At 41.3% G+C, this 144,179-nt stretch overlaps 2 protein-coding genes across 3 annotated transcripts in view; one reads left to right on the top strand and one right to left on the bottom strand.

Moving 5' to 3' along the window:
* The window catches only part of LOC110565460 (protein-lysine methyltransferase METTL21E), a 7,737-nt gene extending 5,251 nt beyond the window's left edge, over positions 1-2,486 (top strand). Inside the window, exon 4 of the mRNA XM_021663147.1 lies at positions 2,083-2,486. Within this exon, the coding sequence (XP_021518822.1) occupies positions 2,083-2,486 (404 nt within the window). The remainder of the gene's footprint in view (positions 1-2,082) is intronic.
* A 30,491-nt stretch (positions 2,487-32,977) lies between these two features.
* Positions 32,978-125,527, bottom strand: LOC110550763 (cytochrome P450 4A11-like). Of its 2 annotated transcripts, XM_060379812.1 has the most exons (13): positions 125,320-125,527; positions 46,218-46,500; positions 42,381-42,522; positions 41,782-41,823; positions 40,729-40,856; positions 39,610-39,734; positions 39,055-39,209; positions 38,532-38,638; positions 38,263-38,453; positions 38,028-38,161; positions 36,940-37,004; positions 36,724-36,800; positions 32,978-35,106 (listed from the first exon to the last, which is right to left on the bottom strand). In XM_060379812.1, exons 2-13 carry the CDS (start codon positions 46,410-46,412, stop codon positions 34,938-34,940), a joined length of 1,530 nt encoding a protein of 509 aa, XP_060235795.1. In that variant the 5' UTR covers positions 46,413-46,500; positions 125,320-125,527; the 3' UTR covers positions 32,978-34,937. The 2 variants fall into 2 exon arrangements, with proteins under 2 accessions (XP_060235795.1, XP_060235796.1); XM_060379813.1 differs by lacking the exon at positions 41,782-41,823.
* Between the last annotated feature and the right edge of the window lie 18,652 nt (positions 125,528-144,179).

Raw genomic sequence — 144,179 nt, 5'->3', positions numbered from 1 at the left:
TAACTACAGTTCTTTACAAGTCTCCCAGCATCACATTTCAGTGGTGTTTATTAGTGGGTGATCCGCCTATAAGTCTTGGGTCATTTCTCACCTAGGATGAGACTGATGAAATCTAGGTACTTCTTTGTGGTGCTTATACCAGTTAGGTTTCTGTTGCCATGAGAAACACCAGGACCAAAAACAACTTAGGGAGAAAAGGGCTCATTTCATCTACAACCCTCAGGTCAGTCAAGGACCAGGAACCCAAGGCAAAAAACTGGAGGCAAGAACTGAGGCAGAGGCCATGGAGGAATGCTATTTATTGGCTTTGGTTGGCACAGCTTGCTCAGCCTGTTTTCTTTTATTTCTTTCTCTCTTTTTTTTTTCTTTCACCTGAGATGAATAGATTTAATTTTTTTAATTTTTATTTTTTAATATTAATCGCAGGTTATTTACTTTGTATCCCAGCCATAGCCCCCTCCCTCATTCCCTCCCAATACCACCCTCCCTCCCTCATCTCCTCCCTGTCCCTTTCCAAGTCCACTGCTAGGGGAGGTCCTCCTCCCCTTCCATCTGGCCCTAGCTTATCAGGTATCTTCAGGACTAGCTGCCATGTCCTCCTCTGTGGCCTAGCAAGGCTGATCCTCCCTGAGAGCGGGGGACGGAAAGGAACCAGTCATTGAGTTCATGTCAGAAATAGTTCCTGTTCCCCTTACTAGGAAACACACTTGATAAATGTTTTAATTTTTATTTATGTATTTTGCCTCCTGGTCTGTAGCCCTCTCCCTCCTCTCCTCCTGGTCCCACCCTCACTCTTTGTTTTCTCCTTCCCCCTTACCTACTCCTCAGAGAAGGGGAGCCTCCCTCACCTCAGCATATCAAGTTGCATCAGGACTGAGTGCACCCTCTTCCCCTATGGCCTGGCAACGTAGCCCTGCCAGGGTAAAGTGATTGAAAAGCATCCAACAGAGTCCGTGTCAGAGTCAGCCCCCAATCCACTTACTAGGGAACTATATGAGGACCAAGCTGCCCATTGGCTACATCTGTGTAGGTGGCCTATGTCTAGTCCATGCATGGTCCTTGGCTGGTTTTTCAGTCTCCACAGTATCTCCCTGGGTCCTGGTTAGTTGGCTCTGTTGGTGTTCTTGTGGAGCTTCATCCCCTCTGAGTCCTTCTATCCTTCTCTCTACTCTTCCACAAGGCTCCCTGCGCTCCATCCAATGTTTGGTTGTGGGTCTCTGCATCTGTTTCCGTCAGGTGCTGGGTGGAGCCACTCAGAGGACAGCTGTGCTAGGCTCCCATCTATAAGCACAGCAGAGTATCGTTAATGGTGTCAGGGTTTAGCTGTCTCCCATGAAGTGAGTTTCAGGTTGGGCCAGGCATTGGTTAGACATTCCCTCAATCTCTGCTCTGTTTTTGACTCTGCACATCTTGTAGGCAGAGTAAATATTGGGTGGAAGTTTTTGTGGGTGGGTTGGTGTTCCCTTCCCTACACTAGGAGCTGTGTCTAGTTAGAGGGTGACCTCTTCAGTCTCCATGACACTTCAGCTTGCTTAGGGGTGACTCCATCTGCAGTGGGCTGGGCCTTCCCTCATTAATCATGAGTCAAGAAAATGTCCCCAGAGACCTGCCCACAGGACAGAAAACTAGCCAGTGTATTGTTGGTAGTTTGTTACTTCTCTATATCATTCACCAAGTTTCAAAGCATTCAGAGGCTTGCAACTCTTTGGAAAGTACTGCCTTCATCAGTGACCTTGGATTATTGCCATGAGGTGCTCTTTTTTTTCCTAGCCTGTAATAGCTAAATAGAGAACAACAGTGTTGAGCTAGACAAAGCCCAGGGGGTCAGCAGGACACAGAAGTATCATATCATGAGATCCTGTTTTGTTTTTTTTGTTTTGTTTTTTTTTTTTGTTTTGTTTTTTTGTTTCTTTAAGAGGGGCAGAGAAGTGATTTAGTGTCCATTCTGAAAAGCACTGTCCTGTATGTGCCTTTTCTTTGGGCCTAGTTGTGAAGAATCTCAGAGTGCATATTGGCTTGAAACCTGACTGACATTGCAAGAGGGTCACTTTTCCTATGAACCTTTTTTTTTTTTTTAAACAGGTGCTCGTGTGACTGCTACAGACTTACCCGAATTACTTGGAAACCTGCAATATAATATTTCCAGAAACACCAAGATGAAATGCAAGCATTTGCCTCAGGTTAAAGAGTTATCCTGGGGAGTAGCCTTAGATAGGAACTTCCCAAGGTCTTCTAATAACTTCGACTACATCCTGGCGGCTGATGTTGTCTATGCCCATCCCTTCCTGGAGGAGCTTCTCATGACCTTTGACCATCTCTGCAGAGACACTACCACTATCCTCTGGGTTATGAGATTCAGGCTGGAGAAAGAAAATAAATTTGTAGATAGATTTAAGGAACTGTTTGACCTGGAGGAAATTTCTAGTTTCCCTAGCCTGAATATTAAGTTGTACAAAGCTATGAAGAAAAATCGGAGGAGTGCATAGTGAATTAGGACCTAAGCATGTCAAGGTATTTTTTAGTAGATATTGCTTTAAAGAAAACACACACACACACACACACACACACACACCACTGTGAGAATAAAAAGTAACTCTAAACTTGCCTTATTGTAGGCAAAGATTTTTACACACACACACACACACACACACACACACACAGCAGGTGCATCTGTAGGATAATTTGTTCCTAAGTGTGTCTGCTCAGCACTCTAATTCCGTAATTACACAAACTTTCAGCAACATTCAACTAGATTCTGTTGTAGGTGGTTATTGATATTTACTATTGTTTTACCTTCTGGTAACGCTGCTGTTAATCCTCAGCAGCTGTATAACCAAACCACCACACAGAGACTGGGTTTTTAGTTAACCTAGAACACAATGCTGGGCAATATTTACTCCCTCCTAAACCTCCAAGCCCTCAGTTTCCTAACATTTAGATTTCCTACATTATACTTGCTTTTTGTGAAATCTTAGTTCTGGTTCATGCTCCACATCCTCCAAGATCTCTCCTCCAGCTCTGCTCTCCTCATGCTCTCCCCTCCTCGAGCTCCTCCTCCTTCTTGCCCCTTCCTGTTCTCTAGCTCCTCCCCTCTTTCCTGTCCTCTGGCTCCTCCCATTGCACAACATTGTATCTAGTTGCTTTATTTGTGTCCTGTTTACACAAGAGTTGAGACAGGATGCTTATAGTGAGTATCACAATGCAATATCCAGATTGAAACCAGAGAGTTGGGGGTGGGGAAATCAGCATTTGAATTAACAAGGGTAAGGCATATACATTTTAAAAGAACATTATACCAACATTTCCCCCTTTAAGTCCAATAAAAGGCTCCTTTTCTTTCAATACAACAATAATTATGAAATTATGAAAACTGTTAGGTAAGATCTACACGTGCAATGTCTAGTCCATGTGTATTTAGCACATGGAGAGGGTATCTTAGGAGAAAGTGTCTGATTATCTTATCTATCTTGATAAGTTTAAAGTTCTATACCTAAATTAACTTTTATCCTTATTGGTATTACCTATATAAAAAGATTTCTTAATTTCTAAACAACTTAATCTTAAATGTGATACTGTAACTACTTGGTCTTCAACCCCATCAGAGACTTGAGAAGGAATAACATCAGTTATGAGAGAAAATAGGAAGTGCATGTTAGCAGCTTCCAAAAAATAAAAAAAACTGACAGAGACAGTTTGCTGCTGAACAGTCACCCATAACTCTCTATAACGTTGGAGCATCATCTTCAGCCTTCTGGCTCAGAATATCTTGACAGACATATACGTGAAGCAGGAACTATTTAGGAACTGCTTACCCTGTCTTGGCAGAGTTCTGCAGTCGACTTGTCCTGCATTTAAGCTCTCCCATTTTAGGCAGAATTTGTCTGTTGTGAAGCGAGGATATTTTCTTTACCCAAGTGGCTTGTTGGCCACATTTGAAGCCATCTCCATATGGAGGTTCTTTGATGCTCATTATCTTCTTTCAGGTAGGCGGGGTGCTGCCAGGAAATGACTTGTCTCATTGTCAAAGAATCTTTAAAATAATAACATTTTAAATGCCACATTCTGTAGGTCTCTGAAGTTTTTGAAGACTACCTAACTTTATGTAATCGCTTTGTATACAAAATCATATCTATCTGTCAAACCTATGAGATATACTCCTGTGATAAATTAGACTAGTGTCTGACATGACTATGAGTTGAATAACAAGCAAATAACTTGCATACCTTGCATATAACTTGCAAATAACTTGCATATCCTAACCACCTTTTAATAATAGTTTAAAAGTATTGGAAGTAACCTTGACTTTCTATCAATATACTAAAGCTTATACCAATGTATTAAAAATACTTATTTTTGCATCAATATGCAAAATCCTATACCAGAGTTAAAGTTAACCTTATTTGGGAATAACAAAAAAACCTTAAGTTGAGTAGATTCAATAATCTACCCTTTTTCTATTTCTATAAAATATCCCTGTATATTCCTTGTTTTACTTTGAATAAGACCGTTAATAATAAACATCTCCCAATGACAATAAAATTTCGTAGCCATAGCAAACAACCAAAAACATACCCAACCCCCTTTAAAGGAAATTGAACACCATTCTCATGAGTTTCTTCTAGCTGACATTGTGGACATGTAGAAATCATGTAGGGGGCCCAAATAAAAATGGTTAACTAAGCAAGCAATAACATTTGTGGTCCAATAACATTTGAATGTTGAGAAATTTCAGGCTTAATGAAAGTCCTTTTTGGAACAGTTCAAAATGCTGAACCAGTTAATATTAGTAGCTTTCTTCAAAGTTCTTTTGGGAGCAGGCTTTGATGTGAAACGGCAGTTGAAGAAGTTGAGGCAGGTACAAGCAGAATGCTGGAACATGCAAGATGCTGGAACTGATGTGTCAATGTCTCAGCATGCTGAAGAAATGATTCTGTTAGGTTTGATCCAGCATCTCTGGTGTCCAGTTCTTTTGTTCTGCAAACATATAACTTCTCACAAGCATTATAGAGTTCTAAAATTATAAATGTATGAGATGTGCAGGATGAAACTAAACTGTAAGCATTAAAAGGTTAGCATAATACATTTTGAGGATATTATAGCTAAGGATTTACTGGCCAAGTATTGTTGAAGTTTTTGGCTGAAAACATATTTTTATGTTTCAGTCAGTTTTAGAGTTGTTCCCATGTAAAGGGATTAGCAATATAAGTTACCATTTTTATTGAACATACAATCATTATCATCAAAAAAAGGTTAGATAGATTAAAATATCTTTTCGGGCTCTTGCGTGCCTGTTGTATTAGGCCACGTTGCTACCTATTTCCCTAGAGAAGCCTCCCAATAGAGAGACAAGGTGGTTGCCTTAAGCAATAGAAAAACACATGTTTTAAGGAAACTTTATATAAACTCCTTTTTAATTTAGAATATAAGCATACCATAGGTATCTTGTACCTGTTTTGAGGTTTAGCCGTAGATTTTTATATAAGTTGTAGCTATTTGTCCTATCCCCTTGTTTATATAGAATGGGCAGTTATGCCTTTATAGCCAAACTTTATTTAAACTCCCTCTTACCTTTAGCATTTAAGCATACCCTAGGCATCTTGTACCTGGGCTTTACAGTGATAAGCATACCCTAGGCATCTTGTACCTGGGTTTTACATTGTTTGTGGCTATTTTTTGGCTTGTCCCTTATTTATACAGGATGGGCAGTTATGCCTTTATAGCCAAACTTTTTATTTAAACTCCTTCTTACCTCTAGCATTTAAGCATACCCTAGGCATCTTGTACCTGGACTTTACATTGATAGTGGCTATTTTTTGGCTTGCCCTTTTTTTATGCAGACTGGACAGTTATGCCTTTATAGCCGAACTTTATATATAAACTCTCTTAGTATTAGCATATAAACTCTCTTACCCTTAACGTTAAGTATATCCTAGGCATCTTGTACCTGGACTTTACAATGATAGTGGCTATTCTTTGGCTTGCCCTCTTTTTAATATGGGATGGACAGTTTTGTTTTTTAAACATATGAATATAATTTTTGAGTTTTTAGGACTAAACTAGGTTGGCATGTACTTTGCCATCTTTAAGCCTCTTGTGTCTTTTTTACATAGGCACGACCAACATTTTTCTCCCATGAAAATATCTCACATTTAAAAGGATAAAGTAGTTTTCAGAGCAGTGTTACTTTAAACCTAAAAATGATGTGGATCCAACCTTTAGACCAGTAAGGATATAACATCTATTATTAAGAAAAAAGAATTTACATGGTAACCTTAAGGAAAATTTTGTCATTTAGAATCTTAGACTATCTGTGTAAGTGGCTAAACAGCAGGAGTTGCCATCATGGCTTTTATTATGTAAATAATCTTGATCCAGAACTCAGAGATCTGCCTGTTTGTTTTTGTGTTGGGAAGAAAGGCATGTGCCTTCACCAACTTATTTAGATATATATATAGTTTCAAATCAGTATATTTGTAACTCAAAGCCTTTAAATGAAAATCCAGCAAAGAGAAAAGAAAATTTTAAGTTTGGGGTCAGTTGTGCCAATTTATGTTGAAACAAACAAAGCCCAGTTGGTTATTTTAGTTGATGTTTCAATAAATTGGCGGACCCTTACCAGAAAGAGCTGACAAATACCTTGTAGCCAGAGAGCTTTGAATTTTAGCCGTTATTAACCTAATTATTTGGATGAGTACTACTGTCTGTAACTTAGTACCCCAATCCTTGGATTTTTCCCCATTTTCTCCTTAAACTTTCTTGGAGAAGGCATGGAGAAGAACCAACACCATTAAACATATTGCAACCAAATCCATGAATATGACAGCCAAAATGAAGCCAAAAGGGATTAAAACACTCTCTGCCATGGCAGTTCTTTATTTTACATGCAGTTTAGGCCAAACTCTGTCTACAGGTTTGAATGCCTCCAGTTCCTTTCTTTCCTGCCATGGCTGTGGAGCTGAACCAGTTGAGCCAGCCACAGTATAAAAGAGTCATGCTTGTTTACCCCTCAGACTGCAGCAGCAGCCAGTCTCAGGTCTGCCCACAGGAGGCTGTCTTTTGCTCCTGGGCCGGTTAAAGAGCCTCTCTTAAAGAGACTGTAACTGACCTGGGAGTTTTTAGATTTTAAGTTTAGGTTTTATCACTGGGAGCTTATTCCCCCCTCCAAATTATATTTAAGTATCATTTAAAAGGTGTGGATTCTTAGATTAGTTGGGCACCATTTGTTGTAGGCAACTATTAATATCTGCTATTGTTTTATTGTCTTGTAACGCTGCTGTTAATCCTCAGCAGCTGTATAACCAAATCACCACACAGAGACTGGGTTTTTAGTTAACCTAGAACACAATGCTGGGCAATATTTACTCCCTCCTAAACCTCCAAGCCCTCAGTTTCCTAACATTTAGATTTCCCACATTATACTTGCTTTTTGTGAAATCTTAGGTCTGGTTCATGCTCCAAGTCCTCCAAGCTCTCTCCTCTCCCTCTGCTCTCCTCGAGCTCCTCCTCCTTCTCGCCCCTTCCTGTTCTCTAGCTCCTCCCATTGCACAACATTGTATCTAGTTGCTTTATTTGTGTCCTGTTTACACAAGAGTTGAGACAGGATGCTTATAGTGAGTATCACAATGCAATATCCAGATTGAAACCAGAGAGTTGGGGGTGGGGAAATCAGCATTTGAATTAACAAGGGTAAGGCATATACATTTTAAAAGAACATTATACCAACAAGATTCTCATTACAAAATGGTAATTTTCAATGATGATACCTCTGAGTATTATTAATTTCATTTCTTTTGAAAATGTAGCTTAAACTTGAGGCCTTAAACTTGAGATCTTTTTACCTCAGCCTCATAAGTGCTAGGACTACAGGTGTGAAGCTCACATCCATCCATGTTGTTAATCCTCTTAAATGTAGGCTTGAAAGTATATTTTTAGAAATCAGGAAACTGACTGTGATGGAATTTGCAAATAAATTTGAAAAGGCAGATATAGGGTGTATGTCAGGGCCGGATGTCTGTGGTCCCCACAAGTGCCGGGGTAGAGGCGGGCTGTTGTCACTGCTTGCAAGTTTGGACTTCTAGTGTAACTACTGAATCAACCAAGGGTGTGGGTCTGAGGTTCCGGGCAAGAACACTTTCCTCTCATAGATAAAATATATGGATGGAAAGTGCAAGAATAAAAGATACCTGAGGTTAAACTGGGCTGTGGTCATGCACACCTTTAATTCCAGCACTCAGTAGGCAGAGCCAGGTGGATCTTTATGAGATGAGGCCAGCTTGGTCTACAAAACAACTCCCAGGACAGCCAGGACTACTCGAAAAAAAAAATCCTAATATTGCTGTTTGTTTTTGTTTCATAGATATGAATATAGTTATAAGAACTTTGGGTTGGAAGTACATAAAAAGATTTGGGTTCTTAGCCTCAAATAAACAGGCATGGCTTGTTTTAAAGTTTAAGGCCCTGCTAATAAGCATGGATATGCCTAGATATTTTTAAAATAATTCATGTGACTCTTTGAGAATAGAATAATGTTCAAATAATTAAAATCCGTGTGGAAAGAGTTAAAGAATTAGGCCTTTATGTCAAGGACTGTCTGGACTGTGTTTATTTACTTTGTATCCTACCTGTAGCTCCTTCCCTCTTCCCCTCCCAATCTTACCCTCCTTCCCCTTCTCCACTCATGCCCCTCCCCCACTCCACTGATAGGGGAGGTCTTCCTCTCCTTTCCTCTGATCCTAGTCTATCAGATTTCATCAGGAGTGGCTGCATTGTCTTCCTCTGTGGCCTGGTAAGGCTGCTCCCCGCTCAGGGGGAGGTGATCAAAGAGTAGGCCAATTAGTTCATGTCAGAGACAGTCCCTGTTCCCATTACCATGGAATTCACTTGGACACTGAACTGCCATGGGCTACATCTGTGCAGGGGTTCTAGGTTATCTCCATGAATGGTCCTTCATTGGAGTAGCTCCACAAGGAGAGCAACAGAACCAAAAAATCTGGGCACAGGAGTCTTTTCAGAGACTGATACTCCAACTAAGGAAAATCTGAATTTGAATTGCTTTCCTATTAATGGGCTACCAGTTTAATGAAGAGTATTATGTCTGCTTGTCTCCTGAGAACAAATTATTTTAAATGGGGTACTTGAGATATACCTGGAAAGGTGACCCCCCACACATATGAGCATGCATTTGACAAAGATGTATAGATCTAGCATAGGGTCTAAATAGAAAACAATTTCTGTTTGCAAGGAATATTGGACACTTATTGGAATAATCAATTTGAAGGCATATGATGATTTCAATTGCAGCCTCAGGTCTTATTCAATGAAATAAAAGAAAACTTTCATCTGCAGAGGCTCTGAGAATGGGGTGAAGCTGGGAGATGGTTATGTACAGTGACCTCAGGCCAGTTGGGTAGGGCTGAACTTTAAAACGTCATCTGATATGTTAGTGACTAGGTTTGCTGAGTGAGCCTGGTGTTTGTTGCCTAGTTACTAGGCTGGGACGCTCCCTGTATCAGCCAAGCAGGACAGAGCTGTGGGGTGAGCTGAGGACAGCAGCTCCTGGAAACCACCTTCCAGCAAGCATTTCTTGCCATCCAGGCAGCCAAGGGTAAGGACAGAGGCACTCTGTAGAACAGATAGGAGCCAGTTGCAGTGACATGGAACATGGAAATGGGCCACAGTGTCTGTAAACCTGAGATCCATCTTATATCAGGCACTTTGCTTCTGGACAGTGAATTGCTCAGCCAGCATCTCTTGCTGTCTGAAACCCTCTGACAGGTGACAGCCACCAGCCAATGCAGGGCTAAGTAGCTGTGTGCTTCAGTGATGTCAGAGAAGCTATCCTACGAGAATCAGGTTCAGGGGATGGTACCAATGTCTATGCAGAGCAGTGGCCAGGCCACATAGTTACAGAATGTTCTAGAACTAACAGGAGAAAAGGTGATGGTGATCCTGCCAGCCCCAGAGCTTGCTCTGAACCCCACTGTTCTTATGCATCTCACATCAGCCCAAAGCCGGAATCACCAAAGTCTAGGCATTTTGGGTAAATGTGGATGTGCCTCTATGTTGCCACTCTGCTTAGTCCTCTGCTCATCAAGGCTGCACCATCTGAAGCTAAACCTCTTCCTGTGCGTCCTTTTCCCCAGGATGCACTGAATGAATCAATTCAGAGAAGGAATACCCTTACCTGAAGCCTTCCTGAACCCCTGAGTAACGAATTCCTGAGACTGCACCTTTTTCAGGTTGCTGGGGCAACCGCTTTAGGATACATTTTAATATTACACAGGCTAACTCTTTTTTAATTGTACTTGATAGTCTTGTTCTATTTATGTCCATTTGAGCCTACCACTTTTAGGAAGGTTGTAATCAGCTCATGAAGAAGTAAGAAAAATCTTGCAGAGATGACTTTATAGTCAAAGGCTAAGGACTGTGTTTATTGAAATTCTAGCTTAGGGACTCTGAGTTTTTAAAAAATACTTGTCTGTTATTAAAGAACAGACACTGACAACATTTGATTTGATCTCTACAGTGGGTAATAGTTTAATATAGTTAGACTCTTAATTAAAATGTGTTAATGATCCTTGTACTAGGGATGTGACTGCCAATCCGTACATTGTCTATAGAAGAGAAGGTCTGATATATATAGTGACAGTCCTTTGGCTAGAGCATTCAGGGGTGCTCAGGGACATGTCAGTGATAGAGTGGGTACTAAGAGAAACTCACCATGAAGTCATCTTCATATCTTCATTAAAGAAATGTACTTAGGAATCATCCCGTGTGTCACCTATCTGCACAACTGGCTGGATGAGCCAGATGACCTGTATGTTAAACTTTTCTTCTTCATTGTTATATAATATTTTGGTAAGAGGCTACCATGTTTTCTTTTCCTCTTCAAATTTGTGACGAATTAGGGGCACCTTTTTCTATAAACTGTCCTTGTAATATGTCCAAATAATCCCCATGAAGCAATCTGAAAAGCTCAAATTCATCATCATTGTAAAAAGTCATTTTGCCATGGGGGGGGGGGGCGGTGGTTCAGGAAACTCTGAGGATGGGATGGGGCAAGGTGTTAATGTTTTTCTTTCAACATATAAATATGTGGTCAGCACATTAGATTATACTGGTTTTTATTGTATGACTTACCCTGGAGAGACATTAAAAACTTATCTAGGAGACCAGCACAGATCATGGAGCAGCAGGTAGGAGCTCCCACTCTACCTCCTCCATTTACTGGCCTCCCCTGGCCTGCCAGCAACAGTGGCTAGGTCTGCCCAGGGCCCCGTGCTTCACTTCCGCTGCGAGACCCGCACCCCAGTTCCCCGTCCTGTGCCATTTACCAGGACCCACACCAATCTTTGATCTGTGACCTCTGAGGCCAGCACAGATCAGGGAACATACCTTCCCTGGCCTGAGACATTTCTTGGGAACCCCTGCCAATCTGTGGCCCCCAAGACCAGCAGAGAACAGGGAGCAGCAGGAAAACCAGAGAACTGAGGCAATCTGGGACCACAAGCTCTACCTACAACTCCAGAGACCTATTACCATCAGAGTTCACCAGGCCTGCTAATGACAGAGTCAACCAAATGGTAGGGGTCAGTGCAAGAACACCAGCAACAAAACGCAGGGTCATATGACACCACCCAAACCCAGCTACCCTTCTATAACAAGCACTGAGGATCCTATCACACTGGGAGCACAAGAAAATGATCTTAAATCTGAGGTTATGAAAATGATAAAGACCTTAAAAGCAGAAAATAAATTCCTCAAAGAACTGCAGGAAAATACAATCAAACAGGAGAAGGAACTGAGTAAATCCCTTAAAGAAAAACAAGAACATATAACCTAATGGGAGGAGAAATAAATAAAACTGTCCAGGACCCAAAACTGGAAATAGAAGCAATTAAGAAACATAATCCAAGGCAATCCTGAAGATGGAAAATATAGGGAAGAGAACAGGAACTACAGACATGAGCATCAATAACAGAATACAAGAGCTGGAAGAGAGACTCTCAGGTGTAGAGGATACAACTGAAGAAATTGATACAATAGTAAAAAAAAAATGTTAAATGAAGAAGTTCCTGACACAAAACATCCAAGAAATCTGGAACAATATGAAAAGACCAAATCGAAGAAGAAGAAGAAGAAGAAGAAGAAGAAGAAGAAGAAGAAGAAGAAGACTCCCAAATTCCAAGGCTCAGAAAATATTTTCAACAGAATCATAGAAGAAAACTTCCCCAACCTAAAGAAAGAAATGCCTAGAAACATACAAGAAGCCTACAGAACACCAAATAGATTGGACCAGAAAAGAAAATCCTCCTGTCACATATTAATCAAAACACTAAATGTATAGAACAAAAAAAGAGTATTAAAAGCTGCACAGGAAAAAGGCCAAGTCACATATAAAGGCAGACCTATCAGAATTACACCTGACTTCTCAACAGACACTGTGAAAGCCAGAAGAGCCTGGTCAGAGGTCATGCAGACACTAAGAGAGCACAGATGTCAATCCAGACTACTATACCCAGCAAAAATTTTAATCAGTGTAGATGGAGAAAGCAAGGTATTCCATGACAAAAGCAAGTTTAATCAGTACCTAGGCACAAACCCAGCCATGCAGAAGACACTAGAAGGAAAATTCCAACCCAAGGAGGGTAACTACACCCAGGAAAGCACAGGAAACAAATAACCCCACAGCTGCAAAGCCAAAAGAAAGGAATCATTCGTACAAAGTCTACCACCACCAACATCAAAACACCAGGATCTCATTAAACTGTGAAGTTTCTTCAAGTCAAAGAACACCATCAATAGAATAATATGGTAGTCTACAGATTGTGAAAAAAATTTCACCAACCCTATATCAGATAAAGGGCTAATATCTAAAATATAAAAAGAACTTAAGAAATTAAACATCAACATATCAAATAATCCAATAAAAAATGGGCAGAGCTCCTGTCCTCTCCAGCTCTGGAGGTCCACAAGGAGAGCAACAGAACCAAAAAATTTGAGCACAGGGGCCTTTCCTGAGACTCATATTCCAACCAAGTACCATGCATGGAGATAACCTAGAACCCCTGCACAGATGTAGCCCATGGCAGTTCAGTGTCCAAGTGGGTTCCATAGTAATGGGAACAGGGACTGTCTCTGACATGAACTGATTGGCCTGCTCTTTGATCACCTCCCCCTGAGGGGGAGCAGCCTTACCAGGCCACAGAGGAAGACAATGCAGCCACTCCTGATGAGACCTAACAGACTAGCATCAGAAGGAAGAAAAAGAAACCCTCCCCTACCAGTGGACTTGGGAAGGGGAGTGTGTGGAGAAGGGAGAGGAAGGGAGAGGCTGGGAGGGGAGGAGGGAGGGAACTAGAGGGGTGATACAAAGTAAATTAAATTATTTTAAATTAAATTAAATTAAATTTATTTTTAAATAATTAAAAATAAAAAAAGAAAAAAATGGGGTAGAGATCTAAACTGAGAATTCACAACAGAGAAATCTTGTATTGTGGAGAGCCGAGACTCAGACGCCACTAGGTGGCGCTGACATCTCGCCCTCAAAACTGTAAACCTCCAGGGCGCATGCGTAGATTGCGTAAACACGCTAAAGATTGCGTAAGCACGCTAAGAATTGCGTAGGCATGCCGGTAAGAGTGAGCAGCCAATCAGGGTATTGACATGTCACAAGCCCGCTAAGCATAATGGGCCCAAGTCATCAGGCGGGGTAAAAGTAAGCAGCCAGTCAGGGTATTTACACGTCACGCAGGTGTGACCCCGGCTTATATAAACAGCGCCGCATTGGGGGCTCTCTCTCTCTCTCCTCTCTTTTTATCGCGTGACTAATAAAGGTTTTGTTGCGGAAGAATTCCTGTGGTCGCGTGCGTTTTTGCCGGCGTAACGCTCACGCGGCTCCCAACATCTGGTGCCGAAACCCGGGAACAGTGCTGGGTAAGGAGGGCCCCCTTTTAGCGGGGAGGAATTCAGAACCGCAACATTAAGGTTTGTCCTGAAAGACATGTTCGATCTCGACTTATCCCGTTTCTCATTTCGGCTAGCAGAAGCCCTTATGGCCTTCTCTGCTGTGATAGCCGCCCTAGCTTTCCTTTTTTTGGTCTCGTGCAAACTCAAGGGCTGCCTCGGGAGAAAAAGGAGTAGCAAAAGGTTAAGGATGGGGGGATGCAAGACAACATGCCAAAATCAGGACGTGAGACGAGGTTAGGGGCCCCAATGGATAGAGATAGGGATGTCTCTAAAAAAAAGACCCTTCTGTGGACGTTAAAGCCACGAAAGAGAGAGGTCAGGGAAAGAACACCCTGGGATTTGAGCAGCTATATCCCTCTGACAGAGAGGATTTGGAGAAAGAAGCAGCCTACTATGAGAAAAAACGATACCATCCGGATGAGCGGCCTTCACTATTATATCAAAAGCAAGGTAGTATGAGGAACAAAAAGGGCGTACTTTCTCAATCGGCCGCTCCGGTTGTCTCCAGTGCTCCCCCATCCTACACCGGGAGGCACTGTCCTGATTCCTTCTTTTCAACAGAAGATAGACACAAGATTTTTCAGACTTTTCCAGTATTTAAAGATGTGGAGGGAGGCTGTGTCCACGTGCCTGTAGATTACCCTCTAGTCAAGGAACTGGCAGAGTCAGTTAATAAGTACGGGGTGGATGCTAATTTCACAATTATGTAGCTTGAGAGGTTAGGCTCTACAGCAATGACCCCAAATGATTGGCAGACTGTAGTGAAAGCTGCCCTCCCTAATATGGGAGTATATTTGGAATGGAAAGCCCTATGGTATGATGCCTGCCAATCCCAAGCTAGGGCTAATGCCAATACAAAAGACAACGACGCTGGACATTCGAGCTACTAACAGGACAAGGTCCACATGTCCAGCAACAGACAGATTATGATTGGGGAGTGTATGGCCAAATATCCGCTGCTGCCATTAAAGCATGGAAGGCCCTTTCAAAGAAGGGTGGGACCGAGGGCCATTTAACAAAAATTATCCAGGGTCCTCAGGAGTCAATCCCAAAATTTGTGGCCAAAATAACGGATGCAACAGGCAGGATATTTAGAGACCCGGAAAGGGTCCGGCCAATGATAGAACAGCTGGTGTATAAAAATGCTTCACCAAAATACAAGGCAGTCATTATCCCCAGAAGGAACAAAGGACTGACAGATTGGATAAAGGTTTGCCGAGGACTAGGAGGCCCGCTTACCAACACCGGGCTGGCAGCAGCTATATTACAGAGCAATAACCGCCCAAGTTCTAAAAACAATAAAGTTTGTTTTAATTGTGGCAAAATGGGTCATTTTAAGAGAGATTGTCATGTGTCTGTACAAAAGAAAGTTCCTGGGCTTTGCCCTAAGTGTAAAAAAGGCAATCACTGGGCTAATGAATGCCGTTCAATTAGAGATATTCAGAAAAAGCTTATCCAGCATGAGAACCCCCCTGATGAGAGGAATAAAAATATTCCAAAAAACAGATTTCAGGGCCCCAAGTCCCAGGGCCCCCCAAAAAATGGGGCACAAACAGACAACAGGAGGGCTTATCCAGCTATAGAGCAACCAGAGGATCAACAGGCCTGGACCTCCGTTCCACCTCCCAATTCTTATTAATGCCACATATGGGGGTGCAACCTGTCCCAGTGGAGTTTGAAGGTCCCCTGCCTGAAAGAAGTGTCGGTCTTATTCTGGGTCGCTCCTCTCTCACTTTAAAAGGACTTATGGTCCATCCTGGAATTTTAGATCAGGATTTTACGGGACAGCTCCAGGTGCTTTGTTCCTGCCCCCAAGGTATATTTTCTATTTCCCCTGGAAATAGGATTGCTCAATTAGTCTTCCTCCCAAGTCTTCATGACTGTTTCCCATCTACCGAAACACCAAGGGGCACAAGAGGACTCGGTTCCACAGGAACAGATTTTGCTCATTTGGTAGTTGATCTTAAGACCAGACCTACCTTACATTTACAGATAGAAGAAAAAGGTTTTACTGGTATTTTGAACACCGGGGCTGATAAAAGCATTATTTCTTCCACCTGGTGGCCTAAGGCGTGGCCTGTTACACAATCATCCCACTCCTTACAAGGGTTGGGATATGAGGCCAGCCCTACAGTTAGTTCACGTTCCTTGAGGTGGCAAGCACCAAAAGGTCAAACAGAAAGTTTCATGCCATATGTTCTTCCTCTCCCTGTCAATCTCTGGGAAAGAGATATTTTGCAGGATTTAGGATTAGCATTGACCAACGAATACTCTCAACAGGCAATTGATATAATAAAAAGGATGGGTTATAAGGAAGGAAGAGGCCTTGGAAAACAGGAACAAGGGAGATTGCACCCAATTTCACAGGAAAATAATACAGGGAAACAAGGCCTGGGTTTTCATTAACTGCCATTGAGGGTTCCATGCCTATATCTTGGCTCACAGAGGAAGCCATATGGGTTCCTCAATGGCCCCTTTCCTCTGAAAAGCTGGAAGCCGCTACAAGGCTGGTTAAAGAACAGGTACAGCTTGGTCATTTGGAACCATCTACTTCCCCCTGGAATACACCCATTTTTGTTATAAAAAAGAAATCAGGAAAGTGGAGGCTTCTCCATGACCTGAGGGCTATTAATGCACAGATGCGATTATTTGGAACAGTGCAACGAGGCTTGCCTCTGCTTTCAGCCCTGCCTAAGCAATGGAGAATTATAATAATAGACATCAGGGATTGTTTTTTCTCCATTCCATTGTGCCCACGAGACAGACAGAGATTTGCCTTTACCCTACCTGCTGTTAATCGCCAGGAGCCAGACCAGAGAGATCAGTGGACAGTCTTACCTCAAGGCATGGCTAATAGCCCCACCATGTGTCAATTGTATGTGCAGATGGCTCTTGAACCAGTTAGACAGCAATTTCCTTCCTTGTTGCTGATTCATTATATGGATGATATTCTCTTGTGCCATGAGAAGTTAGCCATCTTACGAGATGCGTATCCTTTGTTGCAAAAAGCCCTGCAACAATGGGGATTGCATATTGCCACTAAAAAAGTCCAAATTTCAGAAGTGGGCTCCTTTCTAGGGACTGTTATTTATCCGGAACAAATAGTTCCTCAAAAAATAAAAATTCGCAGGGATCATTTACATACCTTAAATGATTTTCAAAAATTATTAGGTGATATAAATTGGCTTAGGCCGTTTTTAAAAATTCCTTCTGCTAAATTAAAGCCCCTATTTGATATTTTGAAAGGGGATGTTCATATTTCTTCACCCAGAGCCTTAACACGGGCTGCAAGCCACGCCCTGCGAGTGGTAGAAAACGCTTTACAGGATGCCCAATTAAAACGTGTAGATGAAACTAAGGCCTTTGACCTGTGTGTCATTAAAACTAAACATTTACCAACTGCTGTATTATGGCAAGATGGGCCCTTAGTGTGGGTTCATCCCAATGCCTCTCCTACAAAAATTATTGAATGGTATCCGGATGCAGTTGCTCAACTCGCACTTCGTGGGTTAAAAACAGCCATTACATATTTTGGGAAGGAGCCAAAGTCTTTAATAGGGCCTTATACGGCTCACCAAGTTCAGGTATTAACTGCTACCTCTGATATTTGGGCGGTGCTGGTTACCTCTTTTAGTGGTTCAATTGATAATCATTATCCAAAACATCCTATTTTGCAATTTGCTTTAACTCAGGAGGTAGTCTTCCCGCATGTAACGTCCCAAAAGCCACTTCGGGATGGACTGGTAGTCTATACAGATGGGTCAAAAACAAAAATAGGAGCTTATGTGGTTAATAATAAAGTTATTTATAAGCAATATCATGAGACCTCACCTCAAATTGTGGAATGTTTAGTAGTGTTAAAAGTTTTGAAAAAATTTCCAGGTCCCTTAAATATTGTTTCTGATTCTAGTTATGTGGTACATGCAACCAAAATCTTAGAGGCTGCTGGATTAATTAAAGCGTCTAGCAAGCTTGCAAAAATTTTTCAAAAGATTCAGTTTGCCTTAATTACCAGAAGATCCCCTGTTTTTATTACACACATCAGGGCTCATTCCGGTCTACCGGGGCCCATGTCCCGTGGAAACGACCTGGCAGATCGAGCCACAAAGATGATTGCATTTGCCCTCCTTTCAAATTTAGAATTGGCTAAGGAATGTCATAAAAGGTTTCATGTTACAGCTGAGACATTGTGTAATCGATTTAACATAACTAAAAAAAAAAACTAGAGATATTGTTACCCAATGTCAAAATTGCTGTCAGTTCTTACCTATGCCTCATGTTGGGATTAATCCCAGAGGAATCTGTCCACTACAAGTGTGGCAGATGGATGTTACCCACATTTCATTTTTTGGTAAACTTCAATATTTGCATGTTTCTGTTGATACTTGCTCTGGAGTCATGTTTGCTTTTCCCCTGACTGGAGAAAAGGCAGCCCATGTTATTCAACATTGCCTAGAGGCATGGAGTGCCTGGGGAAAGCCCAAAATTCTAAAAACTGACAATGGGCCAGCCTATACTTCTCAAAAATTTAAACAGTTTTGTCATCAGATAAAAATAACCCATCTGACAGGTCTCCCCTATAACCCCCAGAGTCAGGGCATCATTGAACGTGCTCACCGTACCCTAAAATCCTATTTAATAAAACAAAGGGGAGGAGTCCAGGAGGCTCTGCCCTCAGTGCCACGAGTGACGGTTTCACTGGCACTCTTCACTCTCAATTTTTTAAATTTGGACAGTCAAGGCCATTCGGCTGCTGATCGCCACTGTTCAGGGCCTAACAGGCCCAAGGAGATGATTATATGGAAGGATGTCTTAACTGGACAGTGGAAAGGCCCGGATCCTATTTTAATAAGATCCACGGGAGCTGTCTGTGTTTTTCCACAGGAAGAAAACAATCCATTCTGGGTACCGGAGCGCCTCACGCGAAAGCTTGTGACAGCTGAAGATGATCTTTCAACAGACATACCTGCTACTGCTTAAAGAATCAAGGACAGCGAGGAGGACCACTAATTCTACTCGAGTGGATTCATTGCCCACAGACTGGCTTTACCCTGGGTCTCTTCTGCCTTTTCTTACTTCAGATTGGGTGGGGGTCGGAATGTTTGGTGTAGCATTGTGTTGTGGCTTAGTGTTTTTTACTCTGGTTGTTCTGCAAACTCTATACCCAAAACAAACGTGACTAGGTCGCAATCGCGCAAGCACTAGCACCCTTGGAACAAGGATCGTCTCCCAAAAATTTGGTTATCCATGTTAAAAAATTAAAACAGACTGTGACACTCAGTCGATGCACCTCAGGGGTTTCACCCATTGCATTGAGTCGATGAGTGATCCAGGTTAATGTTGCCTTTGCCTAAACGGTTATGGTACCTAGATAGGAGGGTGACAGCTCTTGCACTCCCTGGAATTTTATTCCATTGCATGGGAATGAGTGTCACCTCCTTTTAAAAATCTTCTCCCCTAGCCCCTGCACCCAGAGGATTTGTTTCCATTGCACCTGGTGGGGTAAGGGAGTAATCTAAAGCTTTTGATCGCTTACTCCCCAAAGAAGGAGTTCGCTTGATCGAGCTTAGGGCCCTCTTGTGCCGTGCTTATAGGCTTTTAGGCAGTTTTCATTTATTTATAACGAAAAGGGAGATGTGGAGAGCCGAGACTCAGACGCCACTAGGTGGCGCTGACATCTCGCCCTCAAAACTGTAAACCTCCAGGGCGCATGCGTAGATTGCGTAAACACGCTAAAGATTGCGTAAGCACGCTAAGAATTGCGTAGGCACGCCGGTAAGAGTGAGTAGCCAATCAGGGTATTGACACGTCACAAGCCCGCTAAGCATAATGGGCCCAAGTCATCAGGCGGGGTAAAAGTAAGCAGCCAGTCAGGGTATTCACATGTCACTCAGGTGCGACCCCGGCTTATATAAACAGCGCCGCATCGGGGGCTCTCTCTCTCCTCTCTTTTCATCACGTGACTAATAAAGGTTTTGTTGCGGAAGAATTCCTGTGGTCGCGTGCGTTTCTGACGGCGTAACGCTCACGCGGCTCCCAACATCGTATGGCTGGGAAGCACTTAAAGAAATGCTCAATGTCCTTAGCCATTAGAGAAATGCAAATCAAAACAACTCTAAAATTCTGTCTCACATCAGTCAGAATGGCTAAGATCAAAAAACTCAATCCACAACACATGCTGACAAGGACTTGGAGAAAGGGGAACACTCCTCATTGCTGGTGGGAATGCAAACTTGTACAACCTCTCTGGAAATCAATTTGGCACTTTCTCAGAAAATTGGGAATAGTTCTACCCCAAAACCCAGCTATACCACTTCTGGGCATATGCCTAAAAGATGCTCCACCATACAGCAAGGTCATTTGCTCAGCTATGTTCATAGTGGTTTTATTCATAAGAGCCTGGAACTGGAAACAACTTAGATGTCCCTCAGCTGAAGAATGAATACAGATACTGTGGTATATTTACACAGTGGAATGCTACTCAGCTATTAAACACAAAGAAATCATGAAATTTACAGACAAATGGATAGAACTAGAAAAGATCATCCTAAGTGAGGAAACCCAGGCCCAGAAAGAAGCACATTCTGTGTACTCACATATGAGCGGATACTAGACCTATAAGTACAGGATAACCGTACTACAATCCACAAACCCAAAGAAGCTAGGTAAGAAGGAGAGCCCACAGGAGGGTGCTGAATGTCGGAAGGGAAAATAAAATAGACAGCATAAGTGGATGAAGGAAGGGAACTGGGCAGGTGATGGAATGGGGAGGGAGAGGAGGGAAGGGATCAGATGTGGGAAGAATGGGCATGAGAGGTGAGAGGGCTGGGAACAAGAAGGGAAACTGAAGCGGGAGGCATCTCTTTGTCAAGCTGGAGGCCTGCCACAGGGTAGGCTCTTGGGAGGACATGGGAGTGACTCTAGCTGAGACTCCTAACAGGGGGGACATGAAGACTGAAGTAACCACCTCCTAGCCAGGCAGGATTAGTAGGGGGGGGGGAACAACAACCCACTGACAAAATCTGTGATCTAAAAATCACTTGCCTACAAGAAGTGCTGGGATAATGAGGGAACAAAGATGGAGGGAAAGTCCAACCAATAATTGGCTTAACCTGAGACCTACCCATGGTAGAGAGCCCCTGACACTAATAATCATCCTCTGTTATGCTTGAGATAGGAGCCTAATTTGACCGTCTTTTGGGAGGCTCCAGCCAGCAGTGGAACTAGACAGATGCTAGGACTTGCAGCCAAGCATGGGGTAGAACTCTGGGGGTCCTGTGAAAGTATTGGGGAAAAGATGGAAGGATCTGGAGGGGACAGGAACCTCACAAGAAGACCAACAGAGACAAGTAACCCATCTCATGGGGTTTTTCAGAGACTGAGGCATCAACTGAGGAGCATGCATGATCTTGACTTAGGTCCCCTACACGCATGTAGCCTCTGGGCAGCTTGGTCTTCATATGGGCTCTTTGCAAGTGACTGGAGGGCTGTATCTAACATGGACTCTATTGACTGCTTTTGTATGACTTCCCTGTGGCAGGGCCTCAGGGGTTGAAGATAGGCTCAGTCCTGGTGTGACTTGATGTGTTGGAGAAGGTTGATATGGGGGTAGAAGGTTCCTCTTTTCGGGGGGGGGGAGAGGAGGGAAGGGGGAAGGGAGGGACTAGAAGGAGAGGAAGGCAGTGACACTCTTGGAATGTAAAGTAAATAAAAATAAATAAGTAAATAAAATTTTTTTTAAAAAGTCTATGTACCTCAGATTGAGAGGGCATCAGCAGACCCAAGGAAGAATTCTGTACACCTTCTGCTTAGTGAACCGGTGAGTTTACTGGGGCTGATTATAGAAACCTGCAGGAATCATAAGCAGCTATACTAGCAGGAAGTCTTTTAAGCAACCCACCAGCAGTGATACCGTGGAAGATTCTCACCCAGAGTAAAGTGTACAACTAAAGCATCTCATTCCAGGCAGTTGTCCACCTCTTATAGAAACTTGGGGATGGGAGGGCTTTCGTGAGGATATCATAAAGGTCTAGCCGTGTCTCCTGGTCCAGTTCCACCTCCTCCCAGGCAATGTTAGCAGTCTCAGTCTTGTTCAGTTCTCATGAGGTCCCCATAGCTGCTTTTTCTTTAAGATGGCAAGGTTCAGGTCCAGCACAGAAGAAACAATCCTCTATCTAGGCTGTTCTGTGGTACTGGAAACAAAGGGTTAAAATAGCTCTATTTCAGTGTAGAAATCTGTAGGTTTTTTTTTTCTTTAAAGCTTCCGCATAAGAGTCTCTTGATTATTAGGTGCGGTGACACATGCTTATGTTCCTAGAACTCGGGGGAGGCAGAGGCCAGCTTGCTCTACAAAGTGAGTCCAGGAAAACCAGGGTTACACAGAGAATCCCTGTCTCAAAAAACCAAACAAAAACCATGTTAAAGATTCAGAGCAAACTGTTTTGTTCTACTTTTCCAGCTTAGCAGGGCTCTACTCTCCTCAAGAACTCTGGCTCTTGGTCTTTCCAAGTATTCTGAGGAATTCTTTATACAAAGGCAGTTGATAGTGTCACGAAAGGAGGGACTGTCATTTCATTTTGTGCAGGGCCCTGATTCTCCTAATGGACTAAATCTTGTCTGTGGAGTTATGTAGCCCTTGTTAAGGTTCGCAGGGGCTGTGCCCTAGGCTACGTGCATCTAGCATGTTAATAATTTCTTTCTCATTGTGACAAAATACCTGACAGAAATGACTGGAGGGAGGATTTGATTTTCTCATAGTTTCAGAGGGCACACATCAGCATAGCAACAGAGAAGATGGAGCTCATGGTAGTAGGTGTGGGCTGAGGAGGCTTGTTCACATGCTGTGCAACAGGAAGAAGAGAGAACTAGACAGGAACCAGAGCATGTGTGATCTTGAAAGACCTGTTTCTAGTGGTATACTTCCAACAGCCAGCTCTCACCTCCTAAAGACCAGCCAGCCTTCAAAATAGCACCAGGAGAGCCAGAGATCAAGATTCAAAACACAGCTGACGGAGGCGACATTCTGTATAGCAACCCTAACGGCTATTATGGGACAGTATTCCTACAGCAAATATGACTTCAAGCAGAGCCTGGCCTCCCAGCATTTCTGCAGGAAGTCTTGTTTTCTTAAAAATTTTAAATACCAGTTTTATTATTTTTATTTTAATTCCATTGATAGAAATAAATTCTTTTGGTAGATCACGTCATTATAATGTCTTGTTTTAAATGATTTCAAGTCCTTCAAGGAAGGCCCAGGCTGGCCTTCCTCTGAGGGCGATTCTCCAGCCTTAGCTGAAGATCATAGGCATCAATCACCACTCTCAGATCCTCTAATAAATGGAAAAGAATTTAAAAAATAACAACAACAAAACAACTAGCTTTGTGGATACAGAGTTCATTTTGAAATCTGCTCAATGTCCTGAGAGGTGTTAATAAGAAATACCAGAAGACCAGAGATGGCAATGCATACCCTTAAGCCCAGCAATCAGTAGGCAGAGGCAGGCAGATCTCTGTGAGTTTGAGGCCATCCTGGTTGTGGTGGTTTCAATGAAACAAGTAACGGGACAGGAGCCTACCACAGAGGGCCTCTGAAAGACTCTACCTAGCAGTGTATCAAAGCAGATATTAAGACTCATAACCAAACCTTTGGCAGAGTGCAGGGAATCAAAAGAAAAAAAAGGGGGGGGGGAGTTAATATGACCTGGAGAGGACAGGAGTTCCACAAGGACCAAATGTATCTGGGCACAGGGGTCTTTTATGAGACTTTCTCCAAACAAGGACCATGTATGGATGCAACCTAGAGGCCCTGCTCAGATGTAGCCCTTTGTAGCTCAGTATCCAAGTGGGTACCCTAATAAGGGGAACAGGGACTGTTTCTGACATGAACTTGATGGCAGGCTCTTTGACTCCCTTCCTTCCCCAGGGAGGAGCAGCCCTGCTAGGCCACAGAGGAGGACTTTGCAGCCAGTCCTGAAGACACCTGATAAACCAGTATCAGATGGAAGGGGAGGAGGTCCTCCCCTATCAGTGGACTTGGAAAGAGGCAGGGAGGAGATGAGGGATGGAGGGTGGGGTTGGGAGGGAAAGAGGGAGCGGGATACAGCAGGGATACAAAGTTAACAAACTGTAACTAATATTAAAATAATAAAAATTAAAAAAATAAAAAAGAAAATGTCCCCACCCGCATAGGCCCATTGGGAGCGGCACTATTAGGAAGTATGGCCTATTAAAGTAGGTGTAGTTTTGTTGGAGCAAGTGTGTCAGTGGGTGTGGAGTTTGAGGTTTCCAATGCCCCACCTCTCTCTGTTCCTGCTGCCTGCTGTTGCCGGCGGAGCACTCTTGGCTCCTTTTCCAAACCGTGTCTGCCTGTGTACTGTCATGCTTCCTGCTGTGTTGATAGTGCTCTCTGAACTGTAAGCCAGTCCTAGTGAAACGTTTTCCTTTGTAAGAATTGTTGTGATCATGGTGTCTCTTCACAGTAGCAGCAACCCTAACTAAGACACTGTTCTGTGCAGTGAGACATAGGACAGTACAGCCACGGCTATGCAGAGACCTTGTCTCAGAAAACCAAAGTAAACAAACGAACAAACAAACAATGTTACTAAGAAAAAAGAAAAAAAGGCAAAAGGCAAATTAAACTATTATCTGTGGGAAACAATGAATAATTTATTTCATTTGGATTATGGATTCATGTCAGCAAAGGTTAAAAATAAAGATTCTCTTTGTAAACAAGAGTTTTCAGCGACATAGACATTTCTTATCAAATTGTATATGTGGGAAACAGCACACGTGTAGGGCCTTTGCAGGAGAACAGGCGTGTGAGGACCTGATTAAAATGTTTATCAGCTTCCTTGTGTTTATATCTGTAGCATAACATTGTCAATACACACATTTCCTGGACTGGTGAGATGAAAGAGAGTAAGGATATAGGATAAAACCTTTGCATGAAAGAGATGCACGTAAATCCATGGAGGAATGCACACACAAACAAGAGTAACATGTATTTAAAAAATTGAGTGTAGAAATGGCAAAAAGTGTGTGTTTGTAGGGGAAGGGATGCTAAGTGAAGAGAGGTGAAGCAGGAGACTGTCATTTTACAATTTTCTATTCTTTTGGGTTTTAAATTAATTTTTGATCCTAACGTTGTTGCTTTGGCTCAACCTTTTAAATTTGTTAAAATGTGCAGTGTACATGAAGGAATTTCTTGCGCGAGGTGCTTATGCTATATCAGGTTTTACAAAGTGATTCTGAAGTGCTTTTAACCCTTTACGTTGTAGTATGCTGTAGAGGCCTCTTTCAGCATAACTTTACTGCATTGAACAACGATCAGCAGAGACTCGGCAACACCTATGCGTAAGAGTCACCTTTGCGGAGACTGTGAAAGAGGGGAACCGTAAAAGGCTGCCCCTTTCCCAGCGTGTTATGAGGCCTCCGCGGCTTAACACGCAGCACGCCTCTTTGGTTCAGCTGATACTTGAGAACCCCTCCTCAACATCTGGAGTGTGTTCACAGGTAAGCACGATCAGGGTCGTCTGTGTTTCCCTGTGGGATGTGAACAGCAGGAACCACAGCTTTCACGGGTCCTTGCTTTACCAGCAGCACCCAGATCATAGTGACGGCACTGTCAATTCTCAAGGCCTGCTACAATGAGGTGGTTGGAAGACTGAAAATATAACAAAAATACAATCAAATCGTTTACTCAGGAATCTCTTCTTCCATTCACTCAGGATTATTCAGATTTTTGAAAATTGAATTTTTTTTCAGATATTGTAAAACCTTCAATATTTGTGTTTTTTTAAAAAAAACAATTTATTTAATTTTATTTTCTGTGCATTGGTACAAAGGTATTAGAATCCCTGGAACTGAAGTTATAGACAGTTGTGAGCTGCCATGTGGGTGCTAGGAATTGAACCTGGGTCCTTTGGAAGAGCAGGCAGTGCTCTTAACCACTGAGCCATTTCCCTAGCCCAATATTTGTGTTTTTAAAGCATCTTTTTACATCACCAATTCTGCAAGTTCCCAGCTTGTGACATTCCTTCCTACACCAAAATAGTTTCTCATATTTATTATTTTCTTCTATGACCCACTCTTGAGTAGGTACACTGATATCCATGATTTTATCTCTAACGCAATTTGATCATATAAGCTAAAAACTGAGCTTCCTCAAGGAAATTACTTACTAAAAATGCAATAATGTCAAACTCAAAGTACCAACAAAACACTGAAACTAATAAATTTAGAGCAAATAAATGTAGCAAAATTAATAGAATGAACCACACATTCATCAACTAAAAGAGTGATTTATTTTCCTGGAAGATATCAGGAAGTATGAATGAGATTCAACTCATTCAGACAGGCCAGAGTGTATCAGTCATGATATTTTCTATTCAGTTATACGGATTTCCAGCAATTGAACTCAGACAAATTGTAAATTTATTGCCCCTGGTAACCAAACTGTTGAGGCAATGACAGATTCCAAACTCGCTCCATGAAGGTTTTGTGCAGTCGGTCATACAAACAAGAAAGCTAAATTCCTGGGCTGACATTCACTTGTAACCACAGGGCCCGAACGCAAACAATCAGGCCAAGAGTGGAGTTGGGGAAAAGATCTGGAAAGATGCAGCAGACCAGTATTGTTGTACCAGGAACACTGGGGAAATGGAAACCACTTTCAGATGCATTAGTTGTAGCCACGGCGATGCTGGGATCCAATTAGGAACTGGTAAATTTTGATACAGATTAAAAGCTGAATGAAACAGTTCATTGTGAAAAAATATATTGAGCTGCTGATAACTCTTGAAAAATACTTTTTATTTTTGGGATTGAATAAATTTTTTGCTTAGTTGAGTACTTGTTACCTTCAGTGCAAATTTGGGGGGCAAAAAATTTGTACCTGGTTTGGAGTGTTTAGAGCATCCTGTTGAACCCTGAGCAGTTGCACCACTTTAATGGGAAATTCAGTAGAGTCATTGTATCTTATATAAACATCAGAATGAAGTGACTGGTTTTAAATGTCCTTAGGCTTTGAAGAAATTGTTGTAAGAAATAGTGATTGTTGCTTGTGGTTTATAGAGTTGTTTTTCTGAAGGAGTGTTATGGCCTTTGCATGGTCTTAGTCACAAAGCACTCTTGGCAGATCAGGAAGTCCTACGCTATTGGGTACTGTGAAGAGTGCACGGTAAAGACTGGAGATTGCAGAGGTGACATGTCCTTCCAAGAAACATAGGTCAGATCAGCAGCTACGTATGAGGAACTTGGTTCACTCTAAAAATAGCGTTTGTGTAACAGTCAGTAAGTATGCTTCTGAAAGGTTGGGTGGGGCTCATTCCCTTGAGGTTGATACCCCTGTTCCTTCAAAGTTTCATTGCATCCTCAAGTGTTTTTCTTTGGTCATCCTTTGTGATTCAAATTACTAGCACACAAGTTTATGAACCCAAGTTTTTTTTTTCCCCTATCATATTTTACATCACAACTTTCCCTATCTCTCCTCCTCTCAGTGCTCCCTCCCCATCCATCCACTTCCCTTTCATTTTCCTTCAGAAAAGAGTAAGTTTCCCAGGGATATCAATCAAACATGGTATAACAAGTTGCCGTAAGACTAGGCACTTCCCCTCATGTTAAGGCTGTATGAGGAGTCCCAGGCAAGAAAAAGGCTCCCAAAAGCAGGCAAAAGAGTCAGAGACAGTCTACACTCCCTCTGTCAGGAGTTCTACAAGAAGACTGAATTACACAACCATAACAAGGACGTAGAGGACTTACATCAGACCCTTGCAGGCTCCTCCATTGTCAGTTTCATCTCTGTGAGTTCCTATGAGCCCAAGTTAGTTGATTCTGAGGGTTTTCTGGTGGTGAACCTTGTCGCCTCTGGCTCCTACAATCCTTCCTCCTGTCTTCTGCAGGATTCCCTGAGCTCTGCCTAATGTTTGGCTGTGGGAATCTGCACCTGTTTCCATCAGCTGATGGATGAACCTTCTCTGATGACAATGATGAGAAGCAAGGAAGGCTCAAGTGGGGACCTATCTACAAGTATAACAGAATATCTATCGTAAGAATAATTTTATTGACATTTTTTTGCAGGTGTCTAGGCTATCCAGACTCTGATTCCTGGAGCTCCAGGCAGTGTCAGGAGTAAACACACACTCATGGCATGAGTCTCAAGCTGAGCCAGTCATTGGTTAGCCACTCCCACAACTTCTGCATCACCTTTACCACAATATATCCTGTGGGCAGGACAAATGTAGGTGGAAGGTTTCGAGCCTGGGGTTGGTGTCCCAATCCCTCCACTGGAGTTTTGCCTGGTTACAAGAAATAGCCAGTTCAGGTTCCACATATCCCATTACTAAGAGACTTAGCTAGGGTCACTCTTATAGACTCCTGGGAGTTTTCATGGCCCTAGGTTTCTATATCACCCCTGAAATGCCCCCAATCCCAGTTGTCTCTTTCAGTACTCTCCCCCTCAATCTTCCTATACCTATCCCCACCTACTCCTAGTCCACCTATGATATAGCTATTCTATTTTCTCTTCCCAGGGAACTGAGACCTCATCTTGGTGGATATTCCCTTTGATGAGTATGAAGTATCATTCCCTATCTTTTTTAATTAATTTTGGTTGAATATCTATTTTGATAGATATTAGAATGGCTGCACCAGCTTGCTCCTTGCATTCATATTCTTGGAAAATGTTTTTTACTTATCATTTAAATGAGTAGAAATCATGGCCCCAGCTCACAAGGATTGACACAGCCATTTGGGCTATCATTCCTACTGGTTCTTGCCAGGTGGGAGAGAAGCTCTGGGGGCCTTGCCTTGAGGAGGTCACTTGAGAAACACTCATGTATCTTTCCCAGGAGGTGCAATATGGCTCCTATTAGCCAGGGTGGTTGCTGGAACTCTTAAAATCTGTAGTATGGCTGAACTACAGATTTGGGGCCATTGCAGAATCTCCTAGATCTGAAAGACTCCAGGAAAGTTTTCCTTGACCTGTGTTTCCTTTCTTTTTCTATCATGGGAAATATCTTATCACATGTAAAACCCCCTCAGATCAGCTAAATATATGCCCTTTTAAATCTCATGAAATAAAACTCAGCAAAAGTCTTGCCTCCTTGTTTTGGGAGGAGGTCCTTCAGATAATACCATGCATGGCCATGGATCTGTTTTTTAATAGGGCTGCTGAGAAGGGAACCCACATCCTCATAATTATGAAGCAAGCCTTGACTGACTTAAGCTATCTCCTTAGCCTGCTATTCTTCTGTGATTAGTGGCTGACTATTTCCTACTGTTAAGTGTTATCATTGAAAATTAAAACAAAACAACAAAACAAACAAACCACTAAACAGGAGAAGGAATTGAATAAATCCCTTAAACAAACACAGGAAAATACAATCGAACAGGAGAAGGAACTGAGTAAATCGCTTAAAGAAATACAACCTAACAGGCGAAAAAGGAATAAAACTGTATAGGACCTAAAATTGGAAATAGAGGCAACAAAGAAGACACAATCCAGGGTAATCCTGGAAATGGAAAACCTAGGAGAGAAAACTACAGACATAAGCATAAATAACAGAATACAAGAGATGGAAGAGAGACTCTCAGGTGTAGAAGATACAACTGAAGAAATTGATACATCAGTCCAAGAAAATGTCAAATAAAGAAGTTCCTGACACAAAACATACAAGAAATCTGGGACAATATGAAAAGACCAAACCTAAAAATAACAGGAAAAGAAGAAGAAGAAGAAGAAGAAGAAGAAGAAGAAGAAGAAGAAGAAGAAGAAGACTCCTAAATTCCAAGGCTCAGAAAATATTTTCAACAGAATCATAGAAGAAAGCTTCCCCAACCTAAAGAAAGAAATGCCTAGAAACATACAAGAAGCCTACAGAACACCAAATAGATTGGACCAGAAAAGAAAATCCTCCTGTCACATATTAATCAAACACTAAATGTATAGAACAACAACAACAACAACAACAACAAAAAGAGTATTAAAAGCTGCACAGGAAAAAGGCCAAGTCACATATAAAGGCAGACCTATCAGAATTACACCTGACTTCTCAACAGACACTGTGAAAGCCAGAAGAGCCTGGTCAGAGGTCATGCAGACACTAAGAGAGCACAGATGTCAATCCAGACTACTATACCCAGCAAAATTTTTAATCAGTGTAGATGGAGAAAGCAAGGTATTCCATGACAAAACCAAGTTTAATCAGTACCTAGGCACAAACTCAGCCATGCAGAAGACACTAGAAGGAAAACTCCAACCCAAGGAGGGTAACTACACCCAGGAAAGCACAGGAAACAAATAACCCCACAGCTGCAAAACCAAAAGAAAGGGATCGTGAACACAAACTCTACCACCACCAACATCAAAACACCAGGAAGTAGCAACACCTGGTCACTAATATCTCTAAGCATCAATGACCTCAACTCCCCAATAAAAAGACCCAGGCTAACAGAATGGATGCATGAACAGGACCCATAATTCTGTTGCATACAAGAAACACACCTCAGCAATAATGGTAGACATTACCTCAGAATAAAGGGCTGGAAAAAAGGTTTTCCAAGCAAAAGGACACAAGAAACAAGTAGGAGTAGCTATTCTACTGTCTAATAAAAGAGAATTTCAATAAAAATTAATCAAAAAAGGTGGGGAAGGGCAATTCATCAAAAGAAAAATCAACCAAGATGATGTCTCAGTTCTGAACATACATGCTTCAAATGCAAGGGCACCCACATTTGTAAAGGAAACATTACTAAAGCTTCAATCACACATCGAACCCCACACGTTAATAACAGGAGACTTCAACACACCTCTGGATTGGTGAATTGACAGATCACTGAGACTAAACCTAAACATGTAAATATTCATTGCAGTGAGTTGTTGGTCTGGCTCAGATTTTTTGGCTTCTGATGCAACACAAATACTGGACCATCACTGGGATTCTGTTGCCCAGAGTCAGCGTTATCTTGCAGCTAGGCAGGGCACCTGGAGGCAGTTCTGTGTAAGTTCCAGGATGCTGCACACCTCCCTATCCTTGATGTCAGCCTCCCTGAGGCTCACTGGGCTTTACCTTTGTGCTTGTAGCTGGCAGACAGCACCACTAGCCACACTCTGCCTCCCACCCCTGTCTCCCAGCAGGGCAAGCAGCAGCAGCAGTAGCTCGCTCCAGTCAGCAGACTTAGGACTGGCCCTATTCAGTGATGCCATATGGTTCTGCAGGACCTCTGCTCCACGTGCCCCAGCAGCTTGAAGATGGAGTAGATGTTGGTGGACCAACTCAAAGTGTTGGATCTGGGCTGGGATGGCAACAGAGCTGGTCAACCTGTGGTGCTTCTTCTGGCCCTTTCCTTCCTTCCTTCCTTCCTTCCTTCCTTCCTTCCTTCCTTCCTTCCTTCCTTTTTCTTTCTTCCTGCCTTTCCACAATAAAATTATAACAAGATAAAATGAAAACCATCTAATCAAAGTTGGACAAGCCACACCAGCAGAAAAAATAAGAGCCTCAAGAGAAGTCATGAGAATCAGCAACCCACTCGTTTACATTCGAGGGTCCCATACAGTACTAAACTGGAAACCATAGTACATAGGCAAAGAGCCTGGTGCAGACTGCCGTAGCCCTGTGATTGCTGCTTCAGTCTCTGTGTGTTGATATGAGCTTTGCTCATTTGCTTTAGAGGGCCTTGTTCTGGTGTCCTCCATCCCCTCTGTCTCCCCCATTCCTTCTGCTTCCTCCTCTTCTGGGTTCCCTGAGCTCTGAGGGGAGGCATTTGATGGAGACATCTTATTCAGAGCTATGTGTATGTGCGCACATCCATATTTGCTTTCAAGTCACTTTGATTATAGTACAGTGTAAGTGTCACAGACTATGAGGCATAGTGAACCTGTCGTCTTTAGTGCTTCTCTGGTGTAAATGTTAGACTTTTGTTTTTATTTTATAGATTTGTTTGCAATAGCCAGAAGCTGGAAAGAACCCAGATGTCCTTCAGTTGAGGAATGGATACAGAAATTGTGGTACATTTACACAATGGAATACTACTCAGCAATCAAAAACAAGAAAATCATGAAATTTGCAGGCAAATGGTGGGATCTAGAAAAGATCATCCTGAGTGAGGTATTCCAGAAGCAGAAAGACACACATGGTATATACTCACTTATAAGTGGATGTTAGACATATAATATAGGATAATCATACTAAAATCTGTACACCTAAAGAAGCTAAGCAAGAAGGAGAACCCTGGGTAAGATACTCAATCTTCATTCAGAAAGGCAAACAGAATGAACATCAGAAGAGGGAGAAAACAGGGAACAGGACAGGAGCCTACCACTGAGGACCTCTGAAAGACTCTACCCTGCAGTGTATCAAAACATATGCTGAGACTCATAGCCAAACTTTGGGTAGCGTGCCGGGAATCTTATGAAAGAAGGGGGAGATAGAAAGACCTAGAGGGGATAGGAGCTCCACAAGGAGAGCAACAGTAGCAAAAAATCTGGTCACAGGGGTCTTTTGTGAGACTGATACTCCAATACTCCAACCAAGGACCATTCATGGAGATAACCTAGAACCCCTGCACAGATGTAGCCCATGGCAGCTCAGTGTCCAAGAGGGTTCCCTAGTAATGGGAACAGCAACTGTCTCTGACATGAGCTCAGTGGCTGGCTCTTTGATCACCTCCCCCTGAGGGGGGAACAGCCTTACCAGTCCACAGAGGAAGATATTGCAGCCAGTCCCAATGAGACCTGATAGGCTAGGGTCAGAGGGAAGGGGAGGAGGACCTCTCCTATCAGTGGACTGGGGGAGAGACATAGGAGAAGAAGAGGGAGGAAGGGTAGGATTGGAAGGGAATGAGGGAGGGGGCTACAGCTGGGCTACAAAGTGAATAAACTGTAATTAATAAAAATAAGAAAAGATTTATTTGTTTATTATGGATACAATGTTCTGCCTGCATGTATGTCTGCAGGCCAGAAAAGGGCACTAAACCTCATTGTAGATGGTTGTGAGCCACCATGTGGTTGCTGGAAACTGAACTCAGAACCTTTGGGAGAGCAGCCAGTGCTCTTAACCTCTGAGCCATCTCTTTAGCCCCTAGTCATGTATTTTCAATACTACATAGAACAGTTGGAAGAGGTGTGTCTTCCTTATTCTTCTGAAGGTTGACAGTCATCTCTGGATGGTTTGGATATAGAGCAGATCTTAATTTTATTTTCAGCAGGCCTTATTTTATTTTATTTTTTTTACTTTCAAATTAAAAACATTAAAATAGTTTATTTTTTACTTAATTTTATTTAAATAGATTCAAGGGGGTGATCCACAGCAGCTAGAGAAGCATAGGATGCCATTTTTACTTTTAAGTTCAGACTGTCCGGGCTGATTTAACTGTTTATTCATGTAAATGGTCCAGCTTTGTTGGCATACTTTTTAAAAAGTCTTTCCTTTACATTTTTAATATCTTTTTCTCCTTACTCCACCCCAATCTCTTCCAACACCCAACACCAGGTAGGAGATAGAAAAGGTTAGCGAGAGAAGAGGTGTCGTTCTGTTAGCTGATTTCTGATTTCTGTTAGAGTCCTCGATTCTGGAGATCCCCAACTTTTAGTCTCACTGCATCCACAGCAACAGAAGCCGCAGGGAGGAAGCAGCAGCAGTCTTGTTCTTTCTTGGAACTCTCCAACACTCTCTGGGATCTGGCATTTATTCTCTTTCCAGACTCCTCAGGTTTAATCTCTCTGCAGCCAGCAAAGAGCTCCTTTCAGAGCTCGAATGAGGCAAATAGTTTCCTGCTGTGGACCATCTGAATCAGTCACATATCCCACACCTGGGATTAAAACAAAAACTTGTTTATATCCACAACAAGCAATGTTGTGGATAGTGTCTATAATTAGTTTATATTATTTCTAAGAGATGATTCTTGAAACTATGGTGGGATTTACCACTCACTGGGTACCATGAGGCAGCTTCCAGAAGCTGAGATTTTAGAGAAAGGGATTCTCCCTGAGAGCTTCTGGGAGACTTGGCTTTCCCTCGGGGAAAGCATCTGCCACACCTGCCCTACATAAGTGTAACTATGAATCTGTGTTGTTCAAGCCATGCAAATGTGTTAGTTCATGATAGCAAAGTAGGAGGTCCACACAGGCAGAGAAAAATAGGAAGACAGGTGTTGTAGATGAAAATTAATATTTACTACTGGTTTATCTTCTAGTAAAGCTTGCTGTTAATCTTAAACAGCTGTATAACCAAATCACCACACAGAGACTGGGTTTTTAGTTAACCTAGAACACAAGGCTGGGCAATATTTACTCCCTTCTAAACCTCCAAGCCCTCAGTTTCCTAACATTTAGATTTCCCACATTATACTTGCTTTTTGTGAAATCTTAGGTCTGGTTCATGCTCCATGTCCTCCAAGATCTCTCCTCCAGCTCTGCTCTCCTAGCTCTCCTCTCACCCCTTCTCCTCCCACTCATTTCCTGCCTCCTGGCTCCTCCCCTCTTTCCTGTACTCTGGCTCCTCCTTGCTCAACACTGTGTCTAGTTGCTTTATTTTGTCCTGTTTACACAAGAGTTGAGACAGGATGCTTAGAATGAGTATCACAATGCAATATCTGGATTAAAACCAGAGAGTTGGGGTGTGGGGGAGAAATCAGTATTTGAATGAACAAGGGTAGGGTGTATACATTAAAAAATACATTATACCAACAGAAAGGGAAAGTCAGGTAGAGAACAGGTGGGCCATCATCAGGACAGTCAAACATACAGGAAGGTGGGACACAGACAGATGAACTGATGTGGAGCCTAGAGGGATGTGGCAGAGAAAGGGGAAGAGGAACAGGACGTCTGGTGGGTCTACAGCAGACAGGTAGGGAGAAAGGCAGGTGGGCTGGTAGAAGTAGGCAGGAGAAAGACAGGCAGGGACCAGGAGTATGGAGAGAAGACAGGATGGCGTGCAGCTGGCACCAAGACCCTGCTATTTTCCCCAGGAGGACTACTGGAGCTTCCTAAGATGCAGGTAGATCCCATTCTTGCTCTTCAGTACAAGTTGGTTAACAGGGATGGGAATCCTGGTGGGATCTGGCAGTAGTTCAAAGCGGAGCAGGGTCAAGGCCACAGCCACCTTAAGCTCATTCATGGCAAATTGCTTCCCAATGCAGTTCCTGGGTAAGAAAGAGCTAATAAAAACCAAACCAAACACAACAGCAGCAACAACAAGACAGTCTCATGTCTCTGTGCAGAACTGGACAGAGACTTTAGCTAGGACATCTTCAAGCTGCTTCCCCATCTAGCTCCCCTCAGTGATGAGACTCACGTCTTCCCCTAGTCCTTTGCCTGCATGTTCTAGAGGCTAGCCAATGGCCTTCCTGATCTGTCAACTGTCTCTCTTTTAACTCAGGCATCCTACAAGTCCTTTATTCAAGGGCACACAAGTCAGGGCATAGGAGAGCGTTAAGAATGAGCACTATTCCACAAACTGTCCAGTGAGCTACAGAGGTGAGAAGACATGAGGAAATTCTACGTGAGCTTCAAGTCTGATTCTGAGTAACACAAATGTGGTATCATTGAGTCAGATGAGGACCCATTTCTCTGGGTCCCACTCTTAGGACAGAACTTGGCATAGAGGGCAGGGAAATTGTCCCTTTGTGTTTGCATTAAACAGAGAAAGTAAGGCATCCAAGATGCGGTAAGAGTGAATTTTACTTTTCTTAGGCACTGACCTCTCTGTACTTTATTGACCTTTATTCTTAGCAACCTAATTTCCACCGCTAGCTGGAAGAAAGGACCTGGTCCCGCCTTGAACCCAATACTGGGGGCAGTCAAAAGGTGGCAATTTGTTTAAAGCTTGTTCTGGGGAGGTTGGTCCAGCATTTTAAGGATGCACATCATCATTCTAACAAAACTACCTTCTACTAATATTTTTAAGATTCTGGAGATTTGTATGCCACATGAAATTCTTCATTCTATGATGAATTATACTGTAGTTGCTTCAAATCCTTCAGCTGAGTTTAGACCTTACCACTTCCCCAGAACTTTTCAAAGGTTTTGCTTTGTTTCAAGATAGTTTTTCCCTCATACCCAGTTTACTTTCACATGATGTGTGTGTGTGTGTGTTTAAAGCATATAATCTTTAAGTGCAATTTCAATATATATTGATCTTACTTTCCCTGTCAAGTTTTGATAGCCAGGAAACTTGTAAACAGGATATGGATATTAACATATAGTTGAAGATTATGCTCAAGGGAGAGCTGGCATGTGACATGATGCACATTGTTGAAAGACTTTTTTAGAAGCATCACTGTGGCTTTTCAAGCATTATGCTTAACAGCTGCATCTAGCAAACATCTGGAAAGCAAATCCTTGCAAAGTAATTATTTGCTGCAGTATTAGCATTAAAGAACTACTCAGGAAGGATGCTAGGCTGGGTCAAGAAGGTGTGGAGACTGAGTCCTGGCAATTGAAAAGGCGCAGTACCTAAGTTAAACTCATATTAGCCCTCTTTTTAATGGGAAAGAACATACCAGAATACACTGAGGTGAGGGAATCTGCTGACCCTGAAGCTGACTGGCTCTCAAGAAGGATACTTTGTTAACATTCCCCAGAGTGCTCTGAAATCCTACCTTCCTTTTGCATACACTCACATCCTCAACAGGCTTCTTTGCCAATACCAGCAAACAAAAGCATACCTGACTCTGGCACACATAAACATGGGAATCACATTCATCAGTTGTGTGACTGATGATTCATCTCCATCCTACTACCTATACTGAATGCCTCACCTTGATCCTCCTGAGAAGGGCAGGTAAGCATGGCTGTGTCTCACAGAATCCCTTGCAAACCGGGAAGGATCGAACACCTGCAGAGAGAATACTAAGGAAAAAACAGGCAATAGCCACACCCTGGCTCTTAACCTCTGAGGGGGCAGAATTCTTAGGAGAAACTGGGAAGAGGCTCTAGACCTGGGGTATGTTTCCCTCTACTCCAGCAATGCCTACCTCTGGATTTGGCCACACTTTTGGGTCGCGGTGAAGGACATAAAAGTTGAGCAGAACTGTGACACCTGTAGGGCAGAAAAAAAAAATGCATGGAATGAATGCCTGGTCTGATGGACAGCAGAGTCCTTGTCTACATGAAAGACCTGGTTCCATAAATCATAGCTTTGATCAACATGATCTTGTTGGGAAATTGAAGAGAAAATGATGATGATTGTAGAATGAAATGTAGGAGAGTTCTGAAGGCCCATTGTGAAGTCACTGTAAATGACCACTCACATTTATCAAATGCCTTCCATGCGTTGGAGAACACATCATCAGCTCTGGTTTCTACCAACGGTCTGAGGATACCAGACCATATATAAGTCACAGCACAGAACTTTCTTTCTCGTCCCTTCCCTTGCAGTAACCCATTTAAAGAACCACATCACCCTCACCTCTATCTCATCATCTCTCCAACTTTTGCTTTCAGGAAGTGAGACTTTTATACTCTAGTCACGGACTCACTTCCAGCTGTTACAGGTGTCGAATCCACACAGGAAAGACACTGAGATTCGAGTCATCACTGTGTGAACAAATATGTTTTCTAAGGAATGCAGGGCCCTGCAACCACCCCACACACTCTATCCACTGTGAAGAATGCCTTGAAGAGTGTGTCGCTAAGAAAGAAGTGTCTGCTTTGTGCCATCAGGGACCAGTGCAGGAGGTTGGACTCTAAACATCATGAAGGACATGAAAAGATGGCTCAGTGGTTAAAAGGACACTCTTTCAGAGGGCCTGAGTTCAGTTTTCTGCATCCACATGGCGGCTGAGAGCAGCTTATATCTCCAGTTCCGGAATACCAAACACCCTGTCCTGGCCTTCAATGGCACTACAAACATGTGCTACACATATGGAGTATGCAGGAAAAATACCTTGACACATTAAGAAAATAAATAAGTAAATCTACACGTTATTTTCCCATGAAATATGCACAGATTTACTTACAAGGAGAAGAAAATGGAATGAATTCAGAACTGAAGCACACATAAACTCCTGATTTTCCCTTGTCCCCAGAGAAAGCTTAAGTCATTGAAGGTAGGAGCTCAAACCTTTGGGTAAGGAGCGTCCATCGGGAAAGGTGACAGGCGTGCTGAGCTCTCTGCCCACAGCTGGTACAGGTGGGTAGAGCCTCAGAGCCTCCTTGATGCACATGGTGGTGTAGGGCATCTTATCCAGGTGCTCCCTGAAATGAGGCCCGACATGAAGAGCAAGCTGAGCCGCAAAGAACCAGGGACTCCCTTTAGCAGATGGTGGTGTTTCCCTTTCTCTTGCCCTCCCACTCACCATGTGATGGGTGCTCCATCCCCTAGGAGGCTCTGGAGCTCCTCTCTGCATCTCTGCTGGTGCTCAGGATGTATGGCCAAAGCATAGAAGACCCAGGAGATACCACTGGCTGGTGTATCGTGACCCCCAAACATGAGTGAGTCTACCTCAGCACGCAGCTCTTTGTCAGACAAGCTGTTCCCATCCTCTGTCTGGGGAGTCCACAGGTGAGAGAGAAGTCTTTGTCACTTAGTCTAATCCTGGGAAATGTCTCAGGCCTACTCACTCACTCTGGAAAACAGAAGGATGTCCAGGAAATCCAATTGTTTCTTTCCTTTGAGCTCCTCCAGTGATTCCTCGCCATGCAGCTGAGCCTTTCTCAGCTTGATCACTTGGTCTGTGCCATGAAAATGTTAAGAGACAGGAATGAGAACTACAGCAACCCACAGAAGCCCTATGATCATCCCCTCCCAAACTGAGTGCTCTGTAGACTCTAGGAAACAAGTGGAGAGAGGAGTGTTGAGCATGCAACACCATCTGAAGGATGTTTAGTCTTCCCCTCTGGGGAAGACCAGGGCTCATGCAGCCTCTGCTTGAGTTGCTACAATGAGCATCAAACAACATTGCTTAAACAGTAGCAGGGAAATCACTCCCAGGCCTCCAGACACCCTACCATCTCTGCTACCATCACTTGTACTAGGGAAATACCCAGGATGCGTGTGTCCACTAGAGGCAATGGGCCTACCTGAGAAGTCACGACCAGTTCATTTAGGCTGACCTGTTAAAGAAGGTATATAAAGGAGAAAACAAAACCTGTGTGTTCATGGGCAATCTGATAGGCACGTTTGGTCCTTTGGCCGTCAGAAGTCAGATTGTAGATAATGTCGTTCTGGAGGAAGGCGTTCCTCATACGGGAAGGTATTAGGGTGCCCAGGTCACTAACAGCCTGGAGGTACGCATGAGAATCCCTGAAGGGGAGGATATACAACAGGCTGGTGATGTAGAGACCTGACCCAGAAATAGAGCTGCGTTTCATTAAGGATTCCATCTAGGAAAGCTGAATAAGCAGCACCGAGGTACTTGTTCATTCTGTGCTGTAGCCTTGTGAATTCTGGGCCCTTTGATGGTGACAAACACAGGCAGGCGTTTGCCGTGCTAGTGCACATTCATTCTGCGTTACAGCCCTATGAATGGGGTACGTGGCTAAGGCAGTTTGGGATCTGGTTTTTAGTTAGAACTTGCCAGGGCCCAGGGTCAGAATCTTGCTTTTCATGGGGATGAACACCCTATATGTCCCATCTGTCTCTCAGGTGAAGCCACATCAGTGGGTGAGAATAAGGTCCCTGCGCTTGCAGAGTGCTCACTGACCTCTCCAGCTGCACACTGCCCTGGTAACTGAAGGCACACTTCATAATGGTGTCCAGCATCATCAACGAGATGTGGTGAAAGATCTCTAGAGAGGTGTCTTGGCAGGCGAGCTGCTCCCATCTGTCCTGTGTTGGGAGTGTGACATGTTTTTCTCATTCCCCCTCCAACCCAAAGGTCCTGTGCAAATTACTCTAGTTTCCTTTTCTCCATCTTCATTTACTCAGCTCTGTGTATGAGCAAGTGACATCTCCTACCAAATTAAAAATAAAAAAAAATTGTACTTTGAAGTCTATTTCTCCAAAAGTCCATTACTAAATTGAGTATGTCTCTAAATATCTATCATCTGACAGTATTTCAATTTTGGAAATTGGTTACAACCTTTAAGCTTTTGACTACGTCTCAGCTCCCCCTCAGTGCTCATAAAGATAAATTAGACTTGAAAAACTTACCAGTTTTCAAATATGAACATAAAATATGTTTGGGAAATTAAAGACAAAGGGAAAAGCATATGCATTTCTAAATGGGGCCTTCCCCGATGTCACTTCCTCTTCATTCATTAAAGTCAGATGAGAATAAAGCACTGGGGGTTCAGAAATGAAGTTTCATGTGGGAAGGGAGAGTGCAGCAGCTTTGCCCATGAGAATGAAGTTCTGGCTTCTATTCCACAGTCTAGTCACTCTAGTCAGAAAAGAAGTAGTAGATCCTAAGACCGAGAAGGATTAAATGACAGCCTTGAATGACTATCCTGCCATTGAAGCCACCACTTACTAGCCAGCAAGGGAAAGCCACCCTGATATCTATGGGAACTGAGTGTTGTTGTCCACTGTGTTGAAGCTTAGATGTGGGAAGTGGGTTTGTATCTTCCATGATGGTCTCTTAGATATGGGAAAACTTGCCAGAGTCATTTCTGTCTCGCAGTTTTGAAGAATTTATTTTCACAGTAATGGTTTTAGAGTGTGGCTCCACATATTTGTGTCTTTTGACTCTTTACATAAAAAAATAAAATCTGAGTATGTAGGTCTGTGTGTGTTTATGTATGTGTGTATGTGTGAAAGAGAGAGGGAAAGAAAGAGAGAGAGAGAGAGAGAGAGAGAGAGAGAGAGAGAGAGAGAGACTCACCAGCATCACTTGCACAGAGTCTGCCATGGTCCCCACAGAGGCCTTCAGGATGTTAAAGTGGAAAGCTGGGGTCAACATCTGACGATGCTGGAACCACTTATGCCCGTTCAAAAAGAATAAACCACGTCCTGCATAAGAGTTGGTTGGGTGTGTGAACCCAGGGGTAATGGGACCAAAAGAAAGAATTAGGACAATCTGGGAGAGACAGATAGCAGCAGTCCTGAGGTAGGATAATGGAGTAAGAAGAAAATCCTGGACAGAAACAGCAAAGAGTAACAGCTTTCAGGATTGGGCTAATACATTTGATGAGATCAGGACAGATGTGCGTAAAGCTGATAGGGTCTCAGATGCAGATTCTAGTTTATAGTGTTTGCATGTGCATATGTAGGTGGGGGCAACGGTCCACACAGGTTATGAAACTAGAAGAGAAACAATGGGAGGGGGACAATAGAAATCAAGGAAAGGAGGAGAAGGCAACATGGCCCATGTGACAAGGGAGTGGAAAAAGGCTACAGGGAGACTGGAGGGTTGAAGGAGGGCTGGGGATGGGGAGAAGTGGGAGAGAGTGGAATTACCAAGAAGTAATTTTGTTTAAAAACTCCATGACCAAATCTAATACTGTTTATGCTAGTTAAAAAATGTTTTTAATGGAGTTGAAGGCAGGGTAAGAAGGAGTACAAATAAAAGCAGGGCTGAGAATGTTCAGAGATAATGAAGACAGGATGCAGAGAAGGAACACAGCATCAGCACCAGACAGCATTAAGAGGAAGGGCTAGAAGGTGGCTGACTGGTTAAGAGCACTGACTCTTCTCCCAGAAAACCCAGGTTCAATTCCCAGCACCACATGGTGGCTCATAACTCTCTGTAACTCCAGTTACAGGGCATCCTATGACCCTGTCTATGCTCTACAGGCACCAGGAATGTACATTTACTCATAAAATAAAAATAATAAAAGTAAGGGTTAGGAGGGAGAAGAAATGAATATAATAGGAAGATGTTAGCACCCAGAAAACCTAACTGGGAGTGACCAGAGTCCTGGCTAAAGATACATACCAGTCCAAGGGATCAAGAGTCTGTAGACGTCAGCCTTTGGGTCTGAAAGAAAGGAACTTGGGAAATTGGCATTGGCCAAATAAGGCATCTGTGGTTAAGGCCATGGTTCTTGGTGAATCTCTATTGTTGGACTGTCCCTTGTCCTCTCCCATTACAAACTACCCCTTTAGTTCTCTTGGTACAGTCAATTGGATTCAGAAAGGCAATCATATCCCAGATGATGAACATCCAGCACTGTTCAGAAGTGCTTAAACATATCAATCATGTTCTCAGTATCAGAGAAAGTACCAAACTGTGTGGCTTCTACTATGTATTGTGCATAGTCTTATGAATTAGAAGTTTCAAACTCAATTTATATTACAGGCAACTGTAACTAAGGAAAAAAAGTAAAAATTCAAGCCAGACAACTGTTAGAATTGTCCCGTATTTAGTGAGTATTATTGATCTTGAGCTGAGCTGTGGCTTGAGCACTGGGAAAGAATAAGATAGATGCTTCGCGTATTTTAACATCTTGGTGTTTATCAGATTTTAAACACATACTTAGGAGAAAAGGAGATTCTTTTCCCAAGGTGAATTCACCTTGTGGGATCCACTCTCACCTGATCTTCCCAGAATCACTTTCATGTAGTCAGGGTCGTAGATATGGATGAAGGCTTTGCTCCCCCATATCCAGTAGACATAGGCACCTGGGAATTTCTTTGCATATCTTAAATGCCATTGCAGCTCCTGGTCCTCTTTCAACTGTCACCAGGGGAAAAAAAAGACAAATAATACTACTGTCTTGAGGTCCAGGCTTGAAGGACGAGTGATAAGTTTTCAGATATGGAGACATGGTGCTGGGTCTACCCACAAAGTGCCAAGTATCTGGCTGCTTGTGGAGAACTGTGTCATGGTCTAGCCTTAATGGCATCTGTCCAGGACATGTCATGAAGGTAAGAATATGACTCCATGTTGGGCCATGTAAGAGATCTCTCTCTGAAGTGCCCTTACAGGTTTGCTGGACCACTTTCCAGGGCTGGATTCCATAGGGCAAAATGTATTCTTAGACCTACTTGTGTTAAGATTCTTGTGTTAGTTGTGTTCTGCTCAAAGTCACACATTGAAATGTTAACTCTTAATACCTCAGAATGTGTCACTACCAGGATACAGGGTCTTCATAGAGACAAACAACCAAAGCAAAATGAGGTTATGATAAAGGATCTAACCCACCATGATGCTGTCCTTAGGAAGAGAGGAATTTTGGACACGGCAATATATATGAGGATGGGTGTGATGTAAGAAGGTGACCATTTATAAACCAAAGAGACAGGTCTGCAACAGAAACCTCTTTAGAGCCCAGATAAAAAACCACCCCCAACATAACCACAACCAGGAGCTTCTAGACTCCACAATGAGAGGAAACACATTTCTGTTGTCTTATCAGCCCAGGTAGTGGCTTTTTCTGTGCGTGTGTTGCAACCCAATCAAACCGATACTGTTCTGTGATGCCCAGGCAATGCTGTGTGAGAAGAGGGACTGTTAGTATATCTAGTTTTCCTGAAGAATGAGGACACTGACACTAAATGTTATGTCCCTGTGATGGAATTAGATCCAAACTTGTGCAGCCCACAGTGTTCCTCCCCTCTGTTCCACAGCTCTTGAGTGTCTTTAGTTTTGTGGTGGCAAATGTAGCCCCTAAATCTGTCATCTTTGGGTTGTCAGCCAAACATACAGCATTGTCCTCAGCAATCATTATTGTTATAGAAATGAATACACAAAGGGAGGAACCAGTGGGTAAATGAGTTTTCACTATGTTTGAGGCAAGAGAGATAGAATCTTGGTCTACCGCAAGAAATGTGAAAGAATAAAAGAAGACTGGAGTCAGAGGAGTCTTGGAGAACTTGGCGACAGAGAGCAGACAGTGCAGAAGGGGTGGAGAAGAGACACGGAGCCCTAGATTGTTGGGCCCTTTATTTCTGCACATCACTTAACTGTTCATCGGGTATTGACTGAGGCTGTATTGTGCAGCAGAACCTGTTGTAGAAATTAGTAACAAAGGCACAAATCACAAGCAACACTCCTTTCCCCAAGGCAGCCCAAGTTCACACGATGTCCAGAACATTACTTTTCTTGTTGTACTGACACTTCACTACTGTGCTTTTTTTTTTTTTTTAGGTCAGGACTGTGTGGCATGCACAATGAAATTTGTCAGAGTCTGATTGTGACAGGCTAGTCCCTGTGTCCTCCTGGTCCATTTGAATGTAACAGGGATTGCAGAGGTTCACCTGTTGGAGGGCATGAGAAACTGAAAGAAAGCTGAGCTTGGCAGAGATATATGAAATGCTCCTTGTGAAGTGAATGAGTGGACACATGAATGAATGGCAGAGATGGGTTCACTAATAACCAGTGCACTTACCTATGCCATTTTCCTTCTGAGGAACAAGGGATCACCACGAAGCAAATGCAACTTGAATTTGTGTTCCAGCGAGCTGAATGTGGGTTAGTCTGTCCTGACAATAGCTGAGAGCCATCCTGCTTGAGTTACATGATTTTTATTCTCTCATCATACTCACCATTGAAACTGCTCTGTATTTTAGTCCACTGTAGGGACTGTCCACTGGGTGCCCTTGACTTAGGTATACGATTTGATTCTCTGTGATCCCTTCAGCTCGATCCTGCTAACACCTGGGAGGTTGCTTTTTAGCACAGCAGCATGCTGCTTTTCTGATCTTAACATGCGAGGCAGCCCGCTGCCTGCAACTCCTGCTCCAGATTACTGCCATTGCTTTTACCTAGTCACATGCATCACTCATCGTTCTTCCTAACTTATGCAATAATAGAGGTAATGACAGCATGACAAGGGTTAGAATTTAGGGCGGCAGTTGCCATAAATCACCAGAAGTTGTGAGGTCATTCAGTGTTGCCAAATTACTCTTCGTACAGATAGAAATTAGCCCCCAGTGAGTCTCTCTACAATGACCATCGGGACAGCTGCAGTGTCACTAGTGAAGTCTTAACTGTTACTTCTGTCAACCGCTAGCTCGAGAAATAGTATTATTTAGCTGGCAACAACTCTGTCAATGAATAGGTCATAATGTCTCAAATCAAGAACGAATCTGTAAGTTATTGATAAAACATTTTTATACAATTAAACTTTGCCTTTAGGTTTTGGCCATTTCCCTATGGCCAATGTTTATAGTTCACTTATTGGGTAGGTTGCCCTCTGCTGACCATAACATGGCCTTCTAGAAAACAGTGGTCTAGCTCTGGAATTCCCACCTTGAGGTATGGAAGGCCAGGGGTTCTGAGCTGACCCTTTAGTCCTCATCTGGGTCCTCTCCCTCTTTCCTGTGTTATGTTATGCTTGTGTGAGGCTCTGCTGGGCACTGGGATGCATGGCCCAGTGGTGTGGATAGCGTGCTTCCAAGGAGCTCATAATCCAGAGTTCCTGCTAGGAGAACTGGGAGATAAACAGACCCTATTTAATGGGGGAAACCCTCAGATGTCAATGTCATTTAACTGAAGAACATCATTGTTAGGGTTTCAGCCCTAAGTCACCATTTTGGGGGGAAATTTCAAGTGAGTTCGTCATTCCTCCACAAATTGTGCAGCCATCACAGAAGAATGAATACTTTTCTTGTGTTCTGACATGTCCTGAACTTCTTGTCTATTCTCACCACAGACAGGGCAAGGATTTCATCACAATGTTTTTTTTTGTTCCAAGGCAGACTCTGGACTAGGCAGAGAGGATAGTATTGAGTGACTCAGTATGGTACTGTCTAGAAGAAAAGCCTGATTCTTTTTTTTTTTTTTTTTTTTTTTTTTTTGGTTTTTCAAGACAGGGTTTTTCTGGGTAGCCTTGGCTGTCCTAAACTCACTCTGTAGTCCAGAGTGGTCTCAAACTCACAGAGATCTGCCAGCCTCTTCCTCCCTGAGAGCTGGGATTACAGGCCTGTGCCACCACGCCTAGCTCTAGAAGCCTGACTCTTTCAGAACAGTTGAAATACTGGAGGTGATCCAACCTAAGAGGAGACTCACAAAAGATGAAGCTCGGCCCTCGAAGTGCAGGGCTAGTAAGATATAAGACAGATGTATGCAAGGAAGGACTGTGGAGCAGAGCTTAGAAACAGCAGAGCTGGCTTCCTGTGAGGAAGAGGGTTCCATACTGTCTGAGATTTGCTTAAGCCGATAGTAAAGGTAGGTTTCTACAGAGGTCACAGGCTTGTTAGACAATAGGCTTTGTCTCCTATGTGTATCACTGATAGAGGCCTTTACTAGCACATGTGAGGCCTTGAATCAGACCCCCCCCAAAACATGCAAAAGAATCAATACTGTGCGCCCTGAGAAGAATATGTTCATCTTCAGTTTCTGTAGCCTCAGTTTTTCCATGATTATACCTTCAAAGAGATAATCCATAAGCCCCAGCTCACCCCCTTCCCAGTTCCACTTCTTCATACCTTTAAATAATGGCCAAAGAGCCAGTGGGAGGGCGGAGATGGGAACTGATGAAGCATTTCGAACAGCCATTGTCTGCACAGGTGGTGTTGTGCTATCTTGAACAGCAGCAGAAGCAGGCCAGTCAGAAAGGCCACTTGGAGGAGCCCAGAGGTGCTTTCCAGAAATCTGGTGGGGCTCAGTGAGGAGATACTCATGATGCTGTGGCTTCTAGATCGCAGACTGTCCTTCACAGACACTGAACCCTCCTATTTATGTTGCCCGCATATTTAAAAGATGCTCCACCTGTGTATGGGTTGGGAGAAGAATGAGAGCAACCTGAATCAGAGCCTGAATCATAGTCCAGGGCTGATTAACTGGCAAATAGTGAGACAGTGCTAATGACCTCAAGACTGTTGTTTTTCTTCCCCCCCTTTTTTTCCAGAAATTTAATGAGCACCTTCTGTATGCTGAAAATGATGGTAACTAGAAGGTCATTGTGACAAAAATAGTCACAGATCTTGGATTTAAGTAACTCATAGTCCAGTTTACCATAAGTTCAGCATATGTAGCTAGTTTTAGTATTACCATGTTCTCATTGATAAAAAAAAATCCTTGCCAGAGGGATTTTTTTTCCTCAAGGAAAGAGTTATTAAGAGTTCAAGATGACATAAGAAATTTTTGTTTTTACAATGTTAAACCCACTGATCCATGAGCATGGAAGATCTTTCTGTCTTCAATTTCTTTCTTCAGATACTTGAAGTTCTTGTCATACAGGTCTTTGACTTCTTTGGTGAGAGTTACCCCTAGATACTTATATTATCTGTGGCTATTGTGAAGGGTGTAGTTTTCCTAATTTCTTTCTTAGCCCATTTGTCATTTGTGTACAGGAAGGCTACTGATTTTTTTTTTTAATTAATCTTGTTTCTAGTCACTTTGCTGAAGGAGTTTATCAGCTGCAGGAGTTAGTTCCCTGGTGGAATTTTTGGGGTTGCTCATGTATGCTATCATATCACCTGTGAATAGCGATACTTTGACTTCTTCCTTTCTGATTTGTATCCCTCTGATCTCTTTTAGTTCCCTTATTGCTCTAGCTAGAACTTTTAGAACTTTATTGAAGAGATATGGAGAGAGTGGGCAGCCTGTGTTCTCCTTGAGTTTAGTAGGGTTGCTTTGAGTTTCTCTTCATTTAGTTTGATGATGGCTATTGGCTTGCTGTATATAGCCTTTATTATGTTTAGGCATGGGCCTTGTATCCCTGATCTCTCCAAGACTTTTATCATGAAGGGGTGTTGGATTTGGTCAAAGGCTCTTTTTTTGCATCTAATGAGATGATCATGTGATTTCTTCCTTTCAGTTTATTTATATGGTAGATTACACTGATGGATTTTTATATGTTACACCATCCCTGCAGCCCTGGGATGAAGCCTACTTGATCATGGTGGATGATGTGTTTGATGTGTTCTTGAACTCGGTTTGCAAGTATCTTAATGAGTATTTTTGCATCAGTGTTCATAAGGGAGATTGGTTTGAAATTTTCTTTCTATGTTGAGTCTTTGCGTTTATTTCATCTTGTAGGTTGTAATCCATTATCCAAGGAAATTAAGTTAGGAATTCAAGCAGGAAAGAAACCTGGAGGTTAGAACTAATGCAGAGGTTGTGGAGAAATGCTGCCTCTTGTCTTTTGTTAATTCTTGCTGTCTTGTGAGGATAATCTGCCCAGAGTAGGCACCACTCATAATAGGATCCCCCCACATCAACCACTAATTAAGAAAATACACCACAGGTTTTTACACAGGCCAATTTGGGTGAGAATTTTCTCAATTGAGGTTCCCTCTTCCAAATGACTCTAGCTTATGTGAAGTTGACACATAAGCTCTCTCTAGAGGAGAGCTCATTCTTCCAATCACACCACAATGACTCTATGTACCCCCACCCCCTTTTTTGGTGGGTTTGAGACTTGTTCTCTCTACAAAGTCATGGCTATACTGGAACTCACTATATAGACCAAGCTAGCCTTGAACTCAGAGAGATATGCCTGCCTCCTGTCTCCCAAGTGCTGGGATTAAAGGCATGCACCACCCAGCTAAACCTTTTTTTAAAAAAGATTTTTAAAGAATTTAACACATGAATATTGTATTTATAACATTCACTTTTCACTCCCACCTCTCTAATTTCTACATCCTTAATATTTCCTCTCAAATTCATGGCCTCTTAATTATTATTCTACCCCTTCTTTAATTATTAATTTTGCACACACACACATATAGCTTGGTGTACTTTAAAAAAAATGCTTTTATTTACATTTCTTTTATCTTTTTCACCCTATTCCACCCCAATCCCTTCCAACACTTCGACAACAGGTAAGAGAAAGGGTTAGTGGGAGAGAGGGGTGCAGTTCTCTTAGCTGCTTCCTGCTGGCTAGGGTCACCAGGTTCCTTGAAGCCAGTCCAACCCTCATTTCAGAAGATCTCCAACTTCTTGTATTACTCCATCAATAGCAACTGGAGCCACAGAAGGAAGCAGGAGCAGCCTTATCCCTCCTCATTCCATACTCTGGGCTCTGGCATTTATTCTCTCTCCAGAGCCCTGAGATTTAAACTATCTGCAGCTGGCAAAGAGCTCCTCTCAGAGCCCGCATGAGGCAAATAGTCAGTCTGCTGCTGTGGACCATCTGAATCCGTCCCATATCCCACACCTGGGACCAAAACAACATGTTTACAACCACAACACACACACACACACACACACACACACACACACACACACACACACACGTGCATGTGTGTAACCTGTTGAGTTCATTTAGTCTTACTCATATGTAACTACTTGAGACTGGGTAACTTATCAGAGGCTTGTCCTTGGAGAAAAGTCATTCTCCCTCATAGTAGCCATTAACTACATGCAGCTCTTTGCCTAGGGCTGGGGTCCTGTGAGGTTTTCCTCTCCACATTGGCATGTCATTTGATGCTGCCATCGAGCAGTTTGTTTGGGTGATCATATTGCGGCAATTTCTCGGGTGCAGCTTCCTTGTCATATGCCTCTAGCAGATGTCATGGTTTTCTGGCTCATATAATTTTTCCATCCTCTCTTCTATGATGTTTCCTGAGCCTGAGATATGGAGATTGTGCTGTAGATGTATGAACTGGGGGTGGATACTGGCTGTTTTCTGTACTTTGACTAGTTGTAGGTTTCCATCTGCAGCAAAAAGCTTCTTTGATGAGAACCACATCTATCTGTGGGTATAAAGACAAGTATTTAAAATGCAAATGGGAATTAAACTGGTTTAGGAAAATGGCAGTAATGGGTTATACTCTGCAGCCCGTGACTTCACCAGCCATGGCTAGTTGGTCAGGTTTATAGTGCCACGCATCATTTCCCTCCTTTTGTTTAGGTTTCAGATTCAATGAGATGGTTGTTGATTACCTTCAAGAAGTAAGGGCTGCCACCACAGCCATGCGGCTACTTTGCCATGCTCATCATCCAAATTCACAAGCAGTTAGGACTATCGCTCACTTTCCTCCCTTGGCACTTTCTTGTACTAGGAAAGCTGGTACTCCAGGAGGAGGCTTCCTGGTCAGTTCTGCTTGACTTCCTTTAAATCTTGTGCCTGAAGTATGTGGTGTCTTCAGCAATTGGGTCTTCCTTAAAGTTTTGAGAGTCAACCAAGAACAACAACAGTAGCCTCTATTATTGTGGAAGGCTTTCTTCTGAACTAACAATCTAAAAAGAGGTTTCTCAGGCCTGGTACAAGGGTGTTTCTTAGATTGCCCATGGTTTTTGAAAGGAGCATTGTCACTCCAAATGTCATAAATTACAACACACACACATTTATCTTTATGTGAACATACAATAATGGTTTCTTGTGGCCTTTTCAAACATCTTTAGTGTTATTTATCCATCCTTCCTTCTCTTCCTCCACCTTTCTCATTAATCACTCACAGTTTTTCCTTCATAACACCTGTGTCCTACTCTCCTCCTTTTTAGAGCTCCATCCTTCCCCTTGAGCTCTTTTTACTTTCCTATTTCTTCAGTTATGCTGGGTTATATACTCACACATAAAGACACAGAGCTAGATCCACAAATAAGAACATGAGGTGTTTATGTCTCTGGGTCTAGGTTACTTCATTCAATATATGTATATATAATTATATAAATATATATATATATATATAAATATATATATGTATATAACATATATATATGTTATATATATAATATATATATATTTTAGTTCTCCCTACTTACCTATAAATTTACCTATAAATGTCTTTAGAGTTGAATATCCCATTGTGTATATGTACTACATTTTCCATATCCACTTATCAGTTGAAGGAATATTAGGGTGTTTCCAATTCGTAGCTATTGTAAATAGAGTGACAGCACACATTACTGAGCAAGTACCTGTGGAGTACCTTTAGACATATGAAAAGGAACAGTATTGCTGGGTTGTATGATAACTCTACTCTTAGCTTTTTAAAGAAATCTCCACACTGATTTCCAGAGTGCCTGCACCAGTTTGCAATACTGCCAAAAGTGAATAAGGGTTCCATTTCTTCCATATCTTCAATAGAATTTTGTTTAACAAAACTTTTGACCTCATAATCTTGTAGTTAATGGCAGAAATACATTAAGTGAGATATGACTGTACTAGAAAATGAAATATCCATGGAATTAAGGAGAATATTAATTTTTAAAGGTATGGATGTCAAAAGATGAAAAGGATAAGATGAAAAGGATCCATTTGCATTTTTCTACTTGTAGACATCCAGTTAGACCAGCACCATTTGTTGAAGATGCTATTTATTTTCCATTGAATGGTTTTGGCATCCTTGTCAAAAATCAGGTGTCCATAAGTGTGTGGATTTATGTCAGCGTCTTCTATTCGAGTCCATTGATGCATCAGTCTGTTTCTATGCCAGTACCATGCAGCTTTTAGTATTGTCGCTCTATAGTACAGCTTGAGACCAGGGATGGAGATACCTCCTCCTGAAGGTCTTTTACTGTAAAGAATTGTTTTAGAATGCACTATGTAGAGGTAGCCATGAAAGTGGATGAGTTACAAACAGTCACAGAGATCATGCACCAAAGAGACATAGAGATGGGGAGATACCAATCTTCAAGTTTCTTATACCTATTTTTCATGATTATCATACTCAAGAAGTTTGTTTCTTAAACTTGATGGATTCTGGGGGATGGGGAGTGGTAAAGCCAGTTTATTTATAGATGTGCCCAAGTTCCAGTAGATAGCCCTACACTCATGCACACACCGATATAACTTGATGCTGAGACTGTAGTGCAGAGGAGACTGCATTCATGGATCACCAAACATGGAAAAATCAAGCTAGGGCTGTCCCCAAAGCTTCATCCCTACTGGGTATCTTTCATAGTGCTGTGTGGAATAGTAATGAACAATACTACCTAGCTTTAAACACAGCTGGCTACAAAGATGGCTGGCCTACCAAGGTATACCCACTGCTGCAATAGTGGCACAAATGTTATATGAGTAACCGTCTACTTTGTGTTTAGATTTAAGTCCCGCTACCTTATACAAAACTCATGACTGAGTCACAAAACATGGAAAAACCAAGCTAGGACTGACCCTAAGGTTGCATCCCTACCTGCTGGTTTTCATAGTGGGTGATAGTTATTAACATTGACTGGGCCAAGAGCCTGTTGTTGAGTAGGTCCTAGGGAATAACCTACTTCTATTGTTCAGTTAATTGCACACAGTGTTGTATTGCCTCGAAGTAGTTATTCTTATACCTATAGATTAGCAGAGCTCTCAACTCTCATCAGAGAAGTTTCTTTTCGCAGTAGAGTATGAATAATACACAGACTCAGACCTGGTCAATATGCAAAGAGTATGATACCATTGAATGCTTAGCCCTAAATGGGACACCGATATTACACACCTCCTTTCTCCAAGGCTTAGGGATCACTGTGGAAGAGAGGCAAAAAACAGAAATCAAAAAATGAAAAACAAAACAAAAAAAAAACCTATGAGAACCAGAAGTGTATCAATGATGTGCAAGAGTGTTCTCTGCATATGGCAGGGCCATTGTACCCATGAACTCACAGTGGCTCCGACTGCTTGCAGACGCCCCGCACACTATCAAGCCATGCAGAATCCCAGCATGAAGGGGAGGGAGGTTACAAAGTCCCACCCCTATCTGAGTAATTGTCAATTGATGGCGGCCGGGAGAGGGAGAGTCAGTTTTCCCCAGGGGTGTGGCACCTGATAGAGTGCCCATGGTCTAGGTCTAGCAGATGGTTCTACATTCATGCTCATAGAGGTAGCAGTAAGTGGTCTCATTGGAGTTGGGAAGGGAAACTGGAGGAATTATGGGAGGACTTAGAGAGGAGGGAGTGGGGAATAGATTTGATTAAAACACATTACATGCATGAATGAAAACTTCAAACAATGAAAAGATATATAAAACTTTGAATGTGCTTAAACAGAATGGAATATTAATAACAGTTCATTTTATTGTTTTAGTAGTTTATTTTTATTTTTAATTTTTTTTTTAATATTAGTTATAGTTTGTTAACTTTGTATCCCTGCTGTATCCTACTCCCTCTTTCCCCCCCCCATCTCCTCCCTGCCCCTTTCCAAGTCCACTGATAAGGGAGAACCTCCTCCCCTTACATCTGATACTGGTTTATCAGGTGTCTTCAGAACTGGCTGCAAAGTCCTCCTCTGTGGCCTAGCAGGGCTGCTCCTCCCTGAGGGAGGGAGGGAGTCAAAGAGCTTGCCAATGAGTTCATGTCAGAAACAGTCCCTGTTCCCCTTATTAGGGTACCCACTTGGATACTGAGCTACCAAGGGCTACATCTGAGCAGGACCTCTAGGTTGCATCCATACATGGTCCTTGTTTGGAGAAACAGTCTCAGAAAAGATCCCTGTGCCCAGATATATTTGGTCCTGTGGAACTCCTGTCCTCTTATATAGACCTATAAGATAGGATAAATATACTGAAATCTATCCACCCAAAGAAGATAAATAAGAAAGAGGACCCAGGGTATGATGATCAATCCTCAGAAAGACAAATGGGATGGACATTGGATGTAGGAGCAAACAAGTAACAGGACAGGAGCCTACCACAGAGGGCCTCTGAAAGACTCTACCTAGCAATGTATCAAAACAGATATTAAGACTCTCATAACCAAACCTCCGGCAGAATGCAGGGAACCAAAAATAAGGGGGGGGGGTTTAATATGACTTGGAGGGGACAGGAGTTTTAGCGGTTTATAAAGGAACTGTCTAGAGGGTGCAGTCAGTTGTGTCTATGGATATAAACGTACATATTCAGAATAAAGGTTGATCATGTATCCAGGTAGCAAACATTAGTGGTAAATTTCCTGTAGGTCTTGAGACCTTCCCAGCTACAAGCTTTTGCCCATGTTTATGGAACCAGGCATGCGTTTTCTTGGTGGATCAGGCCTTATATCTAACCATAATTTGAATTATTAACCTGGAAACATGCCACCATTGCATCAGACCACATCTTGCTTGGCTAGTCAGTAGTGTAATACACAAGACCCATAGCTAGACTGGGTGTTCCGTCTCTTTATAATGATGGAAAAAACAACAGTCTTACATAATTTTATGAGAATCAGGTAAGAGAGTGCTGACAGAGGCTGACAAATGTTTTGGTGTCCCTGTCCCTTTCGACACAGAACATGGTAGTTTGCTTGCTTTCTCCTACTCTGTGGCATTCCTGGAATATACTACAGCTTTTACTTTTGTCACACCACCACCTGTACAAACTAGAGTCCCCTGGACTAAACATACCTGTGGCCAATGTGTTGCTGAAGATGGTTCAGTGAGAAGAGCTTGTGGTTGCCCATGATAACCATGCTACCAGGTATGCCTCTGATCTGAAGCACGTATGCCCCACATACACAATCCACATATCGCTGAAGTTCAGCCAGCAATGAGAGATTCTTTAAGATATGACCATTACCAGATTCCAAGGTGTGCCTACAAAATGACTCCAGAGGGTAATGTTTCAGTTAGGACAGAGCGAGCACTCTAGGGGATAATCTAACAACATTTGTTGTTTGGGTAGTTCCGTTTTTCTACTGGAGTTTCAGGTTCCCTAGTAAATACCATTGCTCAGAGCTACAAAGAAAGGCAGAGTACACCTCCAAGGAGTAACTCAGTATGAAGGTAAAGAATTGACAACAGAGGGGACTCAGATGTCAACAGACAAGACTTTAGTCTGGAGATCTTCAAGCTGCTTCTCTATCTGCCTCCACTCAGTGATCAGATTCAGTTCTTTCCCCCAGTCCAACAGCACCCATCACTTTCTAATTCTGCCCCATGAAAGTGCCTTTTAGAACGCTTCCCTCCTTAATGACTCTCCCATGCTAACTTTTGAGTAGGACAGTGTCTAATTCTGTATAACACATTTGTGGTCTTACTGGGTCTGGGGAGGACCCACTTCTCTGGGTCCCACTCTTAGCACAGGACCTGGCATAGAGAGCCTGAGTGCTTAGAACTTTTTCTGTCTGCATTATGCCTGGAAAGAAAAGCATGCAGGAATACAATGAGAGCACATGACTTTCCCATGATGATTGACCTGCCTGAGCTTTACTGTCCCTTGTTCTTAGCGGCCTTAATGTCTGGAGAGGAGGACCTGGCCCTGATATGAGCCCAATACTGGGAACAGTCTACAGGGGGTAATTTGTTTAAAGCTTGTTCTGGGGAGGCTGGGCCAGCATTTTAAGGACTCACATCATTATTCTAACAATCCTGCTTTCTTCTAGTATTTATAAATTCCCCGAGGATATATACGCCAAATGGATCATTATTTAGTTGACCCTTTTTGGAGTTCCTTAAATTCTTTCACATGAGTTTAGACTTTACTCCTTCCCAAAACTTTTCAAATGTCCTGCTCTGATTCAAAACCATGTTTCCCTGCCCTCACACCCAGTTTACTGTTCCCGTCTCTATCGATGCTTTTGCTCAATGCAGTCTACCTGGCTACATTTTGACAGTTAGGGCTCTTTTTTTTTTTTTTTTTTTTTTTTTGTCTTCTAGACAAGGTTTCTCTGTGTAGCCTTGGCTACCCTGGAATTCATTCTGTAGACCAGGCTGGCCTCAAACTCAGAATCCACCTGCCTCTGCCTCCTGAGAGCTGGGATTAAAGATGTGCACCACCACTGCCTAGCACCAGTTGGGAAACTTTTAAGAAGAATGTGGACATTAACACTCAATCAAGCTGGACTTCAGTGGCGGATGATTTTAATCCCAGCACTTGGGAGCCAGAGGCAGGTGGATCTCTGAGTTTAAGGCTAGCCTGGTGTACAGAGGGAGTTCCAGGACAGCTAGGGCTACATACAGAAACTCTGTCTTGAAAATCAAAAGCAAGTGCACTGAAAGATTGTGCTGGAGACTGCATGTGTGGGCATCTGGAACACAGGTGTAAGACTTTCCTGGATGTGCTCCTGCGACCTCTGACCTTTGAAACATTGGACTATGCTGCACATGGTAGAGGTCAGGAAAACGAAAAAGTTCTGCAGGATTAAAGAACTGTCTGGGAATGGTGCTGGGCTGGATTCAGAAGGTGTGGAGAGAGGAGCCCTGGCAACTGAAAAAGCCTAGCACCTAATTAATTTAAACATGCCCGAGAAATCTCAACATAACCTCACTCCCAAAGGAGGGAGATGCCGCAGCACACTGAGGTGAGGAGCACCCACCAGCATGAGTTTTCCTGGCTGTTGGGAGCGGCAGTAGATCCATCGTGGAATGCTCTGTAATGGCATCTTTCACATTCCCACGCCTACAAGTGTCTTTCCAAAGAGAATGTTATAAACGTGACTGTAATGCACATAAATTCACAAACATCAAGGTAAGCGACACATGAGTCCTACCCTGCCCCATCCTATGGCTCAGTCCTCTTTCCTCACTTTGATTCTCCTGAGAAGGGAAGGGAAACACAGCTGTCTGACACAAACTGGTGCAAACTGACGAGGTTCAAACACCAGCAGAGGACTGAACACATGGCGGTCAACCCTCTGCGTCCAACCAAAGAGGGATAGAATTCTCCGGAGTTAGACTGGGAGGATGTGTTGGCACAGGAGGTGGATCTCCCTACCCTCTTTTGACTCAGACCTTTGGATATGGCCACAATATCAGGTTGTGATAAGAGCATTAGAGGAAACCAGAACTTTAATACCTGTGGTGTGATTGGGAGATAAAGAAAATACTGGTTACCTCCATGGAGTGAATCCTTGGTCTGCTAGACATCAGGATTCCTTATACATGACAGATCTGGTTTCATAAATTACAAGTTTCATCAACGTGATCTTGCTGGAAAGGGCTTGTCAAAATTTCTGAGTATTTTAGGTAAAGAGTAGATAATTATTTAGCAAGGAGAAGCAGGAAATTACTGGAGACCCACTGTAGAGGCACTCAAGTGACTACTTAAATTTACCTAATGCCTTCTACTGGTCTTGGAGAACATCAATTAGTTCCCTAGGTGCCCAGAAAAAAACTCAAAGAGAAACACTTTTAATCTCATAATTCAGTCCCAGAAAGGGACTCAGTTCTGGCCACCAGTTGATCTCTATCATCAGACTGAAGATGTCTCAAACAAAGCACATTTGATTTATGGCACAGGCTTTCCGGACCCCCTTCAGTTGCCATGTCTTTAAGAAGGATATCACTTTTCCATAGCTTCAATAAGGATCTTCTCTTCACTCTAAGGGAGTCAGAATTTTAGGGCTCTACTTGGTTTTTTAAAATTATTATTATTGATTACAATTTGTTAACTCTTTATCCTGGCTGTAGCCCCCTCCATCATCTCCTCCCAGTCCCAGCCCACCTTACTATTCCCCTCCATGTCCTTCTCCTAGTCCACTGATAGAGGAGGTCCTCCTCCCCTACTATCTGATCCTAGCCTATCATGTCTCATCTGTACTGTCTGGATTCTCTTTCTCTGTGGCTTATAAGGCCACCTCACCAGGGGGAGGATACACATACTAAAATCTATAGTCCTAAAGAAGCTAAACAACAAGGAGGACCCTAGGGAAGATGCTTAATTCTCATTCAGAAGGGCAAACAACAGGATAGACATCAGAAGTAGGAGAAGACAGGGAACAGGACAGGAGCCTTCCACAGGGGGCTTCTGAAAGACTCTACCCACCAGGGTATCAAAGCAGATGCTGAGACTCATAACCAAACTTTGGGCAGAGTGCAGGGGATCTTATGGAAGAAGGGGAGATAGAAAGACCTGGAAGGGACAGGATCTCCAAGAGGAGAGACAAAATATCTGGGCCCAGGGTGGCAAAGACTGATGAATCAATGAAGGGCTGTGCATGGAGAAGACCCAAACCTCCTGCTCAGATGTAGCCCATGGGCAACTGAGTCTCCTGGGAGGGGGTTCTCTAGTAAGAGGAGCAGAAGCAGTCACAGGCTGTACTTGTGAATCTAAATGGACTTCTTATTCTCTTTTGTCCCTAAGGAAAGCTTAAGCCATTGAAGGTGGAAGTTCATTACCTAGGTAAGGAATGCCCATCAGAAGAGGTGGCAGGTGTGCTGAATTCTCTTCCCACAGCTGTGGCAGATGGGTAGATACTCAGGGCCTCCCTATGCACATGGTGATACAAGGCATCTGGCCCAAGTGGTCCTTCAAGTGAAGGCCATCTTGAAAAGCAAGCTGAGCCTGAGAGAGTCAGGGATTACCCAAAGTAAGGCATTCCCTTCCTCTTGAGTTCTCACTCACTAGGTGGTCGGGGCTCTACCTTCAGAAGGCTCTGGACCTCCTCTCTGTATCTCTATGGTGTTCAGGATATATGGCCAAAGCATAGAAGATCCAAGAGATACTGGCTGTGGTATCAGAACCCCCAGTATGAAACTGTTCACCTCACCACACAATTCTTCATTGGGTGAGCACTCTGTGTCCTCTACTCCTATGCAGTGTCTCAGGCCTCATCTCTACCTACTCAGTCTGGAGATAGAAAGATGTTCAGGAAATCCAGACTTCCTTTGAGTTTCTCCATCAATCCTTTATCCTGCAGCCAAGCCTTCCTCAGTTTGACCACTAGGTCTGACCCACGAAAGTGGCTAAGAGACAGGGATAATAGTTATTATAACCTCCAATACCCCTCTGAGATCCTAATCCCAATCTGGATGTTTTGTTTAGTTCAGGAAGCATGTGGGTGGGGGAGTGATTCAGGATTAATGTCTAACACTATCTGGAAAAGGTCCAGTTCTTCCCTCTGACCTATGTAGGCCTTGCTTGAGATATTGAAATGGGTTTCAGACAACATGGTTTAATTTATGTCAGGGATAACCACCTCCAGAATTCCAAGTACTACTTGGCATCATTCCCCAATACTTGTACTAGGAAAATATTTAGAGTGAGTGAGTGTATCCTAAATCTTTCAGGGAAATGAGAGACTGATTCTACATAAAGAGTCTTGGCCATTTCATCAGAGCTGAGCCTCTTAAAGATGTTCTAGAAGAATAAGAAGAGGAAGAGGAGAAGGAGAAGAAGGAGAAAGAGGAGAAAAATATCTGTGTATTTATGAGCAGTCTGGGAGGCACAGTTGGCCCTGTGGCCATCAGAGGTCAGCTTGTAGGAGTTTTGCTGAAAGAGATTTCATCATAGAGGAACTCATTGCCACATCGTTCAGGTCACTAACAGCCTCAAGGTAAGAATGGAAATTCCTAAGGGAGAGGATACACAACAGACTGATGATTGTGAAGTCAGAGGTGGAGAGACTGACTCTAAAGATTTCCTCTGTGGTGGGATAAGCAAGGCCGAAGCTCTCACTTATTCTGTGTTACAGTTCTGTGACCTCCTGACCCTTTCAGCATGACACACTCAGTCAAGTTTCTTCTTTCCTAGTGGTTGAGGTATATGGTTAGGACAGTGTTAGTCTGGTCTGGAATAAGGACTTGCAGAGCGTGCGGTCAGAATCTTGCTTTTTATGGAGATGAACACCCTATATGCCCCCACCCCGTCTTTCAGGTGAAGCCACATCAGTGGGTGAAAATAAGGTCCCTGAGCTTGCAGAGTGCTCACTGACCTCTCCAGCTGCACACTGCCCCGGCAACTGAAGGCACACTTTGTGATGGTATCCAGCATCACCAACGAGATGTGGTGAAAGATCTCTAGAGAGGTGTCTTGGCAGGCGAGCTGCTCCCCTCTGTCCTGTGTTGGGAGTGTGACATGTTTTTCTCATCTCCCCTCAGAGGTCCTGTGCAAATTAAACACTAGTTTCCTTCTCTCCATCTCCAGACACTCAGCTCTGTGTACGAGCAGGTGACACCTCCTATCAAATTATAAGTATGAAAAAATATTTGTACTGTGATGCCCATCTCTCAGAAAGTCCATTACTAAATTGAATACATCTCTAGCTATTTGGGGAATTGATTATGACCTTTGAGTTTTTGACAAAGTCCTAGAGGTCATCTTCAGGGTTCAGAAAAAATAAATGGATAAACTGGTAGCTTCCCAAACATGAGAATAAAATATTTTCAGGAAGTGAAATGCAATGGGCCTGCATAAATATTTCTTTTTTACTGTTTGCAATAGAATGTTTATTGTTGCAAATATGTGTGTACACACATACACATGCACAAGAAAATATATCATTTTCTGTTTCAGTTTATAATTCAGCAACAGCAAGTGTACTTACAAAGTCATATAACCATCCACAATATTAGTTTTCATTATCACAGACAAAAGCATTGTACCCACAATGCTTAAAATTATCTCTGCATCCCTACTTCCTGAAGTTACTGAAGTCTCCATTCTACTTTGGTTTATAAATTATCTACTCTACGTACCTCATAAGTAGAACAATCTAACCATCCTTTGATGCATGGCTTAACACTTTATATACAACATTTACAAAGTTCAATCATGTTGTATGTGCCAATTCCTTTAAAAAATAAATACATGCAAATTTTAATTATCATATTTTTTTTTTTACTTTTTTATTAAATTTATTTATTTATTCATTTTACATTCTTATTTCAGCACCTCCTTCCCCTCCTCCCAGTCTCACCTCTCTAGTCTCTTCCCCCTTTCCTCCTTTCTTTCTCCTTAGAAAAGGGAAGTCCCGAGGAGCCAAGATGGCAGCGCCGGGAGAGCACCGTGTTTGAAAAGCAGGACAGCACTCTTCGTGCAGAGACCAGGAGACTGAACTCTGGGCCCTGAAACTACATCAATCGTGTTTCACAGGTGAGGGGAGGCTGCCACGGTGTGGGAATCAGTCGGGTCCACTCACAGCTACCCAGCCAGAACCCGGAAGAAATCCCGGGTAACGCAGGCTTTGGGTCTCCCGGCTGGAGCCGCAAGCAGGCGTGTCCCAGTCACTTTCCCAGGCTGATCCGTGGGCACAATGGTACCTAGACTGGGAGTCCCAGGGTTGCGGGTCTGATCGCAGGTCACCCAGTCTTTCCCAAGAAGGTCTCTGCCGCCATCACAGCCGAGCTGCTGCTGCGCACGGAGAGCTTTGCTCTCAGCTCAGTGGTACAGACAAGCTGCGCGCCCCAGTACAACAGGGACTGGGAACCCCTGTCCAGAGAGGACCCCACAGGGAAGAAAGAAACCGTGCTGCTGGGGTCACCTAGGGAAAGTCTAGCAGCCTGCAGATCGCAAACAGGTGAGTACGCCCAGCCATCACAGATCTGGGCCCAAACAGGGAGCACAGAGTGATTGGAAACTCAGCTCCCGCAGACTAGCAGGCGGGCGCACGCTCCACCAGCCCAGAGGCCTGCTTTATATCAACTACACCTTATAGGCAGAACTGTGCGTCCCAAGACACCAGAGCAGTACTCACCCTCCACAGATTATCTCTTGGGTTCTGGGGCACAGAGCCCCAACCTCAGACCTACAAAAGACCGGGAACCCTGAGATCAACCCCCAGATACTGCTCCAAGGGGCAACCAGTTATCCCTAACAAAACCGACCAAACCACAGGACACACAGGTTACAGCAGTTGATCACTAAATTTACAGCAAGAAACCCAGAAGGAAGGCAGCTGTCTCCAGGACTTCTCCCAGTGAGAGGAGAGCCCTCTCGACTAATCAGGACCACAGTTACTACCCAGGTCTCTATGTCTGAGGTGAGCTGTAGCAACTCCTGAAAAACAACGGACATCCAGTGACTATATCCAAAAAGCTGGAAAGGCTTCCTTCAGGAAAAACCATCTTCCTGCCAAAGGCATTCTCTCCACTACAAGAGTCCAGGAACAACCAGAAACTAAATTCAAACAACTAAGATAGCCCAATGGGTAGAGGACAGCGTAAAAGTTCAACCAACAAAAGCCAGAGCAATATGGCATCTCCAGAACCCAGTTATCCAGGGACAAATAGCCCTAGACACCCCAGCATAAATGAAATTCAAGGAGATGACCTAACATCTATGCTCATGAAGAAAATAATAGAGGAAACAAATAAATACGAAAAGAATTAGAGGAAGATAAAAACAAACAGATCATGGCTATCCGTAAAGAAATGGAGGAAATTAAAGACAAGGAGATTATGGCCATCCGTGAAGAAATACCGGAAGCTGCAGCCAAACAGTCTGTGGCCTTTAGAGAGGAAATTCTTAAATTACTGAATGAAATAAAAGAAACAGTGGAATGTTCAAACAAACAGCTGAAGGAATTGATGGAAAAACATGAAAATACAGTCAGACAGGGGAAGGAAACCAACAAAATAGCTCAAGACCTGAAGATAGAATTGGAAAAATTAAAAAAAAACACAAATGGAAGAAATTGTGGAGAGAAAGAACTTAGGGAAGAAAGCAGGAACTACAGAGGTTAGCATAACCAATAGGCTACAAGAAATGGAAGAAAGAATCTCAGGTGTGGAAGATACAATGGAAGAAATAGATGCATCTGTCAAAGAAAATGTTAAATCTAAAAAATTCCTGACACAGACCGTCCAAGAAATTCAAGACAACATAAAAAGACAAAACCTAAGAATAATAGGAATAGAGGAAAAAGAAGATTCCCTGCACCAAGGCCCAGAAAATATTTTCAACAAAATTATTGAAGAAAATTTCCCCAACTTAAAGGAGAGGCCAATAAGAATACAAGAGGCCTATAGAACACCCAATAAATTAGACCAGAAAAGAAAATCCTCCCGCCACATAATAGTCAAAACCGTAAGTATACAGAACAAAGAAAAAATACTAAAAGCTGCAAGAGAAAAAGGCCAAGTAACATATAATGGCAAACCCATGAGAATCACACCTGACTTTTCAACAGAGACTATGAAAGCCAGAAGGGCCTGGACTGATATCATGCAGACCCTAAGAGAACACAGATGTCAGCCCAGGCTACTATGCCCTGCAAAACTCTCAGTCCTCATAGATAGAGAAAACAAAATATTCAATGACAAAAACAAATTTCAACAATTCCTACAAACAAATCCAGCATTACAGAAGACACTGGAAGGGAAAATACAACCCAAGAAAGCTAGCTACATTCAAGAAAACACAGGAAATAAATAACCCCACTACAGTAAAACAAAAAGCAACCAAGCACACAACCTTATGACCACAGCCAACATCAAATTCAAAGGATCTAACAGCCACTGGTCATTAATCTCTCTCAATATCAATGGACTTAATTCTCTAATAAAAAGACACAGACTAACAGAATGGATGTGTAAACAAAACCCAGCAATCTGTTGTATACAAGAAACACACCTAAGTCACAAAAATAGACATTACCTGAGGGTAAAGGGATGGAAGACGGCTTTTCAAGCAAATGGACTCAAGAAGCAAGCAGGAGTAGCCATTCTAATATCTGATAAAATAGTCTTTCAACCAAAATTAATCAAAAGAGATGGGGAAGGACACTTCATACTCATCAAGGGAAAATTTCACCAAGAAGATATCACAATCCTGAACATCTATGCCCCAAATACAAGGGCACCCACATTTGTGAAAGAAACATTGATAAAACTTAAACCACACATAGATCACCACACACTAATAGTGGGAGACTTCAACACCCCACTCTCAACAAAGGACAGGTCAACAAATCAGAAATTAAACAAAGAAACAATATCTCTAACAGAGGTCATGAATCAAATGGACCTAACAGACATTTACAGAACCTTACACCCAAACACAAAAGAATTTACCTTCTTCTCAGCACCTCATGGAACCTTCTCCAAAATAGACCACATAGTTGGTCACAAAGCAAGCCTCAACAGATACAAGAAGGTTGAAATAATGCCTTGTATCCTGTCTGATTACCATGGAATAAAGCTGGACCTCAGTAACAGCAGAAATAGCAAAAAGCCTACACATACATGGAAACTGAACAACTTGCTACTAAAAGACAGCTGGGTCAGGGAAGAAATAAAGAAAGAAATTAAAATCTTCCTCGAACTCAATGAAAATGAAGATACAACATACCCAAACTTGTGGGACACAATGAAAGCAGTGCTAAGAGGAAAGTTCATAGCACTAAGTGCCTTCAAGAAGAAATTTGAGAAAGCGCATTCAAGCAACTTAATGGCTCACTTAAAAACCCTACAAAAAGAAGAAGCAGACACACCAAGAAGGAGCAGATGGCTGGAAATAATCAAACTCAGGGCTGAAATCAATCAATTAGAAACAAATAAAACAATTCAAAGAATCAATGAAACCAAGAGCTGGTTCTTTGAGAAAATCAACAAGATAAACAAACCCTTAGCCAAGCTAATTAAAGGCAGCCAGACACCATCCAAATCAACAAAATCAGAAATGAAAAGGGGAACATAACTGCAGACACTGAGGAAATCCAAGCAATCATTAGGACTTACTTCAAAACTGTATATGCAACAAAATTTGAAAATTTAAATGAAATGCACAATTTTCTTGATTGATTCCACTTACCAAAGCTAAATCAGGACCAGGTAAATCAATTAAATACTCCTATATCCCCCAAGGAAATAGAAGCAGTCATCGAAAGTCTCCCATCCAAAAAAAGCCCAGGACCTGATGGTTTCAGCGCAGAATTCTACCAAACATTCAAAAAAGTGCTAACTCCAGTTCTCTTCAAACTATTCCACAAAATCGAAACAGAAGCAACATTACCAAACTCATTCTATGAAGCCACAGTCACCTTGGTACCTAAACCTCACAAAGACCCAACCAAAAAAGAGAACTTCAGGCCAATCTCCCTTATGAACATTGATGCAAAAATACTCAACAAAATACTCGCAAACCGAATACAAGAACACATCAAAGATATCATCCACCATGACCAAGTAGGCTTCATGCCAGGTATGCAGGGGTGGTTCAATATATGGAAATCCATCAATGTGATCCACCATATTAACAAACTGAAAGAAAAAAAACACGTGATAATTTCCCTAGATGCTGAAAAAGCATTTGACAAAATCCAACATCCATTCATGTTTAAAGTTTTGGAGAGATCAGGGATACAAGGCACATATCTAAACATAGTAAAGGTGATATACAGCAAGCCCATAGCCAACATCAAACTCAATGGAGAGAAACTTAAAGCAATCCCACTAAAATCAGGGACAAGACAAGGCTGCCCACTCTCTCCATATCTCTTCAACATAGTACTGGAAGTCCTTGCTAGAGCCATATGACAGTTGAAGGAGATCAAGGGGATACAAATTGGAAAGGAAGAAGTCAAATTATCACTATTTGCAGATGATATGATAGTATACGTGAGTGACCCCAAAAACTATACCAGGGAACTCCTACAGCTGATAAACACCTTCAGCATAGTGGCCGGATACAAAATTAACTCAAAAAAATCAGTAGCCCTCCTGTATACAAAAGACAAAAGGGCTGAGAAAGAAATTAGGGAAACAACACCCTTCACAATAGCCACAAATGACATAAGGTACCCCGGAGTAACCCTAACCAAGGAAGTCAAAGACTTGTATGAAAAAAATTTCAAGTCTCTGAAAAAAGAATTAGAAGAAGATATGAGAAGATGGAAAGATCTCCCATGTTCATGGCTTGGCAGGATTAGCATAGTAAAAATGGCCATTTTACCAAAAGCAATCTACAGATTCAATGCAATGCCCATCAAATTACCAACACAATTCTTTACAGACCTGGAAAGAAAAATTCTCAACTTGATATGGAATAACAAGAAACCCAGAATTGCTAAAACAATCCTCTACAATAAAAGATCTTCTGGAGGTATCTCCATCCCTGATCTTAAGTTGTACTATAGAGCAACAGTTTTAAAAACTGCATGGTACTGGTACAGAAACAGAATGGTGGATCAATGGAACCGAAAAGAGGACCCAGAAATAAACCCACACACTTATGGACACCTGATCTTTGACAAAGATGCCAAAACCATCCAATGGAAAAAAGATAGCATCTTCAACAAATGGTGCTGGTCTAACTGGATGTCTACATGTAGAAAAATGAAAATAGATCCATACTTATCACCCTGCATAAAACTGAAGTCCAAGTCGATCAAAGACCTCAACATAAAACCAGACACATTAAATCAGCTAGAAAAAAAAGTGGGGAATACCCTAGAACTCATTGGTACAGGAGAAAACTTCCTGAACAGAACACCAACAGCACAGGCTCTAAGAGCAACAATCAATGAATGGGACCTCATGAAACTGAAAAGCTTCTGCAAAGCAAAGGAGACCATCACCAAAACAAAGCGACTGCCTACAGATTGGGAAAGAATCTTCACCAACCCTTTATCTGACAGAGGACTCATATCCAGTATATATAAAGAACTAAAGAAGCTGAAAAGCAGTAAACCAAGTAATCCACTTAAAAAATGGGGAACAGAGCTAAACAGAGAATTCTCTGTAGAGGAATACCGAATGGCAGAGAAGCACTTAAAGAAATGCTCAACCTCATTAACCATTAGGGAAAAGCAAATCAAAACAACCCTGAGATTTCACCTTACACCCATGAGAATGGCCAAGATCAAAAACTCAAGTGACAACACATGCTGGAGAGGTTGTGGAGAAAGGGGAACCCTTCTCCACTGCTGGTGGGAATGTAAACTTGTACAACCACTCTGGAAATCAATCTGGCACTTTCTCAGACAACTAGGAATAGTGCTTCCCCAAGATCCAGCCATACCACTCCTAGGCATATATCCAAAAGAGGCTCAAGTACACAAATAGGACATTTGCTCAACCATGTTTGTAGCAGCTTTATTTATAATAGCCAGAAGCTGGAAACAACCCAGATGCCCCTCAACTGAAGAATGGATGCAGAAATTGTGGTACATCTACACAATGGAATATTACTCAGCAATGAAAAATAAGGAAATCATGAAATTTGCACGTAAATGGTGGGATCTGGAAAGGATCATCCTGAGTGAGTCGTCCCAGAAGCAAAAATACACACATGGTATATACTCACTCATATAGACATACAACATAGGACAAACCCACTAAAACCTGTGCATCTAAAGAAACTAAGCAAGAGAGAGGACCCTAACTAAAATGTCCAATCCCCATCCGGAAAGGCAAAGAGGATGGACATCAGAAGAAGAAGAAAACAGGAAACAACCTAGGAACCTACCACAGAGGGCCTCTGAAAGCCTCTGCCCTACAGACTATCAAAGCAGATGCTGAGCCTGATGGGCAACTGTTGGGCAGAGTTAATGGAATTTTGTGTAAGAACTGGGAAATAGTAAGAGCTGGAGTGGACAGGGTCTCCACAAGGAGAGCAACAGAACAAGAAAATTTGAACACAGGGAACTTCCCAGAGACTCATACTCCAACCAAGGACTATTCTTGGAGATAACCCAGAACCCCTGCACAGATGTAGCCCAGGGCAGTTCAGAGTCCAATTGGGTTACATAGTAATGTGAAGAGGGACTGCCTCTGACATAATCTGATTGTCCTGCTCTTTGATCACCTCCCCCTGGGGGGGGGGGAGCAGTCTTACCAGGCCATAGGAGAGGACAGTGCAGCCACTTTTGATGTGAACTGATGGACTAAGATCAGAAAAGAGAGGAGAACCTCCCCTATCAGTGGACTTGGGGAGTGGCATGCATGCAGAGGGAGGAGGGAGGGTGGCATTGGGAGGGGAGGAGGGATGGGCTTATGGGGGGATGCATAATGAATAAAGTGTAATTGATGAAAAATTAAAAAGAAGGGAAAAAATAATTTAAGAACCTTAAATGACTTTCAAAAGTGGAGGAAAACATGGAGTTAGTCAATTTACATGGAGCACGTCTCGCCCCTGGGGGCAATGGTCTCCTGAACCCACTCAGACGTCGGACACCACTACTGCTAGTTCTAGAACTGATGCAAGATGTTCCAACGAGGGGGTTAAAGCTTCTCATAATATTTCCTATAAGCCCACACCTGTTTGTTTATATCCCCCATTTTTATTCATTATTAGCCAGATACAGCCAAGTAATTGTGGTGATGATACTTGCTTTCTTGCCCAATGCTGGAATGCTAGTGAATTTAGGTATGCCCTGGTTACTCACATGCCTCGCTGGGTGCCTGTGCCCACTGATGCCCCTCATGCTATGACTTGCTTCAGACAGAAAAAGAATCTTGGAACTACAGCCGCCATTGTTACTGCCATCTCATTGGCGGCTGTTGGAGCTACCATCGCGGCATTAGCCATGAGTCATACTGTGCAGACTGCTCAGACCCTGAATAATCTTTTAGCCAATGTAGCTCATGCCTTAGATGTACAAAAAGGAATTAATGGTCAACTAAAAGGAGGCTTGATGGTGTTCAGTCAGAGGATTGACCTCGTGCAGGAGCAAATTGATACCCTATGGCAAATCGCTCAACTTGGCTGTCAATGAAAGTATGCTGGACTTTGTGTCACTAGCATACAACATGAGAATTTTCCCTGTGCTGCAAATCTGTCTAAACAATTGTCTAGCTATATTTTAGGTAATTGGACTGGAGAATTCGATACTACGATGGAGCAGCTGAGAGTGGCCATTATCACGGTAAATTCTACCAGAGTGGATACAGGACTAGCCACAGGACTATCATCATGGATTGCTGCAGCCATGAATCATCTGAAGGAATGGGCGGGCATGGGAGCATTAGCAGGCCTTCTGGTGTTGGTCTCCTTGGTTTGCCTGTGGTGTATATGCAAGATTAGAGTCTCACAACAGCGTAATGCAGCCATGATCATTCAGGCCTTTACAGCCATTGAAGCAGGACAGTCTCCCCAAACATGGTTGGCTACCATAAAAAGCTAAAATGTTACGCTCAGGATGCGAGGCTAAGCACTGCACTCAGGGTCAGCCACTTTCGACCCAGAGAAAAGCAAGTCTGATTGCATGCGGGTTGATGCCCCAAGTCCCGCCTCTGAGAAAAAGGTATTGGACGGGTCTGATGCTCTTTGGGTGGATGACACCTAAATGAACATCGGTATAAAGTCCCAATTTATTTCTAATATCAGAGATCAGACCTCTACTCTTGCCTGATGCGTCTAAAACAAAAAGGGGGAACTGTAGAGAGCTGCGTAATGCCGCGCCTTAAAGATGGAGCTGGTTTCCACCTTCCACCTTCCCGATGGTGAGTGCTCTCTGTCACATACAACTCCACATTTGGCTAAGGCTGAGGATCTGGCTTGCTTCCATGTATGTGGACCTATCTGCATTGCCCACATGGCATGCTGGGGTTGGCTACCCAGAGGCTATTTAAGCTGTGGGCTGGCTTTCCCCAGGGTCAGATGATTGTTCAAGGTTCCTGAATAAACTGCATTGAAAAAAAAAAAAAGAAAAGAAAAGGGAAGTCCCCCAATGCCCCAATTACAGACCTACCTCAGGCCATCAAGTGTCATCAGGACTAAGTGCATCCTCTTCCACTGAGGCCAGACAAGTCAGCCCAGCTAGGGGAAAGTGATACATAAGCAGGCAACAGATATAACTCTGTTCCACTTGCTAGGGACCCCACATGTAGACCAAGTTACCCATCAGTTATATGTGTTACATACCAATTACACGTAAACCGGCCCATGCATGCTCTTTGGTTGGGCCTTCAGTTTTGGTTAGCCCTTATGGGTCTAGGTTAGTTGACTCTGTTGGTCTTCTTGAGGAGATCTTGCTCCTTCCAGACCTTTTATCCACCCCCTCACTCTTCCCTAAGACTTCCTGAGCTCTGCCTAATGTTTGGCTGTGGGTCCCAGCATCTATTTCATTCTGCTGCTGGGTGGAACCCCTCAGAGGACAGTTATGCTGGGCTTCTTTCTGCAAGCACAGCAGAGTATCATTAATAGTGTACTGGGTCTCAGGTTGGTCCAGTCATTGGTTGGCCATTACCTCTCTTTTTTCCTCATTTTATTCCTACACTTCTTTTAGAAAGGGTAGATTTTGGATAGAAGATAAATTTCAGGTGGGTGTCCTCCTCTCTCTACTAGAAGTCCTGCCTGGCTAGGAGGAGGCCACTTCGGTGTCTATGTGCCTCGCAGCCAGGAGTCTTAGCTAGAGTCACCCCCATATCCTCCCAGGAGCCTACCCTGTTGCAGGTCTCCAGCTGATCTCAGAGATGCCCTCCCTCTTTGTTTCCCTTCTCTTTCCCAGCCCTCTAGCCATTCACCTCTGATCTCCCCACATCTGATCCCCACCCTTCTTCTCTTCCCTACACCCTCTCCTACCCATTTTCCTCTCTTCATGCCTTTCTGATGTCTATTCTATTCCCTGAGTGGGATTCAAGCATACTCCCTTGGGCCTTCCTTGTTACTTAACTTCTTTTGGTCTGTGGATTGTAGTATGGTTATCCTGTACAATATGGTAATATCTACTTATAAGTGAGTACATACCAGGTGTGTTTCTCTGGGTCTGGGTTACCTCACTCAGGATGATCCTTTCTAGTTCCATCCTTTTGCCTGCAAATTTCCATGATTTTTTGCTTTAATATCCGAGTAGTATTCCATTGTGTAAATGTGCCCACATTTTCTTTATCCATTCTTCAGTTGAGAGACATCTAGGTTGTTTCCAGTTTCTGGCAATTACGAATAAAGCTGTTATGAATATATTTGAGCAAATGTCCTTGTGAAATGGTGGAGCATCTTTTGGGTACCCAGGAGTGTCATAGCTAGGTCTTGAGGTAGATCGATTTCCAATTTCCCAAGAAAGCACCAGATTGATTTCCAAAATGGTTGTATAAGTTTACCCTCCCACCAGCAACAGAGGAGTGGAGGAGTGTTCCCCTTGCTGAACATCCTTGCCAGCATGTGCTGTCATTCGACTTTTTGATCTTAGCTATAAGGTATAAGATGGAATCTCAGAGTCATTTTGATTTGCATTTCCCTGATGAATAAGTATGGTGAACATTTTTTTTTAACTGCTCTTCAGCCATTAGAGTTTCTTCTGTTGAGAGATTCTGTTTAGCTCTGTACCCTCCCCCCTTTTAATTTGGGTTATTTGGTAGTTTGGTGTTTAATTTCTTGAGTTCTTCATACATTCTGGATAATAGCCCTCTGTCGCATGTTGGGTTGGTGAAGATCCTTTCCATTTTGGTAGGCTGCTGTTTTGTCCTGTTGATGGTGTCCTTTGCCTTACAGAAGATTTTCAGTTTCAGGATGTCCCATTTACTAATTGTTAGTCTTAGTGCCTGAGATGTTGTTCTGTTCAGAAAATTGTCTCCTGTGCCAATGAGTTCAAGGATCTTCCCTACTTTTTCTTGTAATAGATTTAGTATATGCAGTTTTAGGTTAAGGTCTTTGATCAAGTTGGGCTTTTTTTTTTTTTTTTTTTTTTTTTTTTTTGTACAAGGTGATAAATATGAATCTACTTGAATTCTTCTGCATGCAGACATCCAACTAGACCAGCACCAATTGTTGAAGATGCTTCCTTTTTTTTTTTTCCATTGTATTGTTTTGGCTTCTTTGTCAAAAATTCAGGTGTCCATAGGTGTGTGGATTTATTTCTGGGTCTTCAATTCAAGTCCATTGATCAATCTGTCTGTTTTTATTACAGTACCATGTGGTTTTTATTACTATTGCTCTGAAGTACAGCTTGAACTCAGGGATGGTGGTACCTCCAGAAGTTCTTTTATTGTACCGAATTGTTTTAGCTATGTTGGGTCTTTTATTTTTCCATATGCAGTTGAGAATTGCGCTTTCAAGGTCTGTAAAGAAGTGAGTTGGAATTTTGATGGTTATTGCATTGAATCAGTAGATTGCTTTTGGTAACATAGCTGTTTTTACTATGTTAATTTTACCAATCCATGACAATGGAAGATCTTTTCATCTTTTAATGTATTTTTCAGCTTCTTTCTTTAGAGTCTTGATGTTCTTATCATACAGGTCTTTCACTTGCTTGGTTAGCATCACAGCAAGATATTTTATATTAGTTGTGTCTATTGTGAAGGGTGTTATTTCACCAATTTCTTTCTTAGTTTGTTTATCATTTGTATACTATTGTATACTATTGAGGGCTATTGTGTTTTTGCTTTTTTTTTTTTTTGAGTAAATTTTTTACCCAGCCACTTTGCTGAAGATGTTTTCAGCTATAGAAGTTCTTTGGCAAAATTTTGGGGGTCATTTATGAATACTACCATATCATTTGTGAATAGGGATACTTTTACTTTTTCCTTTCTAATATGTATCCCCTTTATCTCCTTAAGTTCTCTTATTGCTTTAACTTTAAATATTATGCTGAATAGATATTTAGAGAGTGGGCAGCCTTTCATGTCCCTGATTTTAGTGGAATTACTTTGAGTCTCTCCATCTAATTTGTTTGCTATTGGCTTGCTGTACACACTTAAGTCTGCACAGAAGCCCTCAGCCATAAGACCAAACAGAACTACATGACTTTCTTGTATGTCTATTCTGCAACTGAAGCCACCATTGACTGAGCAGTCAGGAGCAAACAGCCCTGATGCCCAGGGTATCTGATAACTCTGCATACTAGGCTAAATACTTGGAAGTGAAAAGTAGGGCCTGACCCTTACATGACATTCTCTTCTTTGGATAATGAGCAAAGCAAAGCGTGTCTCAACCCTGGGCCCTGAGGAATGTCTGTTTCCTCTCTTTCTGAGGAATCTGCTTTCACAGTTATGGCTTCAGAGTGTTATCTCATGTAGTCATGTCTTTTGGTTGACTACCTAGAAATAAGAATTTGAGTTTACACTCTGGGTGTGTGGAAGAAAGATATGAAAAATCTGCCATGATGTCATAGTGGAAGACTCCTGTCAATGTCTACTGGTGCCAGAACCACTTCTTCCCCCTCAGTAGTATCAAATCATCTCCCATGCAAGAACTGGTTACATGCATGAGTCCAGGGACACTGGTTCAGTGTGAGGCAGCGGAAGAGTAGGGACAATATGAGAGAGACAGATGTTGAAGGTCTGGAGGGAGGATTGCAAAAAACCAGCAGTTGTAGTTGAGGCAATGCATTTTTTTAAAATAAAGCATCATTTTATTTATTTGTTTGTTTGTTTATTATTTATTTATTTATTATTTATTTATTTATTTTTGAGACAGGCTTTCCTCTGTGTAGCCCTGGCTGTCCTTGACTCACTGGCCTCAAACTCATAGAGATCTGCCTGCCTCTGCCTCCTAGAGTGCTGGGAATACAGGCTTGCACCACCGTGCCTTGCAACGTTTTTATGTTTTAACCCACAGTGTTAAATTATTTCAGATTATACATGCCACCTTAAAAAGAGCAATGTAAAGTTTAAAACAATTTAAAGAGAAATTTAAAAAGAGCTATTTACACTTTAGTAACCGAGACTTTGTATGTGATGTTTGCATGATTTGTGAGGACACCTAGGATTATGATCTTCAAATATGTAATGTAGAAAGAGTGAATATCTATGTAGGTTAACAACCAAAGTGTCACAGCTTGTGTGTAACACGTCACAAAATCTAGAAAATGTGTAGATAGGATTGAAAATAGATTCTTCATGAGCTGGAGAGCTGCCTCAGTGGTTAAGAGCACTGATTGCTCTTCCAGAGGATTCGGGTTCTATTCCCAGCACCTATCTGGCAATTCACAACTGTCTGTAACTCCAGGATCTGACACATACCTTCACACAGACATACATGCACATAAAATAAAATCAAAGATTAAAAACAACACCAACATCCATAAAGCATGTGGCCTTCTACCCCCAAAAGAAAGAAAAATAGATTCATCTCTCATACAGTACGTCCCAACCATTTTTCCCTCCCTCCATTTCTCCCAGCTCTCCCTGTTCTCCTCCCCTCTCTGCCAGATCCATTCCTCCTCCCTTTATTCTTTAGAAAGGAACAGGTCTCCAAGAGACAACAGACAAACAGGGCAAAAACAAGATACAATAAGGCAAGGTGAAAGTCCAAGGCAACCAAGGAAACTCAATAGGAGGAAAAGAGTCTCAAGAGCAGACAAAAGAGTCAGAGGTACACCTACACTCACTGTTAGGAATCTCACAAAAACACCAAGGTATCACCCATAACATATGCACAGAGAAGCTGGTGTAGACTCATGCAGGCCCTGTCTGTGCCATTTTAGTCTCTGTGTGCCCATGTGTGCCCTACTTAGTTAATTCTGTGGGCCATATTTTCCTGGTGTCCTCTATCCCCTCTAACTCCACACTCTATTCTCCCTCTCTTTCATGGGGTTCCCTGATCTCTGAGGGGAAGGGCCCAATGGAGTCCTCCAATTTAGACTCTCTCTCTGCACACTGTATGGCTGTGGGTCTCTGCACCATTTCCTGTCTGCGCTGGAGGAAGCCTTGCTGATGATGACTGAACAAGGCAGTTGTGTTTGGCTCTACTCAATATCTGTGGGTTATGCAGTTACTTGTTCCTGGCCATCCAGGCAGTATAAGGGCATGGGCTCCCTCTTGGGGTATGGGTCTCAAGTTACACCCAGTATTGGTTGGTCACTCCCACAAACTCTGGGTCACCATTGTCCACCCTATCTTGCAGAAGGACAGGTTGTAGGTGGAGGGTTCTGTGGCTGGCTTAGTGTCCAAGTCTCTCTTTCCATAGCCTGCAGAATACTTTCCTGTGCCAAAGAAACCAGAGTGTAGGAGTGAAGATTACAACCTAGCACCAGCTTCACCTGTCTACTTAATGAGATGTGTGGAAGTTGTCCTTGGCAATGGGGCCCCAATGTCAGTTTTCAGAGACTATTTGTTGTAATTTAAAAATAAACATAAAATAAGCATGCATCAATCAACCATATTTAAAAATTTCAGTGTACAGCTGGACATGACAATGCATGCCTGTAATCCCAGCACGCAGGAAGGAGAAGGCAGGCAGTTCTCTGTGAGTTCAAAGCCAGCCTGGTCTACAAAGCCAGTCCAGGACAGCCAAGGCTACACAAATAAACTCTGTCCTGAGATACAACAAAAAAGTTAAAAATTTCATTGTAAACTATTAGTCATCAGGGTTGCATTTTATAAAATGGAATGAAAATATGATAGAAGCTAAATATCTTGCAAAGAGGGAAATCCTAAGAATAAAAATCTTTTCCATTGAAAGTTTAAGTTGAAAAATGCAAAATTAAGCAGTATAGTTCATGACTGATAAGTACTAAAATTTCCCCCAAATACTCTCCCATGTAGCAGTGGGAGTATTTGTCCATTTTAGCACATTGACCATTCCTTTAGCACTCATGTCTGTACCATAAACCCTTTAAAGGCTTCCACATGTCCTTCTTACATTCATAACTCTTGGGTAGGGAAAGTATGGGTGGTGAGGGCAGTAGAGCATCATCTTAGAACTCATTTTCCCTTCCAGGGGGCTGCTCCAGGTCTGCCACGCATGAACAGAGTTCAGAGGGTGCAGTTCATCTCAGTAAGAAACAAATTCACAACCGCAGGAAGCTGCTTCTTCATGGTCTAGGTGGCCAATCCAAGGCTCATCAAGAACCCATGGCCTTGGAAAGCATGTGTTGAAATGCTAACCCTTAATACCTCAGAACATGACACTACCAGGGTATAGAGTCTTCACAGTGGACTCTTATTCACCATGATGGTGCCCACATGTAAAGGGGAATTTTGGACAAAGTATCATGTATAGAAATTGTATGGTAAAAAGACTGATTACAAGCAAGGAGACAAACCTTCCAAAGAAACCTTTTTCAGAGCCCTAGGAAAAAACATCTTCATAATTTCTGTGACTGGAGAGTCTAGTCTCCACATTAAGAGACAAAACATTGCTGTTGGTTTATCAGCCCAGTTTGAGGATGTTTTGTGCTGTAAGCCTAACCAGTGTAAGTCCATAATGTTCCTGGAAATGCTGTGATCAAGAAAGAATAGTTAGTTTAGCTTGTTTTCCTGAAGAATGATGAATTCAATGTTAAATCATTTGCCTGTGTTACTGCCTTGAATCCAAGCCCATTGATGACAGAGTGTCCTGCTCTGTTCCTAGAGTTCCTGGGTATCCTTAGCTCTGTGGAAAAACTTAGCTTCAAACTTGGTATCTCTGTGCTCTTAGTCAAATGTACAGCATGGTCCACAGCGATTATGCCTTTATTATAAAAACAAGTAAGTCAAAGAAGGAATCAGTATTATTAGGGAGTAATATTTACTAAATATTTACTAATATTTTACTAAAATATTTACTAAATATTTAATAATTTACTAAAATTGTGGCAAGAGAGACATAATCTTGGGGTAAGATGATCAATCCTCACTTAGAAAGACAAATGAGATGGACATTGGAAAATTGTGGCAAGAGAGACATAATTTTGGGGTAAGATGATCAATCCTCAGTTAGAAAGACAAATGGGATAGACATTGGAAGAAGGAGAAAACAAGAAACAGGACGGGAGCCTACCATAGAGGTCCTCTGAAAGACTCTACCTAGCAGTGTATCAAAGCAGATGCTGAGACTCATAACCAAACCATGGGCAGAGTGCAGGGACTCACATGAAAGAAAGAGGAGTTAGTAAGACCTGGGGAGGACAGGAGCTCCAAAAGGACCAAATATATCTGGGCACAGGGGTCTTTTCTGAGACTAATTCTTCAATCAAGTACCATACATGGATATAACCTAGAACTCCTGCTCAGACCTAGCTTGTGGCAGTTCAGAATCCATGTGGGTTTCCTAGTAAGGGGAACAGGGACTGTCTCTGACATGAACTCAGTGGCTGGCTCTTTGACTCACCCCCCTCCCCCATGAGAGAGGAGCAGCCTTACTAGAACACAGAGAAGGACAATGCAGCTAGTCCTGATGAGACCTGATAATCTAGGGTTAGATGGAAGGGAAGGAGGACCTCCCCTATCAGTGGATTTAGAGAGGGGCAGGAAGGAGATGAGGGAGGGAGGGTGGGATTGGGAGGGAATGAAAGAGGGGGCTACAGCTAGGATACAAAGTAAATAAACTGTAATTAATATAATAATATGTTTTAATTAAAAAAAAGAAAAAAGAGAAACATAATCTGAAATTGGTACATGCCTTTAATCCCAGCACTTTGGAGGCAGAGGCAGGCAGATCTCTGAGTTTGAGGCCAGCCTGGTCTACAGAGCAATTTTCAGCCAAGATTATACAGAGAAGCCCTGTCTTGAGAAACCACATAAAATAAAATAAAATAAAATAAAATAAAATAAAATAAATGTAAAAATGAAAGAAGATCGAGTCTCAGAGGAATCAAGAAACAAGAAAGAACAGAAAGCAGCCAGGCTGAGGAAGGGATAAAATGGAAGCCATGGTCTCCTAGACTGCTGGATCTCTCCTTTCTTAATCACATCAATACACATGGTCATGTGCCAAGTATCCACTGGGGTCCTAATGTGTAGGTGACATCATAGTTTTAGAATCTGGTGACATTGAAGTGAACAAACAAAAACACTCCTTTCCCTCAGGCAACCATGTTTACACAGTGGGCAGAACACTGATTTTCTTTTTGCAATGACATTTCACTGTGCTTTTTAGGTCAGGAACGTATGACAGAGTCTAATTGTGACAAGCTTGTCCCTGTTTTCTTTTAGTCCATTTGAGTGTGGTGAGGATCTCAGAGGGCTTTTAGGATTTACCTGTGGAGGGAATAGGAGAAGGAAAGGAAAGGAGACTGAGTTTTGTAGAGATATACAAAATGTTCCTGTTCAGTCAGTGAGTGAACACAGACCAGTGGAGAAGGGATTCCCTAGTAACTACTGAGGACTTACTTTAAATCATTTTCCTTTGAGGAATTAGTGACTGAAGAAGTGGAACTTGAGTTTGTCCTCCAGTGAGGTGGTAAAGGAGAAAAGGGAATCAGCATTAATATTAATTAGATATGATAAACAAGCTCACTTAGGAAATATTAGGTTACATAGCAATAAGAAGACAAAATAAAAAAGTGTTTCTGATTCAATGATGTTGGCTTTTGTAAACTTGCTTATCCCTTCCTCTATTTCTGAAAAGTATCATGCCTGCTCATCTCTCCTGAGAAGTGGCTACCACAGTTATTACCCACTTAGACAGCAAATTCTGAAGTAGCAAATGCCAGCTATAAGTGGCACCCAGTTGTGGTGCTAGGCAGAATGGACAATTGTTTTCAAATACCATAGAGAAAATGGTAGAGGTTGAAGGGATGAATTTTTTTTTCAAGACACCAGCAAAATAATTTATTGTGGCTGCTATCGCTGGAATATCTCCTGCTTCCAACCCCAGAGACTTTTTGATTTTTATTTTTCCTCTTTCTATATTCATTTTTAAAAAGGTTGGGAGAATAGCTGAGTAGTTTGAAAACTTGCATGTGAAAATGGAGGGATCTGAGAAACAAAAAGTTGTCTGGAATGGAAAAATGAAAACTGCCACTCTTCTCTCTCATTTCTACAGGGTTGCAGAGTTGGCTGTGCAGCTGGAAAAAATGTGGGTGGAAGTGAAAGCACTTGGGAAATGAGACCACCAGAAAAAAGCAGATAATGGGTCTTAGCCCTGGTGACTGAGCAAGAGAGCAGGAGTTCCCTGAAGGAAGATGGGGGAAATAAACCGTGCTAGAGGGTGGTGGGGTCAGAGAAAAAAAATGAAAAGGCAGGAGGACAGTCTGATGAAACAGCTTGTTTCAAGAGAAATGGTTAATCTGCAACCAGCCATGGTGCCAGAGTGGAAGAAGAAATGGTCTGGGGTTAAGAGATCACCATCAGCTTTCCCAGTAGTAATACAGCAAAAGCCTGCTAAGGGCGTGGAACAAGTTTATGACAAGGTAAGATGTCCTATAGCAATGATTGCTCTAAGGTGTTTTTAAAGGCTGTAATTTCATATGGGATACACTTGCCTGATGTGAAACAAATTCTGAATAACTGGGCTACTCGAAATAGAACTATTCCCCAAGACTGGAAGGAATTGGTGCAACTGTATTAGGGTTGGTCTCCAAAGGCAGCTGTTAACATGGTGGAGGGAAGAAGCCACAAATATTGAACAGTAAAACAGAGGGAAGGGAGCACCAAAGCAAAAGGTACAAACCATTTCAGACAAGAGCAGCAGAGAGACACTGGGTTATAGAAAAAATTGTGGAATTAAATCAACCTATGAACAGTGCAAGTTTTACACTGGGGACCCAGATTTGCTTATACATCCATATGAAATTAAAAGCTGTGGCTACCATCAAAACTTATAAAGACTAAAATTGAGAAGGAGAGGTCACCTGAAAACTTTGGCCACTAACTTGAAAAGCGTGTCGTTCATTGAAAATGCTTATAATTTCCTGCTACAACCAGCATAGTTAATGGTTTAAAACAGAGGGGTGAATGCAGCGGCAATTCTGGAAATTGGATTTATTTTTAAAACATGGAAATGTTATAAGAATATGTTTTCATTCAAATTCCAGGTGTGGGGATATGGGACTACTTCACAGCAGCTGGCTAAGATTGGCCTTGTGCTCTAGCAGAGGCAGGAGTTTTGCTAGCTGCAGATAGTTTATGTGATTGTGTGATGTTTGGAATTCTGGGGACTTTTTAGAGGGTTTATAAATACTAGAGCCCTGATAGGTAGGGCGGGTAGATTTTGGTCATTCAGAGAGTTGCTGGTTGGATGTTGGTTGTTGTTGATTGCTGTTTGTTAAGTAGTCATGCACAAAGAAGAAGAAGAAGAACAAGAAGAAATTAGATATCCTGACAGTGAAGATCAAACCTGCCCCAAGGAACTCGATGTCCCTAATCAGCAGGAAGTGCTCAAAAAATATCACCCTCTTTTGACACCTTTACTCAGGGATCTCTTTCTTTTCCTCTCTTTCCCTTTTTTCTCTTATCTAGTGTTGGGTGTTAAAAGGGTGGAAGAAAAGGGGTAGAGAGGGGTTGAAGAAAGAAGAACCCACAAAGTAGTAAAAATCCAGTTACAAAGTTCTGTTTGCAAAAGATAAAATGTTCTCAATTATATCTTGTTAGCGGTGTTGTTCTTAATCAAAGGCAGAGCCTTTCTGAGTGAGGATTGATCCTCCTTTTTTCTTAGCTTCTCTAGGTGTACATATTATAGCATATTATTCTTATGTTATACTAAAATCCACTTATAAGTGAGTATATACCATATACTTCTTCTGGAGTACCTCACTCAGGATGATCTTTTCTAGTTCCCACCATTTGCCTGCAAATTTCTTGATTTCCGTGTTTTTAAATGCTGAGTAGTATTCCATTGTGTAAATGTACCACAATTCTGCATCCATTTTTCTGTTGAGGGACATCTGGGTTGTTTCCAGGTTATGGCTATTACAAATAAAGCTGTTAAAAACATGGTTGAGCAAATGCCCTTGTTGTGTAATTGTGCAAATATTGGATATATGTCTAGAAGTGGTATAGCTGGATCTTGAGGAAGCGCTATTCCTAATTGTCTGAGAAAGCACCAGATTGATTTCCAAAGTGGTTGTATAAGTTACATTCCCACCAGAAGTGGAGGTGGGTTCTCCTTTCTCCACATGCTCTTCAGCATGTATTGTCAATTGAGTTTTTGATCTTAGCCATTCTGATGGGTGTAAAATGAAATCTCAGGGTCCTTTTGATTGGCATTTCCCTGAAGACTAAGGGCTTTGAGCATTTAAGTCTTTCTCTGCCATTTGATATTCCTCTATGGAGAACTCTCTTTTTAACTCTGTACCCAATTTTTAATTGGATTGCTTGATTTTTTTTGCCTTTTAACTTCGTGAGTTCTTTATATATTCTAGATATTAGTCCTCTGTCAGATACAGGGTTGGTGAAGATCCTTTCCCAGTTTGCAGGCTGTCACTTTGCTCTGTTGACAGTGTCCTTTGTTTACAGAAGCTTTTCAGTTTCATGAGGTCCCATTTATTGATTGTTGATCTTTGAGCCTGTGATGTTGGTATTCTGTTCAGGATATTGTCTCCTGTGCCAATGAGGTCAAGGCTCTTCCCCACTTTTTCTTCTAACAAATTAAGTGTGTCTGGTTTTATGTTGAGGTCTTTGATCCACTTGGACCTTAGTTTAGTGGAGGGTGATAGATATGAATCTATTTTCATTTTTCTACATGTAGACATCCGGTTAGACCAGCACCATTTGTTAAAGATTGTGTCTTTTCCATTGTATGGTTTTGGTTTCTTTGTCAAAAATCAAGTATCTGTAGGTGTGTGGGTTTATTTCTGGGTCTTCTATTTGATTCCATTGATCTGCCATTCTGTTTCTATGCCAGTACCATGAAGTTTTTATTACTATTCCTCTGTAGTACAGCTTGTGATCAGGTATAGAGATACCTCCAGACAATCTGTTGTTGTACAGGATTGTTTTGGCAATTTTGGGTTTTTTAATTTTTTTTAAAATTATACTTTATTTACTTTGTATCCCCCTCTAGTTCCCTCCCTCCTCCCCTCCTAATCCCTCCCTTTCTCCCCCTTCTCCACACACTCCTCTCCCCAAGTTCACTGGTAGGGGAGGGTTTCTTTTTCTTCCTTCTGATCCTAGTCTGTTAGATCTCATCAGGAGTGGCTGCATTGTCTTCCTCTGTGGCCTGGTAAGGCTGCTCCCCCCTCAGGGGGAGGTGATCAAAGAGCAGGCCAATCAGTTCATGTCAGAAGCAGTCCCTATTCCCATTACTATGGAACTTACTTGGACACTGAACTGCCATGGGCTACATCTGTGCAGGGGTTCTAGGTTATCTCCATGCATGGTACTTGGTTAGAGTATGAGTCTCTGGAAAGACCCCTGTGCTCAAATTTTTTGGTTCTGTTGCTCTCCTTGTGGACCTCCTGTCCTCTCCAGATCTTACTATTATTTCCCACTTCTTTCATAAGATTCCCTGCATTCTGCCCAAAATTTGGCCATAAGTCTCAACTTCTGTTTTGATAGTCTGCAGGGCAGAGCCTTTCAGAGGCTCTCTGTGGGAAGCTCCTAACTTGTTTCCTGTTTTTCCATATAAAGTTGAGAATTTTTCTTTCAAGATCTGTAAAAAATTGTGTTGGTATTTTGATAGGAATTGCATTGAATCTGTAGATTGCTTTTGTCAGGATGGCCATTTTCACTGTTAATCCTACTGATCCATGAACATGGGAGATCTTTCTATCTTCTGATATCTTCTTCAATTTCTTTCTTCAGAGACTTAAAGTTTTGTTTTGTTTTTTTAAACAGGTCTTTGACTTGCTAGTCACACCAAGGTACTTTATGTTATTAGTGGTTATTGGGAAGGATATAGTTTCCCTAATTTCTTTCCCAGCCCTTTCGTCTTTCCTATACAGGAGGGCTACTGATTTGAGTTAATTTTGTATCTAGCCACTTTGCTGAAGGTATTTATCAGCTGAAGGAGTTCTCTGGTTGAATTTTTGGGGTCACTCATATATACTATCATATCATCTACAAATAGTGATACTTTGATTTTCTCCTTTTCAATTCGTATCCCCTCAATCTCTTTTAGTTGTCTTATTGTGCTAACTAGGACTTCAAGTACTATGTTGAAGGAATACAGACAGAGTGGGCATCCTTGCCCTGTCCCTGAGTTCAGTGAGAATCATTTAAGTTTCTGTTCCATTTAGTTTGATGTTGGCTATATGCTTGCTCTAAATTGCCTTTATTATGTTTAGGTATTTGCCTTGTATTGTTGATCTCTCCAAGACTTTAAACATGAATGGTTTTTGGATTTTGTCAAATGATTTTTAGCATCTAAGGAGATGATCATGTGGTTTTTCTCCTTCAGTTTGTTCCACGGACTGACCCAGCTGGGGTCCCACAACCGCGGGGAATCAGAGGTTCAGATATCAGGAAGGCACAGTTTAGGCAGAGTTGACAAACAGATGCACATACCAGAGAGCGTTTGAATCTGCTGTGATTTACTGAAGTCCAGCTAACACTTATATAGTGATTACATAAAGAAGCACCTTGAAGTACTTTCCAGAACATTCAGACTTTTACCAACAATACAAAGTTTACATTTTAAGTGAAAGGGCAAGCTGATATAAAGCAGTGTCTACAAAACTCTTGGCCTAAGAGCTTTTAATCAAAGCAAACACAAAACGTTAAACTCTTGGCTATTTATACAGTTTTATTGCTACTAATTAGTGAGGGGAAGGCCAGGGACTGTTATAGCCCTCCAAGCCAAATCAGCTAAAGATTTACAATCCTCCTTAGAGATAAGCATTGTGGGGAATTCCTCCTGTTTGTCTTGCTAAGGATTTACTATCCTCCTTAGAGATAAGGCACCAAGGGGGACGCGCTTGAGCCAGTTTGTACATAAAACTCATAGTATAACATAAAACCTTCTGACCTCCTATGTTTGCCTATCTTTTTTCTGCCTCATCATAAACACCTGTGTTTGGTAATGGTTTTGTGGTAGTTTTACTGCAGTGGGAATATCCAGAGCATCCATCTTGACAGATCCTGATTAAATATTTTCTTTAGAAAGACCTAAAACTCTTGCCCCTTTATTACCTACAATGTTTGGTTTTTCCACAAGCAATTCCTGATGCTGAATCTGATTTATTACCTCTCCTAAAATTTTATTTTCTTTCCACTCTTTTTTGCTAAAGATTTTAGTAATCTATCAGAAATGTGTTTCTTTGAGTAGTTAATTGTGCTGTTCCAAGAATCATAGAGAAACAGCAAAAAAGCTCATCAATCCAACCCTGCAACTGAGGAAGCGTGGGATTCTCAGAATACATCTTTTTGGCTTAGGTGGCCATGGTGAGGTACTTTGACAGTGACCTCCAGGGAGTCTATTCCCGAGGGAACAACATCTCTCATCTAGTAGCACAATCTATTGATATGCTACACTGACGACAATGGAGTAGGTGTGGCAAGTTTGTTTATATGGTGGATTACACTGATGGATTTCTGTATATTGAACCACCCCTGCATGCCTGGGATGAACCCTACTTGGTCATGGTGGATGATATCTTTTATGTGTTCTTGAATTTGGTTTGTAATATTTTATTGAGTGTTTTTGCATCAATGTTCATAAGAGAGCTAGGTCTGAAGTTCTCTATTTTGGTTGGGTCTTTGTGTGTTTCAGTTTTGTCTATCTTATTGATTTTTTTCAAAGAATCAGCTCTTGGCCTCATTGATTCTTTGTATTGTTTTCTTTGTTTCTAATACATTGATTTCAGATCTGAGTTTGATTATTTCCAATCATCTACTCTTCTTGGGTGTGTCTGCTTCTTTTTTTTCTAGGGCTTTCAGGTGTGCCGATTAGTTGCTTGTATGAGATGTCTTCAGCTTATTTCTGGAGGTACTTTTTGCTATGAAGTTTCCTCTTAGCACTGCTTTCATTGGGTCCCATACGTTTGGGTAAGTTGTGCTTTCATTTTCACTGAACTTTAGGAAATCTATTTTCTTTTTTTCATTTCTTCCCTGACCAAGCTGTCATTGAGTAGAGAGTTGTTTAGTTTCCATGTGTATGTAGGCTTTTTCTTATTTCTGTTGTTTTTTGATGTCTTGTTTTAGAAAATAGTGGTCTGAAAGGATACAATGGATTATTTCAATCTTATTGTATCTGTTGAGGCTTGCTTTCTGACTGACTATATGTTCAACTTTTGAGAAGATTTCGTGAAGTGCAGAAAAGAAGGTAGACTCCTGATTTGGGTTCTGTAGACATCTATTTGATCAATATTATTTAGTACCTTTATTATTTCCCTATTTAGCTTCTGTCTAGATGATCTGACCCTTGGTAAGAGTGGAGTGGTGAAGTCTCCCACTATTAAGGTTTTGGGATCAATGTGTGATTTAAGGTTTAATAATGTTTCATTTACAAATGTAGGTGCTCTTGTATTTGGGATATAGATGTTCAGAATTGAGATGTCCTCCTGGTTGATTTTCCCTTTGATGGGAATGAAGTGCCCCTCCTCATCTTTTTTGATTAATTTTGGTTGAAAGTGTTTTTTAGTAGACATTCAGAAAGCTCCCTCAGCTTTTTTTCTGGGTCCATTTGCTTGAAAAACATTTTTTCCAGCCCTTTCCTTTGAGGTAGTGTTTATGTTTGTTGCAGAGGTATATTTCTTGGAGGCAGCAGAATGTTGGATCCTGTTTCTGTAACCATTCTGTTAGTCTGTGTCCTTTTATTGGAGAGTTGAGTCTATTGATATTGATAGATAATAGTGACCAATGAATGTTAATCCTGTTTTGTGGAGTTGGTGGTGTTACTGTGTTTTAATGTTTGTTTTCTTTTAATTTTGTTGGGAAGTAATCTAAATCCTGTGTTTTCTCGGGTGAAGTTGTTTTCATTGGATTGGAGTTTTCCTTCTAGTATCTTCTTTAGAGCTGGTAAGCTGTGTAGATATTGTTTAAGTTTAGTTTTGTCATGGAATATTCTGTTTTCTCCATCTATGTTGATTGAAAGCTTTGCAGCATATAGTAGTCTGGGTTGGCATCTGTGGTCCTTTAGAGTCTGCATGACATCTGCCCAGGCCTTTCTGGCTTTTCTAGTTTCTGTTGAGAAGTCTGGTGTGATACTGATAGGTCTACCTTTATATGTTACTTGGCCTTTTCCCCTTGCTGCTTTGAATATTTTTTCCTTGTTCTGTAGATTTAGTATTTTGACTATGATGTGACATGTGGAGTTTCTCTTCTAGTCTAGGCTATTTGGTGTTCTGTAGGCCTCTTGTATATTTATGAACATCTCTTTCTTTAAATTGGGAAAATTTTCTTCTATGATATTTTTGAAAATAGTTTCTTGACCTTGGAGCCTCGAATCTTTTTTTGTCTATTCCTATTATTCTTAGATTTTTGTCTCGTCATGGTGTCCTTGATTTCTTGGATGTTTGTGTTTGGAAATTTTCCAATTTTACTTTTTCTTTGAGAAATATATCAATTTCTGCAAGTGTATCTTCAGCGCCTGAGATTCTCCCTTCCATCTCTTGTGTTCTGTTGATGATGCTTACCTTTGTGGTTCCTGATCTTTTCTCTAAATTCTCCAGCTCCAGGGTTTTCTCTGTTTGTGTTCTCTTTATTGATTTTAATTCTGTTTTCATGTTTTGCACCATTTCCTTCATCTGTTTGAATGTGGATTCCTGTCTTTCCATGAGGGCCTCTGTTTTTTCTGCTTTTTTTTTTTTTTTTTTGTTGTTCATTTCCTCTCTATGTGCCAATACTTGTGCCTCTATTTGTTTGGCTGTATTAACCTGTATTTGAGAGCTTTGTTCATTTCCTCTATATTTGCCTCCGTTTTTGTGGCTATTTCTTTGTGAGATTTCTTCATTTACTCTTTATGTGCCTCTAATAACTGGATAAACATAGATTTAAAATAATATTCCTGTGTTTCCGATGAATTAAAATATCCATTGATTTTGGGGGTTGCGGGTGAAGCCATTATGTCCTGATTTTTGTTGGATGTGTTCTTATGCCAACGTCTAGCTATCTGCTTTTCCATAACCTTCGCTATTTGTTCTTGGAGTCTGTACTTCTGACTTGCGTCCATCATTCTCTGGTGTCTGGGGTATTCTTTAAGAAGATGAGAGAGGTCCACTTGTTTGAGAGTGAATGTTGGTGTTTCAGCTGTAGCTAAGGGAGGAAGGTCACAGGTGAGGGTGCACATACCGCCACTCTTGCTGCAGAACTGGGAGGCCCGCCTCTGCTGTCTCAGTTACTGGGAGGTCCATGCTTAGAGCAGCGGGTAATGCTGGCCGAGTCTTCCAAGGAGGGAGGCCGATGCTTGGGTTAAGGGGAAATGCAGGGGGGTTGAACATTCACCACTCTCAGTCCCTTGAGAAGTCCGTGGGTGACCAGGATCCAAATGGTCTCAGCTCATGGGTTATCCTCTCTCACCCAGGAAGCCTCAATGTCAATATTCTGGCTTCAGGTGCCCTCCAGTCACCAAGTTTGGGGTGTCAGATCCTGTGCCCCTCAGATATGGTGCATGCTCATCGCTGTAATCTTGGATCTCAGGAATGAATTATATCTATATTGTGCTATGCTTCAGATGTCTTGTAGCTAGAAGTTATCACCAACTAAAAAAAAAAATATCCCCTTGATTCATGCTGGAGAGGTTGTAGAGAAAGGGGAACCTTCCTCCATTGTTGGTGGTAATGCAACCTTATACGACCACTTTAGAAATCAATTTGGCACTTCCTCAAAAAATTAGGAATAGTGCTACCTCAAGTTCCAGCTATACCACTCCTAAGCATAAACCCAAATGTTGCTTCATCATTCAGTAAGGACATTGGCTCAACTATGGTCATAGCAGCTTTATTTGTAATAACCAGAATCTGGAAACTAGATGTCCCTCAACCAAAGAATGGATACAGAAATTGTGGTATGTTTATACGATGGAATACTACTCAGTTCTCCAAAAAAGGAAATCATGACAATTTCTGGCAAATGGATGGACCTAGAAAAAAAAATCATCCTAAGTGAGGTAACCCAGAAGTAGAAAGACACATATGGGATTTGCTCACTTATAAGTGGGTATTAGCCATATAATATAGGATAAACAGTAAAATCTACACACCTAAAGAAGCTATATAACAATGAGGGCCCTCGGGAAGATGCTTAAATCACATTCAGAAGGGCAAACAAGATAGATGTTGGAAGTAGGAGAAGACAAAGAAAAGGACAGGACAGAGGACTTCTGAAGACTACCCACCATGGTATTGAAGGAGATGCTGAGACTCATAATCAAACTTTGGGCAGAGTGCCAGGAACCTTATGGAAGAAGAGGGATATAGGAAGAGCTGGAGGGGACAGGAAACCAATAAGGAGAACAATAAAGCCAAAATACCTGGGCCCAGGGATTTCTGCAGAGACTGATACTCTAACCAAGGACCTTGCCTAGAGAGAACATAGATTCCCTGTTCAGAGGAAGCCCATTGGCTGCTCAGTTTCCAAGTGGGTCCCTTAGTAAGGGGTATAGGAGCTGTCTCTCACATGAACTCAGTGGCTGGCTCTTTGATCACCTCCTCCTGGGTGGTGTAGCCTTGCAAGGCCACAGAGAAAGATGATGCAGCCAGCCTTGATGAGACCTGATAGGCTAGGGTCAGATAGAAGGGGAGGAGGGGGGTGATCCCCTATCAGGGGAGTAGGGAAAGGGCATAGGGGGAGAAAAGAGAGGGTGGATGGGACTGGGAGGAGATGAGGGAGAGGGCTGCAGTGGGGATACAACATGAATAAAGTGTAATAAATAAATTAATTAAAAATGTTATCCCCTAAAATTATTTGTCTTTTACATGTTACTCTATAGAAAGGGTATTATCATGGTTATATATTTAAAATTATTTGTCTTTTACATGTTACTCTATAGAAAGAGTATTATCATGGTTATATATTTGATTAAATTCTGGAAAGTAAAGTGTATGCATTTTAGCCTATAATTGTAAATATTGTATATATACATTCAAAGTTGTTGTTCTTTTTAACTTTCTTAAGGGCATTCAGACCCAGAGGGTTTAAATTTTTTTTTCAAAAATCAAAATGTTCTTCATATGCAAAAGATAGATTTTCTCTTTAGAAAAATCCAATTAATATTTATTTAAATGCATATTTCTAACTAATTCAATTAATATGCATATTAATTGATACAGTGGGATACTGTGGTATATGTATTCAGTTTGCAATGAACTCATCAAGACAATAGCTACACAGAACTTTTGATAATTAGAATTTTTGCATTGCATGTAATTAAAATACTTTCTTCTACCCATTTTGAAATACACACTCAATCTTTAGCTGTAGCCAAGCCACTAATGCTTCAGAAGAGAGTGCAGAGGCAGGTACCATTGGTTAAAATAATTAGGGCAGGGGTAAGGGAAATGTAAAAGCTCTCTTCTCCATTTCTCTCCTCCTCCTCTCTCCCCTTCTTCTCCTTTCGCTTCTCTTCTCATTTGTCTATTCACTGGCTGTCCCCATTTCTGTCCTCCAGCACCCCCTATCACTTCACTCTTTCTCTCCCATATATATTACATATATATGTATAATTACATATATATATATATAATACAGAAAGGCATGAAAAGAAACAAAAAAATCCTTTCAAACTTTAACATTCTAACTTAGAAAGAATGATTATCTTTCAAAATAATTGCCATAATTTTTAAATTGGTATACAATCAGGACATTTTTAAATTAGACAAACATTACATAAAATTATATGCTGTAGGCAGGCAGCATGGCTTATGCCTGTAATCACAGCACTCAGAGAGGCAGAGGCCAGCAGCTCTCTTTGAGTTTGAGGTCAGCCTGGTCTACAAAGCAAGTCTAAGACAGCCAAGGCTACACAGAGAAACCGTTTCAAAAACAAACAAAACATATGTTGGTATAGTTTGCAAACACAAGTGTGTGCAATATTTTTTTATGCATACCAGTTCTGTAACAATGTATCAAGGCATAATGATGCAACAACTTCAAGCCAATGCCTTTGCCTTCATTATTTCCAAAGATTCTGGATTCCACATAACAGGATGTTTTCTTTTTTAAACTGTAACATTAATCTTTATTCTGTCAATTTTATTTATCCCCCCACGGTCAAATAACACATCAATTTGTTGTGTACTCCTCAAAATTCCTGTTGCACTGTACTATAGCTTCTTAGGGGAGCATAAAACCAAAGGGAAGTTATATATAATGAGATTTCTGGAGTGAGAATGGAATGAATAGAGAAATAAGAAAAAAATTAACAGAAATTAAAAAATTTTCAAGAAATATATAAAAATAAGAACTTTTAGATTAGAAACAATCTGCTCTGTGTGTAACTGCCTGAAAAAAATCAGTGACTCCATGTAGGCTTTATCTGCATGAAATTTTATTAAGCATTATCCAAAACGTCTCACCAAGATGATTAGAGAAATAATTCTGAGGTTAAAACAAGTTTTTAACTAGCAGGAACAAAATGGGATCTCAATAAATTGATAGTAAATAATAAGAAGGCACTGTAAAGCATTTTTTCTTCATATGAGAAAATATTAATTTTAATCCAGAATGATTAATTAATTTTAATCATTTTCAGTTTGGTGATAAAGTACTTTTATTATATTGCAATAACAACCAGTGTGTTTACTGCATGTAGGTAACAGATGGTTCATTTAATGTATTGTTTAATTTATTATTGCTCCTTTGTTTTGTTTGTTTGATCCCAGAGACCAAACCTACATAGTCGCATATACAAGGTGAGGTTTGTATGACTGAACTACCTTTCTATACCATATTATTCAAACTTAAATATTCGCATCACAAATAAATAAATATTTTAAAAGATAGATAATTAGTGTCTTGGTTTGATCATACTGTTGTATAAAATGCAATAAAGCACATACATACCTCTTTATATAAATGCACAATCATGAAAAGTAAGTGTTCTCTTGAGATAAATCCAGAATTCTTGGGTTTTGTTTATTTGACTGTTTTTATTTTGAGAGACTATCTAACTGAATAGAATTCATCAATTCACTATTGGCCTATGTCTGTTTTCTGAGTGCTGGACCTCCCTATATATACTACAATGCATTGACATTTAAAAAAAAACTGAAGTACTTAATTATTACATAGATGAGAAATCTGTTTCCTTTTGTTTTGCTTGGAGGACACTTCTTATGACTACAGTATTTCATTTCAAATAAATAAAATACTTTAATATCTTATACATACTAAGAAACCATAAAGTGTAGGAAAAGGTGTTAGTATTTTTTTGTTTACTAATAAGCTTTACAACACAATAACTGAGCAGTCATTACTCTAATCTTACCCCTCTAAGCTAATTTGGCTTCCTCCCAACATACATCGCAGAGATACTTGTACTTTGTAGCTTTCTCTGATCCAGCACTCTCTCTCCTGATATCTTCTAGATCTCTGCCCATGGCTGAATCCCCTGTCTCAATCCCCTACTTCCTCCTCTAACTTGTCCTCCCCTGACTAGCAGGAATTCCATCCCTATTTTCTCCTCCACTCAGTGATTAGCTGTATGCTGTTTGTTGGCATACCAGAGGACAATTGGGGAGCAGTGTTTATAAACATCAAGACAGGAGATTCTCAGAACAAGAATTGCAACCAGATATGGGGGAGGTACTGCAGAAATCAGCATTTGAATTATATGCCTACATTTCACTTTCAATTAAATATTATATATGTGCTATTTTCAGGTGTTAGTATTTATTTAAAAATGATGTCATGTATAAAACAGATGTGATATAAAAGAGTTTATTTGTGGAATGGGAAGCAGAAGAGAAGGCAGAGAGACAGAGAGAGAGAGACAGAGAAGGGGGCAGGGGGTGCCCTGACAGAGAAACAAAAGCAGAGAGAGCAAAAGAGGAGAGCTCCTGCACAGCAGAACCTCACCTAGCCTGCAAGGTACACCTCTGGCTGGAGACACAGGATAACATCAAAGGTTACTAGGCAACCCAGAAGCAGGCTGCTTATACTTTAACATTTCTTCCTTTTCTATAATTATATATATAATATACATATACAAAATATACATATACAGTATATATTAATATATTATTACATACATATATTAATATATACACATTAATATAGTAATATATACATATATTAATATATATTATATATAAATGAGGACATTGGACTGCTTCTCATGTAAGGCAAGTTAAAGTGTATAAATGCAGGCTCATTGGAAGCAGCTCTCAGTCATTATGCAAGGGGATAAAAGGGAGAGAGAGAGAGAGAGATAAAAAAAGTAAAATCACCAAAATGAACAGGTTAAATGGTGAGGAGAAGGGGTAGCCCCTGTTCTAGAAAGGACAGGGTAGATGGTGGGGTTGCCAGCCATTCCCAGCAGCAGATAGGGACTGAGGAATGCTGCTAGAACCTGGAACTGTTGGTCCTAGGCCTGAAGCACACCATTTTGGCCCTTTGTTGATAATAAATGGCTAACAGCCAAAGAAATCAAGCAACAAATTAAAATTAATATACATAATTAGTATTTGTTAATTATAACACAAATTTAAGTAGAATAGAAAAGTAAGTTGAGCCAAAGTACAGTAACAACAAGAAATCAATATTTTTAAATATTTAGTCTTTCCTGTAGCCCTGTGTCTTAACATGCAGTTTACATTTCAATGTAAATCTGTGGCTTTGTGGACATATTTACCATAATGAAAAATTTAGTGAAAATGATTTTGTCTTTGTGTTTGTAGTAATCTTAGGACAGATTGCTTATTTTGGTTTCTGCATTCTCAAACATAATTCACAGAAATGAGTGTCCCAAGTGAAATTTACTATTGAATTTCTTTGCTATTATTTCTAAATTCCATGTATTTCTTTGCAAAAACAGTACTGTTCCCTTTGAAACATCTGGGGATGAGAGACCAAAGAATTAAAGATCAGTTTTTTGAGGTATTGGTTCAAAGTTTAAAGTGCAAGCCTGAACAAAGGCCAGACAGGTGGAGACATGTCCAGCCACGTGCGGGGAGGAACCAGCCTTAATGCATTCTTGCTAGGAAACCAGCCCAGATCGCCCCCTCCCCTGGGATGGCCAAACAAGGGAAGCCAGACCATTAATAGTTTTCCTATAGCCATTCAATTCAAAATGCAACATCCCCTTTTGTGTTTCAACCAATATATGCTTGCCAGGCAAGAATTCCCCTGCTTTGGGTGCCCTGGGAAGGACCGGTATTTTTTTTTTCTTTTCTTTATTTTTTTAATTTTTATTTTTTTAATATTAGTTACAGTTTGTTAACTTTGTATCCCTGCTGTATCCCACTCCCTCTTTCCCTTCCAATCCTACCCTCCCACCCTCATCTCCTCCCTGCCCCTATCCAAGTCTACTGATAGGGTAGTACCTTCTCCCCTTCCATCTGATACTGGTTTATCAAGTGTCCTCAGGACTGGCTGCAAAGTCCTCCTCTGTGGCCTAGCAGGACTGCTCCTCCCTGGTGGGGTGGGGGGAGGTCAATGAGCCCGCCATCGAATTCATGTCAGAAACAGTCCCTGTTCCCCTTATTAGGGTACCCACTTGGATACTGAGCTACCAAGGGCTACATCTAAGCAGAGGCTCTAGGTTGTATGGTCCTTGTTTGGAGAAACTGTCTCAGAAAAGACACCTATGCCCAGATATATTTGGTCCTTGTGGAACTCCTGTCCTCTCCAGGTCATATTAACTCCCCCCCCCCTTTTTTTTGATTCCCTGCACTCTGCCGAAGATTTGGTTATGAGTCTTAATATCTGCTTTGATGCACTGCTAGGTAGAGTCTTTCAGAGGCCCTCTGTGGTAGGGTCCTGTCCTGTTACTTGTTTTCTCCTACATCCAATGTCCGTCCCATTTGTCTTTCTAAGTGAGGATTGATCATGGTAGCCTGGGTTCTCTTTCTTGTTTAACTTCTTTAGGTGTATAGATTTCAGTATGTTTATCCTATCTTATAGGTCTATATAAGTGAGTATATACCATGTGTGTCTTTCTGCTTTTGGGATACCTCACTCAGTATGATCGCTTCTAGATCCCACCATTTTCCTGCAAATTTCATGATTTCCTTGTTTTTAATTGCTGAGCAGCATTCTATTGTGTAAATGTACCACAATTTCTGTATCCATTCCTCAACTGAGGGACATCTGGGTTTTTTCCAGGTTCTGGCTACTATCAATAAAGCTGCTACAAACATGGTTGAGCAAATGTCCTTGTGTACTTGAGCCTCTTTTGGAGATATGCCTAGGAGTGGTATAACTGGATCTTGAGGAAGCACTATTTCTAGTTGTCTGAGAAAGGGCCAGATTGATTTCCAAAGTGGTTGTACAAGTTTGCATTCCCACCAGTAATGGAGGAGGGTTCCCCTTTCTCCACAACCTCTCCAGCATGTGTTGTAACTTGAGTTTTTGATCTTAGCCATTCTGGTGGTGTCAGGTGAAATCTCAGGGTTGTTTTGCATCTCTCTGATGGCTAAGGATGATGAGCATTTTTTTTTAAGTGTTTCTCTGCCATTCTGTACTCCTCTACTGAGAATTCTCTGTTTAGCTCTGTACCCCATTTTTTAATTGGATTGCTTGATTTGCTGCTTTTTAAATTCTTTAGCTCTTTATATATTCTGGATATCAGCCCTCTGTCAGATGTAGGGTTGGTGAAGATCCTTTCCCAGTCTGTAGGCTGTCGTTTTGTTTTGATGACTATGTCCTTTGCTTTACAGAAGCTTTTCAGCATCATGAGATCCCATTTATCGATTGTGCTTTTAGAGCCTGTGCTGTTGGGGACCTAACAACCACCTAACCTGAGCACAGGGCTCTTTGCTCTCAACCGCTCTGGTGGTAAGGATATGAGCCCGAGCTCCAGCTTGTAATAAAAAGATCCTCATGTGTTTTGCAACAGACTCCACTCCTGGTGGTGTTTTGGGGTCTTGTGATCTAGGCACAACAGGGAAGAAAGTGTTGTGCCTGATTTGAGAGACCCCAAATGACCACTAGGAGCGAGTCCATTGCAAATCACAGGAGAATCTTTATTCAAGCTTAAGCTCAGGCAGCCAATCTTCCCTGACATAGAAGGTGAGACAGTGAGGCCCCGAGTCTCAGGGAGGCAGACTTTTCAAAGGGAAAAAAGGCTGAGAGACCAAACGATTAAAAATCAGTGGCTATTATTTTAAAGTTTAAAGCCTGAACTAAGGCTGGCCAAGTGGAGATATATCCAGCTACCTTCAGGAAAGAACTAGCCTTAATGCCCTGAGGGGAAGAACTAGCCTTATTGCATTCTTTCCTGCCCACTAGAGATTCAGTTGCTAGGAAACTGGCCCCTCCCCTAGGAAGGAAAGCCAGACCATTAATGGTTGGGGGCCTTCCTATAGCCAGTCAATTCAAAGTGCAACATCCCTTTTGTGTTTTGATCAATAGATGCTTGCCAGGAAGGAATCCCCTTGCTTTGGGTGGACTGGGAGGGACCTGAATCTTTAAATCACCCAACTAACCTGAGCATGAGGCTCTCAGCTCTCACAGCTTCAGTGGTGAGGGTATGTAAGCCCAAGCTGCAGCTTGTAATACAAAGATCCTTGAGTTTTGCAACGGATTTGACTCATGGTGGTGGTCTTTTGGAGTCTTTCGAATCAGACACAAATTCTTGGGGTCTTGTCCAGGATCCCCAAGACCTCCCAGGACTCCCGAGCCAGAGGATCAGAACCCCGGGTAAGTGCTTTTGTGTTGGCCAAGTTCTGTGTCTCTGTTCTGTCATTCTGCGTACTTTTGAGATCTCAAGATGGTACACAATGAGTGGCCAGTGATCAGTCATGTCATAGTACACTGGCTGAGGTGCTGACAGACAGAGGCAGGGGATCTTGGGAGATGTCCAAGATCCTGATGGGGCAGTGCTCCCTAATAGCACTGTGAGGTCCCAAATCTGTTTGATAGGCCTAGAAAGTGGGTCACTCCCACAGAGACAGAAAGTGCTGCCAACATACAGGTTTTGGATTCTTACCCGCTCGGCTGGCAGAATCTGTTGTTTTGTCTTTGTGTTCCTGGCTGTCTGTGGTGACTGTTCTCATTTCTTTCTACTGGACTTGGACTGACTGACACTATGGGACAGACTTCCCCTAACCCTTCTCCGTTTCTCTGAAGTCCAATTGTGGGTCCCACTTCTGCCAGAAGCAGACTGGCGTGTGCTCTGGGTTGGAAAGAACGCGAGAGTGGCTAGCTAGGAGCCACCGCTGAGTGAGAAGAATGTGCTTGAAATTACAGCTGGATTGAGTAAGAACAGTTTTGTCTGTTTAAATGTATGTATGGCCATTATATCTTTGTTTTTGACTGATCTTAAATGGTTAATACACTCTAAATGTCTTGATTATAGATTAAGAGTTATTAGATAGGTTTAAAGGTTAAATTCAAACTCTTGTTTAGAACATATGTGTGTGCCTATGATTATAAAAGCATAGAGGTGTTTAAATAGCAACTATGTGGCCAGCCATGTCATGTGATGTGACTCCGACATCTTGAGATTGCTACGTGCGCATGGTGTGGGTCAGAGAAAGGAAATATCTTAGTAGAAATTAATTTTGTTTCTTTTTAGACTAAGAAGGCAAGTTTCATTTTAAATTTGTATTGGTTTTAGAGATTAGATTGTTTGCATTGGTAATTTAGTTTTGACTTTTAAAATTATGGTTATGCTTTGTGATTTCACTCCTAAAAAAGGTACTTTATTTTGATATTGCAAAAACAGGTTTTGGAGAATGTTTAAATGTTTAAGGCTATGGAATGCGTTAAAGTTTATCGGGCATTTTAAACAATGACCTTGGGCAGTCCAATAAAGAACTTGGGATAGTTTCTCAATTCTTTGGGGGAGGACAAAAAACTTTGGTATTTATTTTATTAATTTTGCCAAATGAAACCAAGCCATACTGGTTAAGCCAATTAAAAAAATTGCAGTTCTTACAGTGTATCATGTGGAGAGCTATTTGTTTGTCAAATGCTTTGTTATTTATTTAAAAAACAAACAAACATGTTTTCACCCTGGGCTTCACCTTGAGACGGAGAAAAGAGGAAGTTTCACCAAGTTCCTTAAAACTTGTTTCAAGTTCCTTAAAACTTGTTTCAAGTTCCTTAAAGCTTGTTTCAAGTTCCTTAAAACTTGTTCCAAGTTCCTTAAAGCTTGTTTGTATGACCTTGGACCATGTCTGCTATAGGGAAATAGTTTTAGGAAAAGGGTTTGGCAGTTCCAGAACTTCTTTTTGTATTGATGTGACTTCTTATTGCTTTTCCTATAAAATATAAATGGTGGAATAAATGCATGCTGGCCTCTGGCTGGATCACATCAGGACAGAGAGGATTTTGATGGGAGTTTTTAAACCATCAGTGACACCTAATGGCTATGTTTTATATTGCTGGCCATGGCCAGTAGCACCACTTGGCTAGCCACTGTGTTGGTTCAGAGATAAAGAGGGTGGAGCCATGGTTTTGCCAACATCTTGTTTAGGCCTACCAGTTGTGTGCAGTTCTCTGTTTAGTGCTAAGCACAACTTTTGTCCTTTAAGCTTTTTGCTGTTCAGTTTTAATGCAATGTAGAAGGATTATCAAGATTTGTATGAACTGTATCCAGTCGAAAGTTTTGCACTGATTTTAATTCAGAAAGATATTAAAGTTATGCTAATGACTGCAATTGAGCACAACATTGAGCTTTACCTAGTCTCTTTGTTTAGGTTTTTAAGATTAAGTCTAGGATGGGTAACTACAAAGTTTACCTGCTTAAAATAGATAGTCCTAAAACACAAATCTAAGGAATATGTTGGAATTAGAGATTATAGCATTCTGTTTAATGGGATGCAGTTTAGAGCAGATGATAAAGATAGAAAAAAAGAGTAACTCATATGCTGGCCGTCAAGCTTGTTGGAGATCTGATGAAATATGGCATTTTAACATATGTAAGCTTATTGTGACAGAGAGTCCCAAAATCCTGGCAGTAGCTCCCCCAAGGTCTCCAAGAAAATTTCGGCACAACGACAGATGACTGTGAGTCTGGATTGTGGTATGTTAACCAGTGGGCAAGACTGCCCCAACTGGCCCACTACTAGGGCCCAGCCTAAACTGTGGACAAAGCTGTGGACACCTCGAGAGTCACTGTTTCACATTGCAGGAGGCAAGGTGAGGTCAATCTCTTGTGTCCCTTTTTCCACAGTAGCAGTCTCTCTTCTGTGCCTGATCACTGGACTGCCTCTGCTCATGGTGCCATGAGACCACAGGAGCCAGGGACACTGCCTAGACGATGGACTAACTAGTCATCTCTGTTGTTTTGATTGGTACATTTATTTAGCTCATAATTTATACTTCTCAGGTCTCTGATCACATTTATGGCTAGCCTAAGCTTATGGTAGCTTTGCAGCTAAAGAGCAATGTAAATAGATCTCAGCCAATGGGAAAGCCCAAAAAAGACAAAAGGTTGACCTTTCCCCATCAAATAAGAGATAATTCTTCCTGTTTTACTAACCTCAAATTCCTAAGAAATCCTAATGCTTATTGGATTTGACCCTGTAGATGCTCAGACTAGAATTCCATCATAGACTCTTGGTTGTGATATTGAAATTTGTGCTCCAGTTTCTAATCGTCTGTGGCTCTCCAGCTTGCTATCTCACTATATTGAGTTTGATGTATGTTTTTTCTTTATGCTGTAGGGAAATATCTTATGCACCTACCATTGCTTAGTGTCATATTTCATATGTCTCTATGTATTTAGACCAGGAAATACACAAAAAGTACTTTATGAAGCCATAGCCAGGGAACCATCTCCAGTGAGTGAGTTCCCAAAGGTGCTTCTAGGATGATGCACTGAGGAATACTTAGTGTATGGGATTTGTAAGGGACCTGTTCAGTGGCATGGAGCAGGCCAGAGTACTGACTTTCAAGAGCAATGTCAGTAGCTCCAGGGAGTAATAACTACAGACTTAGTGTCCTGAGGGGCAAAGGCCTAAGAAGTAAAAATGAGCAAGAGAATGCAGAAAGGTAGGAGAAGCCAAGGGTTAGGACCAATGAAATGATGATGCATACAGATTTTATATGAAAGAGGTTTACTGGATAGAGATGGAGAGAGAGAAAGAAAAAGCAGGACATAATAGGGAAAGGGGAAGGGGGTGCCCTGACAGAGAGAGGGGAGAGCAAGAGGGCGAGAAGGTAAGAGGATAAGAGGGCAAGAGAGCAAGAGAGCAAGAGAGTGACAAAGTGGTGGGTCGGTTCTTCTAAGGAGCAACTTACCCAGGCAACACATGATGACATCATAGGTTGCTAGGCAACCCAGAAGCAGGCTGCCTAAATACTATCATTCTTTCTATAATTACAGATGAGGAGCTTGGGCTGCTTCTCATGTAAGGCAAGTTAAAGCACGTAAATTTAGGTTCATTGGAAGCAGCTCTTGGTTGCCATTCAAGGGGTAAGAGAGAGAAAAATATACATGTGAGGACACTTTATTTTTATATAACTGACATCATGCTTTCCTTTCTTTTCTAAAGGAAACAGAAACACTTGATCTTTCTAATTTTGCTGAGATTTATTTCATACATAAAAGAGCTTGCCTCATTACAGCAGACCTGTAATGATGAGTCTGGCCATTATTGACCATCTCTGTTTGGAGTTTCTCAAAGTCCAAACTTTATGTATGAAGTCATCATTAATTGTTTGTTTATAATTACGGGCCAGAGACACACTAAGCCTGAACTGAGTTTTAATAATCCACACTTCTATGTATAATGATGATTACAGCTCCATTTTTTTTTGCCCCGTGTTGTAAATTGTGGATCATAATAGATGTCAAAAAGCCACAGTGGCTTAGGTAGAAAAGACAGATTTATTAATTAACCAGAACACGCAAAAGACGTTCAAGTGCATCTTTTCAAGAACTTTGTAATGTGAGCTGGCTGTGAAGCCCATGCTTTTATTTTATTTTTATTTTATCTTTCATGGATAATCAATAAAGGGAAAATTGTCCTATCACTTAGAGTGGTTTCTCATCGAAAGATAGGAAAGCAGAGGGGAACACAAAACGGGGGGAGACATTTTGTTCTCCTTAAGTGAAAAACAGACACAGAATTGGCTTTGTGTAGGATTTAAATCTCATAGCATCTTTCTCCATCTCTTCTTCTTGTGGCCTAGCTACTCTAAAATGTCAGCATCATAAGACCCAGGTAGTTGTTGACAGTGACATGCTAATATCTTAGGTCTCACATTACACAAGAGAATCAGTTGAACCAGCAGATGTTTAACTCTGTCTTGGTCCAGTGTTCCTCATGAGACCCCGTGTGGTTTTAATCACGTGGAATGAGAGTAGGAAAAGACTTCGTTTATTTTGCCTCCTCTGCCTTAACCGAAATTTTGTGATCCCAGGAGAAGTGGAGGCATGCTGCCAAGGCAGAAACGGTAAGCAAAAATTCCAGCTATGGATAGGAAAAAGAGCAAACAATTTGTGAGAGTTATTTTTCTTTCCTTTGTCTACTTGCAGAGTATTTTCTTGGGAAATGACAGTCCCGGTGGCATATGCGATTTTGACTTGCCCTATGCACCACAAGTACAGGAAAGCATGGCAGGCAGCCAGGATCAGAACATTCTTGGAGCTGTGCTCCCAGTTTGCTGACAGGAATTCAGAGACTCTTGCTTGCCAGATGGAAAGACAAATGTCTTCAGAATGGAGAGTGACTTTATAGTCGTGCTTAAGCAATGAATGTCAGTTGCTTGGTTAAAGACGTTTAAAAGGAAGGGCCTAGACTCACAAGTTTTACCTAAGGGGTATTTTAAACTGGAACTCACAATGCTGAAGCTATGGGGAAGGAATTAAAGGCTTGGCAAGCAGTGGACTCCCTTTTTGGACATTACTTTTTTAATATTTCAGTGCAAAACCAATGTCTTAAATCAGTAACTGCAAGTGCCGGAGAGTGTGTACCCACAAGATTCCCATAGTCATTTTTCCTCACTCATATGGTATGGACAGGGGTGAATGGAATATGACCTGTGACATGGATATTTTATTTTTTAAGACTTATGTATGCATGTGTATATCTATTTACTTTATGTATATGTGTGCTCTGATTCGTACACACCAGAAGACGGAATCAGATTCCGTTACTGATGGTTGTGAGTCCCCACGTATTTGCCGGGAAGTGAACACACTATGTCTAGAAGGGCAGTTGTTGCTCTCAGCCGCTGATCCGTGTCTCCAGGGTATTCTCTTCTTACTCACCCCCCTTAACCACTTACAATTGTTGCCGCTCAGGATATTCTTCAACAATTCACCCCTATTTTTCTCTCATGACTAACACAATAAAGTGCAATGTGAAGTATGGATTGAAAAAGTTTTTTTTTTTTAATGTGTATCTCTGACCATTACTTCGTTACATGTAAAATGTCCAAAGCATATGGAATCTTGCAAAATTAATGTGTCAGTTTTATATTTTGTTTTGCTCTTATCCTGATGAAGTCAGTGATTCCCTAATTAATTGTTTCCAAGACCTTCTAGGCAGATTTCTAACTTTGTACTGTTGGTACTTTAATTGTATTTAGGTATCCATTCTGACAACACCTGCTCTACATGAAATTGATCTTTTAAATGTTGATAAGGTAACTGGAGTTTAATATTAAATTTTGCAATTTTGAAAAATCAATATAATTATTTTAAAAGTTGCTGAATATTTGTTTTCTTTTCTAATATATACAATTCTTTCATGTTAATTTGTTAAGTGTTATTCTTTCTAAAGAGGATGATGCAGTGTTCCACAAGGAAAAAAAAGACACAATTTATGAAAAGAGACTCACAGAGGCATGGAAACATACAGTAAGATCTGTAACATCTACATCTCTAATCATACAAGAGAATGAACACAGTTTATATTTTGTTTATGGCCAGCTGCTCTCTGAGCGCCCAGTATAGTTTCTGTAACGAGGCACAATATTAGATACTTCAGAAGCCAATGATAAGTTCTTAACATTTGAAACAAGCTTGTTGTTAGTCGAGGTGGCCTGTAGCAGAGCTCTGAATATGGATATGTACAGAAAACTCTCTGTTTATAACTGGAAAAACAAAACTGGGGTGTGGAAGCTTGATGGCACAGGCAATAATGTAGAGCTACGTCAATTGACAAAACACACGGGACATGAATATGCGTGGAAGATAACTATGGATAAGCAGGTGTCAGAATCCAAAGACTCAAACTTGAAGAGCTACCAATTCTTTCTTGCTCTTAAAGAAATTCAGTGCAGTCCCAATGCTTGTCTCTAATTTTAGTGGGGTTTTCCTGTCTCTCAATTCTGAAGCATAAGTGAAATACACGATGAACCAGAAGGTGCTTAAGAGCTTCTTCTATAAACCACCAAAGGCAATATCTTTTTTTTTAATTTTATTTTTCTCATTAGTTACATTTTGTTAATTCTGTATCCCAGCTGTATCCCTCATTCCCTCCCCAATCCTACCCTCCCTCCCTCATCTCCTCCCTGCACCTTTCCAAGTCCACTGATAGGGGAGGACCTCCTCCCCTTTCATATGACTCCCTTTTGTCAGGTATTTTCAGGACTGGCTGCAAAGTCCTCCTCTGTAGCCTAATAGTACTGCTTCTCCCTTGGGAGGTGGGGAGGTCAAAGAGCCAGTCATTGAGTTCCTGTTAGAAATAGTCCTTATTCCCCTTACTATGGGAAACCAATTGATTACTGAGCTATCACGGGTCACATCCGAGCAGAGGTTCTAGGTTTTATCCTCTCATGGTCTTTGGTTGAGTGTCCATCTCAGAAAAGACCCTGTGCCCAGATATGTTTGGTCCTTGTGGAGCTCCTATCCTTTCCACATCAAACTCCCCTTCTTTCATATGATTCCCTGCACTCTGCCGAAGGTTTGGTTATGAGTCTTAGTATCTACTTTGGAGCACTGCTAGGTAGAGTCTTTCAGATGCTTTCTGTGGTAGACTCCTGTCATACGTTCAATGCATATCCCATTTGTCTTTCTAAATGAGGATTGATCATCTTACCCTGTCTCCACTTTCTTGATTATCTTTTTTAGGTGTATAGATTTCATTATGTTTATCCTATCTTTTCTTAAAGCAGGCATAATAAGAGAGCAATGTTATGTTATTACAAAACACTGCTCAAACTCGAGTTATTGGAAAAACAGTGCGCTTGCTACTTAGGGTAGGAGTTAGACAATATTTGCCACACCAGTGATTATATTACAACTCAAAGTAAGTTAGATACTTTAATATAGAGACTTTTATAAACACCAGTAATAACTTTAATTTACATATAGTATGCAATTCCCAAAATGAACAATACTGTAACTTTCTGAACAAATACAGAAATCTATTTATTAGCTGTTTTATATATCAATATATATGAAGAACATAAATATTTAGTAAGTTAACTTGAGTATATAAAATAATTCATAATTTTTATTTAGTTTTGAATTCTTATAATAATTATGTAATAAATGTTAGGTATATAAATATGGCTTCTATTTGGTGTACAAGAAATTACAATAAAGAAATAAATATTAATGCAGAATTAAAACATTCTCTTGTCATTAATATTTGCATATTCACAGATATTTACATTTTATTTATTTATTTTCTATTAACTTATTTTGAAGACAGTAATCTGCTGAAGTCTCAGTCAACTTCGAACTCACCATCTTCTGGCCTCAACATTTAAAGTGCTAGAACATCAAGTATGTACCCCAATGTCCAGCTGATTTTAAGGAAATATTTAGTTTTAGTTCTCTAAAGATAATGTATTGTAGACTGAGCTTGGATTTTAGGTACTCTCCATCCATTGTCCTTGGTTGGGGTATCATTCTCTTCAGGGCCCCCAGGACTCAGTTTTGTTTTGTTTTTTTGGCTCACTTGCTCTCTTTGTGGAGCTCCTGTCCCCTTCAGGTCTTTCTATCTCCCCCTTCTTTCATAAGATTCCCTGCACTCTGCCTAAAGTTTGGCTGTGAGTCTCAGCCCCTGCTTTGATACCTCGATCAGTAGAGTCTTTCAGAGGCCCTCTGTGGTAGGCTCCTGTCCTGTTCCCTGTCTTCTCCTGCTTCTGATATCTATCATGTTTGTCCTTCTGAATGAGGATTGAGCATCTCCAAGTGGGTTTCCTAGTAAGGGGAACAGGGACTGTTTCTGGTATGAACTCAGTGGCAGGCTCTCTGATCACCTTCCCTGGAGGGTACAGCCTTGCCAGGCCACAGAGGAAGACAATGCAACTAGTCCTGATGAGACCTGATGGGCTATGGTCAGATAGAAGGGGAGGAGGACCTCCCCTATCATGGACCATGGCAGGGGCATAGGGGGAAAAGAGGGAGGGAAGGTGAGATTGGGCAGAGATGAGGGAGAGGGCCACAACTAGGACACAAATTGAATAAATTATAATAAATGATAATATAATAAAGAATAAGAAAAAATAATAAAAATTAAAATTAAAAAATGTATTGTGTGGGCTTCATTTATCACTATTTAACTTCTTTCTGGGGTGTGCCTTTTTTGGATTAGACATGTTTGCTATTGATTGATATAAGAAATTATCACTTATTAAGAGAAGCTTTCATGTTCAAAATGTTCTATATTAGAAACATTACTTTTATTTGAAGTCATAGAGAAAACAATTGTTCCAAATTCAACCAAATGATAGTTAACTAGCTACCATCACTTCTATCCCCAAGATATATAAAAATACTTATCAAATCTCAAAGATGTCAGAGGAAAGAAACCCATCTGTGGTGCATCATGTCAGGGGGAGCATGCCAAATACTGCAGCATTACTAACACGTCAAGGCTAACTGGCCATGTTGGGTGATAGTTAAAGACACTCGCCGTGGAGACCTTTGCCACTGGTCTAACAAAGAAGAAAATTAGAAAATAGAGATCCCAACTCCAAATCACACTGATTCATTTCTTCATTTACCTTCTATTATTATTAGTTAGATAGGCAGGTAAGTAGATGATAGTAGATGACGGATAGATAGGCATGTACATACGCATACATATATGCACAGTATATTTGACTACATGTCCTTTGGTCAGTTTATCTCTATATTTTTCTCTCACAAATCCAACGTTTTTGAAATAATTTTCTTTCAAATATCTGCCAGTTATACTTGGTTTTCTTCCTGTTAATCATTTAACATTTGAATTAAATTTCAGAGATTATTGTTTTCTTTTATTTCTTTCCTGTTTTCTTTTCTTTTTTTTGAAAGCGATACTGATATTATTACAGACTCCGGCATTTTGAAATCTCATTCTAAATCCAAAGTTCAAGAGTAACCTTTGTAGAAAACATCGCACAGGCAGCCAATTTCTCTTGAGCTATTTGACATTTATATACACAGTACAAAATTCTCTTATAAATTTGGGCCAATTGAAAACAAGTTAGAGATAACTTAAAATTTATTTTGTTTGAATATTTGGAGAAAAGCTAAAATTGTATCTTTTTTTTAATTTTTACTTCTGTAAATGCTGATTTTAAAAGATTATATAACATACATATATGTGTATGTGAAATATTTTTGGCAGATTTTGTTTTTCAGTGTGTATGATTCTATTTGAATATATGAGATTGTTATTAATGTACATAGTATTAAGATATAAATTGAATTAAATATTGTAAAATACCACTGAAAACTGCAAATTTCATCTGTGTCAAGGCTGGTTCAGCTTACAATTCTGCTATACAAACTGATTGCTCTATTAAGAATAGATTGCTTAAGTTAATGCATATTTTTTTTGCAAACTTGGCATTTGCTTTGGCATTTCAAGTTGTCCGTTCTTGTAACCAAAATCTTTCCATATGTTAATTGTTTGAAGAAATGAAATCTAATGGTTGTATATATTTCAATGAATGGAAGGTGAAGACTGTACTAGGGGCTGTTTGAATCCCCAGGATTGTTATTATTAAAGTTCAAGTTTGGGGCTGGAGAGATGGCTCAGTGTTCAGAGTACAAGTCTACTGTGGACTCTTCCAGTAACCTTAGAAGCTTAGTAAAGCAGAAGTCCTGCAAAGATGGTAGGATTTCCTGCTCTTACTCTGGGCTGTCCTGAACACCACACTTTGTGGTATTGGCCTTACCACAAGCCCATACTACTGGCTTAGTAAGCCCTGAATGGCTTCTCATGGAAATATTATTGGATTTCCATAAACTTTAAAAAAAGATTTTGTAATTGCTTAATTTATCTAGGGAGGGCAGATATTTCACTTTGCTGTCTCAGTAACCTCACCATCCACCTCCCAGCCCTCATCCAATGACATCTTCCTTAACCATCCTTATCTGAGCTACCTTCCCTCCATAACCCTGTAAGTACTTGCTTTTATTCTTCACCTGGGCCTTTCACTCCATTATTGGAGTCCTTCCTTCAGGCTCACGTGATTCCTTCTCCACACTAATGCATTTTGGTGTCCTCTTTCCTCTTCTCTTCTCTTTTGTCCACCTGTTTCTTGTGTTTTTACTGTCTTCAAAAGCTCAGGAACCTTAGCCATGCCTAGCACATTCTGCCCTGCCCAGAAATAGGCTGTTTAATCAGCCAATCACATAGAGTTTACACAACAAGGATAGGTGTATCCAGGCAACAATATACAAGCATCAGACCAACCACCAACAATTCCCCTTTTCTTTCTAAAGAAAAAGGTCATTTTTTACACAGTAAGAATAATTATGAAACAATTATAAAAATCAATAGGTAAGAATACACACACACACACACACACACACATATATATATATGAAATGCCTAGTCTAAATGTATACAGTAATCTTGAAAATATCCTATCTATGAGGGTCTAAGGTTTTGTAAGTTATTTTTATAGTTTGTATCAATTAACATAAATACATCTACCTAGACCTTAAACATCTTCCCTTGCTTCTATGACAGACAGAATTCTGCCTAAACTGGGCAAGCTTAAATGCACATCAAGTCTACTGCCAAACTCTGCCAAGACAGGGTAAGCTTCACATATATGTCAAATATGCTGGGCCAGAAGGCTGAAGATGATGCTCCAACATTATAAAGAGTTTTGGATGGCTCTTCAGGCAGCAAACTGTCTCTGTCAATTTTCTATTTTTTTAAGAAGCTGTTACCATGCCCTTCCTATTTACTCAAGTAATTAATTTCATTCTTTCTCAAGTCTCTGATGTGGTTGAAAACCAAACAGTCATAGTTTTCCATAAACATTTTATCCTAATACTGTTGTCACCTGATCATTTTATAAACCTCTCTGCGTGCATTTCTCTATGAAGCCATTGTTTGTAACACGTAATCTCGTGTTTTCTTGATTCATTAACATTGCTAATATCACAGATATTAGCAATGTAGCTCTATAGTCTGAGCAGTTTTCAAGCAATGGAGCTTTTTTGAACAAGGCGATGGAAACTATCCACGGAGTGAGTGGTGTTATTCTAAGGAAAACCTGAGAATGATTTTGCAACATTTTCAACAAAAGCTCATGAATGGAAAGTGTAAAATATGAAAGCTATGGTGAAAAATAAAGTATCACAGGGAGATTTGCTCACAATTTGATGCCTGAAACAAGGAAGTCTCACATCACTGTTCTGTCCTCAAATACAAACATACAAGCTGAGCACCTCCAGGTTTTCCTAATTTTCTGCATGCCTGTGAGTATAACACACTTGTTGATTTGAGGGTGATAAATTTCCACATGTATGTAAATTCATAGATCAGACTCCTTGAGTAACAATCATTGCCGACACTTTGAAACAATGCACATATGACTAAAATTATGATCATCTACCTTCTACACTACTGAAATAGTACATTTGGTAGTTCTCTGTGTTTTTCCTCTGGCTTCTTTCTATTTTACTTCCTACTCTAAAGCTGTTACTTGGAAATATGGGGAGATGGCAAAGGCTATAGCTCATCCAAACAGTAAGTGCGAACTCTGCACAACATTGTCTTCAATTAATTCAATGAACAGATAAGTACATCTCCTCTCTTGGGAAAGGGAACAAGCAAAAGTTAGTATTTATTACCTTGTGTGATGAAAATTCTGAGGTGCTAAAAACCTGGAAAACATTTCTTAACACTTGTAGAATACAATATATTGTTTATTTTGTATTTTAAATAGAGTAATAACTAAGTATCTCACACTGAGACATGTTAATGTGTAACTCATTTGTATTCAGGAATAAGCAAGGCAAGTATTACTCTGTAACCACAACTGTGTCTCATAATGTCTATGAATCTTCACTATGATTCACTCCAAACTGACTTTTTTTAAATGAAGGTGAATTAACTTATAGAAAGTGACAAGCACAACTCAGCAAATGGGCTGAATAAAATGTAAGGTGCAGAGAGAAAAGCAGAGGCAATAAATTAACTGATAACATACAAACACAAAGTCAATTACAGTCAGAGAGCAGCTACTCAACTCCACATAAAGGGCAACAGGCGCTTGACAAGCCATTTTCTCATCCAGGTGTAAATGCTAATCTGATAGGATCGAAGTTGAATTTAACCAGACATGCCCCCCCCGTTGTCCTTCTTCTCTCCCTCCTTCTGCACTCATCCCTCTGTCCATCCCTCTCCTTTCCTTCCATCCCCTTTAGATTTCTTCCTCTCTTCTTTCTTCCTTTTGTACATATTGGTTTCTATCATTGGTTCTTTCTTGCTTTTACCATTTCAAATTAATATGATATATGCTATAGCTATAGAAATATTTGTTTCTTCTAGTATATATAATAGCTATATAACTACATACATATATAACACACTGTATATTATTTGATCCTTATCAAACAGATTATTACTATACCTCAGAATTTTTTCACTACTACTCATGAAGACTATGATATCATCTGCAAATAGTGATAATTTGTCTTCTTCTTTTCTGATTTGTTTTCCCTTGATCTCCTTTAGTTGTCTTATTGCTCTAGCTAGGACTTCAAGTACCATGTTGAAGAGATATGGAGAGAGTGGGCAGCCTTGTCTTGTCCCTGATTTCAGTGGGATTGATTTTAAGTTTCCTTCCGTTTAGTTTGATGTTGGCTATAGGCTTGCTATACATAGTCTTTACTATGTTTAGGTATGTACCTTGTATCCCTGATCTCTCCAAGACTTTAAACATGAATGGATGTTGGATTTTGTCAAATGCTTTTTCAGCATCTAAGGAGATGATCATGTGGTTTTTCTCCTTCAGTTTGTTTATATGGTGGATTACATTGATGGATTTCTATATATTGAACTACCCCTGTATACCTGGGATGAAGCCTACTCGGTCATGGTGGATGATATCTTTTATGTGTTCTTTGATTGGGTTTGCCATTATTTTATTGAGTATTTTTGCATCAGTCAATGTTCATGAGAGAGATAGGTCTGAAGTTCTCTTTTTTTGTTGGGTCTTTGTGTGGTTTAGGTTTCAAGATGATTGTGGCTTCATGGAATGAGTTTGGTAATGTTCCTTTTGTTTCTATTTTTTGGAATAGTTTGCAGAGAATTGGAGTTAGCTCTTCCTTGAAGGTTTGGTAGAATTCTGTGCTGAAACCATCTGGCCTGGGCTTTTTGTAGAAGGGAGACTTTTGATGACTGCTTCTATATCTTTGGGGGATGTAGGACTATCCAATCTTTCTACCTAATCTTGATTTCATTTTGGTAAATGGAATCTATCAAGAAAATTGTCCATTTCATTTAGATTTTCAAATTTTGTGGCATATAGGCTTTTGCAGTAAGACCTACTGAATATTTGCATTTCCTCGGTGTTTGTTGTTATGTTCCCCCTTTTTGTTTCTGATTTTGCTAATTTGGATAGTTTCTCTCTGCCTTTTAGCTAGTTTGGCTAAGGGTTTGTCTATCTTGTTGATTTTCTCAAAGAACCAGCTCTTGGCCTCATTGATTATTTGAATTTTTTTTGTTTTTAATTTATTGATTTCAGCTCTGAGTTTAATTATTTCCAATCATCTACTCCTCTTGAGTATGTCTGCCCCCCTTTTTTCCCTAGGGCTTTTAGGTGTGCCATTAAGTTGCTTGTATGAGATGTCTCCAACTTATTTCTGGATGCACTTATTGCTACGAACTTTCCTCTTAGCACTGCTTTCATTATGTCTCATAAGTTTGGGTAAGTTTTGCCTTCATTTTTGTTGAACTTTAGGAAGTCTCTAATTTCTTTTTTCATTTCTTCCCTGACCAAGCTGTCATTGAGTAGAGAGTTGTATAGTTTCCATGTGTATGTAGGCTTTTTATTATTTCTGTTGTTGTTGAGGTCTAGTTTTAGTCCACTGTGGTCTGATAGGATGCAAGAGATTATTTTGATCTTCTTGTATCTATTTAGACTTGCTTTGTGACTGACTATATAGTCAATATTTGAGAAGGTTCCATGAGGTGCTGAAAAGACGGTAGACTCTTTTGAATTTGGGTGAAAAGTTCTGTAGACATCTATTAGTTCCATTTGATTTACGACCTCTGTAAGTGTTATTCTTTCCCTAGTTAGCTTCTGTCAAGATTATCTGACCCTTGGTGAGAGTGGAGTGTTGAGGTTTCCCACTATTAAGGTGTTGGGATCAATGTGTGATTTAGGTGTTAATAATGTTTCATTCTTAAATGTAGGTGCTCTTGTATTTGCGGCATAGATGTTCAGGATTGTGATATCCTCCTAGTTGATTTTTCCTTTGATGAGAATGAAGGGCCCCTTCTCATCTTTTTTGATTAATTTTGGTTGAAAGTCAATTTTATTAGCTATTAGGATAGCTACCCCAGCTTGTTTTCTTGGTCTGTTTCCTTGAAAAACATTTTCTAGCCTTTTACTCTGAGGTAGTGTTTATGTTTGTTGCTGAGGTGTGTTTCTTGGATGCAGCAGAATGTTGGATCCTGTTTCCGCAACCATTCTGTTAGTCTGTCTGTGTGTCTGTGTCTTTTTTTTTTTTTTTTTTGAGAGTTGATTCTGGTTGACGTTGATAGAAAATAGTGACCAATGAATGTTAACTCTTTTTGTTGTGGAGTTGGTGGTGTTACTGTGTTTCAATGCTTGTTTTCTTTTAATTTCTTGTTCTGAAGCTATTTATATCCCATGTTTTCTTGTGTGTAGTTGTTTTTGTTGGATTGGAATTTTCCTTCTAGTATCTTTTGTAGGGCTGGTTTGCTGCACAGATATTGTTTAAGTTTAGTTTTGTCATGGAATTTTTTTGTTTCCTCCATCTGTGTTGATTGAAAGCTTTGCTAGGTATAGTAGTCTGGGTTGGCATCTGTGTTCCCTTAGGGTCTGCATGACATCTGTCCAGGCCCTTCTGGCTGACATAGTTTCTGTTGAAAAGTCTGTTGTGATTCTAAGTAACATATAGCATATATACATGTTATATACATATATACATATAAACATGTGATTATAAGTAACATATAACCTTTATATGTTACTTAGCCTTTTCCCCTTGCTGCTTTGTGCCAACACCCATGCCAGTGTTGCCATAGTAGCATAAGCTACAGGGCGGGGGATATGCTTTCTCCGGAAATACACCCCCTGGAAGGTCCCTGGCAAACTCATCCAACTTGGAAAAGAGACGTGTTCTGAGATTTCTACGCTTCTTCAGTTGTGGCTCTGGGGCTGGAATAATGAATTCTTTGATCTTTCTCTGTGACACCTGAAACAGCACAACTAATTTTATAAAGAAATTTATTATTAGTAGATTGTTAAAGGCTTTAATAAAAATAACAAGTTTAAGGAAAGTAATGAATTAGATTTAGTATTAATAGGCATTAAGAATAGTAAAAAAATAACAGGCTCCTTCTTAAGAAAAAATAACCTGAGAAGTACAGCTGGCACAAGTTTACCCCTCCCTTCAGCGTCTTGTTCCTAGGGAAGATCATAAATCTTTAGCAGGACATAAGGGAGGATGGTTGACAAAGGTGTGTTTAGACTTTGGCAGGTATTCTCGACTTGGCTTGGAGGACTATTACAGCTCCTGACTTTCCTCTTCACTAGTCAGTGATAATGGAACCATAGTTTGAGGTTTTTGTTTCTTGTTTGCGTTGATCAAAAAGTTTTTAGGCCAAGATTACTTGTGGGTACTGCTTTATGTTTGACTACATTTTGAGTTAAAATGTAAACTTTGTATTCTTGGTAAAAAGTCTAAATGTTCTGGAAAGTATGCCAATTTTAAGGTGCCTTTTGTATAAAAATACTACCTTGATTTCAGTAAAGTTGCAGCAGAGTCAAAACCATCAAGGTGTTTCTGTCTGTCAATTCTTTGCCAAAACCATGTCTTCCCGTCCAAAGCCTTGTTCTCCCATGGACGATGGGAGCCCGACTTGGCAGGTCCGTGGCAGCTTTGAATATTTTTTCCTTGTTCTGTAGATTTAGTGTTTTGACTATGATATGATGTGTGGAGTTTCTCTTCTGGCCTAGGCTATTTGGTGTTCTGTAGGCCTCTTGTATATTTATGAACATCTCTTTCTTTAAATTGAGAAAATTTTCTTCTATGATATTTTTGAAAATATTTTCTTGACCTTGGAGCCTGGAATCTTCTTTTTTGCCTATTGCTATTATTCCTTCATCTTTTCATAGTATCCTTGATTTCTTGGATGTTTTATGTTTGGAACTTTTCCAATTTTACTTTTTCTTTGAGAAATGTATCAATTTCTGCAAGTGTATCTTCAGCGCCTGGGATTCTCCCTTCCATCTCTTGTGTTCTGTTGGTGATGCTTACCTTTGTGGTTCCTGATCTTTTCTCTAAATTCTCCAGCTCCAGGGTTTTCTCTGTTTGTGTTTTCTTTATTGATTTTAATTCTGTTTTCATCTTGCACCAATTCCTTTATCTGTTTGAATGTGGGTTCCTGTCTTTCCATGATGGCCTCTATCTTTTTGTTCATTTCCTCTCTATATGCCATTAATTGTGCCTCTATTTGTTTGGTTGTATTAACCTATATTTCTTTGAGAGCTTGGTTTGGTTCCTCTTTATGTGCCTCTCATATCTGGATAACCCTAGAACTGAGATCATTTTCCTGTGTTTCTGATGAATTAGCGTATCCATTGATTTTTGCATTTGCTGGTGAAGCCATGATATCCTGTTTTTTGTTGGATGTGTTCTTATGCAGACCTCTAGCCATCTGCTTATCTGTAACCTTTGCTGTTTGTTCCTGGAGTCTGTACTTCAGACTGTGTCTGTCTTTCTCTGGAGTTGGGGGTATTCTTCAGGAAGATGAGAGAGGTCCACTGTTTTGAGAGTGGATGTTAGTGTTTCAGCTGTAGCTAAGGGAGGAAGGTTGCAGGTGCAGGTGCACAAGTGCTGTTGAGCAAGTATGGGTGTGTGAATGGAAGTGTGCCTTGAAGGACAGGGTGTTAGGGCATGTAGATGCCTGCAGTGTGGTGCTTGAACACAGGAGTGGGTGTGGGTGCTGGTACTGTCCGTGGGCTCAATGTGCAGGTGCAGGTGCCCTGACTACTTCAGTGGCCTACAGGCCTGAGGTCTTTCTTCCTGGTATTCAAATCTGTCTGGGCTCCAGGAATTGTTTGCCTGGACTCCCCTTTCAGACCCACAGAACAAGGCCTTCAATGTTGAGAACGTTGTCCCACAGTAGGGCAGAGGGATCCGATGCCTGGCTGCTAGTGTAGAGGGACCCTGGAACTGGGGTTCCGCAAGAGCTCACTTGAAGGTGCACTCACTCACTAGCAGGTCTAATCTGAAAGCACAGAGGGTCCCTCTGTTCTCTACCCTCAGATATTGGCCTTCTGTTCTCTACCCTCAGATATTGGCCTTCAAGGGCAAATGAGATTGTGGGAGAGTTGTCAGCTCAGTGGTGTCCACTGTTTGCTTGGCAGGGAGACCCTATTTGGGGTAGCCACTTCTGTTGTCCCAGTCAGGGAGGATGGAGGCTCTTGTTAGGGTTAGCTGCCTCCCTGCTGTCGCTGCTGCAGACCTAGGAGGCCGGTACAGCCACCCGCTGGGAGGCCCTCTGAGGCCCACGCAGCTGCCCACCACTGCTGCAGACCTGGGAGGCCAGTATAGCCACCCCCTGGGAGACCCTGGGAAGCCTGTACAGTGGCCCGCAGACCTGGGAGGTCCTGGGAGGCCTGTACACTTCCTGCCACTGCTGCAGACCTGGGAGGCCCATACAGCAGCCTGCTGGGAGGCCTGTACAGCCACCTGCTGCAGCCACAGGACTGAGAGGCTGGTACAGTCGCCCACTGGCAAGTCCTAGGAAGCCTGTACCGCTGCCCACTGCAGTCACAAAGTTGGGAAGCCTGCCTCTGCTGTCTCAGTTACTGAGCAAGGAGGTCGAGGCACTTCTGGCTGCTTCTGCTGAGGAGGGAGGCCTGTCAAGGGGAAGTGCAGGGGGTTTGAACATTTGCCACTCTCAGTCCCCAGAGAAGTCCGTGGGTGACCTGGATCCAAATGGTCTCAGCTCACAGGTTGTCCCCTCATGCCCAGGAAGCCTCAGTGTCGATGTTCTGGCTTCAGCTGTCCCCCCCTCACCAATTTTGGAATTTCAGATCCTGTGTCCCTCAGATATGGTGCACGCTCATCGCCACCATCTAGGATCTCTGATACCTGATATTTCAGTGTAATGCTAAAATGAATGGGATGAGAAGAAATAATGGTAACAGTTTCATTGAACCATTGCACAGAACAATTTGTTGTGCACTTGTAATATTAAAATTAAGTACACTTCAAGGAACCTTTTACACTTGTCTAGAAAAACCTGCTTGCATACATACTAATTTTTGCTAATTAAAAAAAATAGTTGTGTTTTCTTGCTTTAATCATGTATTTAATGTTAAACACACCTTCCACTTTAAGTTTCCCCCAGCAAAGTTACTCCATTGTGGTTGCATAAACCTAAAAATTAAATTTATTTGCTATCTAGCTGTTCTTCTAAAATTCACATTTGTGCACTATAGAGAGAAAAAATGATGAAGAGTAATGGTTGAGAGTGACTCAGGGCCTGGAAAGATGGCTCAGTGGTTAAGACAACGTGTTGTTCTTGTAGAGGACGTAGGTTGAATTTCCAGTCCCACATGGCTGCTCACACTTGTCTACAACCTCAGTTGCAAAGGATTTGTCACTCTCCTCTGTCCTCCTCGAGCATTGCACGCACATGGTGCACAGCTAAGCATATAGAAAAACCACAGACATACAATGACGATATAAAAATCTTAAAAAGCCGCTCCGTACTTAGGTTGTATCTACAATATTATAACTGTCCAGCATGAGAATAACTTCTGGTACCCTGTCCATTCTTTCCTTTCAGTTCTGGCCCTCTTGTACGGGGGTGCACTGTTTTCTTTTCATACAGAAGTCTCTTCCTCATCCTCATTATGGTTTTGTTCCCAAACTGGAGATGCCATTCTATGTTTCAACAGGTGATGGCAGAAGCAGATCACTAATGATATGTTTTGAAGGTTTTTGCCAGGATCTGGGATCTGGAAGCTCAGCTATCTGCTCAGTCTCCATCTAAGTAACTGCTTCTGCACACTCCATTTCTCTACAGAGTTTCTGTGACATCACTTCTCTACTATGTATGTGATATTAAAACCCATATGGTAATCATCTGAGCTCATTGTTTTTGCCAGAAAAAAGCTTATAATATTGTTTTTGTTTTCCTTTGTAAAATAACTTCATTAAATGAAATAGAAAGACTCTTCCTGGACTCCATATCCTGGCCCACAACCCCTTTTAGAAGACCATTCTACAGGAGGCCAAACCAGTACCAGGAACTCCAGTAAGAAACTGCTTGGAAACCAACCCAGAAACCCCAGAAACCACACATGCCTCCAATGCCCTAGTGGAGACACTATACTGTACCTGAAGACTGTGGTCACTAGCACCACAGGCCACTCAGGCCGGAAGAGCAGAGAGGAAACAGAAACCAAAGGGAAATTACCCAAAAAATCCACTCAATAAAGAAACTAAGAAATAGGCACCTAAACCTAATAATAACCGCAAACCCAGATGGGTAGAGACCAGGATAACAACATAATCAGCAACACCCAGGCGAGGTTGTACCACCAGAGACCAGCTCTCTCTCATGCTACAACAAACCTTGAATAATTCAACACAGTTAAAACACAAGAAAAGGACTTTAAATTCAGTCTTGTGAAGATGATAGAAGAGGAAATAAGTAAATCCCTTAAAATAATCCAGGAACACACAAATGAGTGAAGAAAATAAATAAAGCTGTTCAATACCTGAAAATGGAAATAGAAACAAACAAACAAAAAAAAAAAAAACAACCCATAAACCGAGGAAACCTTAGATATGTAAAACCTAGGTAAGAGAACAGGAACTACAGACACAAGTATCACCAACAGAATGTAAGACACAGAAAAAGGAATCTCAGGAGTAGAAGACGCAATAAAAGAAACTAACACAACAATCAAAGAAAATGTTAAAACTAAAATGTCCCTAATACAAAATATCACATAAATTCTGGAGTACCATGAAAAGACCAAACCTAAGAATAATAGGAGTTGAAGATTCTCAACTCAAGGGCCCAGAAAATACTTTCAACCAAATCATAGAAGAAAAAATTTCAAACCTAAAGTAAAAGATGTCTATAAATGTATAAGAAGCGGACTAGCACACACAGTTTCTGAGCGGTGGGATACCTGAACTTCTGAGTTGGTGAATGGAAGGACCCCTAACCCAGGAAAACCACGGTGAGGCTTTCTAAATAACAGGGAACATCACAGGAGGTGAAAACTTTGGTCTCGGGTCACCCGGGGACTTGCTTGGGGAAGGAGAGAAAGATCCTTTGTTCTTGCGGCACTCCCTTCCCCCAGACCTCCTTCCTCCTCGGCACAGAGGCACAGCGGACTCATCTTTCTCAGCGCAGACTTAACTGCCTGGGGTAAACAGCCGCTGAGGCGGAGCCCCAAGCCCTTTAGAGGCAGGAAAAAGCCAGCAGTAAGTGTCCCAGAGTCCCAGATTCGCGCGGCGGCTGCACCATCCTCCCAGGGCGCGAATCTGCTAGACGCCATCCTAGCTCCACAGGATCGCGATCACTGAGGGTACGGCCCGCCCAATCCCACAGTGACAGAGAATACGCTATATACTCACCAAAACCAGGCAGAAATGTCATACAACCTGGACACACCAGGTGCTGGGCCTCCCAAGCTTGGAGAGCACAGTGAAGAGACCCCAGGACTTCCCAGAAAACATCGGGACTAGTGACCCAGTCTCCAGTTACAGCGGGACTTGGCGGCGGAGCAGCACTGAACTGGTGGGGCACCACAGCCCTCCAGTTTAAGACTAACCAGGGCCAAACCAGAGAACAGAGAGCATGGTTACCCCATCCCTGCTGAAGTGACCACCCTGAAATCTCCAGCTGCAGCAAGACCTCAGAACCTGGCAGTGACAGCAGCACAGAACTGGAGGAGCACATCAAAGAAGCAGGGCCAAACCAGAGAGCAGAGAGCCCCGGATACCACAATCACTGCCAAGAGACCTGCCTGTAAGTGAGTGCACCCTTGAGAATCTGCAGTTCCCCAGATCCTGGGTCCTTCTAAATCAGAGGCCAGGCATCGAACCCCCCTCCCACCCACATACCCACTTTGGGAAACAGAGGGGCACTAGGGACATTGAAGTTCCTGCCCCGTGGGCCTAATTGAGGAGTTAAGGCAGTTAATGCCAGAAATTGCGCTGCGATCATCATTTGCGCCTGTGACATATACAGTGCAGAGCCCCTCCCACACACTCAAGGGTTCAACATTAGCCATCACTCTCCCTCGAGACACACGTCCACGCACACTTACACACACACACACACACACACACACACTTGCATTTGCCCCGTTTGTGCCTGCGTACTTTCCTCCCACAGGTACAGCTAGTCCTCAGCATACGCTGAGAATTCTCAGCTTCCTGAAGAACTCTCCAGACACCAGAGAGAGACAGCACCAGTCTGATCTGCAGAATCCAAAAACAAACAGGGAAGGTTTCAGATAAGCCAATGGCCAGGGGTAGGCGAAAGAACACTTTCAACATAAATCAGGACATCATGACTTCACCAGCAAACTCCAAAATCGATGGATACTCCAATGCAGAAGCACAGGAAAATGATTTTAAAGCCATGCTTGCCCAATTATTTGAGGCTCATAAGGAGGAAATGAACAAGTCTTTCAAAGAGATGGCCAGTCAATTGGAGGCAAAGAAAGAAGAAATAGACAATATCCTTAAAGAAACACAGGCAAACATAGACAAACAAATAGAGACACAAGTAGAGGAAAAATTAGTGGCATATAAAAAGGAAATGAAAAAAGAAATAGAGGCCATTGTAGAGAGACAGGAATCCAAATTCAAACACATGAAAGAAATGGTGGAAGGCATGAAAACAGAATTAGAATCAATAAAGAAAACACAAAATGAGAAAACCCTTGAGCTGGAGAACTTGGAGAAAAGATCAGGAACCACAAAAGTAAGCATCACCAACAGAATACAAGAGATGGAAGAGAGAATCTCTGGAGCTGAAGACACACTTGCAGAAATGGATACTTCTCTCAAAGAAAAAGTAAAATCAGAAAAGTTCCAATCACAAAATATCCAAGAAATCAAGGATGCTATGAAAAGACAAAATCTAAGAATAATAGGAATTCATGAAAAAGAAGACTCCAAATCTGTCTAAACAATTGTTGAGCTATATTTTAGGTAATTGGACTGGAGAATTCGATACTACGATGGAGCAGCTGAGAGTGGCCATTGTCACAGTAAATTCTACCGGAGTGGACGCAGGACTAGCCACAGGATTATCAACATGGATTGCTGCAGCCATGAATCATCTGAAGGAATGGGTGGGCATGGGAGTGTTAGCAGGCCTTCTGGTGTTGGTCTCCTTGGTTTGCCTGTGGTATATATGAAAGATTAGAGTCTCACAACAGTGTGATGCAGCCATGATCATTCAGGCCTTTACAGCCATTGAAGCAGGACATTCTCCCCAAGCATGGTTGGATACCATAAAAAGCTAAAATGATACGCTCAGGATGCGAGGCTAAGCACTGCACTCAGGGTCAGCCGCTTTGGACCCAGAGAAGAGCATGTCTGATTGCATGCGGGTTGATGCCCCAGGTCCCGCCTCTGAGAAAAAGGTATTGGACGGGTCTGATGCTCTTTGGGTGGATGACACCTAAATGAACATCTGTACAAAGTCCCAATTTATTTCTAATATCAGAGATCAGACCTCTACTCTTGCCTGATGCGTCTAAAACAAAAAGGGGGAACTGTAGAGAGCTGCGGAATGCTATGCCTTAAAGATGGAGCTGGTTTCCACCTTCCACCTTCCTGATGGTGAGTGCTCTCTGTCACGAACAACTCCACATTTGGCTAAGGCCGAGGATCTGGCTTGCTTCTATGTATGTGGACCTATCTGCATTGCCCCCGTGGCACGCCTGGGTTGGCTACCCAGAGGCTATTTAAGCTGTGGGCTGGCTTTCCCCGGGGTCCGAGGATTGTTCAATGTTCCTGAATAAACTGCATTGAAAAAAAAAAAAAAAAAGAAGACTCCAGACTCCAAGGTCCCGAAAATATTTTCAAGAAAATCATAGAAGAAAATTTTCCCAACTTAAAGAAAGAGATGTCCATAAATATACAAGAGGCCTACAGAACTCCAAATAGACTAGACCAGAAAAGAAACACATCACGCCACATCATAGTCAAAACACTAAATCTACAGAACAAAGAAAAGATATTAAAAGCAGCAAGGGAAAAAGGCCAAGTAACATATGAAGGTAGACCTATCAGAATCACACCGGACTTCTCATCAGAAACTATGAAAGCCAGAAGGGCCTGGACAAGTATCATGGAGACTCTAAGAGATCACAAATGTCAACCCAGACTACTATACCCTGCAAAGCTTTCAATCAACATAGATGGAGAAAACAAAATATTCCATGACAAAACTAAATTTATACAATATCTACACAGCAAACCATCCCTACAGAAGATATTAGAAGGAAAACTCCAATCCAATGAAAACAAATTCACCCAAGAAAACAGGGCATACAGATAATATCCCAACAAAAATGAAAAGAAAACAAGCAAAGAAACAGGGTTAGATCACCGACTCCATTACAAAAGGAACAAACATGTATTGGTCACTATTATCTATCAATATCAATGGACTCAACTCACCAATAAAAAGACACAGGCTAACAGAATGGTTAAGGAAACAGGATCCAACATTCTGTTGCATCCAAGAAACACACCTATGCAACAAAGATAAACACTACCTCAGAGTAAAGAGCTGGAAAACTGTTTTTCAAGCAAATGGTACCAGAAAACAAGCTGGAGTAGCCATCCTAATATCTAATAAAGTAGACTTTCAACCCAAGTTAATCAAAAAAGATAAGGAGGGCCACTATATTCTCATCAAAGGAAAAATCCACCAAGAGGACATCACAATCTTGAATATCTATGCCCCAAATACAAGAGCACCGACATTCGTAAATGAAACATTATTAAAGCTTAAATCATACATTGATCCTAATACCTTAATAGTGGGAGACTTCAACACTCCACTCTCACCAAGGGACAGATCAACTAGACAGACACCAAATAGGGAAATAAAAGCTCTCACAGAATCCCTAAATCAAATGGACCTAATAGACGTCTACAGATCCTTTCACCCAAACTCAAAAGAGTACACCTTCTTTTCAGCACCGCATGGAACCTTCTCCAAAATAGACCATATAGTGGGTCATAAAGCAAGCCTCAACAGATACAAAAGGATTGAAATAATCCCTTGTATACTATCCGACCACCATGGACTAAAGCTAGACATTGTCAACAACAACAGAAACAACAAAAAGCCGACACGCACATGGAAACTGAACAACTTACTACTCAATGACAGCTGGGTTAAGGAAGAAATAAAGAAAGAAATTAAAGACTTCCTAGAATTCAATGAAAAGGAAGGCACAACATACCCAAATTTATGGGACACATTGAAAGCAGTGCTCAGAGGAAAATTTATAGCACTAAGTGCCTGCAAGAAGAAATTCGTAACATCACATACAAACAACTTAATGGCCCACCTGAAAAACCTAGAAAAAAAAAGAAGCAGATACATCCAAGAGGAGCAGACGGCTGGAAATAATCAAACTAAGGGCTGAAATCAACCAATTAGAAACAAATAAAACTATCCAAAGAATGAATGAAACAAAAAGCTGGTTCTTTGAGAAAATCAACAAGATAGACAAACCCTTAGCCAAACTAACTAAAAAGCAGAGAGAAACTATCCAGATCAGCAAAATCAGAAATGAAAATGGGGACATAACCACAGACACTGAGGAAATCCAAACAATTATTAGGTCATACTACAAAAGCCTATATGCCACAAAATTTGAAAATCTAAATGAAATGGATAATTTTCTTGAAAGATTCCATCTACCAAAACTAAGTCAAGATCAGGTAGAAAGACTGAATAGCCCTATATCTCCCAAGGAAATCGAAGCAGTCATTAACAGTCTCCCCTCCAAAAAAAGCCCTGGACCAGATGGCTTCAGCGCAGAATTCTACAAGACCTTCAAAGAAGTGCTAACTCCAATTCTCCTCAAGCTATTCCACAAAATAGAAACAGAAGGGAACACTACCAAACTCATTCTATGAAGCCACAGTCACCTTGATACCTAAACCACACAAAGACCCAACAAAAAAAGAGAACTTCAGGCCTATCTCTCTTATGAACATTGACGAAAAAATACTCAATAAAATACTTGCAAACTGAATACAAGAACATATCAAAGTTATCATCCACCATGACCAAGTAGGCTTCATCCCAGGCATGCAAGGATGGTTCAGCATATGGAAATCCATCAATGTAATCCACTACATAAACAAACTGAAGGAGAAAAACCACATGATCATCTCCTTAGATGCTGAAAAAGCATTTGACAAAGTCCAACACCCATTCATGTTTAAAGTCTTGGAGAGATCAGGGATACAAGGCACATACCTAAAGATAGTAAAGGCAATATACAGCAAGCCTATAGCCAACATCAAACTCAATGGAGAGAAACTTAAAGCAATCCCACTGAAATCAGGGACAAGACAAGGCTGCCCATTGTCTCCATATCTCTTCAACATAGTACTTGAAGTCCTAGCCAGAGCAATAAGACAACTAAAGGAGATCAAGGGGATACAAATCGGAAAGGAAGAGGTCAAAGTGTCACTATTTGCAGATGATATGATAGTATACATGAGCGACCCCAAAAATTCAACCAGAGAACTCCTTCAGCTGATAAACACCTTCAGCAAAGTGGCAGGATACAAAATCAACTCAAAAAAATCAGAAGCCCTCCTATATACCAAAGACAAAAAGGCTGAGAAAGAAATTAGGGAAACAACACCCTTCACAATAGCCACTAATAACATAAAGTACCTTGGTGTGACTCTAACCAAGCAAGTGAAAGACCTGTTTGAGAAAAACTTCAAGTCTCTGAAGAAAGAAATCGAAGAAGATATCAGAAGATCGAAAGATCTCTCGTGCTCATGGATTGGTAGGATTAACATTGTGAAAATGGCCATACTGCCAAAAGCAATCTACAGATTCAATGCAATTCCCATCAAAATACCAACTCAATTCTTTACAGACCTTGAAAAAAAGATTCTCAGCTTCATATGGAGAAACAAAAAACCCAGAATCTCCAAAACGATCCTGTACAACAACAGATCGTCTGGAGGTATCTCCATCCCCGATCTCAAGCTGTACTACAGGACAACAGTAATAAAAACTGCATGGTATTGGTGTAGAAACAGAAAGGATGATCAATGGAACCGCATAGAAGACCCAGAAATAAACCCATACACCTATGAATACTCGATATTTGACAAAGAAGCCAAATCCATTCAACGGAAAAAAGACAGCATCTTCAACAAATGGTGCTGGATCAACTGGATGTCTACATGCAGAAAAATGAAAATAGATCCATATTTATCACCCTGCACAAAACTAAAGTCAAAGTGGATCAAGGACCTCAACATAAAACCAGATACCCTAAATCAATTGGAAAAAAAAGTGGGGAACAGCCTAGAACTCATTGGCACAGGAGACAACTTCCTGAACAGAACACCAACAGCACAGGCTCTAAGAGCAACAATCAATAAATGGGACCTCATGAAACTGAAAAGTTTCTGTAAAGCAAAGGACACCATCATCAAAACAAAACGACTGCCTACAGATTGGGAAAGAATCTTCACTAACCCTTTATCTGACAGAGTACTAATATCCAGTATATACAAAGAACTAAAGAAGCTGAAAAGCAGCAAACCAAGTAATCCACTTAAAAAATGGGGAACCGAGCTAAACAGAGAATTCTCGACAGAGGAATATCAAATGGCAGAAAAACACTTAAAGAAATGCTCATCCTCATTAGCCATCAGAGAAAGGCAAATCAAAACGACCCTGAAATATCACCTTACACCCATCAGAATGGCCAAGATAAAAAACTCAAGCGACAACACATGCTGGAGAGGTTGTGGAGAAAGGGGAACCCTCCTCTACTGCTGGTGGGAATGTAAACTGGTACAACCACTCTGGAAAGCTATCTGGCGCTTTCTAAGACAATTAGGAATAGTGCTTCCCCAAGACCCAGCTATACCACTGCTAGGTATATACCCAAAGTTCGTTCAAGTACACAAAAGGGATACTTGCTCAACCATGTTTATAGCAGCTTTATTTGTAATAGCCAGAACCTGGAAACAACCCAGATGTCCATCAATGGAGGAATGGGTACAGAAATTGTGGTATTTTTACACAATGGAATACTACTCAGCAATCAAAAAGGAGTAAATCATGAAATTTGCAGGCAAATGGTGGGATCTAGAAAAGATCATTCTGAGTGAAATATCCCAGAAGGAGAAAGACAAACATGGGATATACTCACTTATATAGACCTATAAGATATGATAAACATAATGAAATCTATACACCTAAAAAAGATAATCAAGTGAGCGGACATGGGGTAAGATGATCAATCCTCATTTAGAAAGACAGATGGGATGTGCATTGAATGTATGACAGGAGTCTACTGAGTGCATCTGAAAGACTCTAACTAGCAGTGTTTTCAAAGCAAAGACTCATGACCAAACCTTTGGCAGAGTACAGGGAATCATAAGAAAGAAGGGGAGTTAGTCTGATGGGGAAAGGATAGGAGCTCCACAAGGACCAAATATATCTGTGCACAGGGTCTTTTCTGAGACTGACATTCAACCAAGGACCATGTATGGATATAACCTAGAACCTCCGCTCAGATGTAGCCTGTGGTAGTTCAGTAACCAATTGGTTTCCCAAAATGAGGGGAACAAGGACTATTTCTAACAGGAACTCAATGACTGGCTCTTTGGTCTCCCCACCCCCGAAGGGAGGAGCAGTCCTGTTAGGCCACAGAGGAGGGCTTTGCAGCCAGTCCTGAAGATACCTGATAAAACAGGATCAGATGAATGGGGAGGAGGTCCCCCCTATCAGTGGACTTGGAAAGAGGCACGGTGGAGATGAGGGAGGGAGGGAGGGACTGGGAGGGAATGATGGATCGGGACACGGCTGGGATACAGAGTTAATAAAATGTAACTGATAAAAATAATAATAATAAAATAAAATAAATGTATAAGAAGCATACAGAACATCAAGTAGATTGAACCAGAAAGTAAAACACCTCTGCAGATAATAATCAAAACAATAAACATACAGAACAGAAAGAACAGTAAAAGCTGCAAGTATAAAAGGTCAAGTAACATATAAACACAGACCTATTAGAATTAAACTCAACTTCTCAATGGAGAAACTAAAAGCCGGAAGGGCCTGGGCAGATGTGAAAACTCTAAGAGATGACAGATGCTAGCTACTATATCCATCACACTTTCAATTATTAGAGATAGAGAAAGCAAGATATTCCACGATGTCAAATTTAAATAGTGTCTGTCCACAAATGCAGCCATACAGAAGGTATTAGGAGAAAAACTCAAACCCAAGCAGGTTAACTACAACTAATAAAACACAGAAAATTAGTTTCACACCAGCAAAATCAAAAGAAGGGAAGCGTGTGCGCGCGCACGCACACACACACACACACACAAACTGTCACCACCACCAACATTAATATAACATGAATTAACAAACATTTTTCTTACTCTCAACAAAAAGATACAAGATAAGATAAAGGATGTTGAAAACAGTATCTACCCTTCTGCTGCATATAAAAAAACACACCTCAACAGCAAAAAAAGACATTACCTCAGCATTAAGCGTTAGAAAAAGACTTTCCAAGGAAATGTACCCAAGAAGCAAACTAGTGTAGCCATTCTAGTATCAGCAAAATGAACTTCCAACCAAAATAAGACATATTCACTACATATTCATCAAAGGAAAAAAATCCACAAAGATGAAGTCTCAATTCTGAACATCTATGCTTCAAATGCAAGGGCACCTACATTTATAAAAGAAACATTACTTAAATCACACATTGAAATCATATTAATATTGGCAGACTTCAACAACTCACTCTCACCGATCAATGGACAGGTTATCCAGACAGAAACTAGAGAAAGAATGGAACTAACATTTCACCCAAACACAGAAGAATATACCTTCTTGTCAGCACTCACAGATCCTTTTTCAAAACTGAACTCATATTTGGTAACAAAGTCTCAAATGATACAAGAAAATAGAAATAACTACCCGTATCTTATTAGACCACATTGGATTAAAGCTGGATATCTAGAACAACACAAAAAGAAAGCCAACAAACTCATGGAAATTGAACAATTCCCTCCATAATGACTGCTAGCACAAGACAGAACTGAAAAAAAAAAATTAAGTATTTTATAAAATTTAATGAAAATGAATACACAACATACCCAAATTTAAGTGACACAATGAATGCTGTGCTAAAAGGAAAGATCATTGCACTAAGTACCTTAACAGCACACCTGAAAGCTGTGTCCCATATCCCCACATCTGGAATTTGAATGAAAACATATTCTTATAACATTTCTGTGTTTTAAAAATAAATCCAATTTCCAGAATTGCCGCTACATTCACCCCTCTCTGTTTTAAGCCACTAACTATGCTGGTTGTAGCAGAAAATTATAATCATTTCCAGTGAATGAAACACTTTTCAAGTCAGTGGCCAAAGTTTTCAGGTGACCTCTCCTTCTCAGTTTTAATCTTTATAAGCTTTGATGGTAGTCACAGCTTTTAATTTCATATGGATGTATAAGCAAATCTGGGTCCCCAATGCAAAACTTGCACTGTTTATAGGTTGATTTAATTCCACAATTTTTTTTTCTATAACCCAGGGTCTCTCAGCTGCTCTTGTCTGAAATGGTTTGTACCTTTTGCTTTGGTGCTCCCTTCCCTCTGTTTTACTGTTCAATATTTGTGGCTTCTTCCCTCCACCATGTTAACAGATGCATTTGGAGACCAACCCCTAATACAGCTGCACCAATTCCTTCCAGTCTTGGGGAATAGTTCTATTTCGAGTAGCCCAGTTATTCAGAATTTGTTTCACATCAGGCAAGTGTATCCCAAATGAAATTACAGCCTTTAAAAACACCTTAGAACAATCATTGCTATAGGACATCTTACCTTGTCATAACCTTGTTCCACGCCGTTAGCAGACTTTTGCTGTATTACTACTGGGAAAGCTGATGATGATCTCTTAACCCCAGACCATTTCTTCTTCCACTCTGGCACCATGGCTGGTTGCAGATTAACCATTTCTCTTGAAATAAGCTGTTTCATCAGACTGTTCTCCTGCCTTTTCATTTTTTTTCTCTGACCCCACCACCCTCTAGCACGGTTTATTTCCCCGTCTTCCTGCAGGTAACTCCTGCTCTCTTGCTAAGTCAGCAGGGCTAAGACCTTTTATTAGCTTTTTTTTTTTCTGGTGCTTTTCACTTCCCAAGTGCTTTCACTTCCACCCACATTTTTTCCAGCTGCACAGCCAACTCTGCAACCCTGTAGAAATGAGAGAGGAGTGGCAGTTTTCATTTTTCCATTCCAGACAACTATTGTTTCTCAGATCCCTCCATTTTCACGTGCAAGTTTTCAAACTGCTCAGCTATTCTCCCAACCTTTTTAAAAATGAAAATAGAAAGAGGAAAAATAAAAATCAAAAAATCTTTGGGGTTCAAAGCAGGAGCTATCCCAGCAATAGCAACCACAATAAATTATTTTGCTGGTGTCTTGAAAAAAAAATTCATCCCTTAAACCTCTACCATTTTCTCTATGGCATTTGAAAACAATTGTCCATTCTGCCTAGCACCACAACTGGGTGCCACTTATAACTGGCATTTGCTACTTCAGAATTTGCTGTCTAAGTGGGTAATAACTGTGGTAGCCACTTCTCAGGAGAGATGAGCAGGCATGATACTTTTCAGAAATAGAGGAAGGGATAAGCAAGTTTACAAAAGCCAACATCATTAAATCAGAGACACTTTTTTATTCTGTCTTCTTGTTGCTATGTAACCTAATATTTCCTAAGTGAGCTTGTTTATCATATTTAATTAATATTAATGCTGATTCCCTTTTCTCCTTTACCACCTCACTGGAGGACAAACTCAAGTTCCACTTCTTCAGTCACTAGTTCCTCAAAGGAAAATGATTTAAAGTAAGTCCTCAGTAGTTACTAGGGAATCCCTTCTCCACTGGTCTGTGTTCACTCACTGACTGAACAGGAACATTTTGTATATCTCTACAAAACTCAGTCTCCTTTCCTTTCCTTCTCCTATTCCCTCCACAGGTAAATCCTAAAAGCCCTCTGAGATCCTCACCACACTCAAATGGACTAAAAGGAAACAGGGACAAGCTTGTCATAATTAGACTCTGTCATATGTTCCTGACCTAAAAAGCACAGTGAAATGTCATTGCAAAAAGAAAATCAGTGTTCTGCCCACTGTGTAAACATAGTTGCCCGAGGGAAAGGAGTGTTCCTGTTTGTTCACTTTCTGTTTGTTTACTTCAATGTCACCAGATTATAAAACTGTGATGTCACCTACACACTAGGGCCCCAGTGGATACTTGGCACATGACCATGTGTATTGATGTGATTAAGAAAGGAGAGATCCAGCAGTCTAGGAGACCATGGCTTCCACTTTATCCCTTCCTCAGCCTGGCTGCTTTCTGTTCTTTCTTGTATCTTGATTCCTCTGAGACTCTATCTTCTTTCATTTTTACATTTTTATTTATTTTATTTTATTTTATTTGGTTTCTCAAGACAGGGCTTCTTTGTATAATCTTGGCTGAAAATTGCTCTGTAGACCAGGCTGGCCTCAAACTCAGAGATCTGCCTGCCTCTGCCTCCAAAGTGCTAGGATTAAAGGCATGTACCAATTTAAGATTATGTTTCTCTTTTTTCTTTTTTTAAATTAAATTGTATTATTATATTAATTACAGTTTATTTACTTTGTATCCCAGCTGTAGCCCCTCGTTCATTCCCTCCCAATCCCACCCTCCCTCCCTCATCTCCTTCCTGCCCCTCTCTAAATCCACTGATAGGGGAGGTCCTCCTTCCCTTCCATCTAACCCTAGATTATCAGGTCTCATCAGGACTAGCTGCATTGTCCTTCTCTGTGTTCTAGTAAGGCTGCTCCTCCCTCATGGGGGTGGGGGAGGGTGAGTCAAAGAGCCAGCCACTGAGTTCATGTCAGAGACAGTCCCTGTTCTCCTTACTAGGGAAACCCACATGGAATCTGAACTGCCACGGGCTACATCTGAGCAGGGGTTCTAGGTTATATCTATGTATGGTCCTTGATTGGAGAATTATGCTCAGAAAAGACCCCTGTGCCCAGATATATTTGGTCCTTTTGGAGCTCCTGTTCTCCCCAGGCCTTACTAACTCCCTTTCTTTCATGTGAGTCCCTGCACTCTGCCCAAGGTTTGGTTATGAGTCTCAGCATCTGCTTTGATACACTGCTAGGTAGAGTCTTTCAGAGGACCTCTATGGTAAGTTCCTGTCCTGCTTCTTGTTTTCTCCTTCTTGCAATGTCCATCCCATTTGTCTTTCTAAATGAGGATTGATCATCTTACCCCAAGATTATGTCTCTCTTGCCACAATTTTAGTAAATATTCACTCTTTTACTCCCTAATAATACTGATTCCTTCTTTGACTTACTTGTTTTTATAATAAAGGCATAATCGCTGTGGACCATGTTATACATTTGACTAAGAGCAAAGAGATACCAAGTTTGAAGCTAAGTTTTTCCACAGAGCTAAGGATACCCAGGAACTCTAGGAACAGAGCAGGACACTCTGTCATCAATGGGCTTGGATTCAAGGCAGTAACACAGGCAAATGATTTAACATTGAATTCATCATTCTTCAGGAAAACAAGCTAAACTAACTATTCTTTCTTGATCACAGCATTTCCAGGAACATTATGGACTTACACTGGTTAGGCTTACAGCACAAAACATCCTCAAACTGGGCTGATAAACCAACAGCAATGTCTGGTCTCTTAATGTGGAGACTAGACTCTCCAGTCACAGAAATTACGAAGATGTTTTTTCCTAGGACTCTGAAAAAGGTTTCTTTGGAAGGTTTGTCTCCTTGCTTGTAACCAGTCTTTTTACCATACAACTTCTATGAATGATACTTTGTCCAAAATTCTCCTTTACATGTGGGCACCATCATGGTGAATAACAGTCCACTGTGAAGACTCTATACCCTGGTAGTGTCATGTTCTGAGGTATTAAGGGTTAGCATTTCAACACATGCTTTCCAAGGCCATGGGTTCTTGATGAGCCTTGGATTGGCCACCTAGACCATGAAGCAGCAGCTTCCTGCAGTTGTGATTTTGTTTCTTACTGAGATGAACTGCACCCTCTGAACTCTGTTCATGGGTGGCAGACCCGGAGCAGCCCCCTGGAAGGGAAAATGAGTTCTAAGATGATGCTCTACTGCCCTCACCACCCATACTTTCCCTACCCAAGAGTTATGAATGTAAGAAGGACATGTGGAAGCCTTTAAAGGTTTTATGGTACAGACATGAGTGCTAAAGGAATGGTCAATGTGCTAAAATGGACAAATACTCCCACTGCTACATGGGAGAGTATTTGGGGGACATTTTAGTACTTATCAGTCATGACCTATACTGCTTAACTTTGCATTTTTCAGCTTAACCTTTCAGTGGAAATATTTTTATTCTTAGGATTTCCCTCTTTGCAAGATGTTTATGGTTGATTGATGCATGCTTATTTTATGTTTATTTTTAAATTACAACAAATAGTCTCTGAAAACTGACAGTGGAGCCCCATTGCCAAGGACAACTTCCACACATGTCATTAAACAGACAGGTGAAACTGGTGCTGGGTTGTAATCTTAACTCTTACACTCTGGTTTCCTTGGCACAGGAAAGTATTCTGCAGGCTATGGAAAGAGACCTGGACACCAACCCAGCCACAGAACCCTCCACCTACAACCTGTCCTTCTGCAAGATATGGTGGACAATGGTGACCCAGAGTTTTTGGGAGTGACCAACCAATACTGGGTGTAACTTGAGACCCATATCCCGAGAGGGAGCCCATGCCCTCATACTGCCTGCATGGCCAGGAACAAGTAACTGCATAACCCACAGATCTTGAGTAGAGCCAAACACAACTGCCTTGTTCAGTCATCATCAGCGAGGCTTCCTCCAGCGCAGACAGGAAATGGTGCCGCCATCACAGCCGAGCTCCTGCCGCGCACGGAGAGCTTTGCTCTCAGCTCAGCGGTACAGACAAGCTGCGCGCCCCAGTACAAAAGGGACTGGGAACCCCTGTCCATAGAGGACCCCACAGAGAAGGAAGAAACCGTGCTGCTGGGGTCACCTAGGGAAAGTCTAGCAGACTGCAGATTGCAAACAGGTGAGTATGGCCAGCCATCACAGATCTGGGCCCAAACAGGGAGCACAGAGTGATTGGAAACTCAGCTCCCGCAGACTAGCAGGTGGGCGCACGCTCTGTCAGCTCAGAGGCCTGCTTTATATCAACTACACCTTATAGGCAGAACTGAGTGCCCCAAGACACCAGAGCAGTACTCACCTGCCACAGATTACCTCTTGGGTTCTGGGGCACAGAGCCCCAACCTCAGACCTACAAAAGACCAGGAACCCTGAGATCAACCCCCAGATACTGCTCCAAGGGGCAACCAGTTATCCCTAACAAAACTGACCAAACCACGGGACACACAGGTTACAGCAGCTGATCACTAAATTTACAGCAAGAAACCCAGAAGGAGGGCAGCTGTCTCCAGGACTTCTCCCAGTGAGAGGAGAGCCCTCTCGACTAATCAGGACCACAGTTACCACCCAGGTCTCTATGCCTGAGGTGAGCTGTAGCAACTCCTGAAAAACACCAGACATCCAGGGACTATACCCAAAAATCTGGGAAGGCTTCCTTGAGGAAAAACCATGTTCCTGCTAAAGGGATTTTCTCCACTACAACAGTCCAGGAACAACCAGAAACTAAAATCAAACAACTAAGATAGCCCAATGGGTAGAGGACAGCGTAAAAGTTCAACCAACAAAAGCCAGAGCAATATGGCATCTCCAGAACCCAGTTATCCAGGGGCAAATATCCCTAGACACCCCAGCATATATGAAATTCAAGGAGACGTCCTAACATCTATGCTCAAGAAGATGGTAACAGAGGAAACAAATAAAAGACGAAAAGAAATAGAAGAAGCTGCAGCCAAACAGTATGTGGCCTTTAAAGAGGAAATACTTAAAATCAATGAATGAAATAAAAGAAACAGTAGATTGTTCAAACAAAAAGCTGAAGGAATTGACGGAAAAACATGAAAATACAGTCAGACAGGGGAAGGAAACCAACAAAATAGCTCAAGACCTGAAGATAGAATTGGAAAAATTTAAAAAAAAAAAATCACAAATGGAAGAAATTGTGGAGAGAAAGAACTTAGGGAAGAAAGCAGGAACTACAGAGGTTAGCATAACCAATAGGCTACAAGAAATGGAAGAAAGAATCTCAGGTGTGGAAGATACAATGGAAGAAATAGATGTATCTGTCAAAGAAAATGTTAAATCTAAAAAAATTCCTGACACAGACCATCCAAGAAATTCAAGACAACATAAAAAGACAAAACCTAAGAATAATAGGAATAGAGGAAAAAGAAGATTCCTTGCACCAAGGCCCAGAAAATATTTTCAATAAAATCATTGAAGAAAATTTCCCCAACTTAAAGGAGAGGCCAATAAGAATACAAGAGGCCTATAGAACACCCAATAAATTAGACCAGAAAAGAAAATCCTCCCTCCACATAATAATCAAAACTGTAAGTATATAGAACAAAGAAAAAATACTAAAAGCTGCAAGAGAAAAAGGCCAAGTAACATATAATGGCAAACCCATTAGAATCACACCTGACTTTTCAACAGAGACTTTGAAAGCCAGAAGGGCCTGGACAGATATCATGCAGACCCTAAGAGAACACAGATGTCAGCCCAGGCTACTATACCCTGCAAAACTCTCAGTCTTCATAGATAGAGAAAACAAGATATTCAATGACAAAAACAAATTTCAACAATACCTACAAACAAATCCAGCATTACAGAAGACACTGGAAGGGAAAATATAACCCAAGAAAGCTAGCTACATTCAAGAAAACACAGGAAATAAATAACCCCACTACAGTAATACAAAAAGCAACCAAGCACACAACCGTATGACCATAGCCAACATCAAATTCAAAGGATCTAACAGCCACTGGTCATTAATCTCTCTCAATATCAATGGACTTAATTCTCCAATTAAGTCCAATGGACTCAATTCTCCAATTAATTCTCCAGACTAACAGAATGGATGCGTAAACAAAATCCAGCAATAAGTTGTATACAAGAAACACACCTAAGTCACAAAGATAGACATTACCTGACGGTAAAGGGATGGAAGACGGCTTTTCAAGCAAATAGACGCAAGAAGCAAGCAGGAGTAGCCATTCTAATATCTGATAAAATAGTTTTTCAACCAAAATTAATCAAAAGAGATGGGGAAGGACACTTCATACTCATCAAGGGAAAATTCCACCAAGAAGACATCACAATCCTGAAAATCTATGCCCCAAATACAAGGGCACCCACATTTGTGAAAGAAACATTGATAAAACTTAAACCACATATAGATCCCCACACACTAATAGTGGGAGACTTCAACACCCCACTCTCAACAAAGGACAGGTCAACAAAACAGAAATTAAACAAAGAAACAATATCTCTAACAGAGGTCATGAATCAAATGGACCTAACAGACATTTACAGAACCTTACACCCAAACACAAAAGAATTTACCTTCTTCTCAGCACCTCATGGAACCTTCTCCAAAATAGACCACATAGTTGGTCACAAAGCAAGCCTCAACAAATACAGGAAGATTGAAATAATCCCTTGTATCCTGTCTGATCACCATGGAATAAAGCTGGACCTCAGTAACAACAGAAATAGCAAAAAGCCTACACATACATGGAAACTGAACAACTTGCTACTAAAAGACAGCTGGGTCAGGGAAGAAATAAAGAAAGAAATTAAAATCTTACTCGAACTCAATGAAAATGAAGACACAACATACCCAAACTTGTGGGACACAATGAAAGCAGTGCTAAGAGGAAAGTTCATAGCACTAAGTGCCTTCAAGAAGAAATTTGAGACAGCGCATTCAAGCAACTTAATGGCTCACTTAAAAACTCTACAAAAAGAAGAAGCAGACACACCAAGAAGGAGCAGACGGCTGGAAATAATCAAACTCAGGGCTGAAATCAATTAGAAACAAATAAAACAATTCAAAGAATCAATGAAACCAAGAGCTGGTTCTTTGAGAAAATCAACAAGATAAACAAATCCTTAGCCAAGCTAACTAAAAGGCAGCGAGACACCATCCAAATCAACAAAATTAGAAACGAAAAGGGGGACATAACTACAGACACTGAAGAAATCCAAACAATCATTAGGATTTACCTCGAAAGTCTAACGGAACAAAATTTGAAAATTTAAATGAAATGCACAATTTTCTTGATCGATTCCACTTACCAAAGCTAAATCAGGACCAGGTAAATCAATTAAATAGTCCTATATCCCCCAAGGAAATAGAAGCAGTCATCGAAAGTCTCCCATCCAAAAAAAGCCCAGGACCTGATGGTTTCAGTGCAGAATTCTACCAAACATTCAAAAAAGAGCTAACTCCAGTTCTCTTCAAACTATTCCACAAAATCGAAACAGAAGCAACATTACCAAACTCATTCTATGAAGCTACAGTCACCTTGGTACCTAAACCTCACAAAGACCCAACCAAAAAAGAGAACTTCAGGCCAATCTCCCTTATGAAAATTGATGCAAAAATACTCAACAAAATACTCGCAAACCGAATACAAGAACACATCAAAGATATTATCCACCATGACCAAGTAGACTTCATGCCAGGTATGCAGGGGTGGTGCAATATACGGAAATCCATCAATGTGATCCACCATATTTACAAACTGAAAGAAAAAAACCACATGATAATCTCCTTAGATGCTGAAAAAGCATTTGACAAAATCCAACATCCATTCATGTTTAAAGTATTGGAGAGATACAAGGCATATATCTAAACACAGTAAAGGCGATATACAGCAAGCCTACAGCCAACATTAAACTGAACGGAGAGAAACTTAAAGCAATCCCACTGAAATCAGGGACAAGACAAGGCTGCCCACTCTCTCCATAGCTCTTCAACATAGTACTGGAAGTCCTTGCTAGAGCAATAAGACAGTTGAAGGAGATCAAGGGGATACAAATTGGAAAGGAAGAAGTCAAATTATCACTATTTGCGGATGATATGATACTATACGTGAGTGACCCCAAAAACTCTACCAGGGAACTCCTACAGCTGATAAACACCTTCGGCATAGTGGCCGGATACAAAATTAACACAAAAAAAGTCAGTAGTCCTCCTGTATACAAAAGACAAAAGGGCTGAGAAAAAATTAAGGAAACAACACCCTTCACAATAGCCACAAATGACATAAGGCACCTCGGAGTAACCCTAACCAAGGAAGTCAAAGACTTGTATGAAAAAAATTTCAAATCTCTGAAGAAAGAACTAGAAGAAGATATGAGAAGATAGAAAGATCTCCCATGCTCATGGCTTGGCAGGATTAACATAGTAAAAATGGCCATCTTACCAAAAGCAATCTACAGATTCAATGCAATGCCCATCAAATTACCAACACAATTCTTTACAGACCTGGAAAGAAAAATTCTCAACTTCATATGGAATAACAAGAATCCCAGAATTGCTAAAACAATCCTCTACAATAAAAGATCTTCTGGAGGTATCTCCATCCCTGATCTTAAGTTGTACTATAGAGCAACAGTTTTAAAAACTGCATGGTACTGGCATAGAAACAGAATGGTGGATCAATGGAACTGAACAGAGGACCCAGAAATAAACCCACACACTTATGGACACCTGATATTTGACAAAGACGCCAAAACCATTCAATGGAAAAGATAGCATCTTCAACAAATGGTGCTGGTCCAACTGGATGTCTACATGTAGAAAAATGAAAATAGATCCATACTTATCACCCTGCACAAAGTCGAAGTGGATCAAAGATCTCAACATAAAACCAGACACATTAAATCGGCTTGAAAAAAAAAGTGGGGAATACCCGAGAACTCATTGGTACAGGGAAAACTTCCTGAACAGAACACCAAGATCACAGGCTCTAAGAGCAACAATCAATAAATGGGACCTCATGAAACTGAAAAGCTTCTGCAAAGCAAAGGACACCGTCATCAAAACAAAGCGACTGCCTATAGATTGGGAAAGAATCTTCACCAACCCTTTATCTGACAGAGGACTCATATCAAGTATATATAAAGAACTAAAGAAGCTGAAAAGCAACAAACCAAGTAACCCACTTAAAAAATGGGGAACAGAACTAAACAGAGAATTCTCTGTAGAGGAATACCGAATGGCAGAGAAGCACTTAAAGAAATGCTCAACCTCACTAGCCATTAGGGGAATGCAAATCAAAACAACCCTGAGATTTCACCTTACACCCATGAGAATGGCCAAGATCAAAAATTCAAGTGACAACACATGCTGGAGAGGTTGTGGAGAAAGAGGAACCCTTCTCCACTGCTGGTGGGAATGTAAACTTGTACAACCACTCTGGAAATCAATCTGGCGTTTTCTCAGACAACTAGGAATAGTGCTTCCCCAAGATCCAGCCATACTACTCCTAGGCATATATCCAAAAGAGGCTCAAGTACACAAAAAGGAAATTTGCTCTACCATGTTTGTAACAGCTTTATTTGTAATAGCCAGAAGCTGGAAACAACCTAGATGCCCCTCAAATGAAGAATGGATGCAGAAAATGTGGTACATCTACACAATGGAATATTACTCAGCAATGAAAAATAAGGAAATCATGAAATTTGCAGGTAAATGGTGGGATCTGGAAAGGATCATCCTGAATGAGTCGTCCCAGAAGCAAAAATACACACATGGTATATACTCACTCATATAGACATACAACATAGGACAAACCCACTAAAACCTGTACATCTAAAGAAACTAAGCAAGAGAGAGGACCCTAACTAAAATGTCCAATCCCCATCCAGAATGGCAAAGAGGATGGACATCAGAAGAAGAAGAAAACCGGAAACAACCTAGGAACCTACCACAGAGGGCCTCTGAAAGCCTCTGCCCTACAGACTATCAAAGCAGATGCTGAGCCTGATGGGCAACTGTTGGGCAGAGTGAATGGAATTTTATGTAAGTACTGGGAAATAGTAAGTGCTGGAGAGGACAGGGTCTCCACAAGGAGAGCAACAGAACAAGAAAATTTGAACACAGGGAACTTCCCAGAGACTCATACTCCAACCAAGGACTATTCATAGAGATAACCCAGAACCCCTGCACAGATGTAGCCCAGGGCAGTTCAGAGTCCAATTGGGTTACATAGTAATGTGAAGAGGGACTGCCTCTGACATGAACTGACTGGCCTGCTCTTTAGTCACCTCCTCCTGAGGGGAAGCAGCCTTACCAGGCCATAGTAGAGGACAATGCATCCACTTTTGATGTGAACTGATGGACTAAGATCAGAAAGGAGAGGAGAACCTCCCCTATCAGTGGACTTGGGGAGTGGCATGCATGCAGAGGGAGGAGGGAGGGTGGCATTGGGAGGGGAGAAGGGAGGGGCTTATGGGGGGATGCAGAATGAATAAAATGTAATTGATGAAAAATTTAAAAAAAGGGAAAAAATAATTTAAGAACCTTACATGATTTTCAAAAGTGGAGGAAAACATGGAGTTAGTCAATTTACATGGAGCATATCTCACCCCTGGGGGCAATGGTCTCCTGAACCTACTCAGACCTCGGACACCACCACTGCTAGTTCTGGAACTGATGCAAGATGTTCCAATGAGGGGGTTAAGGCTTCTCATAATATTTCCTATAAGCCCACACCTGTTTGTTTATATCCCCCATTTTTATTCATTATTAGCCAGATAGAGCCAAGTAATTGTGGTAATGATACTTGCTTTTTTGCCCAATGCTGGAATGCTAGTAAATTTACTAGCTGGTTACTAGCATGCCTCACTGGGTGCCTGTGCCCGTTGATGCCCCTCACGCTATGACTCTCTTCAGACAGAAAAGGGATCTTGGAATTACAGCCGCCATTGTTACTGCCATCTATCTCATTGGCGGCTATTGGAGCTATCACCGTGGCATTAGCCAGGAGTCATACTGTGCAGACTGCTCAGACCCTGAATAACCTTTTAGCCAATGTAGCTCATGCCTTAGATGTACAAAAAGGAATTAATGGTTAACTAAAAGGAGGCTTGATGGTGTTCAATCAGAGGATTGACCTCGTGTAGGAGCAAACTGATACCCTATGGCAAATCGCTCAACTTGGCTGTCAATGAAAGTATGCTGGACTTTGAGTCACTAGCATACAACATGAGAATTTTCCCTGTGCTGCAAATCTGTCTAAACAATTGTCTAGCTATATTTTAGGTAATTGGACTGGAGAATTCGATACTACAATGGAGCAGTTGAGAGTGGCCATTTTCATGGTAAACTCTACCAGAGTGGACGCAGGACTAGCCACAGGATTATCATCATGGATTGCAGCAGCCATGAATCATCTGAAGGAATGGGCGGGCATGGGAGCGTTAGCAGGCCTTCTGGTGTTGGTTTCCTTGGTTTGCCTGTGGTATATATGCAAGATTAGAGTCTCACAACAGCGTAATGCAGCCATGACCATTCAGGCCTTTACAGTCATTGAAGCAGGACAGTCTCCCCAAGCACGGTTGGCTACCATAAAAAGCTAAAATGTTACGCTCAGGATGCGAGGGTAAGCACTGCACTCAGGGTCAGCTGCTTTCGACCTAGAGAAGAGCAAGTCTGATTGCATGCGGGTTGATGCCCCAGGTCCCGCCTCTGAGAAAAAGGTATCGGACGGGTCTGATGCTCTTTGGGTGGATGACACCTAAATGAACATCGGTACAAAGTCCCAATTTATTTCTAATATCAGAGATCAGACCTCTACTCTTGCCTGATGCGTCTAAAACAAAAAGGTGGAACTGTAGAGAGCTGTGTAATGCCGTGCCTTAGAGATGGAGCTGGTTTCTGCCTTCCACCTTCCCGATGGTGAGTGCTCTCTGTCAGGAACAACTCCACATTTGGCTAAGGCTGAGGATCTGGCTTGCTTCCATGTATGTGGACCTATCTGCATTGCCCACGTGGCATGCTGGGGTTGGCTACCCAGAGGCTATTTAAGCTGTGGGCTGGCTTTCCCCAGGGTCAGATGATTGTTCAAGGTTCCTGAATAAAAATGCATTGGGAAAAAAACAAAACAAAACAAAACACAAAACAAAACAGAACAATAGCCCTCCTGTGTATAAATGATAAAGGAACTAAGAAAGAAATTGGTGAAATAACACCCTTCACAATAGACACAACTAATATAAAATATCTTGCTGTGATGCTAACCAAGCAAGTGAAAGACCTGTATGATAAGAACATCAAGACTCTAAAGAAAGAAGCTGAAAAATACATTAAAAGATGAAAAGAACTTCCATTGTCATGGATTGGTAAAATTAACATAGTAAAAACAGCTATGTTACCAAAAGCAATCTACTGATTCAATGCAATAACCATCAAAATTCCAACTCACTTCTTTACAGACCTTGAAAGCGCAATTCTCAACTGCATATGGAAAAATAAAAGACCCAACATAGCTCAAACAATTCGGCACAATAAAAGAACTTCTGGAGGTACCACCATCCCTGAGTTCAAGCTGTACTTCAGAGTAATAGTAATAAAAAGCAAGTGGTGCTGTAATAAAAACAGACAGATTGATCAATGGAATTGAATTGAAGACCCAGAAATAAATCCACACACTTATGGACACCTGAAGTTTTGACAAAGAAGCCAAAACAATACAATGGAAAAAAAAAGAAAGCATCTTCAACAATTGGTGCTGGTCTAATTGGATGTCTGCATGCAGAAGAATTCAAGTAGATTCATATTTATCACCTTGTACAAAAAAAAAAAAGCCCAACTTGATCAAAGACCTTAACCTAAAACTGCATATACTAAATCTAGTACAAGAAAAAGTAGGGAAGATCCTTGAACTCATTGGCACAGGAGACAATTTTCTGAACAGAACAACAACATCTCAGGCACTAAGACTAACAATTAGTAAATGGGACATCCTGAAACTGAAAATCTTCTGTAAGGCAAAGGACACGATCAACAGGACAAAACAGCAGCCTACCAAAATGGAAAGGATCTTCACCAACCTTATGTCCAACAGAGGGCTATTATCCAAAATATATGAAGAACTCGAGAAATTAAACCAAACTACCAAATAACTCAAATTAAAAGGGGGGGGGGAGGGTAGAGAGCTAAACAGAAACTCTCAACAGAAGAAACTCTAATGGCTGAAGAGCAGTTAAAAAAATGTTCACCATCCTTATTCATCAGGGAAATGCAAATCCAAATGACTCTGAGATTCCATCTTATACCTTATAGCTAAGATCAAAAAGTCGAATGACAGCACATGCTGGCAAGGATGTTCAGCAAGGGGAACACTCCTCCACTCCTCTGTTGCTGGTGGGAGGGTAAACTTATACAACCATTTTGGAAATCAATCTGGTGCTTTCTTGGGAAATTGGAATTCGATCTACCTCAAGACCTAGCTATGACACTCCTGGGTACCCAAAAGATGCTCCACCATTTCACAAGGATATTTGCTCAACTATGTTCATAACAGCTTTATTCATAATTGCCAGAAACTGGAAACAACCTATATGTCTCTCAACCGAAGATTGGATAAGGAATATGTGGGCACATTTACACAATGGAATACTACTCGGGTATTAAAGCAAGAAATCACGGAAATTTGCAGGCAAAAGGATGGAACTAGAAAGGATCATCCTGAGTGAGGTAACCCAGACCCAGAGAGACACACCTGGTATGTACTCACTTATAAGTAGATATTACCATATTGTACAGGATAACCATACTACAATCCACAGACCAAAAGAAGTTAAGTAACAAGGAAGGCCCAAGGGAGTATGCTTGAATCCCACTCAGGGAATAGAATAGATATCGGAAAGGCATGAAGAGAGGAAAATGGGTAGGAGAGGGTGTGGGGAAGAGAAGGGTGGTGATCAGATGTGGGGAGATCAGTGGTGAATGGAGAGAGGCCTGGGAGAGAGAAGGGAAACAAAGAGGGAGGGCATCTCTGAGATCAGCTGGAGACCTGCAACAGGGTAGGCTCCTGGGAGGATATGGGGGTGACTCTGGCTGAGACTCCTGGCTGTGAGGCCCATGGAGACCGAAGTGGCCTCCTCCTAGCCAGGCAGGACTTCCAGTAGAGAGAGGAGGACACCCACCTTAAATTTATCTTCTATCCAAAATCTACCCTTTCTAAAAGAAGTGTAGGGGTAAAGATGGAGAAAAAAGAGAGGGAATGGCCAACCAATGACTGGACCAACCTGAGACCCAGTACACTATTAATGATACTCTGCTGTGCTTGCAGAAAGAAGCCCAGCATAACTGTCCTCTGAGGGGTTCCACCCAGCAGCAGAATGAAGTAGATGCTGGGACCCACAGCCAAACATTAGGTAAAGCTCAGGAAGTCTTAGGGAAGAGTGAGGGGGTGGATAAAAGGTCTGTAAGGGGCAAGATGTCCTCAAGAGGACCAACAGAGTCAAGTAACCTAGACCCATAAGGGTTCACCAAAACTGAAGGCCTAACCAAAGAGCATGCATGGGCCGGTTCATGTGTAATTCATATGTAACACATATATAACTGATGGGCAACTTGGTCCACATGTGGGGTCCCTAGCAAGTGGAGCAGAGTTATATCTGTTGCCTGCTTGTGGATCACTTTCCCCTAGCTGGGCTGACTTGTCTGGCCTCAGTGGAAGAGGATGCACTTAGTCCTGATGAGACTTGATGGCCTGAGGTAGGTCTGTAATTGGAGCATTGGGGGACTTCCCTTTTCTAAGGAGAAAGGGAGGAGGAAAGGGAGAAGAGACTGGGAGGTTGGGACTGGGAAAGAGGCACTGAAATAGGGATGTAAAATGAATAAATAAATAAATTTAATAAAAAAGTAAAAAAAGAGAAAATATGATAATTAAAAATTGCATGTATTTATTTTTTAAAAAAGGAATTAGCACATACAACACGATTGAACTTTGTAAATGTTGTATACAAAGTGTTAAGTCATGCATCACAGGATGTTTAGATTATTCTACTTATGAGGTCCGTAGAGTAGATAATTTATAAACCAAAGTAGAATGGAGACTTCAGTAACTTCAGGAAGTAGGGATGCAGAGATAATTTTAAGCATTGTGAGTACAATGCTTCTGTCTGTGATAATGAAAACTAATATTATGGATGGTTATATGACTTTGTAAGTACATCTACTGTTGCTGAACTATAAGCTGAAACAGAAAATGATTTTCTTGTGCGTGTATATGTGTGTACACACATATTTGCAACAATAAATATTCTATTGCAAACATTAAAAAAGAAATATTTATGCAGGCCCATTGCATTTCACTTTTTGAAAATATTTTGTTCTCATGTTTGGGAAGCTACCAGTTTATCCATTTATTTTTTCTGAACCCTGAGGACGACCTCTAGGACCTTGTAAAAAACTCAAAGGTCATAATCAATTCCCCAAATAGCTAGAGATGTATTCAATTTAGTAATGGACTTTCTGAGAGATGGGCATCACAGTACAAATATTTCTTCATACTTATAATTTGATAGGAGGTGTCACCTGCTCGTACACAGAGCTGAGTGTCTGGAGATGGAGAGAAGGAAACTAGTGTTTGATTTGCACAGGACCTCTGAGGGGGGATGAGAAAAACATGTCACACTCCCAACACAGGACAGAGGGGAGCAGCTCGCCTGCCAAGACACCTCTCTAGAGATCTTTCACCACATCTCGTTGGTGATGCTGGACATCATCACAAAGTGTGCCTTCAGTTGCCGGGGCAGTGCGCAGCTGGAGAGGTCGGAGAGCACTCTGCAAGCTCAGGGACGTTATTCTCACCCACTGATGTGGCCTCACCTGAGAGACAGGTGAAACATATAGGGTGTTCATCCCCATGAAAAGCAAGATTCTGACCCCAGACCCTGCAAGTCCTAATTCCAGACCAGACTAACACTGTCCTAACCATATACCTCAACCACTAGGAAAGAAGAAACTTGACTGAGTGTGTCATGCTGAAAGGGTCAGGGGGTCACAGAACTGTAACACAGAATAAGTGAGAGCTTCGGCCTTGCTTATCCCACCACAGAGGAAATCTTTAGAGTCAGTCTCTCCACTTCTGACTTCACAATCATCAGTCTGTTGTGTATCCTCTCCCTTAGGAATTTCCATTCTTACCTTGAGGCTGTTAGTGACCTGAACAATGAGGCAATGAGTTCCTGTATGATGAAATCTCTTTTAACAAAACTCCTACTCTGATGGCCACAGGGCTAACTGTGCCTGCCAGACTGCTCATAAATACACAGGTATTTTTCTCCTTTCTTATAAAGAAAAGACTTTTTAAAAAGTATGCCAACAAAAGCTGGACCATTTACATGAATAAACAGTTAAATCAGCCCGGACAGTCTGAACCTAAAAGTAAAAATGGCATCCTATGCTTTTCTAGCTGGTATGGATCATCCCCTTGAACCTACTTAAATAAAATTAAGTAAAAATTAAAATATTTTAATGTTTTTAATTTAAAAGTAAAAAATTAAAATAAGACCTGCTGGAAATAAAATTAAGATCTGCTCTATATCCAAACCATTCAGAGATGACTGTCAACCTTCAGAAGGATAAGGAAGACACACCTCTTCCAACTGTTCTATGTAGTATTGAAAATACATGACTAGGGGCTAAAGAGATGGCTCAGAGGTTAAGAGCACTGGCTGCTTTTCTAAAGGTACTGAGTTCAGTTCTCAGCAACCACATGGTGGCTTACAACCATCTACAATGAGGTTTAGTGCCCTTTTCTGGCATGCAGACATACATGCAGGCAAAATATTGTATCCATAATACACAAACACATCTTTTTTATTTTTATTAATTACAGTTTATTCACTTTGTAGCCCAGCTGTAGCCCCATCTTTCATTCCCTCCCAATCCCACCTTTCCTCCCCCTTCTTCTCCTATGCCCCTCCCCCAGTCCACTAGTAAGGGAGGTCCTCCTACCATTTCTATCAGGTCTCATCAGGAGTGGCTGCAATATCTTCCTATGTGGGCTGGTAATACTGCTCTCCCCTCAGGTGGAGGTGATCAAAGAGCCAGCCACTGAGCTCATATCAGAGACATTCCTTGTTCCCATTACATGGGACCCTCTTGGCACTGAGCTGCCATGGGCTACAACTGTGCAGGGGTTCTAGGTTATCTCCATGCATGGTCCTTGGTTGGAGTATCAGTCTCACAAAAGACCCCTATGCTCAGACTTTTTGAATAAATGTCTAACATTTACTCCGGAGAAGCACTAAAGACGACAGGTTCACTATGCCTCATAGTCTGTGACACTTACACTGTACTATAATCAAAGTGACTTGAAAGCAAATATGGATGTGCGCACATACACATAGCTCTGAATAAGATGTCTCCATCAAATGCCTCCCCTCAGAGCTCAGGGAACCCAGAGGAGGAGGAAGCAGAAGGAATGGGGGAGACAGAGGGGATGGAGGACACCAGAACAAGGCCCTCTAAAGCAAATGAGCAAAGCTCATATCAACACACAGAGACTGAAGCAGCAATCACAGGGCTACGGCAGTCTGCACCAGGCTCTTTGCCTATGTACTATGGTTTCCAGTTTAGTACTGTATGGGACCCTCGAATGTAAACGAGTGGGTTGCTGATTCTCATGACTTCTCTTGAGGCTCTTATTTTTTCTGCTGGTGTGGCTTGTCCTACTTTGATTAGATGGTTTTCATTTTATCTTGTTATAATTTTATTGTGGAAAGGCAGGAAGAAAGAAAAAGGAAGGAAGGAAGGAAGGAAGGAAGGAAGGAAGGAAGGAAGGAAGGAACAGAAGCACCACCACAGGTTGACCACATCCCAGCCCAGATCCAACACTTTGAGTTGGTCCACCAACATCTACTCCATCTTCAAGCTGCTGGGGCACGTGGAGCAGAGGTCCTGCAGAACCATATGGCATCACTGAATAGGGCCAGTCCTAAGTCTGCTGACTGGAGCGAGCTACTGCTGCTGCTTGCCCTGCTGGGAGACAGGGGTGGAAGGCAGAGTATGGCTAGTGGTGCTATCTGCCAGCTACAGGCACAAAGGTAAAGCCCAGTGAGCCTCAGGGAGGCTGACATCAAGGGTGGGGAGGTGTGCAGCATCCTGGAACTTACACAGAACTTCCTCCAGGTGCCCTGCCTAGCTGCAAGATAATGCTGACTCTGGGCAACAGAATCCCAGTGATGGTCCAGTATTTGTGTTGCATCAGAAGCCAAAAAATCTTAAGCCAGACCAACAACTCACTGCAATGAATATTTACATGTTTAGGTTTAGTCTCAGTGATCTGTCAATTCACCAATCCAGAGGTGTGTTGAAGTCTCCTGTTATTAATGTGTGGGGCTCAACATGTGATTGAAGCTTTAGTAATGTTTCTTTTACAAATGTGGGTGCCCTTGCATTTGAAGCATTTGAGTCTGTAAAACTACAAAAGCTAGGACTCAGGCTTGAGCTAACAGAAGTCAAATACTTCATCTTACTTCTTCTTGATTGACTTTTTCTATAGTGTTATTACTGTTTATTTCCTATCTTAACATTGGGTCCTTCCTCTTCAACTGCCTTTTGTCTTTCATAAGTCAAAATATTCAAAATCAATTAATTTTCTGTAACAGTAGACAGCTGAACTCCATCACCCAGGACAATACCAATCCCCTCCTTCCAAATGTTCCTCTACTCAGACTGCCAGGAACAGCTTCACGACAC

Source organism: Meriones unguiculatus, chromosome 3 (assembly GCF_030254825.1).
Source record: "Meriones unguiculatus strain TT.TT164.6M chromosome 3, Bangor_MerUng_6.1, whole genome shotgun sequence".
In the NCBI taxonomy this organism is placed as follows: domain Eukaryota; kingdom Metazoa; phylum Chordata; class Mammalia; order Rodentia; family Muridae; genus Meriones; species Meriones unguiculatus.
The sequence above is the reverse complement of the archived record's forward strand: the minus strand, read 5'-3'. Positions and strand labels throughout refer to the sequence as shown.

Coding starts and splice junctions, on each gene's coding strand:
- LOC110550763 (XM_060379812.1), bottom strand. CDS start 46,412: ATGAGTATCTCCTCACTGAGCCCCACCAGATTTCTGGAAAGCACCTCT. Junction 39,735..40,728: donor ACTCTGTGCAAGTGATGCTG/GTGAGTCTCTCT, acceptor CTCCCAACACAG/GACAGATGGGAGCAGCTCGC. Junction 38,639..39,054: donor GATTGCCCATGAACACACAG/GTTTTGTTTTCT, acceptor TTCATGGCACAG/ACCAAGTGATCAAGCTGAGA.